General features: G+C 40.6%; 4 protein-coding genes and 1 long non-coding RNA gene across 6 annotated transcripts in view; 2 read left to right on the forward strand and 3 right to left on the reverse strand.

Moving 5' to 3' along the window:
• LOC139148717 (uncharacterized) overlaps positions 1 to 7,093 on the reverse strand; it is a 13,452-nt gene extending 6,359 nt beyond the window's left edge. The window contains exon 1 of the long non-coding RNA XR_011555980.1: positions 6,954 to 7,093. This is a non-coding gene — a long non-coding RNA (uncharacterized lncRNA). The remainder of the gene's footprint in view (positions 1 to 6,953) is intronic.
• Positions 7,094 to 22,279: 15,186 nt separating this feature from the next.
• LOC139147849 (transcriptional repressor scratch 2-like) lies at positions 22,280 to 26,525 on the reverse strand. Its single transcript, XM_070719062.1, has 2 exons — positions 25,835 to 26,525; positions 22,280 to 25,480 (listed from the first exon to the last, which is right to left on the reverse strand). Exons 1-2 carry the CDS (start codon positions 25,968 to 25,970, stop codon positions 24,750 to 24,752), a joined length of 867 nt encoding a protein of 288 aa, XP_070575163.1. The 5' UTR covers positions 25,971 to 26,525; the 3' UTR covers positions 22,280 to 24,749.
• A 22,240-nt stretch (positions 26,526 to 48,765) lies between these two features.
• Positions 48,766 to 71,308, reverse strand: LOC139147862 (cleavage and polyadenylation specificity factor subunit 5-like). Its single transcript, XM_070719076.1, has 7 exons — positions 71,162 to 71,308; positions 66,588 to 66,788; positions 66,101 to 66,164; positions 64,484 to 64,573; positions 63,804 to 63,879; positions 62,845 to 62,959; positions 48,766 to 50,680 (listed from the first exon to the last, which is right to left on the reverse strand). Exons 1-7 carry the CDS (start codon positions 71,272 to 71,274, stop codon positions 50,659 to 50,661), a joined length of 681 nt encoding a protein of 226 aa, XP_070575177.1. The 5' UTR covers positions 71,275 to 71,308; the 3' UTR covers positions 48,766 to 50,658.
• A 17,474-nt stretch (positions 71,309 to 88,782) lies between these two features.
• On the forward strand, positions 88,783 to 96,009 carry LOC139147850 (transcriptional repressor scratch 2-like). 2 transcript variants are annotated; one of them, XM_070719063.1, is made up of 4 exons: positions 88,783 to 89,331; positions 89,802 to 90,254; positions 93,662 to 94,547; positions 95,114 to 96,009. In XM_070719063.1, exons 2-4 carry the CDS (start codon positions 90,155 to 90,157, stop codon positions 95,385 to 95,387), a joined length of 1,260 nt encoding a protein of 419 aa, XP_070575164.1. In that variant the 5' UTR covers positions 88,783 to 89,331; positions 89,802 to 90,154; the 3' UTR covers positions 95,388 to 96,009. The 2 variants fall into 2 exon arrangements, with proteins under 2 accessions (XP_070575164.1, XP_070575165.1); XM_070719064.1 differs by lacking the exon at positions 88,783 to 89,331 and having other exon boundaries at positions 89,632 to 90,254; positions 93,665 to 94,547.
• Positions 96,010 to 98,205: 2,196 nt separating this feature from the next.
• Positions 98,206 to 115,960, forward strand: LOC139147851 (protein crumbs-like). Its single transcript, XM_070719065.1, has 9 exons — positions 98,206 to 98,476; positions 104,710 to 104,901; positions 108,184 to 108,372; positions 108,928 to 109,098; positions 109,665 to 110,072; positions 111,417 to 111,767; positions 112,042 to 112,311; positions 113,084 to 113,341; positions 114,039 to 115,960. The coding sequence occupies exons 1-9, from the start codon at positions 98,389 to 98,391 to the stop codon at positions 114,281 to 114,283; spliced, it is 2,172 nt and encodes a 723-aa protein (XP_070575166.1). The 5' UTR covers positions 98,206 to 98,388; the 3' UTR covers positions 114,284 to 115,960.
• The last annotated feature ends 309 nt before the right edge of the window (positions 115,961 to 116,269 follow it).

Genomic DNA, 116,269 nt, shown 5'->3' on the forward strand with positions numbered 1-116,269 from the left:
AATTTTCTCGTTGCGCCCTGCTAAAGCATGTTTAAATAATCTGTATTCAACCTGTCAACACGGCCGACAAATGCGAATGCTTATCGTGGACAACTATTAAAATTCATCTCCTGACGTAAGTAATTTGACCCCTTGAGCGCTAAAGTCAATTATTTCTTGCCTTTATATAATGTATCCTTGTCAATTTTTTTCAGATTTTTGCTTAAATTTTGATGAAAAACTGTAGCCAATGAAATATGATGTCTATTTGATCCAAAATTATCAAAAAAATACAAAAAAGATTCATAAAAATTGGTAAAATGTTGCAATAAAACTTTTGGTGGGAAAAATTACACCACTTAAAGGGTTAACGATATACCGGGCAATACATCCCAGGACCGTGTTGACAAGCCGAATATTGTGCGTTTCAACATTTTCTTGAGAGTAGACCAAATGGCGCTGTAATTGACGTTCTCTTCGCGCGCATTAGTCGAGTGACAAAAGTTTAACTCGTCGTCGAGTCTTGAGAAACGTCGAATGCCTAAACGTGATGGAAGCGATTATTACAGCAATAACAGTGACAAACACTATTCAATAAATTATCTGGAAAAGTAGGAAGCCTGGCCATGATGCTCCAGCATGCATCTTTAATGATCGACTTGTTTGCCAGCGTCTAATTTTATTAATCCGCTATTAATATTTCGTCGATTCATCGTTTTAAAAATTTACTTTCACTGGTCACAAAGACGGTTATTTTAGTAATGGACTCAGATTTCTTTCAAAGCCGCTCGGGAGCGGGATCCATTCAATCCGAGTGCCGCGTAAATTACTGCCTCGATCAAGCCCTTAAGTTCATTGTCATTATACCATCGAAACACTCACGTATACACAAAATCAAGGAATGTATATGTCATACTCATTTGAATGTGGCGGACGCTTCTATTTACGGTCCATCGAAAATTGTCGACTACAAACGCTTACTTCGCGTACTAAAGTGTGTCTCAATCCCCAAAATTCATCGGACAAGCTCCATTTTACAAGCTTAGTTACACGTAAATAATTAACTTTGAAAGAATCAAAATGTACATTCACGTCTCGTCAAATCTCGAGAATTGCCTGATATTTATCTGAAATATTTTTTGCCAATTATATAAGCATTCGCCGACTACCAAAGCGGTTTAATGCAATGACGCGCATTATCCAGCATATATTTTCAAGAGGCCAATAGTAAAACTTTTATATCAATAATTTTAAAGTAAAAAAAGATCAAGAATATTTTGACATGAACAGCAGGCAAGAAGGGACAGAATGACCTTTGGCCCCTCGCTCTTATTACAGTTAAGAAACTGAAGCCTGTTTTAAATGTTTCATAATACTTGCGTATTGACGCGAGGAAAAGATCTTTCTCAGTTTACAGTGTATCTGCCGTCCCTCCTTAATATTGGAAAAACGACACAGGTGGCATTTCAATATTAATTAGCGTCGGTGGAGCTAACTCCCCGAATAACAACCTGTTTTCGTTTATTCTCTAAAATCGTTGACCTCTGTCTGCGCAATACCGTGACCTGTTTATTAATCGCGTGGGGAATCAATCTTGTTCAGATTCGCGTTTTCGGATTACGCTGTTATGAGTAACCCGACTCAAGTGGATGAACAGCGCATTAATTTACAGCTTTCCGTCACAACTTCCTGTGTTTTGGAGCCGAAACAGGACACGTATAGCTCAGGCGGGAAAAATTACATACCTTAGCTCTTATCGAAACGCCGTGAACCGACGTCACCGCCTATCTCGGTGACGCGCGCAATGAGTTCCTCAAATATGCATATTTTATTCATATAAAAATTAATAGACGGGTTTTAATGATAACAATTGTTTTATGTCCAAACATGAGATAAGCATCTTCACGACATACAATGTGTGCCATTTTGCATATTTCTGACAAGGAAGCTGACAGAAAGTAACAAAATATGCCATCACTTTGGACGTTAGTACAAACCGACAGTATCGTGCGTGCACACCCAAGCTTACAAGCAAGACAGAATCTCTTTAATGAGCGAAACAATTTCCCGCCGCACGTTCACCCCGCTCAATCAACAGATATCCGTCAGTAAGTCTGCTTGACACAAGCGTTAATAACTTGCCAGCCAAGGTTCCGCCTTGGTTGTCCCACATGCATGGCAAATGGCTCATTTCACGGATAATTATCAAGTCCCATTCTTCGCCCTTAATTACAAGTTGCATTCATGGATGTCAACTCGCTGAAGTAAGAGGGAACCCGCATTAGAACAAACAAGACCCCAACAATTCTCGTACGCAGCGAATGATTTGATCTCCTTTGATCGCCAAAGTGTGAATGTTTTTCTTCTTCCCCATTAATATTCATCGGTGCGACCTTGCTTTACGACTGGTTTTGAACTTACGGAGCGTCGAGGTCACCTTCAACGCACGGGGGAAAGTAGGATCGATCGATTAAGCGTGGTTGGCGACAAGAAGTTTATGTTTAGAACGTTGCTGGCTAGTGCAACATCGTAGACAATTTAATGGAAGAATATTCCAATTTCAGCTGCAAATTCCAGAGTCACCCCTGCGCGTTCTCCCGAAGGTAACCGATCCATTTCCATCGATCTGCCCAAAGCTGCGTAACTATATAACTCTAGGCGGCGCTGTAAATCCTGCTGGTACCAAGCCACCCCTGGCGTTCACCGGGGCTTTCCTATTTAGCAATTTTACGACAATGAACCGTGTGTCTTGCAATCATAGTCGTTTGAATGATAGTTTGTACAAGTAAAATTGAATTCACTGTTTGACTTGGCGTGGTTTTAAGTTTAAGCTACCCCGAAAGAGAAACTTGATTTCTTGAACTTTGTAAAAATTGGGAGGCAACCCAGGACTGATGTTAGTAGGGTTGTCTAAAATATAAGGAACACCATGTAAACCCATAGCATCATTTAAAGATAGTATAAGCCTATACATCTTTTGTCACAAAACTTTGCAAATTTGTCTAGAATGCGCATAATTATTGAAGGGGGACAGAATATAGAATTATGCAAGGTTAAACAGCGTCGTAATTGTTTTCGGATTTAACATCAGCCGAAGCAAAAAGTCACAAAAAATCTCTGTGTTTACATCCAAGATTGTTCGGTGCATCACGGAGGCAAACAAGCAGCGTTTCACTATTTTAAGTTGGTGCTAAAATAAAGGGGGTTTGCGCGATGAGCAGGGATTCCTGTCTGCTCCAGCAGTTTGTTAATCAATTTCGATCCGATTGTCGTGCTAAACGCTTTATATTTCACACACGTCAACATGATTGATGCGCGCAACGAGGTAAATGACACCAAGTCCAGGGCGAGCAGCCCCCGACGCGCGCGCCTGTTGATTTGTGTTAAGCAGGGACGCAATCACAGGCTGTCGACGTCTGCGGCCAGCCTACAGCCCCGTCGGTGGTCGCGCTAGAATTCTTGTCCCTTGTCGCCTCACATGAATGAGAGCCACTTTTCCCGGATTTTATGCACCTCACTTCAGGGAGAAGACGCAAAAAAAATATATAAGAAGAAAACTCGTCTCGACAGCGCAGCCTCCAGGGCTAGTGTTTGCGTGTGTAAAGAAAAAAAGGGCGCCGAGATAAACCAGGTGAAAATGAATTCCTTGAAAGGGAGAAAGGTGGTGAATAGAGAGATTGCAAACAGATTTTGTAGACATCTGTACAAATGATGTGATGGAAGTCAATGACGATGTGTTAGGCACAAAGCAGAGTGCAATCAGACGAGATCGCGCGCTAAGAGGAATGGCGGGCCACACCTGACAAATGTGCTTTTATATCCGCGCATTTTATCTGTTGAATCTCGCCTGTCTTTTGTTGATACAGAAAGAACGAAGAAAACGAAACCGTGGGGAAACGCATTGGCGTCCCTATCTTCATAGACTTCAACTGTCTTGGGAAATACGGTTGCATTGTTAATACCGGGGAGTATTTGCATACTCTCAAATGGCTGTATTTTGTAAAAAAAAATCGACCCCCTAGCTCGAACATGGTGCGTCACCCAAAATATCGATCGGTATAAAAGTTATTCCGTTTTTAACTTAGAAAAAAAACCGTGTTTGAGGTTGACCCTGGTGAGTGACCGCGATGGAATTATTTGAAAAGATTGAAATGGATGAGAAAGGAGATGGGAGTGGCTGCGTGTGTAAAATGTGAAGACCGGTTCAAAAGAGATAGTGGAAGAGCGACAGTTGGAAATATAGCGAACAAGTCCGTCGCGACTCTGCCATTGTCAAACAAACTGGCGACGTGTGCGGTGCGCGCCTGGACATTCTGTCGTCCATTTCGCTCATGAAATGAACATATTCTTGATTACTAAGACTCGAACTATCGTTCATTTAAAGGAGTTTGCATTTGGAAGCTGTAATACAGCAGGGATTTTTCCCCAGTCGTCTTTTAGACGCAGTGAGGCAGCCTTTCTACAGACAGGCTTCATTACTGTAAAAAGATCACAGATGGAAAAGGGGAAAACTAGATCCTAAATAATTACAGCAGATCACAAAATCCAAGTCTGAAGGGATTTGGAAATCGCGACTGCTAAAATCTGAGATCACTAAAGATAACTTCTTCCCCAAAATACCGATTCCCAGATGGTTGAAGTGCTGTGTTTCTCGTTCATGTATGGATTTAGAGAGAGAAAAAATCTGCGCCGTGTATCAAACCTCTCATCTCCCTTCCTTGCAGTGTATTGAAACTACCAACGTTGAAAAATCCTACATGTTTGGATCAACCAATCTCAAATGAAGGATAAGTTCACTTCGAGCAGACCCACTCAGATCAGAGAGTTTTGGCGCGAGGTTACTGACTGATGTAAGCGATGACAAAGACAGGACAGACGGGTCAATTTTCATTTTTCTTTTTTCTTTACTGTAATTTTGTGAATAATAAAAACGGGACTACAATGACGTCATATCTTGCGCAGAATTACAGGATTGCTGCGGAAATTAGTATGATTATATAGAACAGAGCGGCACGAGAGAGAAGGGTTGGGGAGAGAGAGAGAGAGAGAGAGAGAGAGAGAGAGAGAGAGAGAGAGAGAGAGAGAGAGAGAGAGAGGTAGACAGACAGATACAGACAGACAGATAGATAGAGACAGCAGACACAGGCAGAGACAGATACATATGAGGCAGACAGACGCAGACAGACAGAGACACAGACTGACAGACGCAGACACAGACAGGTAGAGACAGACATAGACAAACAGAGAGACGGAGACAGATTCTGCGACATTATTTCAGACATTGAAATAGACATAGAGAGATAGTGGAATGTAACACGTGTATACAGAGCTGGACCAGTCAAGATTGCTGGTTTGAAAGCTGTAGATCAAGACAGTCCCGTTGGGCACAGACGAACCGCCGAATTCATTCAATACACCGTCTAATGGTATACCGAAAACGGATAAGACTTCAGACGGAAGAAGATAAAATCACGTTCCCTTTCATTACAGACGGGGCCGTACATATTGTACTGATGGGACAGGCTTTCACGAAATGACAGATAATCGTAGTTTGGTGTGAAGGACAATACAACGAGACAGGTTGACAGAAGGGACAGGCAGGCAGACATTACAGGTATTTGAATGTTGCGCTCTTGCGCTCTGTCTCTGGACAAAGAAATGACAGAATCAAAGGAGACAGGCGGTGCCCGAGAAATATTGCCATCATTAAAATATAAATTAGCATTACGGGTCGCATTCCTCCAAGGATATTGGGAATTTCTTTTTAATTTTCCATCTTAAAAGAATCTTAGTAGAGCACACAGGGAAGGGGTCCCAAGGAGATCACCACATGAATAGCATGATGAATTAAGTACATTAAGGCATTTGACAACATAAGAAAATATGCCCGGAAACCATAAGAGGTAGTTACAGGTGGTAGCCGCCGGTCGTCATGACAATGTCAATGATGTTGATGGTTGTCCTTAAAGGGAAGCAATTGCTGTCTGTGGGGTCAACTTCTGAAATATAACATTCGGTACGCAAAAAAACAAAAAAAAAAAAAAAAACAAAAAAAAACGAGGACCGGGCCCGGCCCGGGCTGAGAGCGCTGTTCTTCTTAATCAGATTGCTGTGCACATCGCATTAAAAAAAGCCCGCCATGCGGGACGGCGCGAAGTAATGCTCCAGAGAGCTATAACGCAAACGCTGGGTCTAGAAACTACCGCAGGGCTCCACAACCATATGACAGGCACTGACAGCATTCAGCGGGATGGCAAATTTATTGCACTAACCGCTCCGTTATATAAAAAAGGCACTTCATTAGCATGCTTGATGGCCGTATTTGGTAAACTCGATCTGCACGGGGAAAATTTATATGCAACAGTTTGAGTACAGGGAGCTTCTGACAGTTCGCAGCGGGAAGTACGAAGATTACGATTTGCAAGTGAATTTGGTCGTATTCATATATGCGGCTTTCTTCTGCTGACAAGATTGATTAAATTCCAGTTGAGATGTTGGGAGTTTTTATTTTTTTTTTAAAAACGGCTTGACTATTAGGATCTTTATGTTTCTTCAGTTGTCCCCTTTTATGTATGCGACCTGACTGGTTGATCTCGGCGCATCGCACACAGTGGCATACATTTATATAGTGAGTGGCAACCCATCAAACGAGGGTTCGCGGGGAAAGCAGCATGGTGGCCCAGCCGAAAGTCATTACAACTGTTGCAAATTGCAATTTCTCGTGCATTGTTTGCATGTATTCTCCGCCAATTTGTTTCCCTCAATTTAGATCCGAGCATCATCACAGCGCCGCTTCGCGGCTTTGTCAGTAGGGCTTTGATTGACTTATTCATCGCGGCAACGCGCGCGTCCCCCCTCCGCGGAGATTTGCCACTTTGACCGATTTCGCATCTCCCGATGCAGTGCCGTTCCAGTCGAACGCTGTCGTTCGCGCTTCTCCCGTACCACACGAGGACAAAAACCTTAAAACCAACCTGTGGATAGCTCTACGCACTGAACGCTTTGGCAAGCACTCCAACACATTGTCACTCAGTGCCCACCGGCTAGATCATCCATTCAGCGATTCCTTGGCAAACTCTATCACAATCACCTGCACTTTTCTTGTTAATTTCAGAAATGGGTTCCCGGTTAATTTTTAATGCTCGGGGGCCGTAGGGCCCCGAAATCGGAATTGCAGCGATCCAACTGGAGCTTTGAATCACAAAGGGCTTTCATTATTTCTTGAAAATCGTTCTAGCTGATTTTTCGAGCCAATTTGAAGCAATCAATCGGCCGCGTTAACATCCTATTGTTGTTTGGACTCTTATGTTCAGAGATGGAAGGGTAGAGTAAACTAAGTTTTATTATCATCTCTGAAGATTGTACCGTCATCAGTTTATTGGTAGCCGGGCGTGATTGACGCCGGTAGCCCGGCAGCGTTGAGCGCGCAGGCTAGGACTTAATTGGTGGCACACGAAAGGAATAAAAAAAACGCGGAAAATCTCAATAGAAAACTTAATTATGTTTTCATTGAGTTAAAATATGTACACATGTGCAAATTGTAAAATGAAATCTCAACCATTTGAAAGAAAAATAAGCAATGTTGATTTCAGCTACCTCGCAGCCGATATTAAGTCTTCAGCGGATGTTAATAAATATGTTGTATTTCCGATGCGTGTTTGAAATGTACCAGTGCCCGGCGGCGGAAAAGGAGGCTCGCTGTATGAGTTGAATATCGGGTACTGTGGAGAGAGAGAAAAAAATTATTCAGAAATATTGACCGTCCGTTAAAATAAGGGAATCACCACCTGTACATGTGGCAGCGAAAGCGGAAACAGAACACCGGAGATCACCTTCGCTTGATTCACGAAAATTTCGTGGGCGATTGGCGGGTCGTCTGCTGGCGTGTAATTTGTATCTGTTTGGTCTAATCCTGCTTGTCCATTTGTAAGTCACGTGACTTTCGGTTATTCCTTTGATCAGCCCGGGTTCTCGCAAAGGTCAACGAAATCCCGGTATTTTACGGGTGAGCCATCTGTAACGTTTGTGCAAACACTCGGGCGCTCTCACAGTGCACAGGGTCATGTTAACTTGGGAAAGTGACAAAACGCAGAATATTTTTTTAAATAATAAAATGGGGTAGCTGTAAGTATTCTTTGTCTGTAAACGATGTGGTTTTCATAATTGATGGCGTTAAAGTTGTATTTCAAAAGTTCGCAAGCGCTAATATTTCAAAACGTTTGTAGGAAGTAGGATCCATATCTGTAGACATCAAATCATTCTATGATTAATTCGTATTTCTAGTTAACTGTCATATCGACACTTATTTGATATATTTCAGCCCAGTGAGTTTGTCGTCCTGATTGTGTCTCCTTGCACGTCCATGGACTTGTATTCGTCACAAATCTGTGCATGGTATACCTGCATCGTGTCAATAATTCCTTTGACGCATCACCACACAAAGGCCCAGTTTTACAAGCACATGAATTGGCTCTCTCTCTCTCTCTCTCTCTCTCTCTCTCTCTCTCTCTCTCTCTCTCTCTCTCTCTCTCTCTCTCTCTCTCTCTCTCTCTCATTTTCCCAATTCCCTCAATGATATATTACGACTGGTACTATTTCGAACAACAAAGATTTCGATATAATCAAACATGATCGCCATTTTTATCGATTTTCTAGCTCCGAGTTTTCTGATTAAAAATGAACTGTCGAAAGGCGAAATTGTTATGAAATTAAAAAAAAAAATTATCATTGACGATGCATTTGAGGGTGGAAAGAAACAACATCGGCATTTTGCACATAGGTAGTTGGGTTTAAAAAACTTTTCAGCGTTACCGGGGAGATTTACGTGAGGGATTGCAAGCGTTTGGATAAAATAACTGTAGAGATCGGAAAACGGGTAACATCTAGCAAGAAAGGGTATGAAGTTTTGTCTTATATGCGGATTAAATTGGTCACTGCCGCTGGAATATTTCATTAAATTAAAACTAATCGACACCATAAACGCATGCACAGTGACGTTTAAGTTCCCACATACGCGTACGCCTGCACACGCGCGCACATACAAACGCAGATATAAACGCACTGAAAATTGTCAACGCGCGGAGAGCAGAGACGGGGTAAGTTTGCAAAATGCTCTGGAGCGACAAGTCTCCCGACCAAAATCACCAATTCCTTGTAAAAATTTATGAACACATGGCGGAGGACGCTAGCTTAATTCCGCAGAGTAAAACCGTAATCCGGCGACCAGGGCGCATGCGCATCGGCATCTCCCTAATAACCGGCGCATTCGCAATTTCCATATATTAATCTAATATTCAAGAAATAGAACAGAAATCCGATTGATAAATTGAATTATTTGGGGCTACAGGTGCACCGTATAATAGCTCTCTCTCCTTGCAAATTGACGACTCGCCGCCATCACAGTCTACAACTTTGTGAGGCGATGTGTGGTAATACCATTAGGACCGCTCAAGCGGATTGCACAAACCAACATAGTGTTGTTTAACCAGCTTTGGGCTTGGTGGTACCTTTCACTCATGCGCCGCACCGCACGCATTCTATTCACCAGAAATTTATTTTTTATTTGATCAGTTGGTAAGAGCTGAGAAAACGTCAAACGGGGTTTTTTTCCCAACCGTCTAATTCATTTTCCATAAGTTATTTAGGTACCTTATGCTAATTGCGTCGTCATATACCGCAGCTGTCTTAACGGTTTTACAATTTTTACACGGTAGTATATTAAAATTTTAGTAAGACTAGGCTGTTTAAGCGACCCCTAAATTCAATACAATGGAAAGCCTGGTAACATAGTTTGTTCGATGCATGACCAATAAATACGTCCAATTAATGAATGTTTACTGGCGTGTACAGCACCTAAACAGCCTGTCTCAAAGGACATAATTCATTCACCAAAATTAAAATTTTTATAAGCGTGAAAAGAATCCATGAATATTTGCCAACTGAGCTAATGATTCCGTTGTCCTAGCGACGGGAATATTTCTGCTGCTAGGAAGACGCCGAGGGAGGGTTAACGGCAGAGGGGGGCGTTTAGGAACGCCGAGTTCGAGGTTTCTACTTCATTTCGATAAAGAAGAAGTCGGTGACAGCTTTCTGTCAACTGACAAATGTCTCGTTTTTGTTTCAAGCTACATTTTGACTTCGAATGTCTTTTTTAAAACAAACGGACCATGTTTCTGAATACATTGTTGACGGTATTCATGTTTTCATAGAACCTAAGCCCCTCTTTCCTTCGAAAACCGAAATCTTGAAATCAAATACCGCGATTTGGTAACGGTTTGCCATCGCCGGTCACGCGTGCCTGGTGAAGTGCGAACTACCGCCCCTTTCCATCAACTAGTTATAATTACATACTGGAAAGATGGCATTTGTTTTCATTTTTATCGCTTGGCATTTTCATGAAATCAAATTAGCGATCAGGAAAACTGAATTACCGCTGATTGGACATCGCCGACTTGGACAATAATCCCTAAACAGCGCATATATCGCCAGTAACTGTCGTACAAAATGCGTTATATTATATACATATCGCTCACGTTCTAATTTTTTCTGCGAACTAGACAACAGGTTCTTTGACTAAGCTGTTCGAGTTTACAAGACTACTGTTAATAGCCTTCTGCATACCCGTTTATCGTTGGTATTTGTCTCGAGCAAAGATCTGTTGTGTGAAACAAACCAACAAACAGTGACAAATGAAGACATTTTGCTGTCACCGACTCGCAAATCTTCAGCCGGAGCGGTGCAATTATTTCGTCGCGCGTCACATTTTGTTTTCGGCTGGATGTTTAGCACCCGTGGGCGTACCTTTGTATTTTCTGTTACGAGAGACTTGCCTCGCCAAGCGGTTCGATTGGTGGAAACACGGTCCCTCCGTGGTGGAAAGCTATTGCGCTTATAGGAGGCGCGATATAAATCGCGCCACGAGACTGCGAGAGAGGAGGTCGAAACCGAATTGAATACTGATGTAGTTTAAGGCTACGAGAAGCAAAGGCGATTCAATTTCTCCGTGTCTTGAGAATTCTCTGGCTTTGCATTCCCCAAAATAATTCATTTTTAACTATCGATGTGGGTTTTATTTCTAGATCTCGGCAGTCGAATTACCAGTACAAGAGTCTTCTAACAGACTGTTATTAATTCTCATATACTGATAATTGGGGGAAGTCGAAATCTGTCGGTGTAGATTTTGATTTTTTTTCTTTTTGAACATTACTGCTCCGAGTTATACTTGTCTTCAATGCTGGGGTCAATATTATTGTAATGTATTTTAAAAAAGGTTCAAAAGCGACGAAAACTTCTGACTCTGACATTAGCACAAGTCGTTATTTGTAACTCTCTCTCTCTCTCTCTCTCTCTCTCTCTCTCTCTCTCTCTCTCTCTCTCTCTCTCTCTCTCTCTCTCTCTCTCTCTTTCTCTCTCTCTCGCTCAGAGAAATATATCCCCATCAACTCATAGCATTATGGTTAAATGTTGGACTTCAGTGGTAAAGATACAAAATGGACATTTCACGTCGTGTGCTGTGAGGAACGTCTTTCGTTTTTTTTCTTCCAAGGATACAAAGAGGCGAGATCATTTGGAAACAGCTCTCATGGCTATCAGACGAAAAAAACTCAACGATCGTCATCCATCAAGCTCAAAATAAAGAAATCCGAAAACCTACAAAATAGGCATTCTCAAGTTACTTACCTATATTAGTTTTGGGGCCCACATTAAACCACATATAATTATGAAGAAATACTTCAACAGGTAATATAGCTTCATAAAATAGTTGTTTTGAGTTTGTGGCGTCTCAGGTACAGACAGGTAAATCTTTAAAACCTATAAAAATCGCAGTAAATATGGATATAAAATAGAAACCAAGGTGCCATTCATTCATATTACTACTTGTTCACCGTCTGATGTTGTCATTTGAAACAACCGCAGCTTGTCAGGCCCTCTAATTTACCTTCTCTATAATTTAAAGTTGTCGCCTTGCTATCGTCCCAAAGTTCACAATAACTCACCGGCGAGCAGATTTCAGAGAGGGTGGTGGGCGTGAGGAAAAGCGCGTGCGAGCGCGACTCACCCCGCGGACGCGCCTCTTTAAACAGGTTACCCGTCGTCTGGCGGGACTCCATAATTGAGAAAGCCCGTCACTGGTGTCAGAGCCATGTCGGACGGCGGTGTGTATAATTCGGCTTTGTTCGGGAAGAAAGGCGTCATTACTGCCCTTACATGCAGATGATAATAAAAAACACTTGTTAGAAGTTGAAGTTAAGTGAATGGATAGAATTTGGTACAATTTCAAACGGGTAACAATGGCCCAGTCCGACTTTCATTCAGTCGGCAGCATTAAGTCATGCTCCAACGGGTCGATTTAATATATTCAAATATCGGCAGCCTACAAAGTTTCGGGGGTTTCTGTTCGTAATTGGCAAATCAATTATTTCCAGTTAACGTACCAGCCAAGGTCTTTGAACATTGAACATTTGGCGCCAAAATCTGCAGACGACAGTTTACTTTTGGGCGTTCTTTATTACCTTTTGACAGCTATTTCTAAAATATGAAAGTTGTGTACGAAATCACCGTATTCTAACGATACGTCGTGACTTTATAACTAGTAAATAAATTGAAAGCGCATGTCACATATGATGTATATTGATTTTAGGCGGTTTTTTTCACGGAAGTCGATACGATGTACTTGTTTGGCGTCAATTGTGCTTTTTGTCAAAAATGTACATGATAAGATTGCGTAAAAAATTGACGTTTGCATTTTTGAATCAATTTCATGTACGCTAATTTTTTTCGGTGTACGAGGAGTGGAACAGAGAATATAGCACCGTGGCTTCGAGTCAGGTCAGCTTATACGATGCAACAGTAAGCTAAGAGTACGAGGAGTTCCCAGGTTCGCCATCCGTCGGGCATCACTCCTGCCAAACGTCCCGCGCAAGCCGAGAGAAGAGATAACAAACTGTGGCATAAAATAATGGCTGGAAGTGCGGCGTGGCGTTGGATCATGCGCGTAGGAAGGAGTAGGGTTGAAATCAAATCAGAATTTGTTTGTAGTTCAGAACCGGAGTGGTGTCTCTACATGGAAGCTACAGGATGGGTGCTTTATGCACCGTAAACACACCAGTTGAAAAGAAAGTAAATTCAATTAGAAATGATAAAATGAGACACCAGATGGGCAACTATAGCCTATATACTTATCTGCGCTTGCGTGCAAGGGCTCTGTTTGACATGTTTTCGTAGCAAGATAAAGCTAACGTTAAATTTAAGTTGACTCGATAGAGATTATCTGTGTGAGCGGCAAGGAGGCCGTCGATCGCTCGCCGAGCTCTGATATATTCGAGTGGTGGTGTTGCAGAAAATCCCGGAACCGGAATGCACAATGATTTGATTGAAAGAGAGCTAAAAAAAATCTCCACGGCGATTTGGTTTGCTTCATAACCCTGGAAAAGATGTGACGGGTGAATACCATGCATAAAGAATCTATTTAGAGGCGAAATAAAGGGAGAAAAAAACGTCAGATTGTAATAATGTTCCGAACAAAGAAATACCAGACTAACTTTACAAAATGAAATCAGCGCTATGAAAGACGACGAACAAATCCTACCAATTGTTGATGGTGATATTAAAATGCCCGAATAAGCGAAAGAACGTTGCGTTCGCAAACAGATGAACACTTCTAAATATTTGAAGATAATTCCGCGAAATGAAAAGTAAAGTCGGAACACCAAAATATAAATAGGGAGAGATATAATGGATTGGAATTTTAATATGTGATTTTTGTTACAGCAGTCGTTTACGTTTCGAAACACTTTACCGCTGATATTATTGTAAAAGATCATTGAAGGTGTCGTCAGCGTTACGTCATTCAAAGGAAGAAATGACTCTTGAAAACAGCGAGAGATGAATCGTTCAGTCCGCGGAACAGTCGAGTGAGTAATTGCAGCCTTTATCGCATACGTTTTTAAATTCAGCAATTGCTTCTTCTCGGGGGAAAAATGGAAAGAGAGATAGGTCGAATTTCAGATGTATTTGCGGAGGTGCTCAACACACCGCGTAATACGTAACCGAAATAGGTTTGCCCGTTCTAAGAAGTGGAGGGAGGGGGGGGGGGCGTTTACTTATTTATAATTCCGGGGCGATGTTAGACGGGAAAGTGGGCAGTATAAGTTCAGAACAGAACGTGACAGACGGAGTCAATAAGCGTGAGAGCAAACATATTAGTACACGCTGGAATAGACTTATCGGGCCTGTGAGCGTAATCACATACACCGGGGGATACCCTGCCGTATAATGTAGTACTGTCCCCTTTAATTTTAATTACGCCACCCAGAATAAGACATGTTGCTTGGGTTTTTCCTTTTAGGTTTCATTTCCTAATACGGGGGTCTTTGGACCGTTTCTGTTTCCTTCCAAAGCGCAGCGAGCTTGAACAGCGACTCCGTGACAGTGTTTTTGGTGTCAGAAACGACGCGACGACTGGTCTAAATGTAGCGGCGTGTCAGACGAAGCCTCAGGTGGCCAGCTTGTAGATTAGCCGTTTGCCCAGGACAGTCACGAAAGCCATGCACATCTATGTAATGTTTCACTCACGCTAAAGTGCACCCCGATGAATCATGCATGGCCGCGGACTCTTCGTCGCACCTGCGCACTATTTCGTCAATCTCACCCTGTCTCTGTCTCTCTGTTTCTCCGAATCTGTCTCTTCTCATGCACTCTGTATCTCTGATTGTCCGTCTGTCTCTGTCTGCCTCTGTCTCTCTGTCCATCTATCTGCCTCGGTCTCTCTGTCTATCTGTCTATCTCCGTGTCTGTCTCTCTCTCTTTATGTCGCCCCTTCTTCCCTCCCCCCTCTCTCCCTCCCTCCCTCCCTCCCTCCCTCCCTCCATTGTTTCAATATCGACTTCCCAAACGAATATCGTACAAAGTGATGGCGGGAAAACACTCTGAAGCATCATATATAAAAGGACAATATCTCGAACTCTTGCTAACATTTTCATTACTTTTGTTCTGTAAAAAAGCAGTCTTCTATCGATCTGCCTAAAGTACGTTGAAATACACAGCGAATTTGCACAATATGCAATGTCATGTTGACGAATGAAATGTAGATCGGACTAAAATTCATCTTTGAACAATATCGACATCGGATATTAGAAAGACGCAGTTCATGTTGACAAGTTGGATCCTTAGAATTGCGACATGAATTAACCAGAAGCAAAATAAACGTGATTTCATAAACAAAACAAAATAATGGAAAGTACATCTAAAGTCACAGCTAATGGAGCTTTAATCAGTTACCATTTATAAAAAAATTGTCAAAGCAAACGTCGATGTGTTTTATTTGGGAATTGTAATATTTCTGCGGCAGATGTTTTTGAGCGACCAGCAAATCCTCCTATCTGAAATCTGTAAAATCCCCTCAAATCGACTTTCCGCCTTCACAGAGCGAGCGGCCGTGACGTTGCGTTAGCCGTGGCTCTGTCAAAATGACTTCGATCGTAAACTTAATGATCAAACAGAAGACAACCGCGTTTTTTTCTTTTATTTTCGTATATTGAAGAGCAGCGCAAATGGCCATTCCGAAATTTAATGTAGAATTGTTATTACTCAATTCCCGGCAACAAAAGGCATTATTGATAAAATCGCCTGTCACGGATTTGTATTAAAAACAGAAATGCTCAAGAGTTTTTAGTATTCTAAACATAACTGAATGCTCTTTTCGCACTTTCTTACATATTAAAACCGTTCGCGTTCATTTGTAGGCATTTTTATGGCATAGCTGTGAACCAAGCTACGGCAGCAGCCTCCATAAATCTGAGAAATCGATCTCATATACCGGGGCATTATTAAGTTGATCGCTAGTCAACAAGCTACTTCCTGGACAAATAACTAATATATTCCACACTTAATCCATTTCTTTTTGTACTTGTTTGAAGTGAACCATTCCATGCTGTGATCATGCGCAAATTGACTACAAATTACCCTCTTCCTCTGACCGATTTCCCTTCGCAAATGGCGGGAAATCGAAGGTTCTGCGTGGACTAGTGATTTTCACAATTGTTCTAAATTGCGCAGTTGGGGAAATTTACATCTGAAATGGACTCGGCGTGCACCTTTCCCAGAGATTGATGAGTCTCCGAGGTGGTAGACAAATTGGACGCAGCTCTGTGTCAGCAAAGCACCTCAGCTTTCCAGAATTTGAGCGGTAGACGCGGGCGCCCACTCTCCAAACACATTTCCTCCGGTGTGATTTTACTTCTGCATGCAAGAAACGTCGATAAAACTTCCACTTCTTCAGTTTATCAAAGCGCTCTTTTAAATAAGTCGCTGAGAATTTTTCAAAATTTGTAAATTCCGCGCGGTGGGAGGCATTTTGGTCCCTAAATATATACAGTGAAGGGTTCTAATTCGACAAGTTTATTCACGATGCTAGCCACCGTTGATTGAATGATGTTAGCCGTCAGGCCCCTGTGGGTCTCATTAATCTTCCATATCTTACTAATGTTGGTGTAATTATTCCAGCGAATATCATTGCTTCCAAAAAATTTCAGATCCACGGCAAGTATACAACGCCGTCCCAGCCATGCTACCGTGTGCCTCTAAACCGATGAAATAGGATCACAAATGGCATTTAAAGGTATTTAACATTTCTCGATGTCGACCTATGGCTATGAGATATACTGCCATAACACACGACGCACTTTCATAGATGCGAGTCTTGTCGATGCAATACGGTGTTGCGATGCTACTTTCGCCGGAGACTGGCTGCGTCTGACGTCACTAAAACTCACTTAAGCGTTGTCATGAAATTTCGTAAGCGCCTGATTTATGTCTTCGGATGTATTTGCGCCATGAGGAAGAGAATCTCTCATAAGACGAAAGGAGGACTGCTCTTATCTGCAGCAAAAAAAAAACCGCCTCGGCGTTTGGTCCGCACATCTGACGCGGCGCAACGATGCGGTTGCTGCCGCTGGTACATCGCACAGCCGTCGTTTTGTCTGCACGCGGGATGAGATAACGAACATAGTCTGATAGACTTTAATGAAATCCGTGGGTCTCAGCCCTGCAACAGCCGAATTCTATCCTGGCTTTTTCAACGTTCCAAATTTGCGCCTAGTGCCAGCTTTCGTCTCACAGAATACGATAACTGTCATTGTGACCCCTTTTTAGCTAGGAGATTTTATTAAGGTCTTTTAAGGTCCTGATTTGGACTGTTTGATGTAAAAATAGACACAGATCTATTCATATAATACGTCAAGGGACGCCGTGCGTGTGCACTTTGGGGCCAGCACATCTTTCAAAGATACGGTCTGAGTGCGTTCAATATCGAATTGACGTGATGGGGTGGACACACTTACATAGACGGGTGATCATCACAGACGAAAGTCAGACACACACAGACAGACATACAGTCATACAGCAGACAGACAAATATAAACATAATAGAGAGAAGCTAGAAAAGAATATGAAACGATGTCGAAAGATGAGATATCAGTGCTTTAGCCGCGTTGCATGTTTCCATGGAAATTTATCACTTAAGAGATATTGCAGAAATATATTTCTAACCCCTCCCACTAAATGTGAGAAAGACTAGTGTTTATTTCCAATTGTTATCAAGGTTCTATAATTCTGCCATCGGTTTAAAACCCCTCAATCAGATTCTTTCCCAAAATTAAACAACAGATCACATCGGATTTCTGCCTACTTTGCGTCGCGCCGTAAACATCATGAAATGTTCGACACAATTTATCCAGAAACATCGAGACTAACATTGAAATATCAAAAATAAATATAAAACTCACGCTATATTTCCAGTCATAAAATTGTAAACAGGTACTTGAGATATCCTGTGATTGTATGCAAGGAAAGAACGGTGCAAGGAGTAAACTACGATGATCAACGACATTAAACAGATTCATGATTGTGAAACCATTTAATGTTGTGCTATATAAAAATCCACCGGTCGTCTCTCTTTCAAGATCAGGTTCCACGCTTCATAACCGATTACCATGGTAACGACGGGTGTGCGATGCATTATGACGAAGTCGTTCAAGATGTTTTCGGCTTAAAGACGAAGAGTCACAAAAAAAACCTGAGAAGACACGAGAATCGAAATAGAAAGTCTCAATTACACGCGAAATGGCTTCATTTGAGCGCAGTAAATTCGCTTCGAACTTTGTACTATGAATAGCACGATCCACAACTGTTGCCGCGGTATACTTGTTGATCGAGCGAAGTTGATAAGGATGACAAAGCGATTGAAGGCAGAGATAATCAGAGAACCAATATTAAAACTCGCCTTTCAGTAGTCTCGCCGAAATGCCCCTGATAAAAAAAAATCTGCTTCGGAAATGAGAGAATGAAAAAAAAAATCGCGAGGAGGGTGAGAAAAATGGCAGAAAAATGATAGCTTGGAGTTTCTGTCATTCGTCTATTATCTTGTTTGGATGGAGAAATCTGTTGACGAGATTCCACGCGGACATAAAGAAAAACTGGTAAAGAAATGCAATGTTGGGTTTTATAAAAGCTCTCGATTACTCCCACTCAGACTTGTTGTAATAAAAACGATCTGTTGTCCCATACAATGAATTCAACTGCTGAAGACTTTTTTCTATCACTAAAAGATGATTCGAGATGGCGCGCAAATTCATTGCGCGGTCTTTTGACACGTCTCACAAAGGGACTCGAATAACAACCTGAAAATTAATTTGTTCCATACAGTCACCAAGATGTTATCCTGCTGCGTCGTTGCTTGATAGGGGCTGTCCGTATACGTTTATTCCCGTCGTTCTTCACAAACCGACCGATTTTTCTACTCGCGTGATATCTGAGCTGGAGTGACAGCCTTGAAAAAACCCCTGATAGCCGTGGCAGCGTCTGCACGACAAAACTCTACCATTTCGATAACCGATAAGTGGGCTCGGATATTGTCGGGTATCCGAGTGGGGGCACGTTCTTAATTATCATGACCAGTGTACGTGTATGTCGTACCACTAATCCGACAGCAGAAATTTTCTTCCCCAGACTTTCTGTATTTTCTTCAACTCGATATATGTCTATTTATTCTATTTTTGTCAGTAGCCTTTACTTACATTACCTCTTTGCCTGTTTCCCTGCTCCTGCACGTGTAAATGTTTGCCAGTGTCTTTCTTGTCAGCGAGCAATTATATATATATATATATATATATATATATATATATATATATATATATATATATATATATATATATATATATATGTGTGTGTGTGTGGTGTGTGTGTGTGTGTGTGTGTGTGTGTGTGTGTGTGTGTGAGAGAGTGCAGATTAATCAAGAAAATTATAAATTATATTTTATATAATTATAATTGTATTTAAATAAATGTGTGTCAATACGCATAGTTTGTAGATATATAGATGGGTAGAGAGATAGATATAGACATAAAATAGATACATACATACAACATACATACATACATACATACATTCATACATACATACATACATACATACATACATACATACATACATACATACATACATACATACATACATACATACATACATACATACATACATACATACATACATACATACATACATACATACATACATACATACATACATACATACATACGTGCCCACACAGTGACAGTATTGCAGACAATACCATACACAGTATCTGTATGAGTGCTCTCTGATGGGTGCATCAATACAAATTGATCTGGAATCCAATGAAAGCTGTGATGTCAGGGAATGCCATGGTAACGCGATGGAATTTCGCCACTGGCGAGCTTAACAAGTCGTTCAGGATAAAATTAGATTGTGTGCAAAATTCTCCCCTATGGCGATGTGAAAAAAAAACTAAATCTGACAATAGAAGTCGAGATGTTGCATTAATAAAGCAAAACCCACCTTGATAACTAATTCAGTTGATTTTCTTAGCGATTCTGCGCGCCGTGTTCTTTAAACTCTCCCGTGCAGTGGGAGAAGCTGCACGCATGTATTTACAAGCGTTTAATCTCTCCCATGCAGACTTTGATCACGCAACGGTCAAAAAGGGAGCGCGATTATAACCGGGATTTAGCGTTTTCCTAATCAAGTTTCTGTGCTATCTAGAGAATTTAGACAAATCTGTCCATTTTCTTTCGGAAGCTGTTAGGCTGAACCTCGTCCGCTGCCCAGTGATTACCCCGTTACAAAAGCCTCGAAGCACAATGCCAAATATACACGAGCTCGAGGACTTAACAGCAGAGCAGACTACTACTATGTATAAAGACACAACACTTAACTAAGCAAATGACATAAATATCGCAAGTTATTGCAAAATTCCCTCGGATAATATAAATACGGGTGAAAGTTCTACTCCAAACACTCGGATAATGTCATGCTACACCGTTTATTTGGTCTTATTTCTCCTTCTCTATGTTGCAATTAATTACAAGAAAATACAATTTGGTTAGTGTGAGTCATAACTTCAATCCAATAAAAGAGTTCTCCCGGGCGAAATGCAATGTCCATGAAAGGGCCTTCATTATAAATCGACCATTATCTACCCGTAAAGCCAAATTCTCTAGCAGATCTCGCAAAAATTTGTTAGATATTGTCAATAAAATTTGTTCAAATACCGTGAGACATTTAAATGGCTTTGCAATCTGGCGCATAAAATTGCAAAGGGTGAATGAGTCTTTCGCACGCCGACCAAGACCAGCATATTCTGAGATCTTTCCTGCAGAAAAAAAATCCAAAATTATACGCCGTGTGGTGTAATTGAGATGATTATACAGCGAATGAAATCAAGTCAGCCAGCGAATCAATGGAAGTCAGCCGTCGACAACGCAGTTCGACTTTATCCAATTACGTCATTACGCCAATCCGAGAACTGTAAAGCCCAAAATGCTTTAAATGGTTTGCACAAAGCGATGCCACAAAAATAAAAGGGCGTATAAATTGAGACAAAATTGCCCTGTAAGGTGAAACCGCTCAGGCACCGAGGTGCGCTACTGTTTCAACCCTAACGAAGTATAGTCAAGCGCGAAACGCGCGCTATACATTTCGGAACGATCTCCATCGTGGAGAGCTGTACGTGTGTATATCAGCCACTTTCCGATGGGGTGGCCGTGCAGTAGGAGAAAGGTGGTCAATAACAGCGATAAATTCTAAATGTTGGGAATTTGGAAAATAATACTACCATGCGCATGACAATATGAGAAATCTTCTGCAAGCGTAACTCTTGTCATTCCTTACAAATTGACGGGATTTTCGATGATTTGCTGACATTCTCTGTGTGATTGAACGTGCAAAGTTTGCGCAATTTCTGCAAATTTTATAGCAATTAATGTTATATGATCTTAATTTTTAGCACAAGTTGGTTTCCCCTGTCATTCTCCAAAGTTTACTTCCCCCGAAGCCCCCCTTCGTCGTACACGGACGTTAGCTGTTTGGCTTTTAAAAGGCCTGCGTAAAGTGCACTGGATTTCGAGCCCCCGATTAAATTTAGAGACGCTCGCCTACAAGTGCTAGAAGTGTGTAATATTAGAAGCACACATATGCTACTTTCCCTTTCATAGTGTACTTCTCCACTTCTTTCTCGTGCTGGCGGGAAAATACATATTCAGAACGGCCGAACCAGTCGCGCTCACTTCCAACTTGTTACTCCCGCGCGTCCGCCATTTTGATTTTGATGCACTCGATCGCAATAACATTCATAATATTGGAAGACCGTGCGTTTGGGGAGATATGCCTGATATTTTTTTCTTTTCGTTATTATTCACCAGCCTTAAGTAAAAATTATCGGCCGTGGAGACTTGTTTGTGACAAAAGCAACATGTTATATTAGAGTGCGAGCTTCGCTGATTGGACGCTTTGAAATCAATTGCACGGAGACACGGTGATGAATTCTCTAAGCCCTTGGGCTTAGAACACACAATTACATGATGGACTCGGCTGTAATAAACATACCAAGTCGAAATTCAATGGAATATACTTTAACACAAAAAGCAGCAAACTGACTGTAATTGTAATAAAACGATTGATCAAAGGACGAAAAATAGATAACCCACTTTTGGGAAGAGTATGAGCAGTAGGTAGAGGCAATGCGCAGACGGCGTCAATTAAGATGTAGATGTAGGGAAATAAAAACACGTTAATTTACGAGATTTTGATTCTTCATTCGTTTGCTCCACGACTGAAATATACAGAGGATATCGCGAGGTCAAAGTTCACGTGGGGCGTAATAAATATTCTGCTGCGGCCGAGAGCTCATTTCGGTTTCTGAACGCATTTCTTCGAGAGTAGCCGTCGTAGATTAGATAAGGGACGACACGCCATCACGACTCAGGGTATGTTTCAAGAATGACTGTTGGGTTTTATTGCACATTAAGGTCACACAGTAATGTTCTGTCTGATACAGTTCAGTACGTTCACTTTAAATATCTTTTGCTACCTCAAAAGAAAGAAAAAAAACCACTCGTTTAGTACGGTTACATCGTATTCGGTAAAAATATCACCGTCATATAATTTGTACACACACACACACACACGCACACACATTGAAACTAATTCCTCGGTTCTTAACAGTTAAAAGTTAACACCACACACTAAACAAACAAACAAACAAACATTGTCTGTTGCATGTGAAAAAATTGCACGTCAACTTGTACGAATTTGATGATTAAAGATAGTACTTTCATATCATTAGGATCATTCTACTCTTTAATGGGAGAGATTTCTTCACGGGAGGGACGTGTTGAAGATTGCATCAGTATAGATACCTACACTATGTTTCAAACTCCCTCACCCCTTTTTTAGAAAAATATAGTACAAGATCCTTTTTTTTATTGTTTTGCATATTAGAAAACCTACCACCTGCAACTATGGGGAGACTAAGTATTATTTAATATTGAGTATTGCTTATTAAGTTAAACGTCCCTCCAACGTGGAGATATTGTCCTCTCCCTCTCAAATAATAGAGTGACCGATATATTTTGGGGTATTGTTGAGTAAAGAGTGGTCGAAAATGTATGGAATCGTCTTATCCGAGACAAGAGATACGAGACTGAGGCGGCTTGTCGACGAAGGCCGCCCTGTATAAGTGTCAAACACACATGTCGTTTCATTATATACCCATTCTTTTAACGGATATAGGTAAATACAACCTGATTCAGAGCATCAAATACGTCATGCGTAACCCCTGCTTTCAAATAATTTGGAGGTGAAAAAATCTCAGCTACTAAATAGAGTTAATTTTGTTTCTGCATTTCTCTTGATTTGTCCCCGATTTCCTTCGCCAAATAACAAGGCGATGACGCAAATATTCTGTTCAACAGTGTTCAATACTGAACGTTGCGAGCGCTGGGAATTTAATTATGCCGGGGAACCACCACAAAGAAAAGACCCTTTTTCTCGCAGTCAGCTTTTTTCAGTGGAGTTATCAATGCAGTATCCTTCAATTTCGGTGTGCACAATACAACGACAACAACAAAGGGAGTGACTTCTTCGTTTTTCGCAGTGTCAAAGGTCAAATCGAAAACCTCTGCCGCTAAAAATGGCTTGCAATCTGTTGCTGCGTCACGTACCGTCGCTCGGAAATCGCATCACACCAAAAAAAAAGTCTCTTCATCGTCAACATCAAAAGATCACATAAAAACTACATGACCTGCTTTTAAAATCGTCTTTTCTATCATAAATATAATAACTGGAGAGATATTTCGTTGCTTAAATTATTGCAAAAACGGGTGAGTAATTTCCCCGAATCTGTACGGTTCAGAGTCTATGTGTTTTCTATTATCGGAAACGTTGGTCCATTATACGGCACAATGCCGTGAATGTGTTCTGTGTTTGCCTGTTAATGACGTCGAGACCCCTTCCAATATTCACTGTTGTTTAACGTTGCACTCTTCGGGCGGGGGGTTCCAATGTCGTACTCAAATTCGCAAATTGCTGTAAATTACACCAAATTTCTCGTCATTTTTTCTCTTCCGTTCTCCACTGGCTTAAAACGTCGGATCTTGGGAGCTATTCAGCTTTTTAGCGCCGACCTCTCGCTTTCTTTTGCGTAATGTTCCGTCACAAGGCGTGTTCATTATACGGGTGTACCACTTGCATCTCTTCTAAGTAGGTACGCATGGGATTTGCATCCACATGAAAACAAAATTTAAAAAAAATCCGATGGAGCGGGATACGCAAGTGAAAGATGACCTGTTTCTCTTCAAAGCAGTCTCTCAGGTATCTGAACCCTGGGACGAAGCCCGCAACGACGCTATTTACAACAAAACCGCTGTCTCAGTCGCTTCCCACTGAAAGAAGGATGCTGTGTGTTGGTGTCACCATCGTAATGTCCATGCAGTGTCGCATGTTGAACTGACGACAATTTCTCGAGATGCGCGTGAGCTGTCCATCGGAAAGAAAATCGCAAAATCACATCTCCATTGCGTCATTTGTTGGTAAAATAACCATCCACACAGACAAGGCCCGATACTCCCGTCTTTCTTTAGAACACAGTGTATCTTTGTTTTCAGTGTTAAATAAAATGTTTATCTTCTTATTCGCATATAAAAAAAGCTCCAAAAGACTTCAATGGTGCCTTTGATGCGCTAAATTTGAGACCATGTTGTATTTGTTTTCTAAATACTACAACCAGCAACAGACAGCTTCAGTGTTCTACGTAAACAACACATCGGAATGACACAATCGAGACGCTATCCATTTCTGAGAGCTGTACTTGTTTTGACGAAAACAAGCTGCCGTTTCATCTATCGTTCGCAGAAGATGTCAACATATCACGATCCCGCCTTGCTCGGACAACTCTTCTTCACACGAGCGTCGTCAACTCCGGGGGCGAAAAAGCCGCCGTGTCGCTGTCCACCAGCGACGAAACCGACGACGAAGGTGACGACGGGGCCGTCATTGATTTGAAACAGGCCGACTCGTAGTGTTTGTTGAGGTATGACTTGAGCGCGAACGACTTGTTACACCTCTTGCAGGCGAAGTTCTTGTACGCGGAGTGGGTCTGCATATGGGCGCGTAAATTCGATCTATCGGCGAAAGCCTTGCCGCAGTGCGCACAACCGAAGGGTTTCTCTCCCGTGTGCGAGCGCATGTGTCCCTGCAGTAGCCACGGCCTGCTGAACGACTTCCCGCAGATGCTGCAGCGGTGCTTGAGGTCGTGCGTCAGCACGTGCATGGCGAGTGCTGGCATGCTGACGTACACCTTGCCGCACGCGGGGCATTTCTTGGCCAATTTGCTATCCAGGCTGCGGTGCGTCTGTTTGTGCCGCGACAAGTTCGACGACGTTGCGTAATGTTTCCCGCACTCGTTACACGTGTATCTCTGTCGGTTCTGCTCATCGGCGTTCAGGCCTCGCTTTCTCGATCGGCCGTCCGTGATGAGGAACGCGTCGTAGGCTACCTCCCCTTTCTCCTCGTGGAAATTGTTCCTCTTGAATTCCTCTATCTTGTCATCGGACTCCCCTTTGATGGTCAGGTCCCGAACGCTGTTGTTGTTCTCGATGTCGCTGTTCGGCAGAATGTCGTGAATGTATCCTGTGTGAATTTCAAATTACGGAAGAAAGAGAAGAAGGAGAATAAATACTTGACGAGAGTTAAGTCAACAGATTCTGTAAAGGCACTTACGGATGAAGTGTGCCCTTAAATAATACTCGGAAAACAAATAACCACATGTGGGGACGCAACAAGGTTAAACCGTGGATGTATATATCCTCGGTTTGACCGGGAGTTGAAGCAACAGGGCAGATATGTCGAATGATGTACTCTTGTCTCTGCGCGAATCCCCTAGCCATCATCCTCGCGTATGCATGCAAAGCCAAGCATGACGGCGAGGCGAAGGCTGTGCACAGAGATTTTGACGAAGACACGCTGTAGAATACGTCAACTTACCATTATTCAATCGTACGCAGATCCCGCTGACGACGCGGTTGCCGACGACCAACGGCCGATTCGTCTTGGACGCGGCCTCCGAGTGGGAGACGGCGTCTTCCGATTTCACTTTTTTGACGAGGAACGAGCGGGGCATGGTGCTGGCGATGGCGTGGCTGGGATGCCTTTGACGTTTTAAGAGGATGACGACGACGATGTGCGTGTTGCTGCGTACGTTGTTTGCTTCTACAGCGCCGTCAAGTGAATGAGCTCCAGGTCTGGGTACTTTATAGGCGAATACAGTCGCTGTGATCAGGTGGTACAACTAAATGGAAATACTTAAGCTTAATCCATCAACAGCCCCACGAGATCGTCTAGAAAATTAGCGAACAAAAACGCAGCGTTTGCAAGCTCTGATACAAATTTCAAGTCGAATTAAAACCCCGGGTAGTGGGAGCTGTCAGCAACTGTTACTCACTGCCAGGGTTCAACAGTCCCAAATAGATGACGGTGGCAAACACACACCCAAACAGGAACTTCAATTAGTTAACGACCAGCGCGAATCAAAAGTGTCAATTTGAAGCTACCCCAGTGTCCAAAAGTAACTTCTGTCAGAACAATTAACTATTTTCGCGCATGTGCGACCCGTAGCGTCGATCAGAGACGGCTCGCTGAAATTAAGGAAAAAAAACACTGCCTTGCTGGTTTATATACAGGGCTGGGAGTTACTTCTAAACAATTCCCATCCCACTGCGTTCTTTGTTCTCATCATGCTACGCACACGCGCATTCGTTAACAAAATGTCATTATTCAAATGAGAGCAATCGGCCCATCTCTCCCCGAATCGATATACGATGGAATCGTCTCAGTGCATATGTGTAAAATTAAGTGCCCTCTATCTGCTTTCCTATTGGCTGGCAGTGAGCCTAACGAATGAAATTACGTACTGTGTTACAATTTTTTTCAATAATATATGCCAGGTATTTCACGCATGTTCTGGGGCTTGGTCGTAAAATTTCGCAAAAAAAAACCCTCCCGCCTGGCACCTTGTTGTCACAGTTTCCGGCTGTATTCATATGCGCAGAAAGTGCAATTTTAAAACCCTGTATTGAGTCCGTCTGGGAATGAACAAGCCAACAGGAAAACGCTCAGGTGTTATTGGTGTGTAAGCGGTCTAGTGTGACATGTAATACTTGTGAGGCCTTTCCGTGTCTTTCAAAGCCGTTTCCCGTCTACTGTCTCGTTTTCTTTTATTAGGCCTATATCCACTGGTTGACATGAACGAGAAACACCTGTTGGTTCACTTGCCAGCTCCTGTAAAGTCAGTGGTATAAATAATACAGCAGAGTGAACGTGTTTTGATGCTAGTTTAACTGTTTTTTTGGAGTCGCCATTTTTTTTTCAGGCAGGATTTTTGGCGCAAAACTGTTCCAGTGTTTTGTAAATCGCATCCACTTCACGGCTGCATTTCTGTAAAAGACGGTAAAAATTTAGCACTAATTTCAAACTATTCGAAAATATTTTACAATCTTTTAGGGATTTTTTCAACGAAAATGGCGAATTAAATCACTGTCGCACTAGATGTAATTTATGCATCCAGTTTCAATAATTGACGATAAAAGAGGTCGCCTGAACTTTAAATTTCATAGACCACGTATGGCATAAAAAACTTAGTTTTAATATTTCCACTTTGAGCGTGCTGTTTACAATGATCTTTTCATTGTTTTGTTCTCTGTTCGTTGGTTTTCATTCTAAAGTCATCTTTCCAGGCTGACTTAATACGCGACACGCACTATTCGTATGGAATAAATCTAATGTTACGTGTGTCCTACTGAGAAAAGGCGAGGGTTTTTTTTGTCCACGAATCTGCGTCATCAACGCGCCAGTTCGAATTATCAGAAATCGACCACCTAGTCAGTTGTGGTGCCTGTCAATAGCAGGGTCCAATCTGTACATGTTGTTCGCTATAGATTGCTCGGTGCATCCACAATGCCCCGCTTCCCTTTTCAAAGGTATAGATAAGCTTTTACAATACACACTTGCACAATGTGCTCCTTTTTTTGCTCTTCTCTCGTCTCCCCGTAGCTATCATACTGCACATTGCATTTTATTCGCGTTTTGGACGTTCAAAGACAGACGTATTTTCTAAACTTTGTCAAATGACTTTTCCCCCTTCTTGTCAAAATATTGGACCCCCTAGTCAAGAGAGAAGGGCAATTCTTATCTCATGCATACATATATGTACCGTTCTTTACTCGATAGGTTCCTTAACTGTTTGACATTTAAAAGTGATATGATACAAAATGAAAAATGTGTAAACGGAAACGTTGATGCGTAGCCCTTACAGTCGGCACTAATTTAGACACCGTTGTGACTGGCAATCCTCCGAAAATATTAATAAAAATTACATGCTATTTTGATTCGCGTTCTAAAATTTGGAATAAAAAAATAAAAAAGTGAGTTAGTTTGACAATGAATTTGATAAAGATATCGTTTCCGGTATAATTGAATTTTGTTAATTGAATTAACTTGTAGATGTCAGCGGAAGCCTCAACTGTAATGGTTTCCTCGACTGTCGTGACACTCTGAACCGCATAGTCTGTTCATTGAGATACAAACGAGTCTCTCTCACTTATACATCTGTATCCTTGGTCTATTTCAAAAGTTGAATTTCCCGTCTCCCACAGATATGGAAACTTTCCTTAATTTTAATGCTAAAACCAATGGACAAAATTGTAAAATTTGACGTTTTTAGTTTCTCAAGGTTGAATTTCGATATAAATTATTGTGACTTGTAAACGCGACTTCTCACTTTGTCATGCATGCGTGGCGATCGACCGCAACCGGAAATGAAACGGCTCCCTTGGTCGGCGTATGTCTCTTGTGCTCGCCAACGACAATGCCCGATCGATTGAACCACACCGAGACCAAATATGGTAAAACAACAGAAAAAAACCAACCGAGGGCCGGAAATGGTGAACAACTCTGTTATTGGAACAGAATAAGTAGAGAATTACAATTTTCTCGGCATATATCAAAACAGTGCAAAATTGATGAGATTGTACAGTGCTTGGTATTCAAAGACCACAATTCATAGCGTGCTTCTGCTCTAAACATGTATACGTTCTATAATACATGTATGCATTTGTTATCCCAGTATCATTTGTTCGTTTGTTCGATAAGATGTTCTTTTATTCATTTCAAATCGCGCGTCTAAAGTCCCGATATATATATATATATATATATATAATATATATATATATATATATATATATATATATATATATATATATATATGTATATATATATATATATATATATATATATATACTTGTCACTCTACAGGATATATATATATATATATATATATATATATATATATATATACTATATATATATATGTACAATATATAATATTAAGTTTGGTCTGTTTTTGCAACAGTGTGTCTTTCAAAATTACCCTCAACTCAACAGATGAAATTGCAATAATCCTAGTTTTGATCGATTCTTATATTTATTTTAGGAAAACCCTGTATACAATTATACGCATCCAGGCGTCGTGATCTTGGCGATCTTAGGATAGGGAAATCTGTTTATTCAATCAGGGCTTCTCACAGCTTAGAACCGAGATACATCGTTTGTCTACCCTCCCTTTCTTTCTTCCTTCTTTAAAACCGAAGTTTTTAAAGTCACAGAAGGTGACGTGATGAATAGGCTCGAAGTTCACCGCCAAATGTCCACCACAATAGCAGCACGCGACCAGATCGCGCTGTGTGTGGGCACAGACAAAAACACGCACAAAGCCCGACACGCGCCCTTCATTAATTATTAACGACGAACAACTCTAAACCTGTCAGCCCGCGCTGCATCCGCGTGTGACCAGGACAATTGCCTGTAATTACGACGCGAGATGATTCGTCGCTATCAGCGAAAACAACTGTACATACAGCGCAACAAGAGAAATTCGAATCAGTTACGGAACTTTCGCAAAAAAAGATAAAAGTAGACATTGTCTAATCAAATTTATGCAATAAATATTAGCTTGTATAATTCCAGAAAAATAAAACGCAAGACATACATACGAAACCACACAACTCAATCAATAGAAACAGTTTATAGTTTTGTGTCTTCATTTTTTATGGTCTTTGTGTTTGTATATATTACCATTTCGGACCAACGTTTGAAAATTGACATATTTTAATCCTTTTAAAGGTAAAGAGCCCCCGAAATCAAAAGTTTTGGCCAAGCGTAATTAACTAGCTGAAATGAAACAGGCTATCGACCAGGTCCATCCTGTCGCAATTTTTGTTTTTGAATCAAAGGGAAAATCAATGATGTTGTGTTTAATTGGATTGCAGTCGCCTTCTGCCACGCGCTTTCTTAATCAATATCTAATTCTTCCGGAATTAAATTAAAAGATTTGGACACGGCCAGAGACTCGCGACGAAAAATGAAAATAAACAGACACTCATACTAAGATGCCAATACCTAAAAGCTTTCGGGAAAAAAAGAATTATATGGTTTTGGAAACAACTCTAAATTGTGAACAATACATTTCGAAACCGTCATCCCTAAGCCTTACAGGGGCATGCAGTGATTTTAAGATTTCTGCTGTGTTGTCTTTGTGTGTTTAATTGTGTAGTGCGTGTGCCTGCGTGTAATACATCTCCGTTTACTATCAGTGCCTCGAAATTATAAATCACAACTTGTTTGAAATTCGGAGGCAACTTTGTAGCCTGCGTGTTTGCAATGCGCAAATGAGCAAGGTCTGAGTCTCGCGGTCCAGCCCAATGCCTGTCAAGTTGATAGGTTGCACAACTTTGCCCTCTCAATTATAAGTCGACTTTGTGTAAGATTTGATGAAATTCTAGGGTATTCAGACGTTTTTGAGAATGAGAGCTGTCATGTTTTTAAAAAAAACGCAGATGACTGGCGATTATATGTCTGTACAAACCTAACCAAAGCCGAGAAAGGATTCCAGAGAAATTTGAGCGAAAATACTGTCATGACAAGGAGTCTTTGAGAATACCAGCATGATGTGTGGTGCGGTAGCAGCGTCCTCAGGGAGACTACAATCAACCGACCCAATGACGTCACTCTTAGTCACTCTTTTCCAGATGCGAATTTTTTATCAGTCAAATTTCGTCTAAAGAAATCGCACTCTCGGCGGTACACAGTCATCGTCTGACGCATTTTTTTGGCGGGAAACACATTTCGTCTGACACTCGCGCGCACGAAAATGATGTTGATTCACTCGTTCGGTTTGCTCAGAGGAATCTTTACCGACTATCGCCAGAATGTCTACAGCAACGAACACGGGGTCACCGCGTATACCCCTCCACATTTGAAAAGAATTCTCCGAGGACAACCCGAAACATAGGAAAACTTAATGCAGACAATAAATCATTTATGTCCGCTATTACAAACAGTCGAAAACCGTGATTTGTGATATGCTGTGGCTTGCTCGGCTTGCGGGGTTCGCCTGTTAAACAAAAAGTCGACGCAACAATGCGTTGAACTCTCAACATCTCTTCTGGTTTTGCAGTTACTTTTGGTCAAGTCCAGGTGCGCGTATAACATTTTTGTGGTTTTATGGTTTGTTAAGCGATATAGGAGACAGGGGGCACTGTTATTTACTCTCGCATTTGGAAATTTTACAAAAGGCGGTGTTCATACGCAGGTCGTTAATATGATTTTTCGCCACCCGTAGGCATAAAATAATATAATCATAATTCTGGGGATTGTCTCATATAGCCAACTCGAAAGGCAGATCGACTAGCGGGGGTTTTATAGATCGCTTCAAGAATCCTCAGCGCAGGCTAACCATTACTGGCGTTGGAATAAAACATGTTGCCCTCCTGTACAATTTGTGCCCCCGTATTATCTGAAGACACCGGCCCAGAAGGCGCGGAGCGTGGATCCGCGCGTATCCAGCCTTGTCTGCGACATGCGCACCGAGATTAACGCAGGCAGGTTTATCAGAAACTGTTATCGAATGCGTTGACACGGCGGGGATATTGGATGGCCATCACCGTAAAAACATAACATTACTAACTCCCATCGCTGCGGCGTCGCCCCGGGCCAGACCTCCTCGGGGAGGTCTCCGAGTCAAAGTACTGAATCGCAAAAGTTGGCTGACGGCAGCGGAGAGGCCGAGAGCTCCCGTTTGTCAGTTGTTCTTTTATTGTGCACATTGAGCGAAATGTCATGTGTCGTTTTGGATTCCGTCAATTCTCCCAGGCCTGGGAATTAGACTCCCAACACTTATTAAGACACCGTGTAAACACACCGGTGTCACGTGCCACGCGATCCCTATATTCGTTATCAAAGATACATTTACCCTCGAGAAATCCAAATCCCCCTTTTGGAAAATTCTGAGAAAACTGAAGCGTATCCAAGGTGATGATGTCACATCGTGGAAATGATATGTTGGAATCCTTCCGTACGTGCCCCATCACAGTGTCTTATCTGAATCAAAACAACCTAGCCAATCTTTCAAGACAACAGGTGGAAAAGCAACGTGACGACAATCTTTAGCAGACTGTTGCGAAATTTCATAGGACAGAATTTTCATTTTGTGTCAGGCAGCTACATTAATCGAAATAATACTCTTATCTGCGTTGGAAAGGTCAACTTGGAGGGAAACGGTTGAACGATTTGAACTATAGCGAGAATAGCCTGACACCGCCTGACTCATGCGTTATGCAGGGCAGAGTATGAACAAAATATATCATGTACACACAGAGACTCGCATAAAGTCAGACAGATAGACAGTCAGACAGGCAGACACACACACATTGCACAACAAAACTGCCGTGAAGATTCGCCAATTTCAGTGAGGAAGAGATCAAATGCAGCAGAGTGTCACACACCAAGATTGACGTACAGTCCGACGGATTGAGAGACAAACGTACAGACAGACAGACAGACAGACAGACAGACAGACAGACACAAACACACATTGTAAAGCGGTGCGGAAAGTCAGGAATTTCAGTAACAATGGAATACAGCATTGTTAAACAAAAACTCAAAGGGGCGGTATCTGTAACTTTGCCATTGTCTATATTTTGTTCTAGACAGAGTTTGCCATTCTTCTCCCCAAAGAATAAAATGAGAATGCGAAAGAAACGACCACAGTTCATTTGTCAGTGACATCATTCTTGACATTCATATCGTATGGCGTTTTGCTGGCTAGGATAATAACATTTGTATGTATTTCAACGTACTTTCGGGAGAATAAGAAAAAACACTTGCTGATAAAATACCGATAATGCTATGCTTTATAGTACAAAAAATAACTAGAGCTATATGGTTTAATGACGAGAGTTCACTTATTAAAACAGGAGGGTCGTTTAAAATACATTTCGGTGACCGTATGTATAGCAATACCTTTATTGAGAGCTTGTTATTAAAAAAAAACACCCCGATGAATTCAAGTTCTGATTATTTGCAAAATTCGTCGTCATCGGAGCTCATTCGGGAAGATCTTGGACGGAAGACTTCGTGATGACACTTACAGCTGTAACTTTTAAAGATGTAATTGTTCAGAGGGCCTGCCGTGATGCAAGCCAAGTCTACGAGTGTGCGTATTTACATGTGTGCGCCGTCTCATGTCCGTCTGTATATGCAGCTATGTGCACGTGCAGATTTCTTTACACAATGTGTACGGTGTCCCCCGGGGCAGTCAATCCTTGGAAGCAAAATCTTCCTCGACAAAAAAAGGTTAGAGTGAATCAAAATTAAACTTCCCCACAAAACTTCCAGTGATAATACACAAGACAGGACACGATGCAATTTTGAGATCTCATAATGCTGTCATTCAAATGCTCGTTTTCTTTTCCCAGTTTAAACGCACAATAGCTGTAACTTTTGATGCTATAATCATTGCTTTTTTTCAAGAGAATAAGTTCATGTTTTTTACTCGTCCCCTTAAAGTGTGTCGTAGTACAAAGTATTAGCAATGTCCAATATGAAATGCTATTTTTCAACAAACAAATGCTCGCTAAGTTCGGATGAAAATTTAGTTATCAACAACAACATTAATTGGCACTGCACACACAAACAAGCTATGTTGACAAGCTGAACACCAGACTTTTTGAGTTGATTTTTCGGGTAGAACAAAAAGCTATGTTGCACAAACAGAACAAACATTACCCGGAAATACATCAAACGTAACAGCCACAGGAGTGTTAAGGTAGTATGCGCCCCGCCATTAAAAGACTTAAGATTTTGCTCAAACTTTCCTTAAGGAATCTTTCAACTATTCTCTTTCAAAATTAAGAATAAAAATTCGGGGGTTGGGGGGTCACCGTGCAAATTTTGGTACTAGAGAAACAAAAACCCAAGATTTTTGAAATTCAAAATGGCTGCCATCCCTGTGTTAACTCTATGGAGAAAAATGAGAATTTCGAATTTCAAAAAACTAAGCCGATGAAAAGTTTTCTTATACCAAGAGCTTTAAAATAAAACCCCACATGTGGTATATCAGAAAAGAATTGTAAAAGTTTGAGAGTCCGAATATCTGTCTCCGAGGCGCGTTATACCTGAACTAATATCCCACAGTGACCAACTGGTATTATCATCAAGCCATCGTGTTTTACAGATACTGTTGCCGAATGTGGATGTGTACATATTTGGTACTATTTTGTTTCTCTTTAGCTTTCAAAGCACCTATCTGAAGTCGGCGACACACAGACAGGCAGAATATTGTTTTTGGTTTTTTATCCATTTCCTACCAACAAACGACCCTAATCAGCCGTTGTCATCTCTATGGCGACGAATTTTGAAACCAGGACGCGGCAGTGATATTCCTGTGCGATTCTCCGAGTCTGTTATAGACTTTGCAGCGACTTCACAACCACCATCATGTCCTCAAAGGTACGGTCACGACGTAATCAAGATGACCTTTTCCCTCCTGGAAAATGTCAGAAGACGCCGTGACAACCGAGCAAGTCCCGTGGTCGATAACTTTAATATTTCCCTTTGCGCAGACAGCAAAATGTGAAAAAAATTGGCGAGCATTTGTCTAACTTTGCAAAATGCATGATCATTTCGATTCAACCTTTTTACATTAACGTCGAATTGTAAGTTCGAAATCGACAAATACGTCAATCAAGATTTCATATGATAATTCTTGTTGTTTTAGTTATTCATATTTATTTAGACATGATTTAGTGATCATCATAATACATACGTACGTACGTACGTAGACATACCGGGTATATACGCATACATCGATAGATATATAAATAGATACATAAGTAGGTATGTGCATACACACACATGTATATAGATAGATAGATAGATAGATAGATAGATAGATAGATAGATAGATAGATAGATAGATAGATAGATAGGTAGATAGATAGATACATACATACATACTGTAAGTCAGTCAGTCAGTCAGACCGACAGACATCATCCCGACAGACGCAGATACACACACACACACACACACACACACACACACACACACACACACACATATATATATATATATACATATATATATATATATATATATATATATATATATATATATATATATATATATATATATATATATAGACATAGATACATAAATGCACGTTGAAGTATGAAATGTGACTAACTCTTCTGCTGGCTTTTATAAATAAGGTTGAAATGAACAATATGTTACTTTTGCGATTTCGCGGTTCCGTCGATCTTATTCAAACTTTGATTGTCAGATGTGTGCGTCATCTTTGTAAACTATAGTCACTAGGTAACGGAAATTTGAACACCATCGTGTCAATAGGCTGGTTCCAGTAATGTGAGTTATACGTCAGCGTAAAGTTTGGTATGGGTATAGGGTGACTGTGAATTACATACGATTTTGTTCGGCATCTTTGTCGTCATGATGAACCTAGGAGCTTGCACGTTCGAATCAAAAATTCTGTGCCAGACGAGCTATTTCGTGTCTTTGGTTAGCACGTATCGTTTTCAACAAAAAGTTGACGACAAAAAAAGGTCGTAAAAAAGGTATAAAGCACATTTTGAACAACCGTTTGAAAAGGGGAGCCTCACGATTCACCAAGTCGTCATGGAATGGTAACTAAGTGGGGAGAGGGGGGAGTTGTTCGTGACAGATGCTGACCATCGCACAAATGAAGATGCACGCGGATTTTTTAAAGAGTTGAAAAGTCACAATAGACGCTGACTAAATTACTTCGCCCGAGTTTCCTTGGGCTAATCGATGACGAGTCGGAGTTTTATTTCTTCTTTTCTCGGCCAGTAATTGCAAAGCCGTTCTGTTTGTTTTGAGCAGATGTACGACGATCCGCAAATCTGACGGATATTGATGTTGAGGAAAGCCCGAGAAATCCGCAAAATCCTCGTTATTGTTTGATGTGGCATAAGTTGAGATTACGCCGCCCGGCTAAGACCTAAAGTAGATTTATGTCGGGCGGCTTGCTTCGTCGACGGCAAAGCCTTGCCCAAATACAACTTAATGCAATATGGCGTACTTGCCATGCGCATGTGTGTACAATCTTTTTTTTTTCTTCCTCAACAAAAATCAAAGCGAGAGACAAGCCAATGTAATAGCATACACCAGTTTAATAACAATGGCACGCTGGGTTGTTTCTTTCATGTAATAGCTTTTGTATATGACGATACAGCTACACACTCGGACTGGTTACATTGAGACATTTCTTACGAAATTGGCAAACTGTTTAGCAAAAAAGGGCCAATTAAAAAGGGGGACGTTTTAAAAAGCGACAACAATTATTTTAGCCAAGTCCTTATTATTAATTTGACAAACATTCATATCGTCTGTTTTCGTCCGCTTCGCACGTCAAATATCCTCTAAAGCGATAGCCGGGTATGTCTGTATCCCGACCAAAAAGACAAAGCTAGGGGGCCTTGAAAGCTGACCTGGGGGCTATGGAGATATCGAATTAGAAGGTACGAAGCTTAGTGGGTTATGTTTTTTCTCTAATGAAATACACTGGATTTCAACCGTCACGTATTTTATTTGCACAAAACATTACCTCGAAAGAGAATCGTTATACGATACAGAGCAGCGATACCCCTGTCGTCTTCATATTTTATTATTAATAACGAAGATAGATGTGTGTTTACGTCAGAAATTCCTTTGGTGGCAAGCTTTTAAGGAAAAAAAAATCACGGAGCTCACAGACTATATTCTTGCTGATTTTGTTTCCTTTCTGACAGAGCTTACGTTTCGCCTAGCCGAAATTACTGGCTTGAGTAGACCCTCCAGTTTCTTTGTGCCAATCATCTGGGTCAACTCCAAAGTGGCTTTTTCTTCTTTTACGCGACAACTCGACGAGTAAAATATGTGAGTAAAGTGGCAACAGTTTCCTGTCATCTGTTGATTTGAAAGAAGGCGCCGTTTCACGACGATAGAGGAGTTTAGCGAACCGATTCCTCTACAGCCCCTAGGGTTGACGGCGTAGTCATGGCGATGTCTTTATCTGTGATGAGATGTCCATCACAGAGTGTGACGTCATACCAGTTTCTTAATAGCGGGAGAGAAGATATATGCATTATTTGTTGACCATGCGAGCTAGTATCTGTACAAAGTAAACGCGCTGAGGAACGCTTTCACATATAGCATAGTTTTGCTTCCTCGATCCCCAATGTAGGTAAATATGCACGCGCTGATTATAAGAATGAAAATTACCAGAACACGTAGATGAGGTGTAATTATAGCTATCGGACGTGTTCCATCGCTGTGTCGTATCAATATCTCCTTTACAGTTGGCAAGCTTATCTGTCTTCGAACTGCTGAATCGTGGAAATCAACATGACCTGTATTGCATTATATTTGGCGTGTGTTGATAATTACGCATACATATTAATGACAGTTTCCCCCCTAATGGTTTCACGTCCAAGCTATATTTGGCGCAATGGTTCGGAGCAACACATGAGACCATCTGTAGCTGCCCGCCAATGGTGTGTGATTGGACTGCGTAATGCCGGTAGACGGACCTACTTTGGCGGCCTGCCCATTCCCCGGGGACATCGACGCCTTCACGTTAAAAAAAATAAAAATCAAACAAGATCCGCCCAGAGTCTTTCTTTATAGAATGGCGATGTAATAGCTGTCGCGTTGGTACTCTTGTTACGGGAATACTTTAGCGATGGCTTTTGGCATTAAACATTTAGATCTGCCATCTTTTGTCTCTTGATACGGTCTTCACAATTGGCTGGTTGTACTATCATTCTTTCTGTCACTCTGTATGCTCCGCATGCTCTCTCTGTATGTATGTATGTATGTATGTATGTATGTATGTATGTATGTATGTATGTATGTATGTATGTATGTATGTATGTATGTATGTATGTATGTATGTATGTATGTATGTATGTATGTATGTATGTATGTATGTACGTATGTATGTACGTACGTATGCATGCATGCATATATATGTTTGTGTGTACTTACACTCCTATACTTATGTATCTACATATGTATAATTCTCGTCACATTTGTCTTCCTTTCATCCTGTGAGTCTATCACCATGTAGCTTTCTGTGTTTTTTCCCCCAAGCGCTGTAGCATGTTTGAGTTTTTGTTGCTTGGTGATCCTTACTCTGATGCCATTTGGATGGTTTCTGTCTTGTGGGTATCAGTACAAATGTCAGGGTAACTAATATCTAACGCATGTTTTGAAACACAGTCCAACCACCAGCAAGGTAGGTTACCAGAGTCCGATGCAACTGACATGCACAAAACGCATCCCTGCATATAGGCAGGCTGCATGGGGCAAGACCTCATACTGAAAGATGGATGCATAACAAGAGAGTCGGACATTCAGGCAAGACAATTAGGAGAGACACGGGTCAACAGATGGACTGATTGACGGCCGGGCGGACAGACAGACAAACAGACAGACAGACAGTGAGACAAATACAAAGATATATATCAGGACAGATGAATAAGCAATAAATTGAATTGATATAACGGCGATATGTTCGGGTATATTAGGTTTTCTTCAGAAAAGTCCTGAGGAAAGTTTCAGCCCCAATTATGGAAAGTTTTCACTCAAACACTGTCGAGGAGACATGGGTGATGAATGTCTGTGTGGAGAAGAAGGGCACTCAATCGTTGCTTAGATTTTATCGTTTCGAGGTCTACGACACTGTTCAAAATTTTGAAGCAACCTAATACAGTGGAGTGTCATTGGTGAGTTTCGTTGACTTCAGCAAATTTGCGCGTTGGCTGTTCAGCGCACCCATCTCAATTTTCGACAGAGAGGATTGCTAATTTTATCGGAACAGTTCGATCCGAGAGAAAGAGTACCAATGCAACGCAAAAGAAAACCTCGAGCGCTCCTGCAGTCACGTGACCCCGGGACTCACGTTCTGAGATCTCAGAAACACCGTGTTGTCATGGTTACAGACGGCGATCCGGCAATTTTCCAGGAGGATCCGACTCGTACACGCGGGTTAATGGGGTGTTTTTGAGTCAAAGCGATGAAATTTAACACGAAAAAAAATTCAGTCAAACTGTACATGTCGGTATGTTTCTTTAATTATCCTCCCTTAGCGAACATATTTTCAACGTTCATAAATCCTGTATCGCAGTTACCGTTCACAGTGCAATATTTGTTCATCACCCGACGTATTAATTACTTCGGACAATTTTCGCGTTTTTTCTAATATTATATGCGAAATACAATTTTCCTAATTTCCAAGTTCTCCCCGAAAGGCTCTTGGGACAATAAAAACTCGGGTTCATACCATTTTGCCGATGACAATGAAAAATGGTGTAGTAATATCTCACTAGTCCCTGGAAATTAACATTTACTTTTGCTGATTATGTCCGTGCCTGCAGCAACGAGCGAGACACTGATTTGAGAACTCGCGTGATTTCCCTCGATAACCGGCGAGAACAATTAAACTTGGGTAAAAACAGTGCATTGCAGACATGTTAAGGGTTCTTACCGGGGATGACTGGTTCACGCTGAGGAGATTCTCAATGGATTTCCGATTTAAGGATATATTGGAACAATTGCTGGCAATCCCCCCTAGGCCGAATTGACAACTTTTGTGACAAATCCTCGCAGATGTCGTAATTATAGGCGCGGCGAAGAGCATTAACAAAGCTTGGTGGAATAAATCACATACACACGGTTTACCCTGTAAACTGTCTTCGCAGAAAGTACCCGATGATTAAGAATTACTTTAACGAGAGGCCTTTTCTGTTCATCCATTCTTTATTTTTATTTTTTTCACGCGTTGAAAGTCTCGCGGCGCATTTTAAGAAATTAAAATCTTCTGCGTTGGGGATTTAGAACACACAGACTTTTCCAAGCGTAGCGGCCTGATCACTGCGCGGAGCCTCCAAGTCGATAAACGACGGCCTCGCAAAGACACCGCACAGTTAAACGACAAAAGCAAGGCTTTCTGAATCAGTATGCGTCAATACGGACCAATCGCTGCCTTCAACAACAGCGGACGAATTCTCTTTTGCATTCAGCCAAAAATCTTGAAAACGTCTTGTATTTTATTCGAGTGTTTGCGCTCAGGCAATGAATAAAATTATTTCAAGGCTGTTTCTAGAGAAACAATCCCAGTTTAAATATTAATCTGGCTCTTTGAGCGTGTCGAATGGGCGTCGGGATTACAGCGTTCACTACTTTACTAAATTTCAATTCAGCCGTTTTCCAAAATTGAATCTGCGCGATTCGGAATGACTTATACCGCTTAATTAGATATTTCCAACTTCCTCCGCCTTGCTCGGCTGTGAACCCTTAAATCACGGGAGGTCGGGAGGGGAGCCGTCTTCGAAACAACCAATCAAAGAGATCCAGCTACATCAGGACTGATGAGATATAAGCTGCGGGGAGAGCCCGGTAAATGGGAATGGAGTAGCGGGGTCAGGCTCTCCGCCGTGTAAGTGAAATACCACAGTTAACTGATAAAATAGATGTTGACGCGGTGCGATTTCACTATGAATGTTTAATGAAGACTCGTCCAAACCGTTTATCGTACACTATGTTTATTACAATCCCAGTACAACCAAAGCACTGACCTTATTCTAAAATCTTAATTTCCCGCATTTTTTCCCATTTAGACGAGCGCAAGACGACAATAACACGTGTCGGAATTTCCCCCCGCCAAACTCTCGCATTGTCGTCATCCATTAGAAGCAATTTCGAAAGCGGTAAAATGTGCAACGGGTATAGGCAGTCATGCGAGATATATTTTAATATTGAACTGAATTTTATCAGCTTTGAATATTACACGGGACGTTATTACTCTCGCAGGTCGCAGACAGTCTCCAAAGTGTAGCCATATCGGAATATGCAATCTGGCTACCGTTATCTGTTGGTATTATTCTCGAAGCGTGGGTCAAACTCAAAACACGTCACCATCCTACTCGCTCTATTCACAAAAACGGCAACTCTCAACGAACGCCTGCGATGGCTATCTCCCAATGTTTGCCACTGTTCCGTGTATCTGCCGCTATCTCTCGCGCTAGCGATACAAATATATCTATTTCTTATCGCTTTCTTTTCCGTCATTGTATTCCGAACTCTTTTGTCTCGCTGTGTTGATTCCTACCCACAGGTTGTCTCCTGTTGCGAGCGAACAAAGAGAGACAGCTTGGCATGACGTCATCCACACATGCGCAGTGTCGGCGAGATAAAATAAAACGAAAGCTTCGAATGAAGAGAGCGGTCATAGATGAGAATCTGCATGCCATAACAGATGTCCATCCAATTAATAAATTCAGAGGAAAACATTTAATTGGTTTACGTCGGAGTTGTGGGGGTATATTTCATTTAACGAGTCCTTGGTTATTTTGGCTGCGGCAGGGTTTTCTCTTTGTTTACGCGACGCGAGAGTGTAAGAAAAATCAATAGTTTACATTGATGCGCCCGAGTTTAACAGATTCGGTGAATGTGCGCTCTGTGCTGTTAACGTGGACACACAAAAAGGAAAACCATTAAGCTAAACAGAAAATTTATTGTTTATTACATTAGAAACTTTCAGTTCATAATCGAGACGGAATTGAAATCGATTGACATGCTTAAGACAATAAACTGTAAAATTGCGACGAACTGACTGGAATACGGACTGAGTATTAAAAAAAAAAGACTGCGGCGTTCCCTATTGTCTTTATCATCAGAATGCAACGGACATGTTTTGTAACATTATCTGGGTACTTATACGACGTACGCCATATCGAACAGACACAATTAAAGCCGTCTTGGGATGGGAACATTAGATTATACATACACGTAGATGCCCCACTATTTACTGGCCTTTAACTGTTTCTGTAGTTAATGTAGGCTGCGCGTCCCTTATGCGTCATTTCGCGCCTGATTTATGACGTCTTTATCAAGCAACCGATAACGTGGAACGAACGGCGCGTTACCAGCAAGTCGAAAAAAAAAAAACGAACCAGTCCGAATAAGGATATGCTGCGCACCACAATAATGGCAACTTGATTGAGATGTTTTTGTCTTTAATTTTGAAGTTCAAAGATAGACCGCGCAAAATATTACGGAAAGGTGGCGCGCTCAGACATAGTGCGATGGATATAGGTGCCTGGGTTATATTACAGAATAGTAATAATCATAATGCTTTTGGTTAGTGTATTCTCTGGACAGTAGGCCTACAGAAAGTTTTCATAAGCCTAGTTTTTCACGATATGATTATCGGAATAAATCTAGCATTATTGAATTCGTGTTCGCGCCATGTTTCTTGTGATATTTTATATCACAAATCACGAAACATAATCAGCCGAAACATATTAAGTCTTTATTTTGGCTAGTAAAGCAAATCCCAAAAAGTAATCTCTCTGACGAAGGTTCGCCTGTTGTCAAATATGGTTTGATGTTGTCACGTGGGAGAAGTGCCCGCTTTTGAACAAGAAGGGGGAAAATGACATCTATATTTTTTTCGCTACTTCAATCTAACCGGGTAGCATTGAATTATATGGAAGGCTATTCAAATTTAAAATGTATCTGCAGGCGTCGTGTCTTCATCATTTATTCTCGCTAACTAAATCAGCGTGACAGACGCGTGGATCCCGTCTCAGATCCGACCGAAGTTTGACGAGCCGGGCCAAAAGACATTTCTAACGCTTTTCCATTATACGGTAATTAACCCCGCCGACCCGACGCACCTGGACCCCTCCACACCGCCCAGAAATATTATCAATAAGTAATGAAAGAATATAACACAGAACAGGAAGAACCATTGTTTTGCAGAATCCAATCTGACATGGAGTTGTGGCGGTGCATGTCTTTACATACAAAACTTCCCTTACATACATGTTTTCCGGCTACGGTGCCTCGAAAGGAAAGAAGGAGAGATAGAGAAAAAAAAATCCCGCGCGACTGGTGATGTAAAACAATCTGACGAAGCGAGAAGTATGTACTGCGACCTGAATACAATTTCGCAGAAACCAGCGCGCTTTATGATACGACTTTTTATGACACCCTACACCCCAGAAGATCATATTAGGCTAATGTAGGCAATATTTTTATTGCAGATTTTACAACTCGGGTCGGAATCTAGAAATTTGAGTGAAATCATTGGTATGATTAATGTTAATCTAACTTCTATGTATATTTTCACGGCAGGGTAGTTTCAGATTTGAATCCAAATAACACAGAGGGAAAAAAGTGTTATAATTTTATATCTGCCTGCATCCAATAAATCATAAAAAAACAATCATAATCAATATTTTGGGTAAAAAAGGAACATTCGTGTTGCCCTTGCCCTATAAATCCATCATTGATCCCGCTCAGCCGTTTTGTTGGCAAGCGCCTGCAAATACAGCGAGTCCGTAAGTGTTATAGTAATGTCGTAAAACTGTTCTGTTTTTACGACAATTTTATGGATGGCAGGCAATTCACAAACAAACGAACAGCAGTACTTACAAATGTAACGGGTTAGCTGTAAATTTTCTTGTTAAGAAATGGGGTATCTTCGAGCGGCCTTGTTATTCGAAATCTGTGGATCGAATCAGACCGAACCCATGGGCATGTAAATCTATATAAAAAATTTGGCACCTCCTGGCAAGCTCAAATTTTTGATTTCATGACAATATGAGCTAAATAATGTGAAGCGCGTGATAGAAATAAAACGGGAAGGTGATGGAGCGGGAGGAAGAAGAGGGGCGGGGAGACAGAGTGAGGGGCGAGCGAGTGAGGGGAGGGGGCGTTCACAAGAAACTTGGATACAACGACAGTCGCACTCGGAAACGCTTAAAGCAAAAAAAAAAATTAAATACAATAAAAAAATGATGGGTTTTTAGACACCATGATGTACAGACAGATCGGTTGCAACTTGACAAAACACGTGAGGTATCTTTTTTTTCAAACGCCAAGTATTAAATCTCTGTGAATTGGCGCGTGGAATAGACTGAGCAAGGCCCAACAATCAATAGTTGTTGCATTTCGACGTAACATACAATTGTGGTTTGGCGGCACACTTTCAAGTCGACTTTATCTGTCATATACAATTTTTATGTTCAATACATACTAAACAGGGAGCATTCCTGATGTGATAAAAACACAGCATGCCCTAGCCATTCTGACTAAATATTTCACCCCAGTGAAATTTTCATACAAAATGAATAAATGAAATTTCGCAAAGAGGACTTGTCTGAGCTCCAAGATTCTCTAACTCATGTCAATTAACCTTATCTTTTTTTAATACATGAGTTTTATATTAATCAGGAACAATTTTTAGAGCAGCGGGGAATAAAAAGGCCTAAAACCCTAGAAAATTTACGTTGAAAATGTGTAAGCGTCTAGCGCCTTGTGTTAAATACGAGTTTGATGAAAGCTATGAATAAGAAATAGATCGGAACAAAGCCCCAGCAATTCTAGTAATTCCCAACAAGTCGGACTGTGGGAGAATTTATGGCGAATTTCGTAAGTCAGTTTTGTTATCCTGAATTTACTTCTGATAATTGCATCGAGTAGGAAGGGACATAGATCTATTTATATAGTATGACAAATATAATTTCATCAGACCTAAGGATTTGGCGCTCTGAATAAATTCCATTCAAATCTCCTCTGCCCCGTCTCTCTACCTTCGCGTGCGAGATCGACGCGCTGAACCCCGCAGATTCTTTGATTGGCCCGTGATTGCAGAGCGTCTGACCCCCATTTATGGAGAAACGGTTTCCAAATATGGAGAAGCGCGCAAACCAAATATGGACGGGGAAGGGCCATATTTGAAGATCCCTGGCAAGTTCATTAATTAAATCGTTGTTCGGATATTTAGTTTACCTTTCATCAATTAACGCTCTTCTATGCAGCAAAATTTGTTGAGGAACTTGATTTTGATATTTATTGTACATGTTACCGCCCTGGGTCTCTGAAATGCAATTCTACCGTAGCTGACTCATAACAGCTAGGTTTTATACCACCATACACGCAGAAGGTTATCTTTACTGGCTCACTGCACATTCAATATCATGCTATATTTTCCTCATCGCCGTCGATAAACTTTTAAGGTTTTAACGCTCCACTCTTTCTCAGCTTCATGCTCCAACTCTCTGAGTTATGCCTCATGTACATCACCTCTTAAAAAGTAATTTTAAATCGAAGCTTAAAAGCTCCGACGAATATATGCGGACTCGGAAATGGACGGTGCACAGTCGCTCTGTTTCAACGAGAAATGCACTTTGATGAGCTGCATGATGACCTGTGTACCTTGACAGTCCGTGACCGGCCCCGGTAGCGATTGAGTGGTGTGGTATGAACGACAACAAAACAATTGACAGCTTTCGTCTAAAATTATAACGGAATGATAAACATCCCATAAGAACGAACCAAAGAAACTGTACATTTGCATCAATTCATACGTAACGTCCGCCAACGTTGTGTAGAATGCCTTGGAGAAAAAAATATCGTAACGCTGACGTCAGAATATGACTTTGCTCGTATGCCTTTGATATCAGTTTCTTGGTAAACCAATAAAAACTTGCCCACCAAACCCATCCCTTTTCAACTTAGACGAAATTTAACGCTTACAATGTAGTCATAAATTAATCTCAAAATTTGAATGGCGTTTGAATTTGATGAAGCAGCGGCGTCACGAAAGAGTATTTCGAGATCGGACACCATATGAACACAAGTCGAGCGCTCTTGAACGGAATTAGACGGACGGATGGAATCTCTCTAAAGGTTGTTTTCATGCTTAAAAATATCCGATTTTGAGTACTAGTAGTTTTTTTGCTCTGTTACTCGCTATGAAACGTTTAACTACTTTATGCAGCAGCGTGCTGCCAACAGAGTTTGTGGAAACTCTGCGCTCTCTCTTGAACCACGCAAACGTCCAAAAACGTTGCACCTAAAGGTACACAAAATATGCCCTTGCATGGAAGTTATTAACTTTTTTATATTATAAAGTGAAGAGTCTGTAAGAAAGTCTTCTCGAAACCTGCCATAAAATATATTTGCTTTAGTTTTTTTTAATGAATGCGCAGACTCTGAATGCAAGCTGGGTAAACAGGGCAATTAGTAAATCGAATAAAACAAAAGTTATGAAATCGAGGCAAATAGCCCGCGCTCATCGGTTTGTTCCTTTTTCGTAACCTCACGTAAAGATACCCGGAACTTTCTGGCGGAGAGATTTGAAAGCGTAAAATCTTCTGAATCGTATGAAGATTTTGAACGTACACTAATTTGCGAATGTTCAGCTGGACATTCTAGCCACAGCGTGCGGAAAACATTAGCTTTACCATACTTATAAAATAATGTCCGATTGCAATGCTTCAATCGCCAAGTTAAAAAAAAAAAAAAAAAGCTGTCAAAGAGAGGCTATTCGTGTTTCCTTGCGTAAGTGTTGATACAAACGAGATGGGAAACGAGTTAAGCAACGGCCAATCTCGAGTTGCGTCATCTGCGATCAACGACCACAGGTTATGAGTGAAATTACTCTGTGAAAGCCAGTCTGATGCCGTGGCAAAACTGTTCAGCGAGACAAGAAACTGGGCCCCTTCCTTCTATCAGCAGTTTCACAGAGCGATATACTCCATAATATTTTATGGCACTCAGATAATCCGGTGCTTAAAGAAAACGTAAATACAAAGGTTAAAATGTTATCTTTAAGTACTTTGAAAGAGTATAACGGTTGTTAATTTTTGTTGTTCTTTCGGCGTTTTTGTTAACTATGGAAATTATATATCGTAGGCAAAGTGTCTTATTACAGTGATTAGCTGCTGTTATAAGGGCGTGTGGTTGGCACTTTAAACATTGGTATAAACGCTACGCGGTCTGGCATCTTATTTTCCTTTTCGCTTGTTTTGATTTTTATTAGTTCTTTTTTCACTATTACGGTAATTGAAACGCAAAGTATCAGGCTTTTTAAACCAGGGATGTACATACGTACAATATTTCAAATTAGTGTTCAACGTACCAAGCAGTGACGGCAAGAACTTGTGATCCAAACATCACAGCTGTTTTATTTTTGTTGCGTGGGGATCAAATACATTGTCAAATTCTTCTCCCAAATGTGTGTTGAATTGAAAGATGGAAGTATTGCCATTGCGAACACAGTGCTTGGAATACAACATGCAACGTTATTGTATAAGAATGATTCTTGTCTCGATTAAAATTTCATTTACCAAAAGATTCGTTGGATATCACGCGCGTACTGATGTGACAAGAAAATGTATTTTACTATCAGAACAAAAAGAACCATGGAAACTACACATCAAGACATACAGACAATTCAACCATCGTGGTTCGTTCTCTCTCTCTCTCTCTCTCTCTCTCTCTCTCTCTCTCTCACACAACAACAACAACAACAACAACAACAACAACAACAATAACATTACGGTTGGACCATTTCGTCGTTCTTCTACAAGTCATACTTTCGGCGCGAGCACCTGTATCGTCAACCTTCGAGACGAGGTGTTGGCCGGTGGTAAGTGCAGCTATAATCGCCGGCAGCGAGTGGGACACGCGTTTCAGTAATCGAGCAGTTGCCAAGCAACATTTGCGAGCCGGCAATCAAGTCATCTCAATCCGACAAGAGTGGACAGCTAGTCAAATCTTAGCTCGAATAATTGAACCTGTGTAGACTTACTTGAAAAAGTGTCACAACTCGTCTTTGTCATGGACAGGCAAAAAAAGATACTCGGATTTGTAAAGGGAAAAAATTAAAAATCGTAAGGCTTTTTCCCCCAGAACAGTATATCACATGCGAACACACTGCGGAGACCAGACATACGTTCATTTAAAAATATTAAACGACCGTCTACGGCATTCTAGCAGAAACGTAAAGAACGGCCGAACATTACACTTTTTTTGCGGATTTGTCTACTTTATCAGGCATTGGTTCGAAACGATCTTTAGGACGTTACATTGAACGATTGAGATGAGAATAGCCACCACTATCACACTGACGTAAGCATGGTGGTTGGACCCCCTTGTGGGACGTGACACACTTTGAACTACCATATGTTGCATGCGGCACAGAAGTGCGTTCTTTTCATAATTCTCGGTATGACGTCACTATTCATTCCGACTTACCCAGTAGAGGGGTTCTAAACTTGTCAGGCAAAGTCAAAGGGGGGAAAAATTAACCCTTTTTTCTCACTATTGCATTTACGACTGAGACACAATAAAAAAAACAGTATCTTGCCAACCCAGTGTGTTCCACACCGTGGGGATCAGGAGAAACAAAGTCTACTGCAAAAACGTCTTTTCTTCCCTGTTGACGATCAATAAAGTCACAAGCCGACAAAAGGTCAGGGGGTCGCTCTGGTCGTGCAGCTCTAAAGCATGCCTGCAGTCAGAAGGGGGTTAATTGATAGCAGATGGGGGGAGTAGAGAAACAACAAACACGGCAATTAGCGTCCTTTGTTTCGAGTACTTGAGGGCAGCGTGTGATGACAAGGGAGAACAATGCAAATGTATCTCTCACAGGACAAAGAAATCACTTGAGTTTTATTTGTTGAAAAAATAAAAGACTCCCGACACTGATGACTTTGCCGCAAATCTTTCCATGTTTTAATACAAAAAAAGAAGACGGGAAACAAAAGGATGAGAACACGATGATAAAACAGCAATTTTGCCGATGGACATTATTCAAAGCACATTCGACAAAATATCCCTTCGTTTTCAAAAGTGAAATCTGTTACCAAGAGCTGAAACCAACTTCATCCGTTTCCTTACTTCACAAAATATCTTCTCCTAAAAAAGTCAAAACCTAAACAAAAATCGAATGAAAGTCGAATGTCTCTTACAGAAATGTAGCAAAAAACGGCAGCAAGTTCTTTGAACATACAAAGTCCTTTGAAAAAACCATGGTTTTGTTGAATCAACATGTCAATTTTCATTTCATTCAATTTCAAATTCCTCTCTAAAACACTTAAAAATATGATTTACTGGAATTCTGAAATATGGAATTCTCCAATATACACGGTTGATTTTATTACAAGTAAGTTTAAAAAGAAGCTGGCAAAGAAGTCCTGGGCATGATATTACAGAGTAGAGAACAGTGTATGACGTCACATCGAAGGAGTTATGGGTTGAGTACAATGGCATTGAGCAAAAACATTCACTTTGACTGAACATTCATTATAGCTCGAAAGTTTCAAAACCAATCAATGTGCTAATTAATATGCACACTGAGGTCAACTGAGGTAAAGTAATTGGTCAGAAAATGTGTTATCAACTTATCATGGCCAGAAAAATGGACTAACGAGAGCAAACTTGAGACCGAGTTTCAGCCAACACGAATGTGACATTACAGATCCTTCTTTGAATCGGCAGATCCACAGGCGACTGCTCTGAGTGCGGGGGTCTTTCAGGCTCTAGCTGATGCTAAGACTGAAATTGCCACGACATCTAAAAAGAGACAATTTTTTTTTTTGCTTTCTGCGAGTGACTTTAATCTCGGCAACGTCACGTCAGATTAGTGACAACGCTGAGACACTTACAACAGGAGAAATGAGAGTATGCCATCTCCGATTATTGCCTGGCGATGGATTGAGGACATGTGAATGGCATCTCTGCATCACCGAATGATGGTTGACACTTCAGGAACACAAACCCTCCCTGTTATTCATCACTACTCTACACTCTAAATCCTAAACTACAGATTCTCAAATAACTAAAACACAAAATTCTAAACCTCACACTCTCCGTCTCTGTCTTTATCCCCGCTGCACAGAGACAATCAACAGGCGGGACTTTCTGGGTTTTTAATCAGCGCTCACATTGAAGGTCAGGTCGCGGAAAGCTATCAGAAGGCTTTATCTAAGATTACACAAAAAATCCATTTACAATTTCCAATGAGCTCCTTGGCAGTGTGTGTAAGGAAGTAAGTCAAATCCGGCGACCAAAACAAAAATCGGAATTATTGGAGACATAAAAAGCAAAAGACGTGAGATTTTTATTGGGTCAGGGAGAGAGGGGCCGCATTAACGATAAAAATTCTGATAATGATGATTTGAAAATTGTACGTTTACGCAGGTATTATAATAATCTCCAAGATGTCAAAGGTCACAATCACTCTCCTGAAATGAATGTCTGTATACGATGGATGAAAACACTTAGGATTTCACTGGATTAAAGAAATCACGAGAAAAAAAATGAATGATAGAATGTAACAAGCACGCACTAGTCACAAAAAAACAGTACAAAAAGAAAAAGACAGTAACGTCGTTGAGTTTTCACTGATAAAAACTGTGAAAGTTGCTGGGAAAATAAAAGACTCAGCCATGATGCGGTCTTGTCAGTGGGATCACCAAAAACGGTTATCTTCCTGCAATCAGCCGCTTCTATAGATAGTAACATGGCATCACCGTGGTAACCATCTTTCTATTTTTTTTTGAACAGATGTGGTCATCTCATTCACAGGGGAGGTAGCCGCCTTTTAATTATAGATGAAGTTAAATCTGCAAAGATAAAAGAGAAAAAAGAAGGAAAGAAGGGGATGTTTAAAGCATACACGCTCCAAAAACATTAAAGAGACAGGCTGAAAGTTTATTTCCGGGCTGCCGGACACGTTGAAATGAGAATCAAGACAAGCTTGAACTCAAAACGCTGTAGGATGACAGCAAAATGACAAAGCAATGGTGGAGTAGTGTGTGTATGAATTACTGGGCTGTCTCTCGATAACAAACATTTCTCTTTGAAGTGTGTGACAGCAGAGCCTCTCCACGTCTCTCCATTGTCTACTCTCACTTTTGTCCCATCAACTGGTGGTTGCATTCACCAATGCGCACAAAAGAACACAGATCTGCGTTACATTTGTAAGCTCTCTCTCTCTTTCTCCCCTCTCCACTTTCTCTCCCCCTCTCTCTTCCTCTCTCTCTCTCCCACACTCTTCCTCACTCTCCCTCTCTCTCTCCCTCTCTCTCTCTCTCTCTCTCTCTCTCTCTCTCACACACACACACACAAACACACAGACACAAGCAAGAGCTTTGAATTCAGTGAATATCACTTCTCCGCCGTTCATTTCCGTTTTTGATTTTGATTTAACAAAACATGCCTGCCATCTAACAGATGCATCGAGTAGAAGTGCGACTGTCAGTGAGACTTTGCAGACACAGGGAAAAAAGGACCCCGTTTTTTTCCCAGACTGGTTGAAGAGCTAGCCCTCAAGACATGATCATTATGTCGGTAAAGGCACTTGAAAACAGTCAGTTATGTCGGTACTTAATGTACCCGCCGTAATCATTTTGAAATTCTGACATGTTTTCTGTGTTGCAGGGGAGGGCAGAAAACATGATTTATAAATCTCCCTCCCGTTATTGACAGATCTGGAGAGAAATATATAAGTGTGAATCTGATGGCAGCCAGTGAAATAAAGGAAAGGTCTTCCAAATTTTCATTTATTCCTACATGACAACTATTGTACTTCATTTGGTGTTTTATTACGGAGAGCGCGTGACAAGGCATTAGTGCACGGTGACTAATTTTTCACCAAACGTTCAGCAATCTGCCAAGTTTGCCAGACGTGCTCTGCAACAGCTGAAAATATACAGCCTGTTTGACACAAGCCCTGCACAGCTCAAAGGAAAAGGTTAAAACAGCTCGTCTCTTTAAATTATACGAGAGCTGATTTTTGTTCCTCCGTAAATTCTCCGCCCGAAGTTTTAAGATTGCGGAGGGCACAGCGCAGCATTGGCTGTGATCTTGGTTTGAAAGTTTTGTTTTGATCAGACAACGCGGGCTGTTCGAGCTTCCACGTGTTATCAGTGCCACTTTCCCTATGTCAGATGTTCCAATTTAGAGCGGCGCATTGATTCCGCGTCAATATCAAGGCACGCAATCAATGACAACCGGACACATTATAATGCTTAAGAGAGAGGTTTTCAAAATTGGATTTGTGGAACGCACTCATCTGGTGAGTCAGTCGGCGAATGCCAAGATGCGATTCTCCCTTAACTCTGTCGAATTTCTAAAACAAAAGGATGATCTGACTCACTGAAAAGGGAGAAGAGAGGGGAGAGGCACTCGCTTTACTGCTTCCGTGACATCAACATCGGTTGTCAGATTTCATGCTCAATAAAACAATTCTTTGTTCATTTCAAAGGAATCAACATGAACCCTTTATGATTCATGTGCGGCATTAACACACATAACTGTCAGTGCGCGTTTTCTGCCCTGTCGTTTGACAGGCCTGGATTCTGTCACTCTGGTCCCGGTGGACAGAAACACTGCACGAAAGGGTGAGATGCGGGTTCCCCTTCTTCTGATTTTCAGAAAAACTGGGAGTTACGAGTCAGACAAAAACGACGTATTATTTCACTGCACAGAGTCTGAAACATATGCGCTGACAGCTAATTGCTCCAACCCTTGAATTCGTCTTTTTTTTTCATGACACTTTCACTGCAATCCCCTGCCACTCTGCACTGACAAAAGGTTGGCCTCCCTCTACAGACGCAGAAAAAAATACAGATACCCGATCTGAGCATACAGCGCACACTGGCAAGGAAAACATCATCCCTAAAGCAAACAGTGTTTTTGGCTTACTTATTGACTTTGCTCGGGTGACACACACACTGATGTCTAAACATTAGCTTTCCTATGCATTACAGGGTAAAGGTTTCGGCTGTGTTGACATATACAATATACAGTTACACGGTCTCACAGAAAAAAGAAAGAGGAAATTTAGTATAAGAAAGGCTCCGTGATAAAAGTTGATTTTGAGAGGAGGGGTGATATGACAACGGAGGTCACATCTGTGATGGGGCGAATCTGTGGGGAGAGAGAGAGAGAGAGAGAGAGAGAGAGAGAGAGAGAGAGAGAGAGAGAGAGAGAGACCGTCATTGAGTTGATGAGTTTCAAATGCTATCACCAACATCACTCGAACAAAAAAAAAATCTGATCACTGCTTGGGGTCTGAACAGTCTTTGAGTTTTATCAACGCCTGACTTACACCCTTAGTCTGCCCTGCAGATCACTTTGTTTTTTAGCCTTGCCCTGTGCCGCCACCACCGCACAGTGCAACAATTACGGCGATGACTAGATTGGGGATTATGTCAGGACCAATGGGCAAGCACAAAAGAGCCTAGCAAGTGACAACCCATCATGCAAAATGGCTTCTCAAACACACCAGCAACGGTACTCGCAGGATGAACATGTGCCAAAAGACCTGCATTACAACAAAGCGGTGCTTTTTTCGCATCAGAAATTTCCGTTCCCGGTTTAATACAGCCGGCCTTCTCAATCTTCTTATTTAACACCTTTCTCCCTTCTCTCTCTATCTTTTTAATTTCAGTGATTCATTTTACCATAACATCCACAGGCCTCAAGAGTACATGCCTTATAGGCTTGAACACTCATTAACATCCCAGTACCTCTCCACGTAATCACGGGACAACAGCTCACAAAGTAATTCCTTTTTTTCCACCTCCGGACAATTCCAATCTGCACTATCTCACGTCCATCAACTCATAACCTTTACTTACCCACACTGTACGACGAAACTGACAATTTTTTTTTAAACTTTTATCTCACAGAGACAAACTGTTTTTCAAATGTAGCTAAATAGGTTTCAATCAGATAAATTCACATTGCAGATTCTTGATGTAGCTTCAGGCCTAAAAATACCTCTCTTCTCTGGTCCTCTGTGAGGACAAACATATTAAATGTGGTGTAATTTAAACCAGTATCATCACTACTGACGTCAGCTCTACGCAGTGTCGCCAAGGCAGACACACTCCTGTTGCAACTATCACATCACATCGAAGGACGCATTTTTTGTGTGTGTACCATCGGCATGAAAAAGGTGGCTAAAATGCGCAACCGAAAACATTCCACTTTGTCAGTCTCACAGCACCTTCAATGTGATATTTGATATCTGTCTCACTGTCACTGTGTCTGTCTATCTCTGTCTCTCTCTGTCTCTCTCATTGATACAGATCATGACAGCTGGTGGCCTTACAAACCAGGAGACAGCTTCATCCTTATTGATTAAAAAAATCATCCAGCAATCAACAACGATTGTTTCCAATCTATTGTACCTTTTTTTTCACCCGTTGATAATTTTATTATTACTTGGAGCACATGCAAATTGCACTGATTTGGGGTTTTTTTTTTTTGACCTGTCAAAAAAAAAGATATCTGACCGGGGAAATCAATAATGAATATAACGACTGTGTTGGAGTGATGCGACACAGTGGAGCTTATGTTCATCCAAGGACTGGCCTTAACTTCTATGCTTTTGAGTACAAATAACGACCACGCTTCTCATTTTTTGTAGAAAAACTCGTAAAATCATTAGGAGAGCTGGAAGCGGTTGGAATGCGCATTAGCATGGCACACAGGGGACCAGATATCGGGCAGGAGATTGAAACGAGCTGATTTGCGGAAGTTGCTGAAGTGTGACGCCAAAGCTGGGTCACTCCTGCAATAGCAAGGCGACTTACTGCAGTTCTTGGGCTGGGGGAGGGGGGGGGGAAGAGAGATGGGAGAAAGACAGCATCAGATCTTCTATGGAACAGTTAGAGGTTTAGAGCTTCATCAATTCTCATCTTTTTCCAATTTCACCCATAAATTGTATGCATTGAAAGCGCCCGACATTGAGAGAAAATTACACTCATTAAAAGGGGCAGGAAAAAAAACTAGGAGCAAAATAGTGCAATCAGACCTCGTTACTGTTTCCTTGCCACTCGTGACATAACACTTCTTAATTAGACAACACAATAAGCTTTAATTATATTACAAATGTACGCACTACTCAACGTTGATTACCCACACAAGTGTCCTTTTATTTTGACCAAGAAGTGTCTGTTTCACTGTTTATCACTATTTATGAAACAAACGCAGGGCCTGGCACGACCCACTGAGTGTTCCTGTGGACCACTGAGGTACAACCAACGGTGTTACTGCATTTTTAATTGCTCTAGTGCATCTACGAAAATAACGTACATTTCAAAAGCATGTGTTGTTTATTACTTGATTAGAAAAAAAAGCAAAACCCTCAAGTGTCAGGCTCTCCATATCAACTCATATTAAGAAGTATCGATGAGCAATAGACACAAAAGGCACTAAATTAATTTCCCGACTCTGAGAGCTCCCCCTTTGCTCCGCAGGTAATCTCAAATGCCGTCGACTGATTTTGACCGCTAATCATTTTTCCCCCACGTAATCAGCATAATTGCATCCCTTCAATCTTTGCTTCCAATCAAGGTTATCACTGTAATGAAATCGTTAAGCAAGATTTACATCCCCGAAGGCAGGAAAAAAAAAAAAATTCTATCAGGTACTTGTCAGAAAGCATCGCAAAAGTAGGAAAATGTCAATGTATAAATATTGCAATTGCCGAGCCATGACTCGGCAATACTAATTTGTGAATCATACGGTAGGGGTTATCAAGGAGGTTTGACGTCCTTGTTCCCTTCTTTGTTGGGCTTCAGATTTCCTGCCAATGACTTATATGTATTGCGTGAAAAGCTGAAAAATAAAAGGACACTGCTTGCCGCATAGGAACCAAGTCTCCGATAAAGGATGTCATACTAAGGATGTCATAGCGACTATATTAGAATTCAAATTTGAAAGGATATGCAGAAAGGGGCTGAAGGTTGAACACGATTCTCTTCATCCGCGACAAATCTTTAATCAGGATATTGCAGACTAGAGCTTAGCTAAAGGTTTACCCCCCTTGTGCTTGGTTGTGAGTGACCTTCTGGGTCATCCCCCACCCCTCCATTATCTCCCCTCAAAAGCAAACAGCACAAACCCTTTCAGTTGTTCATTACGCGAGTTTTCAACCGAACAAAGATTTTCAAGCATTTTGGCTTCTCTGAACACCAAACACGGTCACATTCAGATGCACACACAGTAAGTCAGTCAGTCAGTCAGTCAGTCAGTCAGCCCTCCCCTGTATTTAGTATTCACAGTGTTCCTTTTTCTGTAAATGATATTCCCTGAATTCTAATTCACCGCATATTGGCCATATTTCAATTCAAAAAGGCAGCGGAATACCAATGAGACCGTACGTGTATGTATCTGTTTTTTTTCCCCCTTCTCTAAATTTGAACAGATCACTTGAGTAACTAACTCACTCAGAATTATTGCACTTAGAAAGAGTGCATCTGCAGCCAAGTGTTTGGTTTCCGTATCTGCGATGGCCTGATGAATGGCTTTGACCCACATACAAGTACACACAACACTGCCCAATCAACTTCATTTTACATATCGTGAAACCTGCGCACACATCTTCCAACTATCGAATTTTTTTTTTTCCGGAACTGAGCAATGGCAAATCTTGTCAGTATATCTTAGCTCAAGATTTAAGATATTTGTGCAAATAACTGGAAAAAAATATGGATTACAGTCATTTCACAAAGCTGGATTAAGAAAAACTGGATTGTACATTTCCTACTGTAAAATATTACTATAATTTTCTCACGAAACAAGGACTAAAATTGTCATATACAGATGATCATTGCGAGATTTTAAAGTGACAAACTTGTCTAAAAAATACAGATTTTTGAACTCTGAAGTATCTATCTTTGAAACATAAATTTTGTAAACCTCTTCGGCTATCATATCAGAAATCTCTTTTCAAGGAAAATAAAACGTTGGGTATTTAAGATTTCTGTTCACATATAACAACTTCACTGAAATTCTAACACTAAAGTATATCAGTCAGACTTGGTCAGGAAGTTCTCCATTGGAATATCTCACCTCTCTTCACTATATATAATGCTTCTTGGTACTCCAGCTTGTTACATGAGACGAGTATCTGTCCAAGCTTTCAGCTGAGAAGACGCCATTTGGGCATTTACAGCCAGAGTGTGAGAGACTTACACTCTTTTCCCTGATTTTTCATTCATAGGCTTAAAAAGGAGTTATTTTTTCAGCGTTTCAATATTATCCAGTGCTTCTACAGAAGAAAAGAGCAGCAGCAAAAAATTTATACGCATCACCCCCTCCCTGCCCCCTCCCCCCTCCCCCACAACCCTCCCATAACTTCTTTTTGATTACTCAATGAGTCAAAAAAGTCACGAGCAGTCCTACACTTTAGGCAAAAATCTGCAATGAAATATTTTGAAGGCGAAAAATTTGATCACCACCAACAAGGCTAACAAAGTGAGTCATAGCAATTGCGGCGGTTCAATGACATTCCGGTAAACGCAACGACACAATTGACGCTGCATGCATGTCATCACACAATTAAGACTGTCAAAACACCACTTCCTCTGATGAACAGAACCAGATATTTTTTCTCTTCCCTCACTAATTTGCAGTATTAGAGAGTCCAGGACGCTAACAAATGTGGGCTGGCATATCTGTCTGGATTTATCTTTCAAGTATCAATACACAATGAGAACATCTTTCACAGTTTCTTGATAACAAACACGTGTACCTCCCTGGCTTCAATTTATGGTAGCAAAATTTTAATGGCCTTTGGATGCACTTTTCAAAAGATTTTTTTCCTCTTTCAGAATAATTTGTGTCGCTCGCAATAAATTGCTTTCCATTTCATATCATGGAGTAAGAAATTGGACCACATGATGTCCTGACAGGCTGCTACTTAAGACAAACTTTGCCTTTTTTCTTTTATGTTTGCACGTCACCGATATGAGAGTCAATACTCTGGCAGTTCTCAACTTGTGAGAATGACTGACAAGCTTCAAAGAACGCGGGGAGATGATAATCCTGTATCGTTATTCCAACACTGACTGATGATTGACATGGCCGATTTCAATGTTGTCGGCGCAGGAAGTACGGCGATTCTAATGAACGTAATAAAGTATAGAACCAGTGCGACAAAGGGACCAAGCGTCTTGTATTTGGCGCTTCGGGGCAGCAATGTGGACAAATATCATTCATGGCGAGTCACAAGTACTCTCTTTAGCGAGAAACAGAAATGAGGCTAATACTAGCCACGCTCATTTCTTGCATTACTCCGCATTCAAAAACCCAGACCATTAACACTGTGCGTGTGACCATGAATATCTATTGCAATAAAAAAATTAAAATGGAACTTTTTTGCCGACAAGAGGGGATGGGGAAAAAAAGACTATTTTCACAGCTATTATTTCATTTCTCAAAGTGAAGAAGATTGATGAAATATCATGTTAAACTTTGATTCAATGAATCAGTTTTCACATAAGAGGGAATCTTCACGGCTGAAGTAGTCAATTTTTACTGTGATTACACACACACGCTAATACAGCTGCACTTAACACAAAATACCGCCAACCCTTCTATTTGTACTTTCATAACGGCGCACAGTGTAAAGAAAACCCCCCCACCGTTTGAAGGGATTGCCACAGAATGGTTCGATGCATTCAAAAACCGTTTGATGACTTCATTTTCATTCAAAAACGTTGATGACTTCATTTTCACTCAAATTATTTTTGCTAATTTGCTAACCTTGTTTCTTTCAAATATGACACACAGAGTAGGCTTTTAGTCAAATCTGTTGCGCAGACTGTCATTCGTGTCAATATCACCATAATATGGTAATGAAATGGACAAACAGAGCACGGTTCTTTGTACGTCGGTGACGCCGTAGAATCCTCCTTCCTGACCAACAGTGTGTCACAGAAAACGACTTCCTGGAGTGAGCCCTTTTCCAAGCGCGATAAAAAAGGAGCCATTCTCGGAGGATAAAAAAATGTCGGCGATATGACATTTAAGGTCAATTGTGACATAATGCGTGGGGCGGAACTTTTTCTCTGAAACTGACTGAAATTCAGGAAGTGAAAAACAGAATCAAGAGTCTTCGATGCAAAAAAGGGACATGCACGGATCTCAAACACACCTTGTCATCTTGGTCACACAGAACTCTCGACTCAACCGATTGTTTCTTTTGAATATTATAATCAATGCTGAAATGGTCCGTTGGAGGCAAATGGAGATTTGCCAATATGTGATCAGATGAATCAGTGAAGTAATTTCATTACAGCGACAAATAAAATCCAATGCAGCCGTGAAGTATTATCTATTTTTTTATTTCCCCTTGTCCGCAACCTGTCAATACCCCTCATGGCTTGATTATCCCCGAGGGGCAATCTCGATGCTTTGATTGAAAACAAAGAGACAATGACAAATTAATTTGTGCAAATTCCCAGATACCAATATTAATTAAAAAAAAATTGGCCTGCCTTGGAATCTGGTTGGATAATCAATACCCTTATGTGAAGCTTTCTCGACATATAATTTTTTATGCTCACAGCAAATCTACAAGTTTGCTCTCCAGCAGGTGGGCACACACTCACAATGACGTGATTTCGACCGGTGCAGATTTTCCAATTTATTCGGGAAGAAATATTGGTCTAGATGGCAGCTCGAGCCGCATTTTTCGCGGAGAGGCTGACATTTCGTATTGACACCATTATGGAGGTAATTTACACAGCTTGAGAGTCTATTATCTGACGTGTCAATGTCTAATAGATTAAATTCTGTTCATTAACATTTTCAACCACTTCCAAGGAGCATGTCAATTCCAGTTGTTGTGATTGACAGGACTTGGCCATCGACGCAGCCTGCCGCCTCTAGAGGGCGCCCGGCATGCATCCTCAGCACTAGCCAGGCTAATCACTTCGCGTGATCACTGCTTTTGTTTACATTCGCAGGCTGCACTTTAATTGTGCTCCCTATATCATGGATTTTGCCAGAAGCTGTGTGTGTTTTTTATTTTTCATTGCAGAGTGGCAAGGCGTCCCTGCTGATCAAATTCTCCATAAAAACCTCTTGTGACTCAGGCTTTTGTCCATCAAAGAATAAACAGTTTCCTTTATCTCCTCAAGGCAGGGGCAAAGATCAAGGTTGTCGAAGAGAAAAATTTACACCACTGTTGAGAGCTCTTTTTACTGCCAGCTATTTACAGTGTACTTGACCCCTGAGAGCCTTAACCTTTATCTCAAAGTGGAGCACGGATGCCGTTTAGTAGACATCTGCTGATAAAACCAATATCTTATCAGTGGTGACCATATTCCGGTAAATCCAGCTACAAGATTAGGTAGGAGAGTTCAATGGTTTCCTTTGAAAAGTAAAGGTGTTCGCGGATCTCTTGAGTCAAGGCACGCGTAGTCCATCATTGCGCTGTGGGCCGTCGGGAAAGCGTTACTCAACAAATGATGTGATCTGCCGCATAATTTTGATAAGCTCTAAGTTTTGAAAATATCGGACAGGTATTGTGGCACAATCTGTCTTTTTTGCTTGGCCATACTCCAAGTAAAGGCTGCTATCTGATGAGCGGTTTCATGCCTCCCTGAAGATACATGCCTCTACGAACCACTGAAGTAAAAGAACGAACGGCCAGCAACACTGTAGTTGCTGCAGCGAAGCATATCACATAATGCACATGCTCAACAAATGTTGTCTGTGGCATTGACTTTTTTTTGATAAGTTCTTAATTTTGAAAATATCAGTCACATTTTGTTGCAATATTTCCTTGTGTGTGGGGGAGAAGTTTCTGGCAAGACAATAGCAGGCACAAGCTTTGCCATAAGGCTACTGAGAGCAATCGTTGGTTGTTGTGAAACATGTCCTGCATAGGTGTTACTCATAGAATATTTATCTGCATGTAAAATCTACAATTCACTCTAACCCTGCAAAGTCATTAAAATTGAAAAGATTTTCCCAGAGGCAAGAAGCTAGCGTTAACAGCCATTACATGTCATGTATCTGGCTTAATCAGCAATGTTCAGTAATATCTCTATATAATAGCGAGCAAAGTCCGATGACAATCACGCCATATTTCAGGGAGCTGTGCTTTTCACTGACTCGGCACGATGAAATGTAATGGATCTTGTAGAAACAGGGTTGATATACTGTTGATGTGTGACACCTTCGGATGACAACACCTGATCATCTTGTTCTTGATTTAAAAAACTTCAATCGACAGGAGAGTGAGCAGTAATGTTTGTTGAAAAGTTGTTTCAGTCAAGAAACGTGTACAAACGCGTGTCTGTCTGTGTATGTGTTTGGCAAAACCTGAAGCTGCATCTACAAATGATAAACTTCATTAGGGTATTTTGAAGAATGCTGGATTTACATTAGACCATATTGATTGTCAGCACTGTCCTAGTGTGTATACTGTCTGGGTTCATTTCTTTTTTAATCCTCTTTCTACCATAGAAATAAATACAACTTGGGAGAAAGAGAATTAAGGTTCCCTAAGATGAGCATATGTTACTATAAAGAGATTGGGCCGACTACTCTCCAGAAATGTTATTTATTGGTGTAATCTCACCCTGGGTACCTGTTGTAATTCTGACTCACGTGTGTGTTTGTTTAAGTCATCTGTTCCCTTCACTCACTGTGGGGATACAGTGGTTTACATTCAACCGTTGGCAGTACGGGAACTTGACAAACTGTGTAAATTGAGGAGTTGCCAACACTGTCAGGTGTAATTAACGGCTTAGCGGTGACATCAGTCAATCACAAAGAAATAAACTCTTCGAAAGTTGAAACATTAAGCAACACCACACATCCTGCCAACTGTCCAGAATGCATCATTTGCGAACACTATTTGTGCGGATCTTATAGTGTTGTTTTGACTTTTGTTTTGCTCTGTATGTCTGACCTCCTTCCAGACAGTGTTTAACCTTTTCATCACCATGGTTTGGCTCAAACCTATTGCTATCAATGGCTAATGTGGACCTGTTTACAGGGAATTGGGGGTGAACAGGTTAAACTTTCAAAAAGTTTATTTCGTGGTTGACTGACAATATCACCATTAGATAATAGTTACATGTACACCTGACAGTCATGGCAACTCCTAAATTTAGACAGTAAGTCTAGTTCCTACAGTTCAATGCCAAAGAATGTGGAAATTTGTAAAAAAAAAAAAAAAAAATTGAGACAATATAAAAGTTGTGTTGTTATGAGAGATGAACTGGCAATACTGTAATTGTTTCTGTTGGCACAACTGTGTTGATTGGTTTATTTATTATCTTGAAATGAAGTATGTTTGATCAGCTAGTGTGTCTAGTTAACTGCAGGTCAGATGACGAATCATTACAAACTGTGCCACAAGCACAAAGGTGCAGAGGTTCTATTCTCCACTGACTGTCACTTATAGAGACATATTCACAAATGTTGGAATTGTGTGACACATATCCTTTCCTGAGAGAGAAATAACGACCTGTATGAGTGATCACGATACTCAGTCCATCATTCCAAAGCAGAAATTAGTCATTCATTCTCAAGGATATGCTTATCTGATTACTGAAGCAAAATTCCTAATAGGTTCACCTTTTATGACCGGGTCTTTGACCTTGAAGTCCGATGATGCATTGGACATCGAACAAAGGCATTACATACTTTTTTGTCTATAGCACACTTAACCAACTAATCATGCAAACAGAAACACTTAGACAAACGTGTGCTGCTTCAACATCCATTCTCAGTATCATACATTCTTGATTTTCTCACTTATACCACTTGGGGGCGCTAGTGATGAGCCAAGTTCAAGAGTTTTTGTCGAACATAGTGTGGAATGAGAGTTACATAAATATTCTTCATTGATATTGAATTGTTGTTTTCACATTTGCATATTTCAGTACTGCTCACATGTTGAACTTCAAGAATAGATAAAATATGAAGAATGAAAATTTCCACAATTAAACAGTTCATAGCCAGAACATACCTGCTAAGTAGCTGAGGTAAACTGGAGATAATTGGACCATAGCCAGGTGCATTGTCGTACAATTCAAATAAGGGTGCTGCGACTAATTTGTAGTTCCTTGGTACAGCAAACAGTGCTGGAGAAAAGACAAGAAATTGCAGACTTGAGTGAGAATTACGTGACATGAAAGCAAAAAATTCAAAAACAACCTCAGGTACATAAAGCTGCAGATTTGACGTTTTTCTACATCAAACAATTATTGATATCGGTAGCTACAATTTCACTCTGCTGACAGTCATACCTACATTTACCTTTCATGACAATCTAACATATAATGTTCTGTTCTTTCAATATGAGGTTTCCTTTCTCATAAAATGAATGGAGAAACTAGGGCTTCAAAGGGAATGTGCTGATCATTAAATGCTATGTTTATGTTTTTGCTGCTCTCCGTTTAGTTAGCACAGTTCGAGTCCTACTAGAAGAAAATTTGGCAAATGAAGACGAGTTGGCACTATGCATAAAAACAAAAGCAAAAAGTGTTCTACTCGTGGTCTCCAGTTGCGTGCTCTACCCTAACTTTCAGGAAGTTTGCGCCTAAAAAGTGACAGACTTGAAGTTTTGCTCAAACTTTCCTCACGCAAACTTTCAACCATTCCTTAAAGATCAAGGTCATTGCGCAAATTTCCAAATTAGTACCAAGAAGAGAAACAAATTACCCAATATTTACCGACATTTTAAATTCAAAATGGCCACCACCCTGTGTTGACTCTATTGGGAAAATAGGGTTCTCAGCTTTCACAAAACTAGCCAGTAAAAACTTTATTTACCCAATAAGCTTCTAAATGAGCCCAACAAGTGGTAGGCCAAAAGAATTTTTAAAAGTTTGCCAGTCCAAATATCTGTCCAAAGGCACATTCTACCTTAACATGTGGCCACTTTTCTTCAATCTAGTCAAAATTTTTGACACAAAAGTTTCTCACCTTTCTCTCCGAGCTGTACCATGTATAGTCTTTTGTGTTCTTTTGGTTTTGTGATGTGTGCAGGAACATATGGGTACTGTAACGTAAACACAATACACACTGGTTTAAGATTGGCACAGATCATATCACAAGCCAGAAAACGAAAGAAATTTCAGTTAATGTTGCTAATGTATTGTTCACAAAATTTTACTGCCAGAGTGTCCTCTAACCAACATGATTTCTGGAAACTTTGCGTCAATTTGAGGCATGGTGGAAATTTCTTTTCATCAGTCATATAGCTTTATGTATACACCAAAAAAATTTGCTTGTGTCACAAGTTATTTGATTGCATGGTAGTGTGTCATTTCCTAGACGGTGCAGAGTCAGAGTCCTTGAAGAGATAATTACTCTAACATTTAGGACACAAACTGCTAATACTGAAATAAGTCCCTTATAACTGACATACGCAGGCAAAGGCTGGAGTCTTACATGTACATTTTACCCATTTGAAAAAGATAAACTATCCGTTCTTTTGTGCGAATGATTGCAGATTTCAAAATTTGTCAGTTTTTCAGATATCACCGTTTGAAATTTTATTCAAATACATAAGGTGTAAATAACATCACGGTGTCAAGAAGTTTCTTCTCTCAATGGTAACTTTTATGAAAGAAGTCAGTTTGAGAGGATGAATATTTGCATACCTGTGGGGGTTCAAAGTTCGGCCTATACCAGTTACCAATGACATCCTCTACAATCCAATCTTGCTGTACACCGTCTTGTCGGCCTAGTGTCTACGACAAAAGAAATGTATAAGAAAATCAGAAATGCAAATGTGACTAGGAATCCTGGTTCTTTCTGTTAAGAAGTTTCACTTGATCCTCTATGTGTAGAAGGTTGTGACAAAACAGTGACATTCAAGAAAATGTAAACCTGTCTATTTCAGGCTTACGAAGTTTGGTTCTAAAGACTCATTTATCGCAATAAAGAGTGTTTTTTCTACAAGTACCATCAGCTGTTTGAGAGATAAAATAACTTATACCACTACTTTACAACAACTTTCAAAAGGTGTAAGTGTGTCTTCATATATCAAATATTGATTCAAAAACACAACTATGACTACCAACATATCAATGAAGACCTGGATTTTGTTGTAACAGGTACATTGTAACATGCCAGTCTTATCAGCAAGACTGAAAGATTTCTGGACTCACACAACTAGCCATTTTATGGTTCCATATTATTACCGTACTCGTCCGAGTATAAGCCCCCGGTTTGGCAACACTAAACAGCGGTAAAACTAGGGGAGGGGCTTATACTCGAGCAACCCCATGTTATCTGGCATGGACGCTTAATTTATGCTAATTTTATGCACGATTTTTTTCAACACCACTCGATCTTTCTATCGCTTTCAAAATCGACTTACACATCCAAAGAAATTGATTGTACAATCTCTGAATACAGAAGTGACATTTTGGTGAAATTTCAGTGTCGAAAAAAAACCCAAACTTGAAACAAAGACGTCATGTATGCTGCTGATCAACAGTATGTGAACAGGCATGCATTGCCCACACGGAAAGGCAACTCAATATTCCAATATCAAACTGTCTACATCTTGTGAAAACAACAACATAGCAGTGAAAATTGTAATAGTCACCAGGAAAAGTCTTCACAAATGAAAGCATAATTGCTTCAAACAAAAGAAACTGCATGTTTCAAGCATGAAAACATCGTGGCCATGAATGAAAATAAACAATGGCCAACGTGAGTGAGACTATTCTATTTAGGCGACGGGGGTGAGTAGGGTCAAAGAATCAAGAGAGTACTGGAAAAAAGTGTCATTTTCCTTACGATATTGTCAAGGGAACTCCAGTTTCCCATTGTTTTAACATCTTTTAATGGTTTCTTTATTATCTAAAATTAATTTTACCAAGTTAAATGACCAAATATACTCTCCTAACCTTTCTGTATTTGAGTTACACTAGGATAGGGGCTTATACACGGATGTAATGCATTTTCTAAAATCCTCTAAAATCAGTAGGGGGCTTATACACGAGCAGGGGCTTATACTCGGACGAGTACGGTATATGGCATACGTTTGCATTGATTTACTGTGGTAGGCACCCGAAGAAGAGTTGCATGCTACCAATAGGTCTGGGTCCAGTATCTTCAGGTATGCCTTATTATCTATTGTATTCATGTCATGTCACATGTACATGTATGTTATGACAGGGACTGATAATGTTGGCCACTTTTGAATATTTCTAATTCAGCTTGACAGACAAAAGGAAGCGGGGAATCAAATACACCTTCTTTCTTACCTCTGTGAGGAGTCTTTTGAGTCCCTCACTTTCATCCTCCCCTGGCTTCAGCTCCCCTCCAGGCCTGGAAATGAAAAGGTATTAAAAAGGTATTAACTTGTCAGCTGTTTGTGGAGCAGGAACTGCACTTACAACTACCGATGGCAACAGCCATGAATAACATTACATATTATTGCTTACAGCACCAAGGATTAATGACTGAATGGGAAGAAAATGGGACCGGACCCTACGTAAGAATCTTAGTAACATGATTTTTGTAACGGTCTAATTTATAGTTTTATATGCTCCGGGAGATAGAGACAAAATAGTTTGTAAATATATCTTGACTGTCAAGTACAAGGGTGATTAGTTTCCTTTCTTTATACTCCTTTTGAAAACCAACACCAAATATACCAAAATACATCTTGTTTGTGCAATGTCTTTTTATTCTTTCCCTGCATTTTCACAGTTTTGTAATTTCACGGAGAAGTTATTTTACAAGACTCACAGTTTGAAGAAAGTCGTTCCTAGCTGCAGCAACAGCACATGGGGGAGGCCATGCTCGTGCACTATGAGTACGCCCTCTACAGTCCGCCTGGTGCCAATCTTGTCAAACTCCTCTCTCATTCGCTGGAATCTGGCTGCCACCGACGCATCTTTCTCATACAGAGGGTCCTTGGTGCCAAATGTGTAATTTGTCAGTGGGTACCTATGTAAAATGGATTGCAATGAAATATGCTGAAATTTCATACATTCATACCGCCATACTTATTTGTCACAATTCGGACCAACTGGTATACGTGAAAAAGAGGATGATGATAACAGATAAGGCAGCATGAATACCCTAGTCCCACCAACTATTACTATTGACATGTTTTTCAGTATTTTTATTTTATCTATCGACTATTACCTTACTCCGTTTGCTACAACACGTTGAAATATATATTATAATGTATTAATACCATTTGGTTAATCACTCAATACACCAGTAACTGTATATACAACTGTAGGCAATGGTGTTCTGGTCTTGACGCGAATTCAATTGTCAACGATAGCAATGCACTTAACCTCATACATGGGTAGACACGTACAAGTAGACCGTGTTGAAAATTTAAATGCAGAGAATGAGAGAATGGTACCAATTCAACAATACATGCGTAGGGAACAGCTGTAAATACACAGCATTATGGTGACAGGCTGTTGTTTGAAGTGCGGTCATCCAAGGGTCATGCTGGCTACAGCAGCATTGTGGGACATCCCTATACTAAATAGGCAGTTTACAGCGAAACTGATCATTGTTATTGTGTCAACTCAAAGAAATCAAAGTAATTTCAGCACATGAACCAACCTGCCTGATCTTATGTTACGTATCAACTATTGATCAGCTGATCCTTCTGCTGACAAATTTGATATTATTCATCAAGAAATAGGCCTAGGATTTTTATCCTTGCTATGAAAATGGAACGTTATTTGTGTGGCAATAAGCGTGGCTATTCTTTAAACTAGGATCCATCTCTTGTCAAGTCTGTTGTTCTTACAACAGCTTGGAGTAGAAATCTGTTGCATTATTTGGAATAAACTGTCCACTGCCCCCCTTGGGCTGTTTTGGTATTTGGACTGCTAAAGAGGCACAGCAATTCAACACAAGTGCTGTCAAAACAGAATGTTTGCTATAGGTTGCAATGCCACCTCAAGGAGTTGCATGAAAATTGAATCTCTGCATACAGTAATCTGTTCATGTCTTCATGGCTTGGAGTCAACAAAAATTCACCAAAATCTACAATCTTAACGAAGAAAACTGCCAATCTCTCTGTTGTTGAATGACTTGTTACAAAGTGTGAAAACAATTTCACAAAAATACAATAACTAAGATGCAAACATGCGACTTCAAAACAGTGCTACATAAATGATGTTCTGTCTTAGTCGGTCAGTGCTGTTTAATGGCATGCACCTTGCCTGTCTTGTGATTTAATAGTTTGGGGCGATTAACTGTGTCTCAAGGCGTCCCTAATGAGTGTCAAACATGTATCCATCAAATAATCTCCTTGGTTTCTACCAAGTTACCAGTTCAAACAGATAAGGATGCAAAACGGCAAAACGATACTTGACACTATCATACTGAACTCAGCGTAACATTTTCCCAAGAACCACAAAATTGACCTTCTGAGCTCCATGTCACTGACAAGTGACTGCACCATGAAGGTAAAAAAAGATGTCATACTCGATTATTTACTTCCTTAACCCTTTCATCACCATGGTTCCACCCAAATCCATTGTTATCAATGGTGATCTTTGACCTGTATACAGGGAACTGGGGGTGAAAGGGTAAAAAGACTCATCTCTGTAACTGTAAATGCTGGCTTACTGCCGCAAAACAATACTGAGGTATCCAACAACAGGTACTGAGGGAATCTTGTGTTCATTTGCATGCTTTCTCTGAAAAGGGACATACGTACTGTCAACAATTGCTTTCTGGACACCGATATGACTTGACCATGCCATCAACCTTGCCTACGATGTAAGAAACAAAATGCTGACACTTTCAACTGGTTCAAACACATGCACAGGTACCTATCCGACAGACAGTACGTGTACAATATTATTAAGTGCAGGCCCAGATCAGAAATGTCAGCACAGAACGAACAAAGTTACGAGCAACGGCAAGCAAAGAATTTGACTGTTTGGTAAAGAACTATCTAAAGAAAGCTTTCTCATGTTCATTTGATGTTTTCAGCGCAATTTAACTCTGCTACCTTTGGCCCTACCCAATTGGATTTCAATTCTAAAATTTGTTGCAAGCAAATGAGAGCCACCAAAATTTGTCTCCACGATTTTTATAAATCACTGAAACTTGTCTCACTAGTGAAACTAAAGTCCCAGTGAATATTGATTATTTTTGGGTATCCTATGTATCTCTGTTCAGTAAATTTGGATACTACTTTATCTACTTCGGCAGTGTTGCCGTATCTTTCAATGATAACTACTGTACCATGTGTACATTCAAGGTGGGTAAATCCACCTGTCTGAGGTCAGGTACCACAAAACTGTGGTCTGGAAATTTGCGTTTGTAAGCTACCGCTCCAATGGCCTAGTGAATTCTAATACACTGCTGAATGAAGGATTTACAGGACAAGCATTAGCATACTGGACAGCAAGACTGCTGAGTTTGCAGATACATGTACCACATCCTTGCACTAGATTGGGGTATCTACATACAAAACAGAACTGCCACTGATGTACTGGCCATTGACGCTGTGCCAGTAAAAGATCATACACTGCCAGGCTGGAGGGGCCCTTGCTACTTCTACCAGTTTTCAGAGGTACAACCCACTTGGAAGGGTATTACCAGTATAAGGTCAGGTCACACCCACTTGTATCAGTGCTGAAGTAATGCCACATCTATACACAGTGTAAGATGACTTCGATGATGTTATGCAAACAACTACATGTACAATGCATCAAAAGCCGCGCTAACTTTGGACCTTACTTGTGTCACAACAAGTATTTTTGCTTTGGTTGACATCGTCAGTTGTGCTCACAGTACTTATGTCTAAGCATGTGCATGAACAACGATGCAGAAGCTGTCATCATGCATATTGTTAGCAACCAACGTTTATACTGATGTTTTGAAGGGCCAGGAGCTGTAAACTTTTCATGAATTTTTTTTCACTATTTTCCTTTTAATATCAACTACAGCAGTGTTTTTGCTAAGGTTTGGGAACACTGGTAAATGGCTTGGGAATCCTGGTAACATTTCTGCTGTCCCCTAATCTGATTGCATTGATATACCAAGGGGAACCCCGGTAAATTGACTGGGGAACCCCGGTAACATTTACCTACTTACCGCCCTTAGCAAAAACACTGCTACAGGCTCTTGATCTACTAGTAAAACAGAGGCGAGTTACCCAGTGTTGAGCTTGTCAGCCTGTGCATGTGTAACTTGCATTGTTACTGCTGACAAGTGAATTCTGGTAGGGACTAGAAATCGAAAATTATGCATATAAACACTGTGTTGACAAGCCAAATGTGCTTTGGGGAGTAGAACTAGAACTTCCAATTGACATACTTGCCAAATATGGTGAAATAATCATCAAAAGTTATAGCTACTCGTCCTTTATGCAGCAGTCAATGTAATCCCTGAAGGACCACACTTCGGGCGATACGGGAAAAATGTGGGGGATTAGACAATGTTTGCCATCAAACTATGCCCGAGGTGGCGGGGCAATTGCCTCATATTGATCCCCCTAGTCATTTTCATGGACAAATGCAGAATTTATGAATGCCCCACCCATTGAGGTGAGGGAAATGTGGGGGATTTACTTGTTTTAGGTGGTGATTTTCTTGCCCCACAGGATGGGGCATTTGACAAATTTCATAAAACTTATGTCTTGCTCCGGGGGGTGGAGCATTTGACAAATTTCATAAGACTAATGTCTTGCTCCGGGGGGGGGGAGCATTTGACCACAGTCCCTTTTGTGGAGGGACTGTGATTTGACAAATTTCATAAGACTAATTTCCAAATCTCCCAGGACCCACTATGCCCCCCCCCCTCCCGAGGGGGGGGTTTGACATTGACTGCTGCATTAAGCTAAAACATATGACTTTTGTGACCAGTAAAGCAAAATTATCTGTAAAATTGTCAGTGATGTTGCAATTAATGATGCTTGCATGCAACACAGCTTTCTGCTGTCCACTGATTTTGGAATCGACTACCCTATCTGAGTTGAGGGGCTTCAATAACATATCATTACCGAGAACAGTCAATACATTGTAACCTGGCAATGCCTGGACTCTGGGTAACTTCAGAGCTGCATTTTGTACGCATGCATTCTAGATATGTTCATTACAACCAAGTTAAGCACCGTAAGACTAGTGTCCTGCGTAAATTTTGCCCCTGTCACCAAAGCTTGGCGTTCTGTTTTGCTTATTTGCCGAACAAAAGAATAAAACTGGTCGGTACTAGTCGGTAGCATAGCACAGCGCGTGTCCTTGACTGTGAGTGATTATGAATTCAGGAAATTGATACTCTGGCAAAACAAACTGAATATTCAACGAAAATTTCCGCAAAATGGGAGTACTCACAGATTTATCGTCCTTTCGATGCTCATCGAGCTGGTTGCGACGGGATATCTGTGACTGTATGAAGATCCTTTGGGCCAGCCAGCGCCACCTTGCTGTCTAGCGGTAGTCGCCATTTTCTATTATTGAGGCCTCTTAACTTGATATTATTTTAACAATGCCTGGAAAAACTACGTAGTTTTTATGTTTGCTATGATTATTTTCTCGGTGCTAGTCGTTTGACGACTGTACGAGTTAGGTCTAAACTACGGTGTACTAATCTGTTGAGGACAGTCACTCACTACGTTGGGATGAATGGTCGCAAACAACCTGCAAAGGCAGCCATCTTATCTGTCTCTTATAAGTTGGCGACTCGTTATCCAGGTTGCCGCGGAACAGAGTAGACAGTGTGAGTGGGTGGGATTGTTGCTGGTGACACCGCCAAATTACAGGGCAAACGAAAATTTGAAGTGGGTCAACGAGTTACAGCAAGTTCATTTTCACAAATATGTTTAGGCTAACATCACTGCTGTGCATTAATTTTCGTCGATCACAGTTCTCTGCGCAAGCAATTTTCATAGCGTGCATATACGGTGTGCGCGTGAGCTTGCTGGTCTAAGGCGCGGACCATTGCAAAATTGTGGGGGGGGGGTCTTGTGAGGTTTCGGTGATAATTCTCTATGGGCTCCTTCAAGAGGGTAAAGTCGTTTTGAAAATAAAGGACACAATGATGAATAAGCTTTAATAGCTTTTGTCAGCTGCATTTCAAGATTTCATTACCCCAGTGCTCGGCGTTTAAAATTTGAATTTGTCTAGGCCTACTTGTAAGAAATATGACCTGCATCTGTGATTTACCCCAAAAGAGCTTGATTAGGGACGATTCAGAATTTACTTCCGGGGGGGTGGAGGATTTTCAGGGGGGGGGGCCACCCATTTTTCCCAAGAAAATTTAGGGGGGGCCCAGAAAAGATACCACAATCTTTTAGGGGGGCCAAGGAAAAAAATCATCAATTTAATATTTGCCCAGAATTTCTGATCTCTACAAAAGAGAACCATAGATGCTACCTGGGTGACAGATAAACTCAACGTGTTTAGTTAAACTCCTTTAGCTGCCAAATTCGGTAATATTCACAGTGGTTTGTTTTATGCATCTACTGCAGTATCTTGTTCTCCTCCCTGAAGCGTCATGAAATGTCCAGTATTTAGGATGTCAACACAAACCATACAGTAAACAGTCGGGGTTGTTTTTGTTGAAAAGAGATCTCGAATCAAGTCCAGGCTAGAATTCACTTATCAACAATAACAATGGTCATTTATGTTCACACTGGTATGTTGCTAAATACAGCATTGGGCCGGGTGTTCCATGTAGTGATAGAATAACAAACAAATGCTGATACACAGAGATGAACATTGAACAAATGCTAAAAATTACAGCAAATATTCAGCATCATCAGGTTGGGTTTACCTTGTAGCTTGTAAAGCAGTGTAAAGTTGCATGATAAAGAAGTGTTAATTTGTGCAAATGTATGCAAATCACCCGATTTCTTGGCTTCTTTTGCCTCCCAATTTCAAAATTTCCGAAGAATATAACTCCACTCCGACTGGGTCAAATTTTCTGAAATTTCACATTATGTTTTTTAAATGCTATATAACAAAACGACTATCTATTGGTTTTGTTTGGCAATAAAGCTCTTACATTTTTAAAAAGAGGCATTTTGAATAAGAGGCATTTTAATTTTGCTGATCATGATTTTAATCAATTATTAGAGTGTCAGTCTTTAAACCCCTACAATTTTAAAATGAGGATGGATAATGCCAAATAAAATAGTCGTTTTATTCTACATATACTCTCCTTTCAAGTGAAATATTACATTTCAGAAAATACTGTCGTTTTTGACTTAAATTAATTTTTATCATTAATACCAAAATTGAGGTTTTTTACCCCAAATATACACCCACTTCATCTTTTGAGTAACTACTGCTACCATACTAAACTTTAGAGTCTCTGCTTTTTGAAAATATATAGTATGAGGGGGTTTTCTTGTCATCTTTGATGAGAAATATTGCTTTGAAAAAACTGTGTTGGCAACATGCAGCTCCACCTTAATTCAAAACAAAACGACTTGCTACTCTGCCACTTCTTAAAGTAACATGGTCACGGTTCTCTGGGATTTCGTCAGTTCAGTGTCTGTGTCACTATTATATTCAGAACCAACACCATCATCATCACCCTCAATGACTCCATTGACAGAGATTTCCAATTCAGAGTCACTGCTATCTGACTCTGACTCATCTGTGACATAAGTTGTTACATCTTTCCCTGACAGTTTTCTTAAATTGAATGAAGGTTGTGCATGTATATGTGCGGTTATAATTTGAACTTTTTCAGCTTTCAATTTTTTTTGTTTTGGTAATTTATGTTTATCAAGGTATTTATCTAATTCTTTTACGTTTAAATTTTGAAGGTTCCCACTCAAGAGCAACTTTAACCAGTCATAGTCCTCGTATTTTTATCCTCTCTTCTTTTCTGCTCCTTTTTCTATGTTTCATTCTCATCAATTTTACCCTTTCTAAATTTTTTAAATGTTCTACATAACTTTTTACAGTGCTTACATCTACTATAAACTTTTTTGAAAATAAATTTATGGCCGTCTCATCTTCAAGTTGCTTTCAGCGAATAGTTTTTTAATGTTGAAATAAAAATATTATGTATTACTGTCAAAAATATATGGTGAAAAATTTACAAAAGGGTTGATTTTCCAATAATCCTGTATGTGCATCCAGAAGATCATGTGGCTCTGCATCAATGCTATGGTGTCGATTGTTGAAATATTGTGTACACAAGAAATTTGCTGTAGTCCAAGAAGTGATCTCAGTGTGTATGAGGCTAGGAGAAATATGGATAGGCTTACACATTGTGTATTGATGCTAATACTTTTGTGTCCCATTCATTCTGATATGTATAATCAAAGATTTCTCAGTGGCGGCTGGCAGAAAAGGCAAAAAACAAATTAACATGTATTGTTTCATGTCATCTGAAAACATGCGCATCATGACTATTTTAAGATTAAAGTTTGTTAAAAAAATTGAAATATGAATGCTCTGTCAATTTTGAAAAATACTGCTGACAAAATGTGAACTTTGACTTACACAGGGTTATCTGCATTTTAATATGAACATTGCATTGTTAATGGAATGAGCAGAATAACATGTGAATTCATGTTTTTGATAAGGTGTTTTGTTAAAGAAATGATCTAAAATATTCCTCAGCATTGTTGCTTTCCGTGGCAGCTACTTGGTTTTATGACAACCAAATTAGAAAAAAAGAGAAAATTAAAAACAAGTTGGCTTTCACCAATTTTAATTCCTAATGTTTAAAACTTTCACCGTGAGTCTGCATTCAGCATCATCAAATGAAAATGTATGCTGAACTTGTGCATGTACATGTACATCTTACTTTCCAGAAATATCTGGATATCTGCAAATGATGTACAATTAAACTTCTAGATATATATCACTTTGCCAATTATCTGCTCCTCTGATTTCCTGTTCACCATTTCTAACTGACATCTTTGCTTGTCTTTGTGTGCATCATATGTATCAGTGAGACATAACGAAAAACGTATTCATATTTAGTAATTAACTTTTCTTCAGAAATTTACAACCAGATATGTTTATTGCTACCCTTTCCAAAAGTGTGCCACTTGCAGTCCCTGCAAATCATTCTTTTTATAGTCACATAACCCTGAAATGATTTGTTATATCATCGATTAAATGTCCACTACAGTTCCTGTAACTTGTTAGACTGGATATGTCTATAGTGTATAAGCATGCATGTATATATTAGGGGGGGCATGGAAAAAAAACACGAAAGATGAGGGGGGCCATAGATTTTTTCTATAATTTACTAGGGGGGCCGTGGAAAAAAATCACCCAGAAAATAGAAAATCCTCCACCCTCCCCCTGGAAGTAAATTCTGAATCGTCCCTTACCGCTTGTTTTACGAGAGGCCCTGAGAGGAACGGTCAAAGTACCAATCAGCGCGTGTAGGCTTTACAGTGTAGAGAGGTGTTTGAAATTTTATTATTGATTAAAATTACCTGTTGATTGTCGAAAACAGGGAACTAGGAAATTCTCATCTTCACTGTTGTACTGACCCAGCCCATAGCAATGTTATCTGGACACCTTTCGAAAGTGAATGAAGAAAACATATTGAAGACAGCGTTATCATACGTTTCTATGAAATGAATCGTTGGCATTTGTTCCGTTCACCTGCCGGTAATAACTCCGTGAATTTTGTGAGGGGACGCGGAGGAGGGCAACCCCAGGAAGCCCAGGTACGCTTTGGGAATCAGAGCGAAATGTGTACACAGGGGCAGGCAACATAATATATGGTCTGTTTCAAAATGGGTGACGTTCACAAGCGGTTTCTCAGCTGGTGTATTATGTATCTTGGGCGAGGAAAGGAGGGGCGGGCCAATCTTCAACGTCATTTGATCTCGAAGGACTTGGATTTTTAATCTTTTTGGCCAGCTAGTGACTTTAGAAATGAGCCCAGCGTTAAGAGTTTTACGAGATCTCGAGATGTTAAGAGTTTTACGAGATCTCGAGATTTTGCCAAATCGCATGGGGGAGAGGGCTGCGGCGAGCTTCGTACGGTGGGAATTTTTCCTAGTTTGGAGACAGGAACGACGTTTGACTTAACAGCAGGGTAGTTGCGAACAGCTTTTACTTCCCCTCTAAAGTTTGATTTGCTTGAATCAAGAGACTTCAGAAAGTATGACCTTTTAAATTTTGAAAGACTACTGTAAACAATTTCTTGAATTCAGCGGGTTGGCCACTTGTGTTTTTATGCCCACATACAATATAAATGACGAAATTCCCGGCACAAAAAATGAAAAAATGAAAAATTGATGTCAACGTGCCTAAACTAAAACTTGGCGATATTTTTTCCTTCGACACTGTGACACTGTATACGTAAAATCAAAATAAGATGAGCCAAAATCTTCTCCCTCGTCCTGTTTTACTTATTTTTTTATTTTCAGTGACATCAACGTAGTCTGTCCGCGACTTCCCGATCTGCTCTGGCTTTTCCATTGTCTTTGAAGTCTGCTACTTTTTGGGGGTCTAAATAGTTAAAACATCCTTATGTTGATTAAATGTTCTTGATGCAAGATGGACGTTTGTTCACAGTTGACATCTATTAGTAATGTGCGCGTTCCCCACCTTCTCAAGTTTTGAGTAATTTGCTTGTAAGATGTACTTCGAATTCAACGGGACTTTGATTAAATCTACCTTCACACTTTTAGACAACTGTAAATAAAAATGTACGACACCCCAATTAACCTGCGATTGTGTGAGCCCATCTAATCACCTTGTGAGAGGGCTGCACCTCAGCTCAGACAGCTTTCATTTCTATGATCAATCGTTGGTGGCGCTATTTTAATTCCTTTCTATCATTCAAGACAGCACTATGATCGCGTCTTTTTGAAAGTCTCCGTGACAGAGAAGCGAAGTTATTTATATATTTGCTTCTTCTGAGTGACGTCATACGTCATTATTTATCTTATTAATTCAAATATTTATTTATTTATTTATTGTTTTATTGTTTTATTTATTCGTAAATTGCCATTGAAATGTCATGAATTTGTTGTTTACACCCTCACTGTACACTTTGAACTTTATACATCCTATAATACTTGACATCCTTGGGCAAATACTCGATTCGTTGACGAAAAATTCAGAATGTACGCGGACATAGTTCGTGGAAGACGCCGCAGACTGTTGACACATCTATATCTCCTGGATTCATGTACCATGGCGAAGGGTTTAACTTCTCAAGCAAGAAACAATTCTTTGGGCATTGAACGCGATTTGTAAAAATGGGAAATGTATGAAAATTTAATATAAAATTAATTAAAGTTAAATTTATTTTTAGATAATTAATGCGTTCAATTAACTTTTAAGATAACTGAAAGATATGTGGAATTCTTGCACAGAACCTTCCATATTTGTAAACTCCGAAAAAATTCTAATACGAGACTTTCGAAAACATAGATTATCCTCCTCCTGTCACCTTCTTCCAAGATGTAATACCCAATCCTATCTGCATCTCGCCATCGCTTCAAGTTTCACTTGGTCGTTCGCACGGTTTGTCTTAATAATCACACGAACATAGATTTCGGATGAGCGTTTTCTTGTTGAGATTGGACTGGAAACTTTGAGTCTCCCCTCAGCCGCCATGGGTCCCCTGCCGTACAAATAATCAAAATCGGACATTTGGCGGTGTCACACTGGAATTCGGTCCTGTCAAAAGAGGGACTCGGAGGTTAGAGCTTGGCGAAACTTTGTAAGTTGAATGCTAATTTTGTGTTTACGTGTTGGAGCACCTAAGTTTAACTCTGGCCTCAGCTGACAGCCTCTCATAGCTAGAACCGGTTTATTGTTCAAGCATGGTGTGTTGTCCTTGAGCAGTTACACTAAAGTATGGGTTTGTAACCATTGGTGTTAGTATGTTGTCGAAATACAATTGATATCCGTACGGAATATAACGAACAAATAGCCTTTGTTTTACACCCATTCGTATCAGTCGTTTCCAGTCTCAATGATAACTAACGTGATGTGGTTTGGTTTGTGAAGGTAGCGCTACCTACACAGGTGGAAGCAGGCAAAATGAAAGGAATTCGCGCCTGTAGTGTTGCTTAATATATTACACACGCCATACCGTGGCAGCAATTGCCATAATCTGAAAATCCAACTCGTGTCTCCTGTAAATGATTTAACAAGTTTGTGGTTCAAACAAAGTAAAACACTGATGCCCGCGAGTGGCCGATCATTTTGGCCTCGCTGGTCCGAGTCTAAGACAGTCCTTCAAATATGTAAGGGGCACTGATAGGGTCGGATAGACGCGTGTGGGGACTGCAGAGCCACGCAGCAACTCTTCAGAGATGAACGGGCGAGACTTAATATCAGCAATGTGCTTTTGGATTTTTAGACTCAGACAACAGGTGGTTTTTGTCTAAGGTTCACAAAGATAGCCTACATATCTTTGTTTAAAGGCATATTACATCAAAGTCCTTGTACTAGAATCCACTCTGTCACGGTCGACCAATTTAAGTACGCATAATCTAGGAAAAATCTAGGAAAAAAATTTAGGAAAGTCTCCACCTCGGGTACTGAGCATGCCCACAATCACTGGCATCTGATATGATGGAATATGGGCCTCTTAAATAAACCCCGGTTGCGTTTTCGATAACAGAACCTTGAATTCTCCACAAGAACACCATAATACATTTTACCGTATACCACTGTAATTTTCACCCAGAAAGGTGTATTTCTTCTAAGGAGGTAATAGCTGCAAGGTTTGATAATCTTTACTTTGCTTTTGTTCTTTACAATACACTATTTTTACTTGCCGCCCTGAAATATGTTGACAGAGAAAAATATAAGTCTTACCAAGTCAACACTTTGTTTGTTTCACTGTTGAGAAATGAATTGCAGTTCGGACCAGAATTTAGTTATCGACAATAACATCAGTCATCACCCACATATACATATTTTCAACGAGTTGAACACAAAGAACTTCGACGTGATTTTGAACAGTAATTTACAAATTAAACAGAACAAAAATAAGCTTACTTGGAAAATACATACATAAGTCACAGTTATTGGAGTTTTAAATCCATACAAAACAAAACTATGCAAAAATTAGGTGGAGGAGATTAGATATGGGAACACAAGTGACATCCAGCGATGCATTGAGGAATAGACTCTCTCACGCTCCCTCATTGGATATGCAATATTGCCCTCCCAGCTCGGAGAGTTTGAGCGCCTTTCCCAGACTGACCGTTGAGGGCACATCCCAAAAACAGATAAAGCGAACTTGAAGAGGAATGGACGGTTTGAGAACCCATGTAGACCGAGGAGGCCGTTGTTCTATCATATGTTGCTACCCTGCCGGGCAACAAACATTTGAAATGTAAATATTTTAATGTGCGAAATAAATCCGATGTATATGATATCGAGAACATTCATTATTGAAGGACCGATTATCTCTCCGTGCCGTAGTTCAGCTCCCGAGGTCAAGGAAAGTAAATTTGGGCGCTGAAATATTGTGAACTGAGGCATAAACACGGCTCTTCTTTCGCTTATTTATTTACTTCTCTCACGCTAAACTGCCATTACCAAGAAAACGTGTGCACAGCATCGTTTATGAAATTTTGAAGCGGTTTTGCGATGAATCGGTTTTGTTGGCTCGATGTCTGTCTGTCGTCCGAGTTAACGACCGACACTTCTGTCGGATCCGTCAGCCTTAATGTTACATTAATAACCATTAGGAATCGGTCACAATAACATGCTCATTTATTTGAACGGTGGCGCTCCCGAATCATGCTAAAATATTCAAATATTTCATTCTGGGCCACTCTGAAGAGGGCTAAGGATGTAATTTGTACCGGTGAGGGAGGATTGGTATGTTATGTTTCCGTCCATCAACCCCTTGCTGCCTCTCCGTGATGGGACCAGACTCTGAAGCGTCTGTGATAAAAACACTGGTGTACTATCTGGTCGTGCCATGAAGGTCACCCACGATCAAAGTAGGTCATGCTGAAAGCAGTGTATCCTACGATACAGAACATTTCAACACGAAAAGAGTGAAACTGGGAAAAGGAAGTGAAAGAGATTTTGAAAGACACAGAGAAAAGAAACGAAAAGACAAATAGAGTTGGCGAGTAATTAAACACAGATTGGTTAATTATTAAATAACTAACAAATGAAACAATATACAAACGTGGACATAGGGCTACATAGGACGCGTCCGTGTTGGCCGTCTTCAAGGATTGCCAACGTAATTTAGGATGCATTTTTCAAGTTGTCTACTGTCACTCCACTAGTCTGTTAACACCCTCACATAGCGAAGAAGTGATATACTGTATTCTACGTAGACATATTTGTCAAATTTACTACGAAGAGAATAAGTTGATGCCAACTCATCACAGACTTTTTTATTCGATTTTTTTTATCGAATTAATAATTTTAAGTCTTGTCATGATTCGTGTATATCTTTGTCGTTTTTAGCCATCTTTTAGGTTTGAATGAACACATTAATTGCCGAGACACGTTTAGTCCGTGTTGTTACCAATTGCCCAGGGTTTTTGTTAGGCAGAGCTGGAAGAAGGATAAATGTTGTGGGGAACATTTTTGTTAGTCGACACAAGACGTTTTGTCCATGCGGACCAATGGTTAGCGAAGAATGGCGGCCATGGTTATATTAGAAAGAAGTAGATGGTTAATTCGCTCGGCCTTACGTCTCAAATAGCTAGTAGCTGTAAGCTTTGATTATTTTTTCCCACTGTTTTTGTTTTCTAAGTCAATTGCAAGTTCTTGTTCTACTCCCTAAGGTATGTTGAAACACCCACTGTTTAGCTTGCCAACACAACATCTATACGTGTAGAACGAATTAAATTCTTGTTGTCCGGACCAGAATTCACTTGTGAGCAATAACAATAACAATGCAATCTACACATGCGCAGGCTGAGTTGACAAGCTGAATACTTGGTATCTCAACATGATTTTTTGTAGTAGAACGAGAACCTTTATTTGGCACTAACACAAAAATAGTGAAAAAAAATCACCAAAAGTTACAGCTACTGTCCCTTTAATACAACACATTGCGCTGTTACAATCATCTCCGCTCAGCAACATAGCGGCAAAGATGATTCCCCCCTTCTCAGTACAGCAAATATGAATGCGTTTTTCAACGTACGGAAAAGAGCAATAACGCGCAAAATGGTTTCTATTATCATGCTACTGGAATGTCTACGTTTTTCCAATGTGTTTCATATTACGTTTGTGTAGTGCAGATGTATTGATAAAATCACCAATTTATAGTAAAACGAAAACACCACATCAATACGATGTTTAAAGCTTTAAATCAGTGATTTTTATGTAACTTTTGAGGATTTTTGTTCTCTCTGTAAAAAACGGTTTCTTGTTCCACTACATCAATGTCAAAACGAACAGTGTCCATTTTGTCAGAGCCTGCACCTGTTCAATATCCCATAATATTGTCAACAACTGAATTTTAGTCCGGATAAGAACTCATTCGGAAAAGAACGTACAATTCATGGCACCAGCAATTTTAATACTTTGTCAACATATCTAGGGGAAGAAGAAAAAGAATAAATACCTGTTTCATATAACAAATACGAATGAAAAATATTATAAGAAAAATAACTACCGCTATTGTCCATTAAAAATGTATATACTTTAATGGGTTTAATACTTCCAGCACGTGTCTTGTGGTTTGCATTCTCGCATCTCGGATTCAAGGTCACCTTTCAAATTAATTGTACAGTTTCGTGTTCCCGATGCCCCTCACATGGATTATCCACATACGTACACATCTGGAGCTAATAAACCGGACACTCTTCCGCCCCAGCAGCTGGCTACCGATTGCCCGCCCAGTAGGAATCGGGGGATTATGGAATCGTTAGAACAACACTACCTGAATCCCATCTGTTCAAACCGACGGTATGTGCTCATAATACACCAATGTGTGACTTTCCGGACCAAGGGGGTATCCTAATAAGCAAGTGGCTGAAAGACAATGAAAATATTACGGGGCCTGACAGTTTCCTTTTCATCAAAATTTATTTCTTGTTTAACCCACAAGTGGCCGGCCATTTGTGGTGACATATTTTCTACCGGCCTAAAGTGCATGCCGTGATATAGCCAGTAGAACCGGTAAAGACATAGACCAGGCGCTGATACTGATGATAGAGGAACCGTGATTGTACTAATCTTTGCATCCGTATCCGGTCCCTTTCCATCATCATACTCTGCTGCCTTCCTCTCTTACCCATACATCAGGTTACTTTTGTAAGAGTTTGGAAGTCGTGAAAACGTGTAATCGGTCAATCGAAGGGTCCCACGACAGGTAGACTTAGTTCAAGTCGGAGAATTTCTAAAAAATAAAATCATTTGTACTAGTTTCTCTTGTGTCTCTCCTGTTTCCTGCAAACCTATTTGGAATTTGGCAGCCCAAGCCAGGTTTTGGTAGCAATTGATCGCGTTATTGAGTCTGCGCAGTAACGAGTTCGTTTCTGCCAGATTCCGGGAGAAACTCCCCTGTATAGCGTTCACCCCACTCATCGCGTGCACCCCACTCACGCGTTTCAAATGAAAAAAAAACACAAATCATCGAGTTAACCCCACTCAAAAATTCACAAATCAGAGACTTGAACCAAGTCTACACGACAGGTTCTGCACGGACAGTAAGTAACACAAGGCAACCAGTAGTGTCGCTGGCAAACTGCGCCGTCACCCCTCTACACACCGGTTGGGTTGCAAGGCTGTGGCAGTATACACACAAGGGATGTTCGGAATGCGAAGTCGGCAATTCAAGTTTACATATAGAATGTAAATGCCCTCAGGTGGCTGATGTAAATATACTACATGATTCCTGTTTAAAGTCCCACATGTATAAAAAAATACCCGGCACATTCCATTGCGTAAAATAACCGTGTTGTGGTTAACACTCAGTTGAATGTGCAATTATAGTATAATCATCCACCCACTCACCAACCAACCAACCAACCAACCGACCTATCTATTAATCTATCAATCTATCTACTTTCTATGTATTTTTGTATCTATGTCTATTCTTTTGTTTATTTGCAAGTCAGTCGGTCCGCAGGGTGGTCGATCAAGAATTTATGGCACGGTTTCAACCGTTACGGTACCTAAAAACCCGGACTGCTTTGGGTACCGAAACGGCAGAATGAATTTTAGGCCCCTGCCTAGCTGGCTTTCTTCATGTAGCTGATGTTGGCCTCATGTTTCCGTAGATACGAATGGACAAACATTCAAACACACACTCATAGATAGATAGATAGATAGATAGATAGATAGATAGATAGATAGATAGATAGATAGATAGATAGATAGATAGATAGATAGATAGATAGATAGATAGATAGATAGATAGATAGATAGATGGATGGATGGATGGATGGATGGATGGATAGACAGACAGACAGACAAATCGACAATAGATAGATAGATAGAGAGATAGATAGACAGATACATAGATAGATTGATAGTTGTTTAGATTGATAGACAGACAATAACAGATATATATATATATATAGATATATAGATGGATAGATAGATAGACAGACAGACAGATAGATGGATGGATATATATATGCATACATACAAACATACATTACAGAGATGAGAAGAGAGAGAGAGAGAGAGAGAGAGAGAGAGAGAGAGAGAGAGAGAGAGAGAGAGAGAGAGAGAGAGAGAGAGAGAGAGAGAGAGAGAGAGAGAGAGAGAGAGAGAGAGAGAGAGAGAGAGAGAGAGAGAGAGAGAGAGAAATGTCAGTAGACCTGTATAACTTCCAGTTTCGGTAGGAAGTTTTTAGGATTGTTTATTTTCCGACTGTGCACCACATGTATTTATACACATATGGTTCCTGGTCAATACGACGCAGGAAACAGGACCTGATGCCTGTGGTTTCCCATTAATCCAAGGACGCATGCCCAACCAACTGGTGCCCGGCTGTTGGTCCGAAGAAACGAGCTCGGAGGCGATGAAAATTGAGAGATATTAAATTGTTTGATTTCAGGACACAATCGGTTATCTGTACTTTTCTTTCTTTTAATTCTTAAAATTGCCAATGAATAACTAAAATTACCGTTTCTGCCAGTAGAATGTGAGAATCAAAGTTGGGAAATTCTGAATAATTATAGAAATCAGATTCCAGACTTTATCTTGGTGTTTAAAGCAACCGCCTATAGCTACAAAATATTTGAAATATGCTCCAGCAGAATGACTGATCGACTTAGCAGTACGAACACCTTGAATGAGAAGATACCGTTGACATATAACCATTTTCCTCAGAAGCTCAGTAACAAACGAAAATATCACAGACAAATGAAACAACGAAGATTTTTTCAAACGATTTCCATAGTTCAATGCTGGTGTACATTTTCTCTATATTCTAAGCTGTGACGTAAGGATTAATATACATTAAAATTGGCGAGTTTGTCTTTATCCGGACCAATGTTTTACCTGTTCACCTCAGCTACATTTTGGTTTTAACCCAGCTGTTTTTTTATGCAGCAAGTTAGACCTTAAGGTAAAAGAGCGATGGTAATATGGGTGAAGATCTTGATCCCGAGAGACATGTGAAGAACAACGGTAGCGCTGAAGACAAGAGGCAAACTCCGCTCCAGCTTTGCGAATATTTGAATTAAAGCTCCATAAGCAAGTACAGCTTTGACGTAGTTTTGTTTTTAAAGAAACACACGTACTTATTCTTCTCCAGAAACCATGTCGCAATGTCCGGCATCTTCGTTCTGTTTGTAAAATATGGCTCCTTTTTGAACGTCAAACATTATGTCACAATGCCTTGTGTCAACGTGTCAAACACAGCCTACGTATACGAGTAATGCCCTATGTTATTTTAACAACAAGAATTCAAGTCCGGACTAGGCTTATTTGTCAACAAACACGGTTCATATTGTACACAGTGCATCTAGGCACATACCATGCATTTCAGCATACAGTAGGGGGAAGAAGACGAGGAAAATATGATTTTTGTCCTGTATTAACCAAAAAACAAGGGAAATATTGTAAAAAGTTATTGCTTTTGTTCCTGGCGTAACTTATTTGCTTTAATTATCGCATTGTCTGTAATCAATACTTAATCTTTATGATTTCATAAAAATCGATACTCTTGGCCGATATTGTTGCGTATTTTCTTTGTTTGTCCACAGTCCGTGCGTGGAGGGACTGTGGTTTATAGGAGCTTGTACCAACGTACCGACGGTTTCTATATGACCTATGACCTCAATTTTCTGCCCAATTAGCCACGCTTGATTAATTAGCCTCTGTTATCTCTGCCCTAAACGTCGTATTTGTTTATTCAAGTTGGATTGTTAGTTAACGTTTAGTTTATTGTGTTGGTATGTCAGTCCGGTGTTTATAAATATTGAAAGCGCGTCCTCCTGGTAACCAAGATATTGACTTGTAATTCAAAACCTATCAGCGTGTGTTTTGCGATAAAAGATACACACACGACACTGGGGCGAGGGCTGGAGATCCCCCGCCTATATTAAACATGTGGTTTTGTAGTTACATGGCGGCCTTCTGTAGAAAGAAGAAGGAGAGATGATCCCCTTTCCGAATTTTGCGTGTCTTGTCAGAGCGCCAGTGTATGGATGATTTCAAAAGGACACCAGATGGAACGTTTGATAACAGTTCAATATTTTGTTTTTAAAACCCTACATTTTCATCTTGTTCTTTCCCCTGAAGTATGTAGAAATACAAAATACTGGCCCCATGAACGCACATAACACCGTGCACAATATGTGATCTTATTCAACTTTGGCAGGTAAATTTTTTTTCCAGACTAAAACTTACTTATCAACGATGAAAATGGACACTACACGCCTAAAGGTTGTGTTCACAAGCTGAACAATTCGCGTCTCGACAGAATTTGTGAAATAGAGCGAGACACCAGATTTTTAAGAATAACTGTTTAAAAATCACGGGAACGACTGTGCCAGAAGTTACAAGTATACGTCCATACGCCCAACTGTAATATCCTGACACCGTCTGAGCAAACGCTTTTGGATCAACACATTTAAAAGTAGGCCACCGCCACTCGTGGATTTATAAGCAGGGAACTGGAGGCAGGGAATTCTCGAAATCGCTAGAAAGCGCCTCTTCAGTGTGGAATGCAAAGAATGAACAATTCCGTATGTTTTAGTTTATACAAAATTGACTGGAAGGAAAAACAAACAAATCTGTGCATATTTTTCATGAAAACTGACTAACGGAGAATGACTGATATAACTTTATGTTCTGGAAGATGGACACGGTTAAACCATCATTATTTTCAGGAGTCTCTGAAACTTCGTGATTCAGACAACCGCTCAAAAGTGACCTATAGTGAGAATAGTGCCTTGTGTACTTCCCGCCGAGCATCAAATGGACGTAACTTTGTTCTATTTCTATAATTAGAAGACTCCTCCTCTCTCTCTCTCTCTCTCTCTCTCTCTCTCTCTCTCTCTCTCTCTCTCTCTCTCTCTATATATATATCTGGTAATGTTATAGAGACAGTCACATAAAGTCCCAAGTACAACGCAAGACCATGTACATAAGTGTAATCACAACACACCACACTGACAGGCATCGTCCGTCAATGCCACAGTGCATTGGCGTGCCGTTTATGTTAGCCTATCATCGTCAACCAAGCCAAAGTTCAGCAAGCATGGGGGGAAATATTATCGGAGTCTCGGGTAGAAATCACCTGTTGTATGGATCAGCCGTACGTTCATCCCTCTCTCGGGGGGCGTGAACATGCAAGTATGCCGGGGTTAAGTCGCTGCTCTGAAAAAAACACGGCATGTGATTTGTGTTTCAATTGTAAACTACGAAGAGATATTAGACAAATCAACAGGCGTGTTTCACGATGGAATGTGGCGTGGTACGGGCCGCCACAGCTCTTTCATTTCACCACACCATTCATGGTTACTCGGGCCTAAATACAGCAGTGCGCTCTCGCAAAATGCGAAAGAAAGCACAAGGGGGCAGTCCGCAGGAGCACAGTTATTGATGACGTCACTAGCTTTTTACTAGAGACCGGTAGTTTCCGGAACTTGTTCATACCTATTTATATAAAATTACATTATTCAGAGACATTGTCCACAATTCATTATTTGTGTCACAAACAGGGTCTGATTTGCTAATTTGTAACGGATACGGACATGGCCGATCTTTTTGTTACAGGAAAACGATATTTATAAATATTGTGAGAGAGCAATGTGGACAAATGCTCAAATAACATACTTCTCCCGTGACTCAGGCAATCTCCATCATATACGAATCTATGATCGGCACCATGATCTTACACAAGTTATCAGAAAATAAAACATGTAGAATCGTTTTTACTGAAAGTAATAATGATGGCTTCCCCGTCCACAATCATGTTCACAGCCTAAAAAAATGCTTCTTTTATCATCCATATAGCTATTTATTATTTTTTTCCCGGCGAAACCCGCGATGCTTTCACTTTATCTGTGCTTTCTTATTTACAGGCAAAGGGGTGATGATGTCAGCGACCCTCGCTCTCGGTATGTCAGTGACGTCACAGAAATGACGTCGGGCCATTGAGAGTTGAAAATGATTCATAAACGTCGCTTCTACAGTCATGATACCGATTTAGTTTTCAACTCTGTTGACATTCGGATGGCTTGGGTCAAATTGCCATGTCGCGATCCTCCGATTGAAAGCCGCGCACGCGCACTGTCCGACCCCAAAAAATACCCCCCGAAAACGATTGATATGGATAGTCACGTGAGCAGAAGAGCCGACTGTTGATGTCCTTATGACAGCTGACTAACACTATAAACATTTTGTTGTGACGGCGACACACCAGGATGGATATACCACGCTAAGTATAATAAGTGTCCAGGAATTTGAACGGAATACCATACAATAATGACCGACTTAAGAGACAAACGTGTGCTCAATAAGACGAAAAACAAGAAGCCATCACTGTGTAAATGTTTGGTGTAACGTTCCTGCGAAATAAATAATGTAAGGGGGAAATGAGACTTTACACTGGTGTAAGTTTATTACTATTCTTCCTTCTGTCAACATACGGATAAATTTCATGTATAAAGTGAAAGGATTCGAGGAAATGTGTGCGGTTGATCAAAAGGCGAATTTATCTTGATTACAAGGGACGAAACTATGAGACGGGATCAAAGAACAAGCAAATAGTAAACACCCGGTGAGAGATACGTGGCAACCAACGCCATCCAATCCTTTTAATCAGTAATTGTCTTTCGCGACCTTTCAGCTATCCCAACACCTCTAGACTTGATGGAAGAGTGCAAGCAGCAGACTACCCAGCAGTCCACGAGCGCCTGTGAGTGCAAGTTCCGTCATCAGCCACGTTTTGCACATCTAAGATAGCTCCGTAGAAAGTGACAGTGACACAAACCAGAGACGAAACCGCCGCCAAGCAACAGAAAATTATTGCCTTGTGTTGCCATGGAAACTGGAAGATTATACGCCCATCCACGTGATGTCTGGACGCCACCGCGAGAGGATACATGCATCGCGTCCGGCACTCCGTTATTTTCTGTGGCCGGAAATTTTTCAAAACTGAATTTTATCTTCGGTCTGTGTTATTTGGCGGGGAATTCGGATATTCGTGTTCTACATCCAAGATCACCTGTTGCTCGTTATTAGCGGCAGTCGACCACCTGATGGGATCCGTTATTTCGGTCTGACGTATCTGAGCCGCCCACATTTTTTCCAGTGAATGTATTTTATGAATCAACACACTGTCTATGCCGCAATTAATCACGGATATCTGTAAGGCGAGCGCTGAGGTCAGGCGAAACTTGAGAACTGTAAAGATATTATGGCGGGGTCAGGGGTCAGAGAGGAAGTATGTTCAACACTGATAATGATACGGACACAATCGTTTTGGAAATCCTGTGTCGCAGTATACTGGTGGTGCTCGACTAGACTGCATAAGCTTCCGCTTTGAGTCAAAATAAAAAGGACAGACCCACCACTGTAACGGTTTTTGCTTCCCAAACCACAAATGCGTCGACGGGAAGTTGAAGGGCCGTTGCGCTAGAAGACGAACGTGCCCATGAGCTGTTCTCTCCACTCACAACAAAACTGACTGTGCGTGTTCCAGTCATCATCATGGGACATGACGCAGAGTTTTTTCAGCGTGTGTGTGTGTGTATGTATAGCTCTAGTGCTAGTGGGATCTTAAATTAGACTCGGGGCTTGGTGCGCGTGCTCGCGATCTACATGTCTTTTCCTTTTTCGGTATGGAATGCGAGAGCAACAGGTTATTTACCATGGGCCAAAGGATCATTTATTCGACCGATATTGATAGTGTCTGCATGGTATGCTATCGCATCCCCGTTGGATGCCTGTCAAAGTGCTCTCATCCTCCAATCACCATCACCGTCGTCATGGAGACGGCAATTCCCTCAGCAGAAGATGGGCGTTGCTAACGTCGCTGAGGCAGACAGCTCCGCTGTGTTTTAATGGTCATTTCCAAGACGTTCACGTACAATATCATCCGCTTTTTCTGAAAGACTGAACATTGAAGTTATCGTACAATGTTAGGAAATAAACTACGAAGAAAAGTATGTTGACTAATATATCATGTCTTCTCAGTGTAGCCCTTTAACATATTGTTCGCAAAGTTGAAGAAAAAATACTTTAAAAATGTAACTTGCTATGACGTCACGGCGGTTTTGGGAATCAGCGGCAAGGCAGTGTAGTTTGACACCCGGGGGACATGACGCAGCTGTGTCTAAAAATTTTACCGAGTTATTTTTGTTTTGTTTCCTTCGAAATAGTTAGCTAAAATTATGCCTCAAAATGTTGACAATTAAAAAATAGTTCCGATAGTTTTAATTGGCAGAGTTCCCATTTATGTTGCATTGACGCAGGGCTGTCCTATGGCAGGGGGAAGACGTGCCGTGGAAACACTCCCCGGGTTGGTGGAAAAAAATCAGTCCAGTTGACGGGATACGGACCATATGTGATAGACAAGGGGTGATTACTGCACAATCTTTTTATGCAAATTGGCTGTTTTCTTCTCCACACCCAGTGCACAGGACGAGAGCAGCACAAACAATGAAATGTTCCCGATGATGGTCTTACGACTCTGAAGGCTTTTTTTCGCTGCCTGACGATTCCCGGGCACACATTCGACGGCATACTCACAGATACCTTCATGCAACACGATCGACAAATTTGGAGGGAGGAGAATTTTTGAAATACCACAGTATATCTGTCTCAACGGGGCATCGGCGATCGTATGACACTTGTTGCTCGGAGTTCTTCAGCAAAAGTAGCGGCGAAGTTGAGCAGTGGCGAAACTCGCTCTCGCACGATCCTCTTACCGCGACTAGTTCATCGCACAGAAGATTCTCCTTGGGAACCAGCGACATATTGATCAGGATGCCGCGCTCTTTCTTGGTCAGAAGATACAAACAACAGCACGCTCGCGTGCTGATGGAAGAAGAGAGGCGGTACATGAAGGAAAACGAGGAAAACACGGGTGAGTCTGAGTGTGACGTGAGTGTTCAACCATGAGCAGTACACGATGAACAGTATCACATTGTAACAAGACCTCTGTCTGCATGGGAAGCCTGCGCGACAGTTATGGTTAAAAAGTATCGTAAACGCTAGCATGGCATCGAGATATGGGAGTATCGCTGTCCGTATGTTGACGAACATCCCAAAATGTCTTTTTTTTGTCTTTCGTCTCCACGTCCAGATAAGTTTTGTGGAAAACATCAAAACGCTCTGGGGCAAGTTTGGGGGATCAGTTTAGATAATGCGTGTCGAATGGATTCAGTTCCCCGGGTTTAAACTATAAGCAACGAAACTGAACTTTTCAAAACATATATAGATCGCCCATTTTAAATTCTCTTTCATTTGAACAAATCTATCTCGTGCCAGTTTTTTGTTGTTTTCAAACGGATATGACTACATTTTTTGGCAGAGAGAAAGTGAAGAACAAAAAAAGCGACCAAACCAGCAGGAAGTTCTGTGGTTCGAGCGACAGATTTTAGTAATCGTGGAAATTCCTGTTTTATTTTTCTCTGCCATTTAGGTGTTAAAAGTAAATACAATACGGCAACAACCTGTTTGCTGTTTCCGGCTCTACAATGATAAGGAAAGTACATTGTTCCAAAGCTGGGGTCCTTTTTCCTCTTAAGTCAGCGTGCAACTTGTTGGATTTTACTCGGGTTTCATTGCGTGTCCTTTTCCCTGTCTGCCGCTCGGCCGCCTCACAACGTCGGCCACTCACATTACTGGGATTATGGGATATTTTCTCAAGGCTCTGCACACTGCATTCCATCAGACCGCTATAAAGCAACCACTACTGACACTAAATCGTAAACATCTTGAGGAAGCATCTCAAACGTCCCACCCTAAAGATACAAACGAAAAAAATAAGCTCGCTCGCAGTGAACTGGCGATGCGCAATAACATCAGGGCTCGTCGGGGAAGATGTTTTCGTTTCCTGACATGCCCTCGGAATGTTGTCTGTGTGTAAAAGTTTGACGCCAAAATAAAACCTCGAAGTTTGGTTCTTGAGATAGCGCCGCTGCAAATGGACGCATTCCTTCTCTGAGATGGAGCCTGTTGCGTATTACGTGCCGCGTTATTTGCCCAGACAGGCAATGCGAGCTCTTAGATCTTCAAAAAGAAACGAACACAAACTTCCCTGTTTATGCAAAGTTTGATCCCAATCCTGGTAAAGCCCCATCCTTTCCCGTCCTTTTCCCGAGTTTATGACCACCGCTCTGCTCACGCCTCCCAAGAACTTCCAGATGTAAACTAACAAACAAAACAGTCGACGATTGTTATTTGCAAGCGGGTTCATTTGCTATCATTTCAACGTCGCTTTCGTCAGGAATAGCTCCTCTGTCACCCTAAACCACAAAAGGTCAAGATTCCTTGAAGAAGATTAGAAGGTCGGAGTGTCAGATTTCACGCAGAACCTATCCCTGCTAAATCCCGTAGCTCTTAAAGCTATGACTGACTCTCTTTCCACCTCACCAGTTCGACATTTCTCGTGCTTTTGTCAAACACTAACTCGTACGCACCTTACCCATTATTCTTCGGACAAACGTGCAGTTGTAATTTTGTCGAAGATGGGAGACATTTTCACCTCAGGATTTTTTGAATGCGTATACACATGCCAATTACACTTGTGAAAAACTAACTGGATAAACATGATTGAGTGTACGCTAGCTTTGCCTTCGAAAGGACAAGTCAATGTCTACTTCGATCATATTCCCCGTTAAGAGCCGTACTAATAAAAAGTTAGGGATTTGCCTCAAAGTCCACAGAGGAGGGCCCTCCATTGCTAGAGTATAGGTTGACCTTGGTTTGACCTAACCTGTAGCGACCATTTTGACTGTGTACACCTGCCGGTGATGTTTCGGTTTTAGGGGGGGGGGGTTATATTTATTCCGCGGACACGACCGGGGTTTATTGAAAACTATCTAGCCCGCGCAGATATCATATAAATTCATTCAGCGAAACATTAAAACAGTGTAATAAAAGTAAACCGTTTAGATTTATTTGCCTGAAGGTAAACTAAACAAACATTACACGATAAATGTGTCGAAAGTGAATTTCGCTTCCAGCATTCAAAACACACGATTCAGTTCACAGTCCGTAGGACGCCTAATAGCTGGTCAAGCCCAACCGGCAACGAGGACTGGCCATTCCCTCGATGACCCACAAGACCCCGAGCGCGTTGAAGTGAAACAAAGGCATTCGATATGGAATGACGTAGTCGGTGATAAGGAACCGAAGGATATATACCGATGATGGGCAGATCACTTTCGGCAACCCGAACGTTGCTTCTCTAGCCTCTGTACCCAGACCCATAGCGGAAATACGTTCTCGAGCATGCTGTAGAGATAACCGAATTTTTCACTCTGAACTATTTTTACAGTGCCATAACACAGACAGGGTACGGGGTATAGTGTCTCTTTCTCAAGCCCGTTCTTCGCATAACCTCTAGTTTGACAATAGGCAGCTGTTCTCCGTTCCGATCCGCCCGGTGCGACCACGTTAAAACTGACCGTGCGGACGCGATTAACTGATCGTCACCGGAGTATGGTGTGACCTCGATACTGTTACTGCGCACAAAAATTGAACTTCGCCAAGATCATGCAGATCTTCCATTTCAACTCTTCGGGTTCTGACAAAGAAATCATTCTTTCTCTGTGTTGGCGACCAAGGAAACCGCCCATTATTTCTTAATTGGAGCAATTGTCAATACTGTAGAGCTTTTGAATTAAAAAAAAAAACCGGAATAGTAACATGTCCTTCCTTGAAATAAATTCTACGACCTTGGCGTAACCCGCCCCTTTTATGTTGATGTTAAATCGCTGAGAGATTTTGACGACGACAATGGAAGCTTTCAAGCAAATTGCTCAACGTTTATTTTTCTTATCCTGTTTTCAAAGCGTTTATTGTTACAAACAGTCTACTATGATTTGCGCTCTTTTTAACGGATACGTGTTAAACACTAGAGGGGATCAGGAGCAGCACAGTCATGTATTAAAGTGAATGCGTCGAAATATAATATCGCGCCTCAGTCGTACCCACAATGCGTTTCGAGATATAATTTCTTTGTTTGTATGAACGACGCAAATTGCCAATTTAATAAATTTGCAAACTTTACACTATGTCACCGTCGTTTTAATGTCCGTCTATTTGTATATTTGTCAATGTGCAGCTTGTAGTTTGCTCTGTCGATGCAAATATAATCTGTCATAATTACCGAAAAATACTGCATCAAGCCAGAAACAACTTTGTAGGCGCACTCTGATGTAGGCCTAGACCTACCCTTCTTTTAATACAAGCAGATGAAATAGTAGACATAAGGATCGATCACAGCATGTCTAACGAAGCTACTTTTCTTCCTTTTCACAACAGTAGAATTCTACCCATGCCTGAAGTTGGATGTCAACACCACGCAGAGAAGGGAGAAGCCCGAACTACAGGTGACAGCCTCTGTTCCCATCACCGATGTGGCGTTCGAGCCTGCTAATAAAGCGCCCCCACGCCGCAAACGGAGTAGAGGGCGACCTCGCCTGCCGCGATTCTCCCGTTTCTCCCTGCCGCTGAGCGAAACTCTGCTGCCGGCGCCGAAACTTGTCAAGAGGCGAAGGAAACAGAAGAAAAGGCAGAAGCTAACATCGGACCAAAAACCCACCAGGATTGGAACGAGGAAGTCGACCTCAATTTACAGAAGATCGTCCCACACTGAGAATGAATCCGAAATGGCGTCCCCGACACCGGAGGAGGAAGTTGGGAAAGAGGAGGAGGAGATTCAACCTGTTGAACAAGAGATAAACAATAATGATAAGCCGCTGTGTGAAACCACTGATGATGTAGCGGAAGGAAATTCAATGGAAAACGAGGCGAGACAAGAAGACTTATCGGACAAGTCAGGTCATGAAACAGATACTGCTGATAACGAGGTCGAAGATGAGCCAACACAGGAGAAAACAGAGACATCCAAACCGGAGCCACCCAGGTCGGCTCCTGAATGCCGGGAAAAGAAGAGCGAGCCACCGCGAGAGCAAAACCGCAACACGTCCAGGACCAGCGGTTCATCCAAGGCCAAAGAGCACAAGTGTGGCCGGAGCCCGGCGCCTCACGCGCACAAGTGTCCGGAATGTGGTAAACAGTACAGCACATCGAGCAACCTGGCCAGACACCGGCAGACCCACCGGAGTGTCACCGACAAGAAGGCAAAACAGTGCCCCCACTGCGATAAAATCTACGTGTCCATGCCAGCACTGAGCATGCACATCAGGTAATTCATATTCGCTTATCACCGTGTTCGGGGTCTCTAAAAACGACTCAAAGTTCGTCACGGGTCCTCCACATCCTGCGTGTACTCACAATTTCCAGATATTGTTTTCCATCTTATCTCTTTTTTTGCGTGTCTGGACAGTGTTTTTGTTGTGTCTCGCCGCTTCAGCACGGTGATTTCCCGTGTGAAGTACGCTTACAATCACCTTGTGTTCTACAATTCAAGAGTATAAACACTTGTAGGCCCTAGTCTTTTTTTCTTAAAATCTGAAATGCCTACACCAAACAATTATAAACATGTCTATAAATATTCTGAAATATACACACCCAAAGAGTCAAACTGCATGCAAGCACAAACCGCAATTCCGCAATATTTCTGGTTGGACCTGTTCGGGAAGGTTTAGTTAGCGAAAACATCAGAATGATTTTTAAATCTTTCACTTAACTGGTCTAGAAGCGTAGTCACTTCACGAAACTATTCTGACATGTACAAGATCTAGATTTGGTACCGACGCGATAAATGTATATTTGGAAATGCTAACTGTATTTTTTCCTTTCTCTGATCAGGACCCATAAACTGGGATGCAAGTGCCACATCTGCGGCAAGTGTTTCAGTCGACCCTGGTTGCTACAGGGGCACATACGGACGCACACCGGCGAGAAGCCGTTCAACTGCCCGCTGTGCTACAAGTCGTTCGCCGACAAGTCCAACTTGAGGGCGCACGTGCAGACCCACAGCAACGTCAAGCCGTACGTGTGCAAGCGCTGCAACAAGGCGTTCGCTTTGAAGAGTTATCTGTACAAGCATGAGGAATCTTCGTGCAACAGGGACGCAGCTTGAACACGGACTGTTCCCGTTATTCGACTGCTGCCATGGGGATAAACTTTCCATTTTCTATCATGACCTTGTGACCTACAAATGTTTGCCTTACGCCATAATATTAGAGTTACGGTTAGGTCTTATCATCTTTTGTTGGGGACCAAATTTAAGCACGTGTATATTTTTTTCTATTCAATATACCGCTATTCAATGTGCAAAAAGTAAGTTATATATTACTTATTTAAATTAATCAAAATTTAATCATAATTTTTCGTACTGAAATGTGTTTTTATTATTTATTATTACTTTGTCACTGCCAAGTTGCGCAGAAATTCACAAACAGAATACTGCGCCTTTGTTTGTAACTGCCTCGTCGAGAAGGATGCTCAATTTCAGGCTCCAATCCATTTCTTGCACTCGAACAGTTTTAAAGATTTTTGAACTTGATGTTGGCATCGAAATCGTTTAATTTTGACTTAAAGTCATGGAGGCCCTGCTTGTACCTCCACACGTGAACTGCAACATACAGACCAAAGAAATATAAAATTTGCTGTTTCTCAGTTTCTATGTACTTATGTTTTACCGTTGTCACTGACAAGAATAGTATTTTTTTGTTTGAAAATAAAAGTCACGTGGACAGAAATATAGACGACGTTGTGCGATTCTTGTTGCCCTTCCTCTTGGTCACAAAGTACAGTGTAGGCAGAGGGGCCAAGAGCAGCAGGGACAGTTAAAAAACATAAAATTCGTGTAAAGTTATCTAAATGCTTACGCTTTTTTTCACAAAGCTTCTATACATTTTAATCTCAACCACCCCGTAAAGGAAAAATTGAGAACTGGTGTGTATATCGTTTATATTTTACTTAATGGTATAAATAGGACGTGGCTCAAAATTTAGTTTTCTTTATTTACAATAAAAATCAGGGTTCAGAATGAGTTATAAATTGGTGGTCTTGATAAAGCAAAGTAACTCAAAAGCATAGGTCACCCCGATAACTTTTGAGATTCAAAAAGCAAAGTACCTAAAATAATCTGTAAATACTTGAGATTCAAAATGGCCACCATTCGATGGTCAACAGCCCTCAAACCTTTGTTACCATACGAATATAAAAATAGAAAATGCACATACGAATGTAAAAAGTGACACTGCAAATACCGAGTGAACAAACGATACGAATGTCTCCATGACGGATTCTTATTGTTTTAAGGGACAACAGCTTTAAGGTTTGATAATATTTTCATCACGTTTTGTTCCTATAAACACGTGCATTCTAAGGCACGCTGAACTATATTGTACTGGCCTTGCAAACACGTCTCACAGTGTGCAATATGCAATATTATTGCCGACAAATGAATTCTAGACGTCCTGACTCAGACTTATACGTTGTCAACGAAAAAAATTGCAAATGCACACATAAGTGTTGACAAGCTGAACAGCATTTTTCCGAATTGATTCGATTCTTGACGTGGAGCAAGAACTGTTTTACAGGCATGCGCAGAACTAAAAATAAAACTGGAAATATGTCAAGTTACACTAATAGAGCGTCAGTTGAGCAATACCCTATCACTGTTTGCAACTTTTTGACAGTCCCTGCTGATGATCGAAGACGTTTGTGTGATCGAAAGGTGTACTTGTCGTGTCTTTTCGAAGTCAACAATGGCATCACAATACAGAAACATGAGTCAAGACTAGACGTGAATTCCAAACATTCTTGGCGAGAATCAAACAGGCTGCCAACTTTCTCGGATTGCACAAGAAAAATGGATGTCAAGCCATTTCGAATTTAATTATTTTGAATTATTGAACCTTAAAAATTTCCCAGCTCGACTCTTATTCCTGCAAACGAGGAAAATAAATGTGCTCTTTGATCCAGCCTTCCGTACAAAATTTCCACGTCGCCTGGTGTAACCTTGACACGGGGCGGTGACCCTCTGATACGCTTAGTAATGTCACTTTCACAGCCCGGTGTGACTGGAAACTTACAAGGGGCAAAGGTCACCATACAACGAGCTAGAGACCGTGAGAATAGACGAATTATACATGGGTGAGAGATTTCCATAAATTATGCCGCAGACCACCGCGCCCTATGTCACAGCTGCATGCACGGGGCAATAAATTCTCACCACTGACAAAGGGTTCGGTAGATTACTGCGCATTCTGGGTCAATTTAGGGCTTAGCTGTGTCGCATATCCCAACAACATGGCTTTAATCTACCGGCAAAATTCCAGCAATCATGTTAGAGTACTTAAAATTAAAATCGATCCATATTTATTTATTTGGATGGTGTGGTTCTGCTCATGAAAGCACATTATAATCATGACCACGTGCACTTTTGATAAACTTGATTTTTTTTTTTGTACGTGCGTACTTTCTGTACAAATTAAAACACACCAAAGCGTGCTATTATGTGTAACCATTTGCGCAGAAACACAAGTGCACACGAAAATATAACGCGGAATGAACAAAATGTTTGCACTTATCAAACGGCCGGGCAATTATTTGATGGGGAATCGTCATTGAGTTAATTTTACACATTTGATCGACAGCCTGAGCTCAGTTTCTTTCATAATTGAATACATCAATTATTGTCTCCAGGAATCCGGCGTTCGATTTCAATATAACGTGGCCGAAGCAAAAACTTTAATTACTTCAGAGGAAAACCCAGCCCGTACACCCACTTGATTTCACTCAGTAAGCGCAATCAACAGGTAGTCGATTCGTGCTTGTAAGTGGGTACCTTGCTCCCAACGCCGCTTTGTTATGCAAATTTTCTGTACGACTTGTGGCTACCAGCGTCTACCCTTCCATATATGAGAGCTCACAGTCATACGAAAAATATGCAGCGCCCTCGTGACCCATTGAAAAGTGTGGTGAAACGTCACTGGCATCAAATAGAGTGTCACCTGGGAGAGACAAATAAAAAACGAGTGGATGGAACAAAGTAACGACACGGCTGGCTAACGATCAGTGTCATTTAATGGGATCCCGCAGTAGTCTGTCACAGTGAGGCGGCTATAGTCATGGCCGGTGTCAGGGTTAGGAGTGCTGTACGTGTGTTTCTGGTCTGCGCGCTCTCCTGTTGCCCGTTACTGCAGTTTACCTTGGCAGGTATGTCAATTGTAATTTCATATTTGTCTGTGTGAACATGTATGTATGTATGTATGTATGTATGTATGTATGTATGTATGTATGTATGTATGTATGTATGTATGTATGTATGTATGTATGTATGTATGTATGTATGTATGTATGTATGTATGTATGTATGTATGTATGTATGATTATATGTGTGTACTTCTGTTTCACCCTATTCGACAAAATATTTGACGAAAGCACTCTCTGAAGAGAGCGCTTTCGTCAAACACCTTTGCATAATTTCCGGTCTGATCGAATTGTGCGTCACGGTGATACTAGAGAATTACGTTTTATTGCACATATTGCTATCCCTCACATACGTAAGTAAGCCATACAAGTTACGAAATGTGATATCTCTCTTTTCAAATTTTTTAAAAACAATTTCTGAAGAAAAATATCGATCAGACCAATTCTCCCTGCCCTATTTAATGTTATTGATCCCATCAAGTCATACAGCCGCAAAGCGGAGGCCGTGAACAACCAAGTGCTTAACTACATTACTGCCTGTAATATTCAAGGCGAATTTTAACTCCATGTTTCACAACCAGCGAGTCTAACTAATCCCTGCACACATTTACATGGCGGCCTTGCGCCCACTCGCCTGGTAAAGCTGCGGTGAAAGTTATAAATACCGGGTGTGGTCCCGTTTTACAGACTAACGCTTCAAGTATCAATGTTGGCAGGTGTGGACGCTATTGTTACGCGTTTTATCTACGCACACCTCTCGAAATATTTTGTCATGTTCATAAAACACGTCCTGTATTGTTTCATTCTATTGGTCCAATAATTTGGTATTATCCAGGTTTTTAAGCTTTTTAACGCAGGCACAAGAATCATCAAAAAGTTGTCCTTGACCTCATTCCATGCAAAGTAACAATGGTGTTTAATTCCGAATTTAAACATCACTGCGTTAGGTACTGCGAGCAACAGACGTTGGAGAACTTGAAACGTTATTTCAAACATCACCTTGAACTGGTTTTACAGAAAAATTTCGATCCGCAAATGTATGACATTGCATTTATTACATACTATATACATATCCATGTATTTCTTGCCGGTAGAAACGCATTAATTTTGCAAAACATTGTACACTTCACCGGGTCAGACCAATTAACTAAATGGTAAAGTCAACACGCAGACCATGGAATTACAAGGCACAAAGATTCCGATGAGTAATCGATCGTTTACATATGCATCGGGCGATATTTTTCAGCGTTAAAATCTTACGGCAATAAAAAAATCAAACAATTGATTCATTAACAAAGATACACTGTAGGGATGTGAAATCGAGGAGCGACCTGAGAGGCAGAGACAGAGAGACAGAGAGACAGGGACAGTGACAGCGAAGACAGCGGTTTGTTTTATTTGTCGTTAAAATCATTCAAGTTTGGAGCTGATCGGAGACATTCTCTTCAAGTTGAGTATATGAAGTGAAACTCAATGTAACAACAGCCAATTCATGGTGTGACGGACTTTCCGTGACGTCATCCCTGTAAAATCTACTTGGTATTGTATGTCACACACTTGTAGTGACACAGTACGAGTCTTGCTTGTTGAAGCTTTTGTGCTACGACTTACAGTATCATATATTTACATTTTCACTGTTTGTACTTCTTCGCCATCCAAGGACTTTCGAAATTCAACACAATTTGCAATCGACAAGGAGGCATGTTTTCAACTCTTTTTATGAGTACATGGGAATTTGTTTGCAAGTGGGCTTCTCTCGAATTCTCCAAGCTCCCTGAAAGTGTCAAGAGGATGTCTTTCTGCAGTCACTGTACTAGGTAACAGCTTGAGTCAGCGAGCTGAAGAACACTGAGCCACGAGGTAGAAGTGAGACTTGCGCCATTTCCTAGCCAGGAGAGTTAGTTTTTAACAAACTCTCACATATGTCTTGCCTTGATAGCAATCCACTGTCATCTTAGTTACTTATAAGTGATACTTTCACTAATGCTGCTGTGAGCAACTTCATCGTCTCCTAAGGCCGAGAAAAATACAAAGTTTATTTCTCATCCTTGCGCGTCAATTCAGACCCGCCTCGTCAACCTTTTTTCTGCTTACGAGGAAATAAAAATAAACGCAAAAATGCGCGACGATAGTGCATAACACAGTACTGCATAAAACAGAACCGTAAACAAAATAATTGTCACTAACATTCCATTCAGAACTGTACACATGTCACTTTTATACCACGATGTCAAAACTGTGCATTGCTGCACTAAAAGTCAAACCGCAGAACTGTTGCTATACAAAAATAATAAAGCAACACTGTGCATTTATCTGTGCATGCATTCCTTTGCTGTTTTCATGTTTTTTTCTGCGTTCTTGTCACCGCATCATTTTTGAAATATGTCTAGGATGAGAAACAAATGTTTATTTTCTTGGCCTAACCCTAACAGACGGTTTACGACACGACGATTCGCATTCACAGAAAACAAATATCATATTGCATACAAGTTTTGTAGCTTAAATTATCTGTTCTGATATAGATTAATGAAATAAACCTTCTACACATGTTTTTCCTTTACAATTAACTTTGAAATCGACTCAGTTACTTATTCGATGCGCACGCCATTGTGTCAGTTGTGTCCTGATAGTCCCGCCACCGCCCGCCCTCTATTGTCTTCTTCGTTCACGATTTCCTCATACCAGAATTGTTAGGTGTGATCCTTTGGGTAACACAAAGTCCGAACAGGAAAGTTTTGAATGTTCCCCTCAAACTTTCCTCAGGGAAACTTCAAAGCGCCCTCTTTCACGATCAAGAATACAAATAAAGGATCAGTTCAAAGCTTTGGATTAGAGAAACAAATACCTGCTAAACCTTCCATTAGGCGCTTAAAATAAAATTCCTTGTTTGCCATCGGCGTGCTGGTAGGTGTTCAGAGAATTTTAAGAAAACAATCACAATGTTAAGACTATTAAAAATGAAAATATTATTTTTTCAAAGGAAACCAAATAAAAGTCGAGCTTATGTTAATACACTTGTGTTTTTTGTCTGTGTTTGTTTTTTCTCTGGCTGGCTGGTAGATTTTAGCTCATATTTGGTATGTATATAAATACCAAAAAGAGCTTATATGGTGAGTCAGTGGCGTCTGTATGTCTGTGTGTATGTCTGTCTATATGTCTGTATGTATGTATGTATGTATGTATGTCTGTCTGTATGTATGTATGTATGTATGTATGTATGTATGTATGTATGTATGTATGTATGTATGTATGTATGTATGTATGTATGTATGTATGTATGTATGTATGTATGTATGTATGTATGTATGTATGTATGTATGTATGTATGTATATGTATGTATGTCCGTCACACGCAAAGCTCCCAAACCGCCACAACTACCATCTCAGTATTTGCTGTACAGGCAGACCCAGGGGTTGAGATGTGACGTTGTTCAAATGAACATGTCATATGCAAATGAGGTAAGAAAAGGGGGAAATCCTGCAAATGTGCGGGAGTGGTGGCAGTAACTGAAACAGATTATGAGTCATTTCCTGTCATTGTTCATGAACTGTTACATATTAACAGACCTGCTGAAACTAAGAGGGACTAGCTGTGTTGAAAAGCATTCTCTGCTATGCATGTTGCTAAAGTTAACCTCCAATACAGTAAAGTTTCAGACCTTATTTACTTTTGTCATTCTTGTTTTTCTGGTTTAAATATTTCTTGAATGGACCGATTCAAACCAAATATGAGCACACTGTCCTTGACGGTATTTTTTTCAAATCCAAAGACAGCAAACAAAGAATTTTCTTTAAACGACCTTATTTGAAATTTATTCAGAAATTCAAAATGGCCGTGATGCACTCCTTCAAATATGTGGCGGAAAAATAAATTTCCGATTTCACAATAACAAGACGATTTAAACTTCGTTTTCACCACAAGTTTCAAAATGAGTCCTTACAAGCAGTCACAGATCAGAAAGTATTGTGAAAATTTGGTTGTCTCGAAAACTGTCCCTGTAGTGTATTTTACTTGAACAGACGTTATACTGAAGATAGATGCACGTGATAAGGAAAACGGGAGAGCGTCACTGTCAGTCACGTGGTGAGGGGAACTCTCTAGAGGGCTCTTTAATAGGGATATTCCTAACACCCTATTTTAGAAATTGTCCCTGCAAAGGCATTTAGCTGTTTTGAGGATCATTAAAACACTTGAATTCTTCCACTCCGATATATCATTATCAGAAAGAGTTGATAGTAGTGAATATCTGCTTCCCTTTTTTTGCTTCTGTTGCAATGACAGCTCTTTTGGCAACATCTACACGCCCTTGGGTGGGTCGTGGTGGGAAGTGAAAGTGCGGTGACTACAAATGTAATTGTGTCCCGGAGTTCGGGTTTTTTTTGACAGATTTAAACACTGCGCTTTCGTTGACGTGTACGCGCTCTTTCATTGTCGACCGATTTACGACATGTCACAATTTGACGCATCGTTAATATGACGCTGTTTATAGAAACATCTTTTAAGGATATCTCTCCATTATTTACGAAATACACCTGTAGATATCGCTACACCTTTACGGAAACTGGTATTTTTAAGAGTCAATTGCTGTAACTTTAAAAATATGTTCATCACTTTTGTTCAGAATCTGTACTAAAATACACTTTGGTTTTTTCTGCTCTCAAAAGTGAGTTAAAAACAAACCCCTAATCTAGCCAAAACGATGCATCGAGTACATCTTGTAAATTAAATCCTAGTCTAATAGAGTTCAACAAAAGTGAAACACGGTCTTTCGAATTTTAAGTTTTTGATGCAAATATGCAGAAATTAAAAATACCCGACCTTTCTAATAGGAGAACTGGTAGAAAACTAACACTTGAATTCACGAAGCAATTCCTATATAGATTTTAGAACGCATTTCATGAGAATTCCCTCTATTTATTTTAATCAACAATAGGTTGCTGTCAAAATCGTCCATCTTGTGTAAAATAGTCCGCGATGACAAATATTTATTTAGTTCATTATATTTGTTGATGCATCACGGCTTCTTCATAATGCTGGTATGTACGTGTACTACGTTGATTGCAGTGAACCGAACCAGATGGTTAATCCAAACGAACCGTTCCTTGTAAATATATGTGTGCACTTTCATCACACACCGATTCTTTAATTTTGTAGCATTTTGTATATTCAGACCTTGACGTTGATGTGCCGTTCACTGTCAGCTTTGTGATCGGCCAAGCTTGTGCTTACAACAAAATATTCAACAAATACGGCATGGACAGGAAATTGTGCTCACAGCGTCGACTTGCAGTACCAACCGGAGCTCAGAGTCAGGGGTGACATGTATGAAGCTCGATTGGAAATTTCAGTTTTCTAGCGTATAATACGGAGCGCACAGAATCCAGAATAGTTCAGCGAACGTTACCATGAATATCTTTGATATTCATTCCCAAGTTTTGTCGAAGTTGACAAAGAAGAACGTTAACTGCCTGCTTTAGGGGCGAAGGTGGTTAGAACTAGCCTATGAAACGGCTGACCTGCCATGACCTTGGATGAATTCAGAATGTTGAATGATGGAAAGCACAAAGGGCCTGTATTCGATCTCTTTTGTTGATGTATTGAACAAAAGACACAAGTCAAATGGGGGCGCTCAATTCTTTTCATCGAGACAATGGACACGACTCGACTTGGTAGTCGTGCATCGTCTTTTGAGTTAGGCATTAAAGGTATACGAACAGGAACGTAGCGCAGTTGTCTAAAGGCAAACGTGGACGGCAAAGGAGGCTACTATTTTAAACTGTTCGGAAATTTGTCGATAAAAACGTCAACAGTGTTTCCATATCTTAGATGGCGTAGTGACCGTAACTTTGACATCGAGTTTAAACTGGGGTTTCTGTCCAACTTTTCACCGACATTTTTCTTACTCGACTCGGTTAACAGCACGTCTGTACACCCAGTATTTGGCGTGTCAACACAGATTTTAATTGTGAGCTGGAACTCTTTTTAAATGACCGCTGAAACTATGTCACGCAACCATAGGGATTCATATACAGGGGGTGCTGACATGGCAAAGATATTCATAAATTCTGGGTCAACATCCTGAAAGGAGTTGGCCGGAAAATAACTTGACACCGACAGCCTACGACCGACCCTCCCCCGCCCACAAAAAGCTGTTAAACTCAGTTATGGCACGTGTTTATGCACCCAACAATTATACATACATTACTCAACGTTGTAAAACTTTCTTACTTTCTTTCAGATTGTGATGTGACTGCAGCACCCCCTGAAAATGGTTATTTCATTGGCAATCCCGCTAGCGTAGTGACGAGCGACTTACTTCGAATAGAGTGCAATGAAAACTATACATTAGCCGGCACCAATGCTTTTTACTGTGCAGGAACAACTGGTTTTATACCTTCCCCGTTGGAAAGTAATCTACCAAAGTGCCATGGTAAGCATTTTCTAATCTTCACATTGACATAGAGTAGTGGTAGTCTCTGTCTGTCTGTCTGTCTGTCTGTCTGTCTGTCTGTCTCTCTCTCTCTCTCTCTCTCTCTCTGTCTCTCTGTCTGTCTCTCTCTCTCTCTCTCTCTCTCTCTCTCTCTCTCTTCTCTCTCTCTCTCTCTCTCTCTCTCTCTCTCTCTCTCTCTCTCTGTCCCTCCCGAACTTACAGATGTCTCATCAAGGATTTAATGTGCTCAATGCAAAAACACAATAGCATAAAAGTGTATATATACATACATATATATATATATATATATATATATATATATATATATATATATATATATACATATACATACATACATACACACATACACACACACATACCTACATACATACATACATACATACATACATACATACATACATACATACATACATACATACATACATACATACATACATACATACATACATACATACATACATACATACATACATACATACATACATACATACATACATACATACATACATACATACATACATACATACACTACCAAGGACCAAGTGAGCCTAGTAAGCCTACTTTGTACTTGGAGTAATAATAATATATATATATATATATATATATATATATATATATATATATATATATAGTATGTATGTGTGTGTGTGCGTTTGTGTGTTTGCATGTGTGTGTAGTTATGTTATTTACAATATATCATACATAAAACACTTCATATTGTGTTTATAATCCCGACAAATTAATTGAGTTGACGATCTGGTAATAATAATGTTATTGGTGATTTCTGTTAATTTATGTGTCGGATACATTGAAGACCGACAGTTCTGATGGCTGACAAATTAATAAATGACTCCAATGATCAACAAAAAGGAATTACCTTCATCAGCGTATTAACATCAAAACATCGTGACGGGAGCAGATTAAAGGGACAAAGTCGGCCATTTTTCATGAATTTCGTTTGATGTGAGATACTACTTATATCGTTTGACATGTTGAAAGGTACTGAATGAATGGGTGACCATGCATATATTCGACCCCGGTTATAGACACAACCATCGCGAAAATGAATACATTGTCATGGCCATTAATTCATTTTCGCGATGGTTTCATTGATCGTGTCTAAAACCTGGGTCGAATATATGCATGGTTACCAATTCATTCAGTGTCTTTCAACATGTCAAACAATATATATATTATCTTGTATCAAAGAAAATTCATGAAAAATGGCCGACTTTGTCCCTTTAACAAACTGAATTTACAACGAGAACCATACACTATACGAGAACAAAGTTGCCGGAAAATTGATTAAAAATTACTGTTAAATGTTTTTCAAAACACGCCAAAAGTTTGAAATATACCTTCATATCTTTTCGGATAGCCAAGCAGAAGCCTAGAATTTAAGTTTTATTAAAAATAATTTAGTGGACCTATGCAAAATGATATCGGAGGCTGTTTACACATGACAATTAATAGCGTCGAAGATCTTTAACAATATATTAAATTTCATTTCCTGACATGGGTTCATTAGCCCCGAAGGCTTGATCTTATGAATAATTTACAAGTAGCTCTTTATCAGCGAGTCAGATAAAGCTAACGAGAATTGATCAGCTCTTTAACGAGCGAGAATCCATAATTTTTTTTTGTTGGAATCTACCTTTCGTGTAAGAGAAGGGATTAAAATTTTCAGCGTGAGACTAAATGCTTCAGTGAATCCTCGTGATCTATCTGAAGTTGAATTTCGTGAAATGATTGCCGAGAAAATCTTCAGCAGGACTGCAAAATACTGGGCCCACTCTAAGCTGTAGTACAATTCGACTTCGTCTGTCACAGTGGGAGAATATGTGTGTCCGTCCACGATCATAGACACCCTGATCAGACAAGTACTGATACCATTAGGAGAACGAAGGACGTGACCCTGTGCCTACCTTCTCTTGAATTTCCAAACCTCTTACCGGACTGAATGACCATGTCAACCCTCGAAATTTCAACATCTACTCTGAAATGTGGAATATGGAAATTAGAACTTGAAATCGTTCGTCTCTGTTGGTGCACATGGAAACATGTATCACTAATAGGTAATACGCATGCGGGGTAACTAGAATCCCAACATGCATTTCTACTATACGACATCATGCCTGTCGTTCCATGGCTATTTTCTCAAAAAACAAAGAAGTTTGCTTTCAGGAAGAATACCACAGGAAAGACTTCACCGAAAGAAGCTTGAGCACCGATTTTCACAATTTTCAACAATCTAGCCACTTCTGTCTCTTCAGCTTATATATATATATAGTGCAAATTGAGCTCGACTTATTTCATCGAAAAAGAATATATAATAGAAATACTATATTTTGCATTCGTTAGTAAACATATTTGATTGAAAAAGCCAGCAAATAGATTACGGTGTTTGTTTTGTCCTTTTTTGAGGGGTTCTTGTAAACTGACTAAAGCCCAACGCCGGTTTGGCTTGGAAGTGTAATAATCTATTGTCACAATGCATCTTACCCTCCTCGTATAGCTGTTCTCAAAACCCTGTATCATACAGTGTTTATGTCCGGGAATACAGAGTACCAATGCTGTCCTTGGCTCTTTGCACGCGACGCTTCTGGTATAACCTTAGACTGCAGACACTGTATTATATACACTTCACAGAGGCAAGATTCTGAGCGCAAAAGATCACTGTTACCATGGTTCCCAATCAAGTTTACCGACCCACTAATCACTTATAAACTCACCGATTAGACAGTAATGAGCCGTGTCCTGTCAATAGAAAATACGGAAAATAAATGTCTCTTAAATTAAAGTGGAACCTCACGACAACGAAAGTATAAGCACAAAATTCTCTGAGCCGTATTGTTGAACCGTTATTAGTGTTTTAGTATGGTCCAAACTCTCTTGTAATTGCCGTTTTTCAATTTTGCGAGACGGCACAATAGAAATATTAACGACACAGTTATTTTTAAAGCATAATATATTTAAATAATCACTCAGATACTTGATATTTCGACATTGCAACAGTATTTAGCACCAGCACATTTTTGCCTGTACTTGTTTTAAAACTATCTGCATATGGTCGCTGGTTATTAAAGATCGATACATTATGCATTAAATGGAAATGCAAACGTAATATGTAAATACTGAAAGCGTCGATTGTTTGAAAGAATAAAACGTCGATGAAAATAGACTGAGGTTTAATGCATGTAATTTATGTAATCATGCTGCATTTTGACGAAACGATAACTACGTCTGTATGTACTTTGACAGAAAACTGTCTACATCCGGGAGTTCCGTCGCTAGGATCCCTTCAACCCGAACCTACCCAGTCGTACGGTACGTACGCCTACAGTGAAGTCGTGGTGTTCACCTGTGACCCGGATACACTCATTGAAGGGTCAACCACGATTACGTGTACCGAGGGAGGACAATGGACCAATAGCAGACCAATCTGTCACCGTGAGTTTACGGTTTAAATATTTCAAAAATGTTGAATAACCCGCCACGATGAAAGCAAAAACTTATTTTTACGAAATGAGAACTGGAAAAATGTTACAGAAATGTTCAATATTTTCAAGGAATTTTGTATTGCGTCATCTTCATGTTAATGTTTTGTAGAATATTAATATACTTATCTACTTTATATACTATGTATATACGTATATCCCAGATATCTCTTGTCATGGAGTTACAACTATATTATGTATTGTGCAAAATTAATGAATGAGCTTTTACAGGTTTTCGGACGGATACTGTTGATGTGATTTAACCATTTCTAATAGTTGAAAGAGTTGCACAATTTCGTCTAGATTTCATTCCTTTATGCCAATTTCACCCTGTTAACAGGGCCAAAAATAAATAAATAAATAAATAAATAAATAAATAATAGATAAATCATAAGTAAATCATAAGTAATAAATTCATTCATTAACTAGCGAGTAACTAAAGAAATGGATGAATAAAAAATAAATTAACAATAGATTGATAAAATACACGAATGCCGTGATATTTCAGAAAACTGTGATGATCCTGGTGCCCCTAAAAACGGTCAACAGAGGCCCGGCGGTACACTCATCCACGGCGGTCAGGTGGGGTTTACCTGTGACGATGGGCGCAGTCCGGTTGGTAGAAATCCCATCACGTGTCAAGATGGAGTCTGGAGTGATCCCCTGCCACACTGCAGCGGTAAAGATGGAGTGGGTTTCTGTGTTCAGGCACCGGTTTGCTTTTAGAATTTTTAGACCTGAACGATTTTAGAGTAGATGTGATTTTAGGGTAGATATGATTTTAGGGTAAATATTGGGAACCGGGATGACAAATACGGCTCTAAAAGAAAGAGGGAAGGTGGTGGCACGACGTCGACTTTCACAATCGCTGAATTGGAAAGGGAATGAACTGAAACAACTTTAGATTGTTCTGTACTTCAATTCAAGTTTTATATGGATGGTCAGGCAAGTGTTACGACTGTCAAGATAAATGTCTCTCATGAGACAGTGTGAGGAGAGACACTTACCTGTCAGTAAATTAATGAATTAACTAAAAGTTTACGCTTGTTGCGTTTTTCGCAAGCATCCACAGATTAAAATATATACCGGGTCACAAGGTGACGGAAAACGCTATTGGCCTGAAATAAAACAGTTGTTCGTATAAAACGGAAAAAAATAAACTGTGACATGCGCAATGAACGACCTAAGCTCTTTAAAGGAGCAGAATCCAATCATGATAAAACAATAAATGTCATTGTTTTCCAGTCGTCATCATAATTGATTTGCAACTCACGGTGACGTCCGGTTCAGATCTGGTAACTGGACGGATAAACAACGCCACCATAAACTTCCAGGCGACTTCGAGTAGCCTCGCTATCGATGTCATCGGAACGGGCCTCTGGAAGATATCCACCTTCACTGTCGATGGGACGGGCACCGCGTACGAGCTGGGCACACCGGAACTGACGTCGGAACAAGAAAATCAACCATTGCCACCTGGCGGCAACCTGTATTTCAATGACATCGAGTACTCGGTTGACGGTGATGCGATACCGTGCACTGACGACATACAAATATGTGCCATGCTGTTTGAAGGCGACTCCGCGAATCCTGACTTTGATTTGGTGAGGTTAGGTGGAGACAATATGACGGCCTGCCAACCAGTGTCTTGCGGTGAGTTCCCACCTTGACTTTTTGAACGATATTGTGACATGATAGTACATTGACTTCATTGTCCTATTTGTTGAAAATGTGTAACAAAATCGTAAAACTACCTGAAACTACAACAAAACATTTGACAAACAATTTATAACTTGTCTTAATTGTTGTCATGTATACAAAAGTTACACTTAGTCACGGTCGATAAAATAATGGCATAATCCGGTTTTGAAATATTCAATTATGTTTAAATTATAGGCAAATATGATTGCAGACATTGTAAGCCAATTGAAAATATGTTACTTCATCTAATATCGTCTGCCGCCATTTCATGTAAAGCACATTCGCCATATTCTGTTCGCGATTACATCTCAAAAATATTGCATTATGTCTACGTCTACAATACTTTCAGTGGGCATCATTTTATTGAACTAACGGTCACGAACACTAACGAGCCAATGCCATCACTCCGTTTCCAGTTTGGTATAACGACGCGAGAGAGATGCCAGCATTGAATATCATCCTATAAAGCAACGACAGGTCTATACAGTTACCGTCTTAAAGGTATACTGTCACCTGTTCCAATTTTGCCACAGTTACCATGGAAAGAGAAAATCTAACCAATAACAGATTTTAAGCGGGTGGCTGCTTTTTAAAAACAGCGCCCTCACATGGGCAGTTTGAATACCAAGGAACGCCTCTTTGACCATAGATGGGCATATTTAGATTTCAGGTGACTGTATACCTTTAATCACCGTTCAACACTATGCCAATACAACGTGTCACTTGAATATTCTGTATCTCCATTAGCTGTAGGTTTTGATGTATTTCCCAATATTCTTGTCCTGCTAGCAAAATATCATTCTTGCTCTACTTCCGACACTGTGTCGAAATGGCCAGCGTTCAACTTGTGGGCAAGGAGATTATGTATTTGCTTCCCACTGTTGATATTTGAAATGTAGTTTAGTCAGAGAAAGATTTCCTCTATCAACAATAACATTGCGTATTAGTATTGTTGACAATCAGTCGTGTTGATAAGACTAAGATTTCGTATTTTAACGTCATTTTTAGAGTAGGGAGAAAAACCACTGTTCTTTGTTTTATAGAACAACAATACCGAAAATGTTGTTGTAGGTTACAGCTATTGAAAGATTAATCCCTGTTTAAACTTTCAATGAAAGTGAACGGCTTTAATCTTGAACCGAAAAATTCACTCACCTCATATGAAACTGTGAGAAAATTGCACAGTTAGTGGGATTAAACAAGGAAGGACGCGCTATCGAACACACAAGTAGTTTTGTTTCTCCTGACTGGCTTGATATCTGTCACTTAACCACTCTCCTCTGTCGCTCCCTGTAGATGTGAATGAGTGTTTAAATGCCAGCAGTTGTCCCTGGCCAAACCAAGAGTGTGAGAATCTCCCGGGGTCCTTCAACTGCTCATGCGTACCGGGTTACCAGGGGGACGACTGCCAAATCCTGATCGACAACTGCGCCTCGAACCCCTGTCAGCACGCGGCACCTTGCAGGAACAGGGTCAATCACTACGTGTGCGAGTGCTGGCCGGGCTATGAGGGCGTCCACTGCGAAAACCAGACCGACTTCTGCAAGAACAGCGTGTGCCAGAACAACGCCACCTGCGAAACCTTGCTCAGTGGTTTTCAGTGTCTCTGTCAACCAGGTTACCAAGGTGACATGTGTGAGAGTACGAGTAAGTAGAGGCAATGTATTTAACTAATTATCGTAAACCAAGTTAGCACGCTCTTAATTTGTTAACAGCTTCTGAATTCGCCAAAATGTGATCAGCGTAATAGCACACATTTCTCGGCATGGTACACCTATTTTACCGTGTTCGCACACATTCCCACTTTAATATGTAAGTGTTATTTACTAAGTTTGAACGCCAATCTGAGGCTTGCAATTATCAATTAGTCGTGCATTTTGTAGGAAAAAACTTAACCTGGCTTTTGTTTCTTCTGCTGCAGTTCCATATTTCACCGAGTGTCCCGCTGGAGAAACGAAGGAGATCATCCTCCCGCCTGGTTCCAGCTCCGTCTTTGTCAATGTAAGCCATTTCGTTGCAGTGGTAGACTGGCTACAGCGCCCTCTAGAAGTTGAAAGCTCTGACCCATCTATAATTTTGCCCGGAGCTGTCGAGTTCTCCGAAGACTTTCAGAGCGGCAAAACGATCACGTTACGGTCCACGGACGACAACGAGAACAGTGCATCGTGCAGCTTTGTCATAAAATTATTAGGTTAGTAAATCAGCAGTAGATTTATTTGTCGAGTGTCACACTGTGTGGGGTCAAGTGAGGGCATTTCGGTCAACATGTAAAATATTACAGGAAAGACCATTTTAAACTCGCATTGTAGATTTACTTCTAAACTAGTAAATGTTGGCTAAATATAAGCACATTGTGTTCGCTTTGCCGAAGGTTTCGTGTTGTAATATTCGAGAAAGAAAAATGTACAGCAACTCAATGAGTTCATTCATTCGATGTTCATAAAAGTCAGCTTTGTTGCATGTGGAGACAGGTGAGCTAAAAATGACAGTAAAACAACATGGAAATAGAAAAAAAGGTTTTTCGAAGTCGGTAAAGAAAAAAAAAGATGACGAAACGTAGAAAACACACACAAACACTGCAAACTATGTTGTACAGCAAGGGTAGACAAGGGGAGTGGTTTTGAAGGCGGGAAGCAATGAGGTCGGAAATGTAAAATAAAGTAGAAAGTTGAAATCTGCAGTGTTCAGGCGATCGTATAACGGTCTGGACCTCCGATAATGTCACCGGATTCACTTTGTTTTTTGGTTTTACTTTATGTAAATCTTTGTCGGGACGTTCAAGTCGCAGGATGATTCATATGAAAACGTGCGATAATGTACAAAATTTACCAATAAAGCATGGGGGTAATTTTATTCCTAACCTAAAAGTGTATGTTTGCTTGGATGAGGATCAGTAATTTCTGCTCTCCATGACGGAAGACTTCAGCGTAGTAACATTTTTTGCTATGGAAAATTGTCTACAGATATGGAAATACCGGAGATACACTGTCCCGAAAACACCACCATCGAAACTTACAAAGAAAGAGATCACGTAACATGGCCACCTGTCGTCGCCACGGACAACGTGGGACTCCATCCAACCGATCCCGTGTCGTACAGTATGCAGAACGGGTCAGAGGTCACAGCGGATGGACGGCCGCATCTGGTGACAGCTTCCGCAAAAGATTCGTCCGAGAACACGGCATCTTGTGATTTCAACGTCACCTTAGTGCGAGTAGAAAGTAAGTCAAGGTCAAGGGATAAGCTCCGATGAAGCCGCCCCATTCGTGTAAAATGGCGGAGGGTATTTACTTTATTCTATCTGTGGGCGTGAGGAGGGTACTGCTTTTTGTCAGTGGGCGGGGAAATGTTTGCTGTTTAGGATTTGAAGCTCTCATTAGTGGAAAGGACAAAGCGTTCGATGAATTGGCAAAATTGAACTTTTGCTATGGGAAAAGAGTGATGCTGAGATCTTGAGATGGACAGGGGCATTAGGGAGTTTTAGGCAGTGGGGAGGGGAGAGGGCCCAGAAAATTGTAGGTGGGAGGGAAACGTTTCAAATTGTGAAGGGCAGTTACGAACAACTTTAACTCCCCCCTCCAAAATAACACTTTCCGCCAAATTCCTTTAACCGCTATATTAACATTTAAAAAACGCTGAAAAAAGCTTTGGTCACAATTTCTGGACAAAGGCTGGTTGACTGCCCCTGTAACTACGTTGATAAATATTCCGATGTTCATGATGTTATTGTCGGAAAAGTCAGCGTCATGGCGGTAGGGGGCGCTGCAGAACAAGTCGATGGTTCCATATTTTTCATGCTGTCCACAAGGGACTATGGCCAGGACATTTACCATGAAGAAGCCAATATCAGCAATATACTTACAGAGTAACTTCATAATATATTTTTAACTTTATTTCCATTTCTCCTACTCAATGTAGAACCGCCGTCGGAGAAGGACGCTTCCATGACAACCATAATTGCGGTATCGGCCGTTGGATCTATCGCCTTCATCTGTATCATAGTCATTATCGGGTTGTTGCTATGTTACCAAAGAAGAGAGCGAAAGAAGAGGAAATACTGGAAGACGATGTCCGGTCAATCAGGCCATCCGACCACCGGGGCAGTCAGAAACAGTCGCGACCCGCTAACTTTCCAAAATGCAGCCTACGAAAAGTCAGACTAACAGGACGGAATCGATATCTTTGAACGTTCCTGTCGACAGGAATGTCTGCGAGAACTCCTTGTGGAAAGCTGGAAACACAAACTGACATAAAGTCGCTTGGCTTTTCGCGGCAGCAGTCACTGGCTGGCCAAGTGTGGGCCAAAGCGTTCGCCCCGACACCCCACGATCAACGCCACAGCCTACAACAAACGCGACAGCTGCTTAAGTTATTCCTTCAATTTAATATATTTTGATATTTATATGCCCACAGACTTGGAGCAAGTCTACTGGAAACGCTAATACTCGGGTAGTGCTGACCAGACTCAACGCTAGATGCAACTTTCATCAACGGAAAAAAATCTACACATATAGTGCCATGCTTATGACTTCGTTCGTCATGCAGATCAATAGTGATACTTTATGAAACTAAGATTTAGACTTTTAAGTCGCACACACGGATAAAGCGAACAGTCAACTCCAACTTATAAGGGAATACTGCCAATCCAAATCCCAAGGTCAAATATCGGTTTTCGATATAATATTAACAGTGACCCTAAATCTTGCCTTTTGCGACTATCTACACCCGACACTATTTTGTCAAAAATGTCGTTTCTTCAAGCATACATATAATTTAGGAGTCATATTATTTCAAATTTTGAATTTTCTATCAACAGTCAGGCACAGAGTTTGCCGAGGCTTCTTGAAATACATGTACTCATTTTCCCGGCAACTCAGCCTAAATCTGCCAGACCGAGACAATGTTGCTGTAGATGAGCAAAGTTATGCACACTTTTGTACATGTTCATGGGTCAGAAGATATGATTAAGTAGAACGATTTTCAACCTCCCTGCCCTACTTCTTGATATCTTGTAAATAGCACCCGTATTTTATTTATGTTCCAATGTTCCTCTAGTGCGTATTCGAGTAAAACAAGTTTTACATTTTTAAAGAATTTCTTACTTTCCTATCGGAGGTCCAAGTAGGCTGATTTTAAAGATATTTTCTTACGTGGCTTGAACAAATTAGGGGTACCGTAAATACTTTTAAATAACTTTGTTTTGGTTTCTCGTCCTACGCTGTTCTTCGGGCTGGCATGGCTCACGTGACTGCACTGTCTCAGGTTAAATTCGTGACGCCAAGCAAAATAAGGCAACGGAGTGCCATTGCACACTTACGTGAGTTACTTCATTGGTTGGGCAAGACTGGAGAGCACTGGGCCCACAAAGAGCATTTGTACAAATCAATATATTCCTAGGGGGTCCAGTTATTTCGTAAAGATATGGTAGGTCCCTCTAAGACAACACAACTGTTGCATTGCAATTCAGATGTGCCCAATACTGGTATTCACAATCACAAAGTCAATATTAACTTAACTAATGATGAACGTTGATAATCATTCCATCTCAAGACTGTTTTTTTTATTGTGCTCCTTTTCAACTTTTATATCAGCATTATGATAGACATAATATTTACGTGATTATTACTACAATATCGATATAATTTGCATTTCTCGAGGGCGCTTTCAATGATGTAAGCGATTTTACGACAGATATGCAAGACATGACACACGACCTCTTTGTACATATTAATTGTAGTGTCTTTTTTATCGATTGCAATTTTTCTTTCTCTTGTTTAAATTTCAGTGCTTTAAAATACTGTGTGATTACCAGTTGAAATAAATTTTACAAATAAGTTAAACCCCGAATTCGAATCGACAACAATACAAGCAAACCAGCGTGCGCAAGCACGCGTAGAAATTCGCGTATTTCGATACAAGGGGTTTGGTTGTACCACCATTACGTATCTTTCCAGCGCTCTGAGTCTAGTTCCCTGCCCCTTTCCACCGCTGACGAAAGGAGACAGGGAACCAGACTAACTGAGTCTGTAGAACGAACCTCGTCCTTTTTATCCCGGAGTAGAAAAATTCAGTAGTCAGCTAATTCAACATCGAAGGGGTAGTAGACTATGGAACCCATTATTTCCGATACCAATGCACCATGGGTAATT

This window comes from Ptychodera flava, chromosome 13, assembly GCF_041260155.1.
Source record: "Ptychodera flava strain L36383 chromosome 13, AS_Pfla_20210202, whole genome shotgun sequence".
In the NCBI taxonomy this organism is placed as follows: Eukaryota; Metazoa; Hemichordata; class Enteropneusta; family Ptychoderidae; genus Ptychodera; species Ptychodera flava.

Bases quoted from the DNA above. Each gene is read 5' to 3' on its own strand.
- LOC139147849 (XM_070719062.1), bottom strand. From the start codon at position 25,970: ATGCCCCGCTCGTTCCTCGTCAAAAAAGTGAAATCGGAAGACGCCGTC. The intron at 25,481-25,834 runs GTAAGTTGACGT...AAATTCACACAG, and splicing joins CTGCGTACGATTGAATAATG to GATACATTCACGACATTCTG.
- LOC139147862 (XM_070719076.1), bottom strand. From the start codon at position 71,274: ATGGCGACTACCGCTAGACAGCAAGGTGGCGCTGGCTGGCCCAAAGGA. The intron at 66,789-71,161 runs GTGAGTACTCCC...CATTTTACATAG, and splicing joins ATCGAAAGGACGATAAATCT to GTACCCACTGACAAATTACA. The intron at 64,574-66,100 runs GTAAGAAAGAAG...CTTTTGTCGTAG, and splicing joins TCAAAAGACTCCTCACAGAG to ACACTAGGCCGACAAGACGG.
- LOC139147850 (XM_070719063.1), top strand. From the start codon at position 90,155: ATGCCGCGCTCTTTCTTGGTCAGAAGATACAAACAACAGCACGCTCGC. The intron at 90,255-93,661 runs GTGAGTCTGAGT...TTTTCACAACAG, and splicing joins GGAAAACGAGGAAAACACGG to TAGAATTCTACCCATGCCTG. The intron at 94,548-95,113 runs GTAATTCATATT...TTCTCTGATCAG, and splicing joins GCACTGAGCATGCACATCAG to GACCCATAAACTGGGATGCA.
- LOC139147851 (XM_070719065.1), top strand. From the start codon at position 98,389: ATGGCCGGTGTCAGGGTTAGGAGTGCTGTACGTGTGTTTCTGGTCTGC. The intron at 98,477-104,709 runs GTATGTCAATTG...ACTTTCTTTCAG, and splicing joins ACTGCAGTTTACCTTGGCAG to ATTGTGATGTGACTGCAGCA. The intron at 108,373-108,927 runs GTGAGTTTACGG...GTGATATTTCAG, and splicing joins TAGCAGACCAATCTGTCACC to AAAACTGTGATGATCCTGGT.